Below are 116,039 nucleotides of genomic sequence, written 5' to 3' on the forward strand. Positions count from 1 at the left end.
TATTGTTTATATGACATTTCCAGTTTCTGAAATAAACTAATTTTTTATCAGGGGGATGCTAGAAATAATACACATTGAAGCTTCCACTCGCACTTCTCAAGACCACATTTCCGCGTTGGAAATTGAACAAATTAAATTCATATAACTTATATATATCTGGATACCGACTGTCTGAGTTACATAAACCTAATTGACACCGTTTCTTTATATTTCATTTCCTTTTTTTCAAACAAAATAAACGAAACTCGTTAAATAAATGAGAACTATGCATACAGATTGTCAAGAAAATGGAGGACAGGTTTATCGATCGCTGATAAGTCGATCGATATTTAGATAAGTATCTGATTGACAGTTGGCGCGATGTCAATTGGTTAATTATCATAACCCTTAAAATCACGTGTATGAACTTACACAACGGAATGGTGTTTCACTGCTATATCTGACTAAACTACAAGAGCCATCATAATCGTTCAGTTGAGTTCAAGAACAAATAGTTATAGATAAAATAATTTGTTTATTAATAATATTTCAAGCCTGTACACAATTATTAATATAATTCATATATTCTTAAATTCAATCAATATTTAAATTTCACATACACATAAACATAACGTTTAAGAAGCTACATATACAGTAACACTTCTTTGGCCCAAGGTCACACTTTGGAGTCATGGAAGGTCTCAAGTTATCAAGGGTTCCATATAAAGAAGTTCAAAACATTCACTCGAATATTTAACAAAGTCATTAAAGATAGTAAACATAAACATGTCTCGTCATATATAGAACACAATTAAATCACAATTAAATCAAAAGTATAAATGCAATACAACTTCTAAGTTGTCAGTACAACTGTTTGTTCTAATGTGAATTGCAAAATTTAAGATAATCAAAGTTAATACAAGTAAGACTAAGAGTGTTTCAATTTAAATACATCCATCTAATTGACATGCGTTTAAATCACAGTCCCTTCTCACTTTGCAGTTATTACAAAACAAATTTACCACTGTCAGACATTCCTAACACAGAGGTGATTATAACCTTTGCAAGTTTGAAATAGGTTGGCAGTCGAATGATTATTGCCAAACACGGCAACATTAAGGGGTCTTCATATAGTACTGCAATACCAGCGTGATCCTAAAGTCAACAGTGACATTTAAATAAGTTTGGATTTCACAAATGAGGTGTATACACATGTATGTATATAATATATGTATTGCATATAAATAACTTGCAAGCATTTTACTCAGAAAGCATGCCATTCTTCAAATACTTTTGTAAGTTAAAACCAGGCAACCAGGGAGTTAAAATTCACGAGTGACATGACAGATTTAGACATAATTACCTATTCCAGTTCTAAATGTTAGCATAGGTATATGTACATAGTATTATAATAATATTAGATCAATCCATTTGACAACAACATTTAATAGAATCAGAAGGTAAGTATAAAATGATTACATGTTAATACACTTAGTTTATGGATTAAAATATAGCATAATATGAAGATATCACTATGATTGTACAATAAAACTTCAAAACCAGATTTTCAAATCAACTATTGCAGAAATATATTTATTTAGAGCATTTAAGTATTTTTTTGTTAAATTGCAACTTGGTTCATATAAAATAATTCAACATCATACTTGCTTTGTTTCGCTTTCTTGACATTTATGTGATAATTTTTACTTAATGAGAGTATTATAAGAATTGTGAATATCTTTTGTGAGTATTAAATACATGAGTACATAATAAATTGACATAGTATGGCAAACTTGTATAAACATTGTTACATTGTAAAATGTATCTTCCATCCCATCCTATCATCCTTGCACTTAGCAGCTGCTGTGTTCCTGAAGTCTGATCTATAACGTAATAGGTAGCTAAGAGATCTTTGTAACAGGAAGGCAACCCCAGATTGTATTGATTATTGTCAAGGGAATGCAATTTTATTTTCAAGGTCTCAAACATCAAACACGCACACAATGCTGCAACTGCTTGTTTTCTATGCCTGATACACAGCAGAGGAGCCTGAAAATAAAGATTACAATAATCAAATATAAGCCTTTATATGGAAAAGCTCGGCTCAATTCAGGTGGGTAAAGTGTTGTCCCAGATAACCGTGTTTAGTCAGCACATGTTAATCAGGAACAACACTTTCCGCATTGATTGAACCTTTTATTGAAAGGATGTCTCCTCTAAACAAAAACCAGGAATAGGGAAAACGTGTGGTTCCTGATTAACCTGTGTGCACTGCACAGGCTAATCTTGGACAACACTTTACCCACAGGCATTGGGCCCAATTTTTCCAGAAAGAGACTTATGTTTAATAAAGGCAGTGTTTACTACACCATATTCAATAACTGGGTTGCATGTAAAGTAAGCAGGTTATGTCTGCTTTAACTACGTCACTGTCTTTACATTGTATTCTTGGCTTCAAAAATTAATATAAGCATTGCAAAAACAAGATGTGTTTGTGAAACACTATGTCCCCGTATATGAAGTTTGACCTTGAAGGATGACCTTGACCCTTCACCACTCAAAATGTGCAGCTCGATGAGATACACATGCATGTCAAATATAAAATTGCTAGCTTTAATATTGCAGAAGTGACATTACATGAGCAATTTTGACCCATATATTTGACCTTGAAGGATAACCTTGACCTTGACCTTTCACCACTCAAAATGTGCAGCTCCATGAGATACACATGCATGCCAAATATCAAGTTGCTATCTTCAATATTGCAAAAAGTTATTGCAAATGTTTAAGTCACTATCACGCTCACCAATACATACGGCTACTGTATTATGCTATATAAAAACATTCGACAACAAGTAGTACCATACGATGGTTAATTACCATAGGAAGACCTTTAAAAACAAGTAAAATTGATGTAAAAACGTTATATTACAAGCATTCTGCAAGTTTTAAGCATCTAAATATCTAGTATCGTTCCACGATGTAATCTACTTTCGCTTTTGAGTCAGGATCGGATTCATTCGGGTTGCGTTCATTTGCATAATTTATACAAGCCATATTCGCATTCGCTAAGTTCCAGTTACCCAGAATTCATTTTGATTTCACAGAATGATTATTCATGAGAGCTACGTCATGCTTCCGACGCTTACCGTATCCACTCTCGTATGCGCCAGTAAATGTTCGGATATTTCACGGGAGATATAAATGGAATTATTTGTGGCCACAAAAAAATAAAAACGAGCATTTTGTATCTCGTTAAATCAATTCTACCAGACAAAATCTAACGTTGAAATTTTGCATTTTGCTAAAAGGAACATTGATTTTTTTATGGGTTAGCTTATTTAACGAAATATTCGATATTTTTTAGCGTGATTGTTACTTTAAAGTTGCCGCAAACCAACCAACCAACCAACAGACCAACAGACAGGGCAAAAACAATATGTCCCCCACTACTATAGTGGGAGACATAAAAATAAACATTTAATACAAATAAAATAGCCTTAAACATCTTACTGATATTTAATTAAATGGACTTTTTATAAAATTTTAATCATGGTTTTAGCTTTTTAATAATAAATGTAAAAGTTATAGACAGGCAAAACTGTTAAGCAAAGATATTAATTACAGAAATTCAACATAACACATTATCTGAGCCTACAGAGGCATGATATACATTTTTCACAATTCTATATCTTGGATAAGTAAAAAGAATAAAAACCAAACCAAAAATAAATGCAACATTACATTAGCAGTCCACAAGGAAAGGCAACACATCCAAATATTTGAGTCAACATTCCTGCACCTTTGAAGCCACATGCTCACTGATATAGATCTACCGGTATTCACTATTTACATGTATTACATTGACCTATTTAAACTCTCTCTATATATAATGGAATGATGATCAATATTATCAACTATTTCTGATTAAAAAATGTTATTTAACAGCATAGTCAAGTGTACAAATTGGTGACATATTTGGACAAGTGCACAGCTGACATACCATAATGTGTGCCCAATGTGTACTTGTACAAATATCTACCTTTTAAATTAAAATTATTATATACCTATTACCATCTATTACCATCTTCAAGTTATTTGCATAATTAACTTTGAGCATGAAGTCTACGAAAGAACGTAGGAGTTCATGGCATTTAATTACTCTGTGTTACATTAGGTGTAAACATATTGTTTCTGGAGAAAAACATATTCTGAGAATCCTTTCAAAGTTGAATTAGAATTGGTTATCTGATCTCTCACCGTCCAATACCAAATAGGGTAATTATTGGAAGGTCACGTGGTATGCATGATTTGATAATATAAATATGTATATAATAATACATTTTATTACATACATTATAACAGATTTTCTTTCATAAATATATACTGTATATACTGTATTCAATATTCAAATACGAGAATCCATATTTGCTACTTGTGGTTGATATTTTGGTATCATGCCAGTAGCCAGACTACATAAAAAATATCAATACAAACACTTAGCCCCAATGAGAACTTATCATCATTCAATAAACTACTTTGTTTACTTGACATACAATTGTTAGTGATATGTTTTTCATTTTTAGGAATAATATGTAGCAAAAAAGGTAAAAAATAAATGGCATATTACCATAGTATTGTGTTACAAGACCATTTGTCAATCTCTTTGGTTGTGTATCACAACCAATGGGACAAATAAAAGGTCTTAGAACAACATACTAGCAAAATATTCTATATATATTATACAAGATATACAACTCGGCTTCTTACCCTTTTTTGTGTGCATTAACGCATACAAGATAAACTAAAGGATATGGGGAATATTTTTATTTTACTATAGACAGTAGTAGACATTGATTTGATTTTAAATAATTTTTTAAGCGAATAACATGGTAGGAATAAAATAATATGCTTACATAATTTATCTGTTTATGATCTATTCAAGAACTTAGTGAAAGAAAAGGTTAGTTAATTAAACAAACATGTCACTCATGTAGTTGAACAATTGACTACTTATTTGTGTATTGTAAACAAAGAAGTATTTGCACTTTGAAGGTTATTACCAGATTAGTAAAAGAAGGGCTAGTAAACATCAACTATCTGTAATAAATAAGAGGCTGCAAAACCAGGTCAAGCAGTCAGACAAACTTTATACAGCGACTGACGAACATTATGTTGTTGTCAGTCACAATGTCAGACACATTTTATTATGTATTTTGACGCATTTGTAGTCCCATAGAAAGTTTAATTTAGTTAAAGATCTTTCTTACTAGATTCAAGTTTTAAAGGCTTCATTTCCAACCCTAACTGATGAGCAGCAAACAGCATAAAACCTGAACAGACTGCGAGTTACTCGCAGGCTGTTCTGGTTTTATGCTGGTTGCAAAAGCCATTTTCACTTTGCTTCTTATGAGGGAAAAGGTTAAGTCCAGTAGCAAGCATTATGTTTGACAGATTGACCAAATGTCTTACACCACTGTGACCTAATAATGGAATGTGTCTGACACGACATTATTAGGATTTGCAGAGTCTCATTGATTACATTAAGCAAAAGACATACAGCGCCTCATTTGTTTTATTTAACTCAGGAGTAACCATTACTCTTTTCATTCATAATTGTCTTTGATTGGGAAATAACTTCATTTACAAGTTCAGGATGAAACAAGAGATGTGTTTGTCAGAAACACAATGCCCCCTTCTGCGCCACTTTGATTACATTTTTTTTAAACTATATCCCTTTAAAAAATATTACATCCCATGTAAAAATGATCTGCACCTGCCAAATGATAAATAGAAATTATCTCCCTTTAAAGATTGTTACTACCCTTGGATTTGTTGTTTTTTACCTATGACCCCAACCTTTCACCACTCAAAATGTGCAGCTCCATGAGATACACATGCATGTCAAATATCAAGTTGCTGTCATCAATATTGCAAAAGTTATGGCCAATGTTCAAGTTTTCACACGGACGGACGGACAGACAGTTCAAATGCTATATGCCACCCTACCGGGAGCATAAAAAGTGAAAGCTGAGTATGTAGTGTTTCAATTCAACCTGTACAGTCATATGTATATATCAGAGTAGTTTTTTTTTTTAAAGATATCCATGTATAAAACTATATCAAAAGGGCTGCATCATACACATATTGGCTTTAGAAAGTATCAGAGCAGTAAGACTCTAAAAATACTTAAGACCCATTTTCGCATGATGTTGCTCAAATGGAACCAAAAGCATGCACTAGCTTGTTTTATCATGCAGTTATACAACCAATAGGCCCATAATTTTCATGGTGTTCCCAGAGAGGGCAGGTTAGACTGACAGTTAGCACCTTGGTCGATTGATAATAATTATACAGCGTTTGTTAACATACAACACAAATAATTTTATGACAGAAAACTACCTAAGTTGCTGTGGTGGTCAATATCTGTAAAAAAAAACACACAACACCCACATGTTATTCCGGATAACAACACACAGCTGAAACTGTTTATTTAACAAAGCCTTAAAAGGAAACTTGTTGCCAAATAATGTCCTTAAAACATTAATCATATCAATATAAATTTAAATAAAGACTGTATTTCACATTTCACAAGAAATTAATGGAAAAAAACTATTTGTGAAGACAACCCCTACAACTCACCTTCCATCCTGTAGGCTCTGTTGTCATACATGGCCTCTGGATACGATGCCAACATGAGGGTGCCACGTTGTGATCCAGCATACAGCGGGGTCTGTCCATAGGCTGGATAGGAATGCAGGCTGGCCTTGTCCAGTCTCTCACCATTCAATTCTGTGTAAGGCTTCCTGGGCTGGTTTCTTCGTTTAGACCTAGAGAAGGGATTAAGGGAGTATAGCTCTCTAGAGGTGAACTGTTATACTCATTATAAGAAAACATCATAATATTTTAGACCTTAGAATTGTTTTTCATGATCATTCCAGACTGTAATTTGTATAGATTTGTTATGTTGCTTCAAGAACCAAAGGTTATCAATGTTATTTTGAAAAGCAAATGCTATCCATGTTGCTACAAATATAATACTATCCATATGCTATGCAAACCAAAAGCTATAAATGTTGCTTACAAGTGCCAGCACAAACAGAACACTGCCAGCAGGATGAGTAGAAGCAGCAGCCCTCCAGCAGCAATGCCGACAGGAATAGCAATGTCTGCGGCACTGTCGGCAAGCTTCTCTGCAGCTGGAACAGTATGACAGTGAGTTTAAATGCAGGCACTTCTTGCATTAGTAAGTCAGTTGTATTGCAATGATATGACAGGCTTATTTGTAGCATGTACTTTCATCTATCTTGCTGAAGCTTATCTTTTATGCATGCATTTTTTGCAGTGAACAGATATGTATCAGAAGTTTTATCTATGTTCGAATAAAAGTAAAGTAAAAAAGGAAGAACTGAAAAAAACATTATGAACATGATTCCATTAGAGTAAATATTTCCCTGAATTTCCATTGCAGAGCTGAATGATTTGCATACTTTTCCATTTTCAAATGTAAACTTTTTTCTCATGCTACCCAAAAAACTATTTTCACATTATACATTATAATTAGAAACACATAAAATAAAATAATGTTTATGTTCAATTTTATGGAAACCATTAAAATAACAAGAGCACCGCATAACAGGTGCCACGCTTAGGCTGCAAAAGCTTGTAAGATTTTTTTTTTTAGGTCACAGTGATCTTGACCTTTGAACTAGTGACCCCAAAATGGGTGTGGCGGGTAGAACTCATCAAGGTGCATCTACATATGAAGTTTCAAAGTTGTAGGTGGAAGCACTTTGATTTTAGAGCCAATGTTAAGGTTTAAGCACGACGCCGGCGGATGACATGACACAACGAGCTGGCTATGACAATAGCTCGGGTTTCTCTGAAAACAGCCTCCCTATAAAATAGCATGAGTGATATAAGGCTTCTTAAAACAATAATGATGTCAATATTTTACAGTACAATCTGAATCAATAATAAATGTGAGCAACCTTTTCTGACATCACACTGGGCTCCTTCATATGCTTCTGTGCAGGTACACCGTGGGGCGTCGGTGTATTCACAAACCCCGTTGTTCTTGCAGTAACCCTGGCAACGCACTGGCGGCAAGAAACAAGAGCAAGTTGAACTGACTAATTAACAATGACAGAAATATGAAGCCGTTTAGAAGTCCTTTTACATTTAAGATGACACTTTATCAATTATAGTAGACTCTCTGTAAACCGGACGGTCTGGGGACCGACCTGATCGTCTGGTTTTCAGAAAGTTCGGGTTTACTAAGAGAAGACATATTGCCGAAATATGAACAAACCATATACATGTACATGTACCATGTGATAACTATACTCATGTAATGTTCATGTTTAAAGTATTCATTCAAAAATGTGTTTTATTCGATTAAAAGCAATAAACATTCCATACCGACTTGTTTTGAGTAATCCCAAAGTGAGCGTGGTCCTTTATGCATGTACGTACATGTACATGCGTACGTGACATTTGTCATATAGGCGAGTGAGTCTTGTTCAAGTTCGCTTAAATAGCTCTGAATTAATTAAGTTTTATTTGTTACAAATAGGAAGCGCCAAACAGTCATAGCCAATTTTGACGTTATTACGACACAAATACGATTGTTGTGGACACGCGTTTTATTATTCAAGACATAACACATTTCACAAAACATACACGCACACACACGCAAAAAACAGCGTCATATTTTCAAGACATTCATAATCTCAGCAAGTCTTGTCAAAACCTACACATGCGCGTAGTTCAAGATTTCTTGAAAAAGTCCGAGATCACTCTCTGCTTCAGTGCACATTTCTGAAGAAGATTACAAGAAAGTGATCGTCGCTACGGCATGCATTAATTTTGTAATTAAATTGTTTATCATAAGCTTAATAACACGAACGCGTCAATCACTTTTTGGTGTTACCGCACGTCTATAATAGACATGCACAGTTTGTTTTACATTATTTAATCGGACTTCAATAGCGCAGGTAACGACTTGACACCTTTATGGTATGTTTAATCCGATTATCGATAATTGCGCGAGCGGAATGTGTGACACTGCACGCGCCGTGCTGACTAGGTATTGTAATTTACACGCCTCGGGCTTCTTGAGAATTTGGACCGTCCGGTGTACTCAATGTATTTTAAGTTGAGAATCACAAAATGCAAGAAGATATTCGTTTGGTTTCCGGTTTTGACAGAGTTCAGTTTATTCAACATTTTTCAACAAAGAAATAGAAGGGGAAAATACCGGACTGGCCCGACCGTTCGGAATCGGGAGATTTCTGGTATTCGGAGAGTCCGGTATTGGCAGAGTCTACTGTACCATGTCATCATCCAATCATTCAACAATTTAACTAGAGGGTTACACATCCGTAAGAATCCTAGACACTTACCATCACTCATCAGTAGACAGTACAAGCCAACTCTCTGGTAGTTGGCGTTGCACTGACAGAATGCTGATGGGATTGTAGTGTTCATGTTAACAGCACAAGTCTCATTGCTAGAACACGGTTTCGTTGCACAAAGTGCTGCCGGATCTAAAAGAGTCAAGATAACACCATTAAAACATTTTATACAATGGATAAAACTATTATATGCTGATATATATGGAAAAAAATTAAACATTAAGTTTTTTATACCTGACTTATCTTATTTACACAATAAGATGCTTTAATGACATACAAACAAACTAACATATCAACTGATGCGAGTTCAACATACATTTTGGCATTTGATAAGAAAATTTCACCCTAGTTTAAGCTGCAAACTTAGAACTGCTGAATGGACATTTTTATTTTACGACGACTAGGAAAAATTTAAAGATGTACACCACAGAATATGTTTTAATGTATTCAAATCGGAAATCATTCTTACAAGTTTTAATATATTAATCATTAATCATTTTCCATGTTAAACAAGAAATGTGTTTGTCAGAAACACTATGTCCCCTTCTGCGCCGCATTGACTTTTTTGTTGTTGACCTTTGACCTTGAAGGATGACCTTAACTTTCCACCACACAAAATGTGCAGCTCCATGAGATACACATGCATGCCAAATATTGCAAAAGTTATGGCAAATGTAAAAGTTTGACCAAACAGACCAACAGACCAACAGACAGGGCAAAAACAATATGTCCCCCACTATAGTGGTGGGGGACATAAAAATGCTTGCCATACACTCAAATAAATGTATGTTCATTCTGATTGACTTCAGAGGTAACAATAGGTTCGACATATATAAACAACATGATAAAACCTACCCAAATATCTTTCTTTAACACATTTGAATGCATTTGTGTGTGGGTTGATTAAAACATATATTATTTCCACTACAAACAAACTGGAAAGTTTCATTTTTGTAATTATTAACGGAAACCCTTTTTAATGTTCAGAGTAAATCAAGTGATGTCTATACAAAAAATTTCCACCAACCTGTAAAATCTGTAAAAATACTACAAGTGTATATGAAATCCTTGGTCTGGGAAAAATGGACATAATGTGTGTGGGTAAAGTGTTGTTGCAGTCAGCACAGGTATGTCCATGGGGAAACACTTTTATGGCAAGTTTATTTTAACCCTTTCAGTGCTGGAACCGAATTTTGAAGGCCTTTGCAAACAGTTTGGATCCAGATGAGACGCCACAAAACGTGGCGTCTCATCAGGATCCAAACTGTTTGCTATTCTGATCATATTCTTTGAAAAAAATTGAAGAAAATGCTAATTTTAGAAATTCAGCAGACGACATTTTAGCAGACAATAAATTTCCCAGCATGCAAAGGGTTAAGAAAGTCTCTTCTTAACAAAAATCCAGTCTAGGCAGAAAGACAGCACAAGCCAATCAGGGACAAGACTTTCTGCTTTTCATGGAACATTTAGTGTAAATGAAGTCTCTTTGAAAGATGAATGGAGTCTAGGTGGAAAGTGTTGTTCCTGATTAGCCTGTGCAGACGGTAAAGGCTAATATGGGATGAAACTTTTTGCACATGCATTGAGCCCACTTTTCCCAGAACAATGAAACTATAATGAAATGAGTTGCATCTGAGAAAACTGGACTTAATGCATGTGCGGACTGCACTGGCTAATCTTGGATGACACTTAACGCACATGCATTTAGCCCAGTTTTCTCAAAACAAGGCTCAAATAAAACCACGACCCACCCTTGCACTCAGCTTCACTGATAGCTCCGCGTCCGTCTGGTCGGCTAGGGCTTACGGTGGAACCTCTAGCAGCAGGACACTGCATGCAGGTGAACTGTTCAGCGCTGGGCTGATAGAAGCCGTGTGGACACTTCTCACATAAAGCTGTGCCCCACATCCACATCTCTCCTGCCTGGCAAGCAGCTGTAGCAGCAATAATGTTCTTTATTGACATAACCCTTTACCACATAGTTAAGTATTTTTACACCTTTGTAGTCCCTTAGAAAGTTAACTTCAATTAAAGACCTCTCTTAATGTATTAAAGTATTGAAGGCTTCATTTCCAACCCTTAGATACTGATGAGCAGCAAACAGCATAAAACCTGAACAGACTGCGAGTTACTCTGCAATTTTCACTTTGCTTCTGAGTGGGAAAGGGAGTACTGATGGACAGCGTCCAGCATTTCAGAAAACTGTAGCAAAATTTTCTTATGGTTCTTTCTTTTTACCTACACTGACAGTGAATGACTGGCGCAAACTTCAGTAGATGCAATTACAATATTCCCATAGTTTATTACCAGTTATATAATTTTACCATAAAGTTTCCTAAAGTTGCTTTTTGTGTCAATCTTTCCAATAACTCAGGCAGAAAAACAAACTTTAAGTTAATTGATTTTGATCTCATCTTTGGAGTAGCATCATGCCATTCCATAATAAAAATATCTATGGCTGATCTAACTGCTGATTAATTAATTTGTGACAAATAGAAGAATACTTATACAAAAAGTTTAGGAATTTCCATTTTATTGTCAATAAACATGGAATTAAATTCTAGGAAAAAATGCCACTGCTCTATGCCCAATTTACCAAAATAACAAATATCTGTGGAAAAACGGGATTTGAAGTTTTAATAGATTCAAACTACATTATACATTGCATAGATGGTGTTTGCATTAATTGTTATATTCACCTATATCATACATGAAAATAGAGGCAATGGTCAATATTAGTTTATTTATTGCTTGATTTTTTTCAGTGATATATTTTTTAACATTTTAACTTCTTAGCACACAATTTAAAAAGTCAGTCTCATCTAACATAAGTTTTTTAATACCCTTTTAAAAATCTTCTTTAACTGTCCATAATTACTACACACTTACTTTTGCATTCTTCAACAGCCTTTGCTCCCAATGCAAGAGTGAGGTTTCTATTAGCAGGACAGTTCAAGCAGTTGAACATGCCTGCCATTGGCTGGTAGGTGGCAATGGGGCAGGCCTCACATGTCCTGTTCTGGCTGTACCTCTGACCAGCTATGCATGGGCCTGCACGGGAAATACCATAGGATATACTGCATAGATTGACTGATAGAAACTGTATGGGAAATACGATAGGATATACTGCATAGATTGACGAATAGAAACTGCATGGGAAATACCATAGGATATATTGCATAGATTGACTGATAGAAACTGTATGGGAAATACGATAGGCAGGGATCATATTTTTTTCGGTTTTGTGGGTCCTACACCGATTGGGGTCATGAAAGACTGATTGAAAATCCCAAACAGTCAGTCCGATTCTGTTTGCTTAAATTCCCATGTCATGAAATCGATTACACAGTGTACATGCTAACATACCCTAATGACATTCTTATCTCGATTATGTGTGATAAACCATTCGCTGCAGTCTCTAAACCGATCAGGACCGGTTTATTGCACGTCACACCAAGAATCAACAAGAGTGCCAAACTGTCACAAGATACGCCCGTTTGAAGGTTTTGGACAACTTGATAACTTTACCATGACCCATATTTGAACTTGACCTACATATCATCTAGACACAACTTCTGACCAAATTTGGTGAAGATCAGATGAAAACTACTTCAATTAGAGAGCAGACACCATGCTTAATGCTTGAAATGCACTAAGTGACCTCGTGATCTAGTTTTTGACCCGACATGACCCATATTTGAACTTGACCTAGATATTGTCTAGACACAACTTCTGACCAAATGTGGTGAAGATCGGATGAAAACTACTTCAATTAGAGAGCCGACACCATGCTAAATGCTTGAAATGCACTAAGTGACCCCGTTACCTAGTTTTTGACCCGGCATGACCCATATTCGAACTTGACCTAGACATTGTCCAGATACAACTTCTGACCAAGTTTGGTGAAGACTGGAAAAAAACTAATTCAATTAGAGAGCGGACACCATGCTTAATGCTTGAAATGCACTAAGTGACCCTGTGACCTAGTTTTTGACCCGGCATAACCCATATTCGAACTTGGCCTAGATATCAACTAGATGCAACTGCTGACCAAGTTTGGTGAAGATCGGATGAATACAATTTGAATTAGAGTCCGGACAAAGTAAAATGCACTAATTGACCCTTTGACCTAGTTTTTGACCCAGCATGACCCATATTCGGACTTGACCTAGATATCAACTAGATGCAACTACTGACCAAGTTTGGTGAAGATCGGATGAATACAATTTGAATTAGAGTCCGGACAAAGTGGCGCCGTTGAAAATGCACTAATTGACCCTATGACCTAGTTTTTGACCCGGCATGACCCATATTCGAACTTGGCCTAGATATCAACTAGATGCAACTGCTGACCAAGTTTGGTGAAGATCGGATGAATACAATTTGAAATAGAGTCCGGACAAAGTGGCCCCTTTGAAAATGCACTTATTGACCCTATGACCTAGTTTTTGACCCGGCATGACCCATATTCGAACTTGGCCTAGATATCAACTAGATGCAACTGCTGACCAAGTTTGGTGAAGATCGGATGAATACAATTTGAATTAGAGTCCGGACAAAGTGGCGCCGTTGAAAATGCACTTATTGACCCTATGACCTAGTTTTTGACCCGGCATGACCCATATTCGAACTTGGCCTATATATCAACTAGATGCAACTGCTGACCAAGTTTGGTGAAGATCGGATGAATACAATTTGAAATAGAGTCCGGACAAAGTGGCCCCTTTGAAAATGCACTTATTGACCCTATGACCTAGTTTTTGACCCGGCATGACCCATATTCGAACTTGGCCTAGATATCAACTAGATGCAACTGCTGACCAAGTTTGGTGAAGATCGGATGAATACAATTTGAATTAGAGTCCGGACAAAGTGATGCCTTCCGCCCGCCGCCCGCCGCCAAGGGGTTTCACATAATACGTCCCGTATTTTATACGGGCGTATAAAAACTTGTGAACAGCGGATTTTATAAAGACGCATCCTAAAAGACGCGTCTGAAAGCACGCGCTGTAACTAAACAAAACATGCTGATACTTTTTCCACCAGCATAATAATTCGGTAATATAATTATGAATGAAAGTCGCGGATCTGATCGACAGAACAGCCGAAAGTTATTTTTATGGGGGGAACTTCGAATATAATAGTACACAAGAAAAATATTATTAATTGTAATAATCTTTAGTAAAACCTTGTTAGAATCGATAATAATTCGTGTACTTTATACTTTGTTGTTGAATAACTCACGACCGGAAAATTAGATGCGTGGTTTCAAATGTTTTGCTCTCGCGATTAAATCCCTACACATCTAAACTATCAGCCGTGGGTTATTTGACAACAAACTATAATGTACACAAATTATTTCTTCATTATTTTGTGTGTTGATTATTGTCAGTAGCCTTTCTACGCACAGACATTTGTTTGGTTCAGTGCATGTTTGTAAGCTATTATGGAGTCGACAACAATTTAAAACAACGGTATAGACTTACACAGAAAAAATTATTGACATCGATGAAAGTCCGATAAAACAGCATACGAAACACCAATGAAATAGCAAATAATAAAACCAGTTGAGAAAACTCGTTCCGTTTAAATGAAAATGCCTAAGGAAATTTTACTTGTAGATTTATTATACCACCTTCATGAATGGCAAAATCAATGGTATATATTTTAACTTAATTTGTCATGACTTCGGACATAAATTTTCGGATACTTTTTCTCAATTTATATCCGGAACGATTGATGTTGCGGGAACATATGATCCCTGATGATAGGATATACTGCATAGATTGACTGATAGAAGCTGCATGGAAAATACCATAGGATAAACTGCATAGATTGACTGATAAAAACTGTATGGGAAATACGATAGGATATACTGCATAGATTGACTGATAAAAACTGTATGGGATAAACGATAGGATATACTGCATAGATTGACTGATAGAAACTGTATGGGAAATATGATAGGATATACTGCATAGATTGAATGATAGAAAATGTATGGGAAATACGATAGGATATTCTGCACAGATTGACTGATAGAAACTGCATGGGAAATACGATAGGATATACTGCACAGATTGACTGATAGAACCTGCATGGGAAATACGATAGGATATACTGCATAGATTGACTGATAGAAACTGCATGGGAAATATGATAGGATATACTGCATAGATTGACTGATAGAAACAGCATGGGAAATACAATAGGATATACTGCACAGATTGACTGATAGAAACTGCATGGGAAATATGATAGGATATACTGCATAGATTGACTGATAGAAACTGCATGGAAAATACCATAGGATAAACTGCATAGATTGACTGATAAAAACTGTATGGGAAATACGATAGGATATACTGCATAGATTGACTGATAAAAACTGTATGGGATATACGATAGGATATACTGCATAGATTGACTGATAGAAACTGTATGGGAAATATGATAGGATATACTGCATAGATTGAATGATAGAAAATGTATGGGAAATACGATAGGATATTCTGCACAGATTGACTGATAGAAACTGTATGGGAAATACGATAGGATATATTGCATAGATAGACTGATAGAAACAGCATGGGAAATACAATAGGATATATTGCATAGATTGACTGATAGAAACTGTATGGGAAATACGATAGGATATATTGCATAGATTGACTGATAGAAACAGCATGGGAAATACAATAGGATATATTGCATAGATTGACTGATAGAAACTGTATGGGAAATACGATAGGATATACTGCATAGATTGACTGATAAAAACTGCATGGGAAATATGATAGGATATACTGCATAGATTGACTGATAGAAACTGTAAGATGTGACATTGTGCAATAAAAAATATAGAAGTAGAAAAAAATCCACTTTTATTTAATTTAACAATTCTAGTCGTTTCCAACATTAATTGGAACGTAAACTCTTCAATAAAATAGCCTGAAACAATTAATAAGAAAAAGAATCTCAGGATTAACAAAATAATGCTGCTAAAATATCAAAATGTTAATGATATAAAATTCACTGTTAAACATTAGATTCAACTTACTAATGGAGCAAGCGTCTCTGGTTCTTGAACCCACTGTGGGTGTGGTGAGATTATCTGGGCAGGGGATGCAACTCTCTGTGGAGGGATCACTCCTGTATGTGCCCTTGGCGCACATCTCACAGGTGTTGGCAAGGGTGACATACTCACCCAAGGGACAGGAACCTGCAGTTTAATGTGTCCATATAGAGCTGATAATCAAATACATGTATATTAAATTGACCTTCACATTTGTTTTGTATTTAAGAATTCACATTTGTTTTGTATTAGAAGTGATGATTTGTTCGTTTGATTCTTGATTTGATTGATAATTCTATACAATCTTCTACACGTTAAGATCATTCAGCGCAGAAAGTTTGAGTAAAATTTAACCTATAGTTGAAAACACAAAATTTGGACTCAATATTTCATTGTTGAAAAACAGACAAAAGCCATAATTATGCCAAAACTCTTCACAGCCAAAATTCCTTTCATTAAGATCATCCACACATTAAGGCATTAAAATGAAAAAGTTTGAGAAAGATCCACCACATAAATTAAGAGAAGTTCAAATCACCAGCTTCAGAGGACTAAAACTGTCGTGGAAAGCAGACAAAGGGCAATAATTCTGCAAAAACTTGTTACAACTTTACTTCCTTTCTTGACAATTATCTTAAATATATCTTAACACAAAGAGGCTTTTTTAGGTAAATCCTGCTCAACTTTCACAGTTGAATGACATTATGTCATTCAACTGTGAAAGTTGAGCAGGATTTACCTAAAAAAATCCAAAACACAATTTGTAATAACAATATTCAAAAGTATAGTGTGTTGGTGACAAAAAGAAATATAAATATCGTTATTGAAAAATAAAATCCTTTAAAAATGAAAATTTATCAAAGAAATTCACCCAAAACATTACCAGAAAGAGTTTTCCCCTAAAGTGAAGTACTTACGGATACAATCAGCTAGGGTTGTCTTCCCAATGCCTCTGGTTGAGTAGCCATCAGGGCATCGTTCACACGAGGTCCTCCACTTCTCACTGCTGTACTCACCGACAGGGCAAGGGGTGCACACAGTCAGAGTATTACGGTACTGACCAGGGACAGTACAATTGGCTAGACAATTAAAACAATACAACAAACTAATCAGGGTCCTCACAAAATGCAGCCAAAGAGCAGATGGACTCTTAAACAGCTATTACAAAGTGCCAAAAAGATAAAGTTAATGTCTTAGATTTCAATTCAGCCACTCTACATATTATCAACTGCTAAGATTGGTTAATCATCAGAGAATCTTCTATATTATGTTTTGTTATGTGTCTTATAATACCAAACAATCACTGCAGTAGTAAACAAGGGACCCTAAACTGAGCCTGTTTGTGAGTCAAATGCCACATGTGGCAATACACACGGTCTGGTCAAGAGCTACCCTGTAAGCTTATGAAACCTTGTGAGACATTCAAGCTACCAGACTGTGCAAATGCTAGGGCTGGTTGGAGCTATGCTGGTTCAATAAAGTATAAGACCCATTTTAGCATAACATGGCTCATATAAAGATAAGAGTTACATCCCATTAGTGTTTGATTTTTGTTTTACAAAGGTCAAAAATTCATTTTTTAGAGTGAATGTGTTCTAATAGATGTTTGTTAGGAACTGGAACCCTCAACTTACCTATATTACATTCTACAACAGACTTGGCGCCCTCCCCTGCTGTGATGTACCGGATGTCACACATCTGACAGCTGGGCTGGAGACGGTCATTGCGGTCACGGTAAAAGCCAATGGGACAGAACCGACACACCCTGTTAGTAGCACTGTATTCCTGGCCTGAGGCACAGTCAGCTATAAGGAAGCAACAAAGAAGTGCAACATTTGATATTTTATCAACACAAATACAAACACAGAAAGTACATTCAAAACACTATTACAAACTCAGATACTTAATTAACCATACTAAATCAACCTCAGATAGATAATCCATAGTTTCCTATGAATCCACAAACCATTGCAAACAAACATAGTAAATCCATTTCATCAGGACAGTATGAGAACATTTATCTACTATACAATTAAAATACCATAATTATAGTTTATCCACAACAGTTAACCATTGCAAACTTAGTTCATAGTACCTACCAACACACTGTGCCAGGCTTGTGGAGCCAGTCTGAAGTGTGACCAGGTTGGCACTGCAGGACTTGCAGGATTTCTGCCACTTGGTGTCCTGGTACGTATCATATCCACACACCTGACAGGCTGCCGGGGATGCAGTCTCATTAAGGAAGGTCCCTGGGCTGCAGGCAGCTATTGGAGAGAAACACAATTACATCATCAGTCTACTTTAAAGAGTGAATAGTAAGTATGATTTAATGATGCAAGTACTTGTAATTTCATATTGTAAAACAAGATGAAATCGACTAGAAGGACAAAAACATCTCAATATATCAATATATGGCCAACTTTAAACTAAATGATAAATACTGTGTTTTGTACCATATAATTTCATTCTGTTTGATAAGCATGTCATATTATGAGACACATTATTTTTATGAGAATTATTCAATTTTTGATATACATTAGAATGCAAAACACAGATTTGCAGATGTTGTAATTGTTAGAAGAAAACAATAGCATGAAGAACATTAACACATCAATTTCAAAGGTGAACCTAACAAAACTCATAACGTACGTATGTTGCACATAGTAAGATTGGTGGCGCCAGATCCTGAAGTGATGTAGCCAACTGGGCACGGCTTGCACTGCGCCGCCGCCTTGATGTCCTTGTAAAAGCCTTGCTGGCACGGCACACACGCCCCAGACGCGTCCTCAAACCCTTGCTCACACTCAACTGGGGAGAGGGGTCAACAAAATACAATTGTATTACACATGTCCTCATACATTATATAGCATTTGCCACCTGATGACAATATCTAAACACACAAAATTTCTAAAGAATATTTGTTTGTTAGTTACAGTAATCTGCACACGCATTTATAGATACTTGTCCTATTAATTTTTTAAAAAGCACAATCATTAGAGATGCACAGGAGAATGTTGCTTTCCATGGACAATTAATGTATGACTTAAGCCCGTGTGTACCTATGCAGAGGGACTGATTTGTGGCTCCCTCTCTCTCTGTTGTCTTGTGTATGCCACATGGGGTACAGGTCGTGAGCCACTTGCTCTCCGAGTACGAGCCTTTAGGACAGATCTCACACGTGTTGTCTGTTTTCAGCCGATATCCAGCACTACAGTTAGCTGTGGAAATTGAAATAAAGTGTTCCAGTTTGTGAAATTTAACATTAATACTTTTTCATTTCAAAATACAACAAAAAATCTATATTTTTCAGCATGCATGAGATTGATTTGCAAAAATGTATCACAATATAATTAATTCATATACTATATAAAAACATACGGTTAAGCATAATATGTACTGCATGTTATTTTTCTGTCTGAAAAGCAAACTTTATCACACTTGTAATGTTGAAATTGCTATGATATCTTTATAAACCAGACCATATCGTTCATATATTAGAAAGTCTTCTTTATTTAAAAGCTTAACAGAATAGCCTTCAAAGCTTATCAGCATAGTCTTCAAAGCTTATCAGTATAGCCTTCAAAGTTTATCAGCATAGAATACAAAGCTTATCAGCATAGCCTTCAAGGCATTTCAGCAAAGCCTGCAAAGCTTATCATCATAGCCTTCAATGAATATCAGCATAGCCTTCAAAGCTTATCAGCATAGCCTTCAAAGCTTATCAGCATAGAGTTCAAAGCTTATCAGCATAGCTTTCAAAGCTTATCAGCATAGCCTTCAATGCATATCAGCATAGCCTTCAAAGCTTATCAGCATAGCATTCAAAGCTTATCAGCATATACTTCAAAGCTTATCAGCATATCCTTTAAAGCTTATCAGCACAGCCTTCAATGCATATCAGCATAGCCTTCAAAGCTTATCAGTATGGCCTTCAAAGCTTGTAAGCATAACATACAAAGCTTATCAGCATAGCCTTCAAGGCATATCAACATAGCCTTCAAAGCTGATCAGCATAGCCTTAAAGGCATATCAGCATAGCCTTCAATGCTTAGCACACAAAGCTTATCAGCATAGCCTTCATAGCTTATCAGCATAGCCTTCAAAGCTTATCAGCATAGCATACAAAGCTTATCAGCATAGCCTTCAAGGCATATCAGCATATCATTCAAAGCTTATTAGAATAGTCTTTAAAGCTTATCAGCATAGCCTACAAGGCATATCAGCATAGCATTCAAAGCCTATCAGCATAGCCTTCAAGGCTTATCAGCATAGCCTTGAAGACATAAAAGCATAACCTACAAAGCTTATCAGCATACCCTACAAGGCTCATCATCGTAGCCTACACAACTTTCCACTGAGTAAGGTCCTTACTGAAGCTTATTTCAAAACAGCAAAATCCACATCAACAGCATTTTTATAAGAAGAGCATTTTTTTTTTAATTCTAGCTAGAGCAATTTTTTTTTAATTCAAGCTGTTTCCATCATAATAGAGACACAATCAACCTATCCTGAGCATACCAATGATGCACTGGGAGATAGTAGTGGCCCCTGTTGAGGGAGTAATTTTGTCCAGGGGGCACATCTGACACATGGCAAACAGGCCATCTGATTGGCTGCGAAAGTAACCACGGGAACAGTCCTGGCACACACTGTTCACCATCTCCTTGCCATTGGGGCAGTATGCTGAAACAAAATAACAAATCACTGATAAGGTCTAATATTTCATTCATGAAACATAGGATTTAATATCACAAAGGCTTGTAAACATACAAACTGTTATGTCTTTTACGTATGATGACACTAATCATTACAATTACATGTAGTCTTATTGATGTTTTGCTTATGTAAAGAAAGAATAAATATTTAATTCTATAAGATAGGACAAATTATTAAAATTTACATCACATACATATTAGCTATAAAAGATTTGCATTAATTCAAAAAAAGTTTAAAAATCAAGACAACAGGATTGCCCAGATTAACAGAATATGCCTGTTTAACCCTTTACCACTTAGATACGTATTTCGTTGTGTTTGTAGTCCCATAGATGTTAAATTTAATTAAAGACCTTTCTTACTAGATTTAAGTTGTAAAGGCTTCATTTTCAACCCCAAGATACTGATGAGCAGCAAACAGCATAAAACCTGAACAGACTGTGAGTTACCGATAACCATAATTCCTCAATCCAAACTAGAGTAAACAAGGAAAAACTGTCTGTCTATTTTTAGAAACTGACATTGACCTCAATCCTACTGTCTGGAAGTGCAATCCCAAGCTCGGTCTACATGACATCAACCTACACACAAAATGTCAGAACAATACCTCCATCCTAACTCAAGGTATTGAGCTGCAAATGATTTTACTATTTTTAGAAACAGTGACCTTAACCTATAGAAACAGTGACCTTAACCTAACTTGCCCAATATGCAATCTCAAGATTAGTCTGCAGGAAAGCTCTGAAACACATCTTTCCACACTAAAGTTACTCAATTGTTCTACTTTACGTTATACATGTGGTGATAATCTCATGTCAACTATCAGAGTCATAGAGTGGACAAGATAAATTTTGCTTTTTTGTTAGTTCAACAGCCATTATAAATGTTAAAGGGTACTTTTCACGTTTTGGTAATTTTACAAAACTAAAAAAAATTGTTTCAGATTCTCAAATTTGCGCGGTATATATGATATTTGTAAGGAAACGGTAATACCATGCTCTAAAATAGCCATTGTATGCATTTTTTGACGATTTTAAAACCTGAAAATTATAAAACGTTGCTACGCGTAACAATTGAATAATTTGGAAAGTTCTGTTGTCGTTATATTTTGTGAAACTACGAGGATTGCTTATATAAAGTATAAAATACATCCCTAATATTGTATAAGGACGGATGGGTGAGTGGTCTAAGTGGTAGACTTTTACTTCATGACTACAGGGGTCAGCGGTGCGAGCCCTGTCGAGGGTTACTTTTTTTCTTTTTTTAATTTTATTCTTGATTTTTTACTGAAGCTTTCTAGATCCAATGTTTATATTTATTAATATACAGCATTTAATGATAAACTGCAATACATGATAAAATCTGTGAAAAGGTCCCTTTAATGCAATCTTGCTGGTTATCAAACTTGGATGTGATACTATGCCCATCTACATGATTATGAGTTTCATAATGATGTGACTTAAACTCACTTTGCTAATGAGCAGACATCATATGAAACAGTCATATCACCCTACAACTGCCCACAAGCCACAATAAATAACCTTAAATAACTTTAAGCAAATCATGGTTCCTGGTGCATACCTTTACAGTCAGTGGCAAGAGTGGATTTGGTCTGCATGGTGCTGGTGTCATCAGGACACTTGAGGCAGCTGGTCTGGAACTGCTGGGGCTGGTAGTAGCCGAGGTCACAGTCTGTACATCCCGTGTCACCAACATTGCGGTAGGTTCCAGCTGGGCATGTTCCTGCAAGATGTGGGCACAATATGCGCAAGTAAAAATCAAATACAAACTACTGTTGTAAATCAGTCATATGGCTACTCGCTCTTTTGGCAGGGGTATGAAGTGGTACCAACATTTCTACTTTGTATATTCTTATTTCATTTTTGTTTTTAAATTTAAACACATTTCTTTTAAAATTAAAATGTTCTATGATAATCATAAACCCATAAAAAGGTAGAAATATATTATTTGTATCAATCTAAAATATCACCATTGGAGCTTCATAAAACTGATGAAAGTTCTTTGAGCTTGTATTGCACAAAAACAATTAAAAGAATACTACTTTCAACAAAATGCAAAATTTAAACAAAAGATATGTTTGTCAGAAACACAATGCCCCCAATTGCGCATTGAAATAAAATTTCAATATATTATTTGGCAGGTTAAGTAATTATCTCCCTTTTAAAGCTTATTACTTCCCTTGGATTGTATTTTATGACTTTTGACCTTGAAGGATGACCTTGAACTTTCACCACTCAAAATGTGCAGCTTCATGAGATACACATGCATGCCAAATATCAAATTGCTATCTTCAATATTGCAAAAGCTATCGCAAAACTTTAACCAAGGTTAAAGTTTTGAGACAGAATGACAGACAGACAGGCCAAAAACAATATGCCCCCGATCATTCGATCCAGGGGCATAAAAAGCAATATGAATTATAACTATACATACGGATGCTGCAGGCAGTACGGCTGGTTGAGGCCGTGCTAGGCGTGGTGTAGAGGGGATCACAGGCTGTGCAGTTAGAGAACAGCCCTTCAGTGTTGTCTTTGTAGGAGCCTACAGCACACAGGAGACATGCTGACCCTACCTTCTCGTACCCACTGTCGCAGTAATCTGTAAGAAAAAAGAAAGGTGCCATACCTTATGTGGTTGACAAAAAACTAAATATGTGGTATAATGCTTATGAGTGTATAACTACGCTCTGTGCAAAAGGGCTATTCTATTTTGTATTATTTCATTTAATAGTGATTTCAAGTTCAGTCAACAGATTCTCATCAACAAATGAGCATGTACATATGCATTCAATCCTGTACAAAGGACACTCATAGAAAGACATGATACACTGATCAAACAATTGTTTTGCTAACACTTTCACAATCACTTAGAGACAAAGATGAAAACAAAGAAAAATCTTATTCGACTACTAGTACATAAAAAGTCATCAGTAATTGCCACTTTGGAAAGGGTATAATGAACATTTCAGTCCCATTCTGGGAAAACTGTGCTTAATGCATGTATGTTATGTGTTGTCTCAGATTGGCTTATGCAGTCTGCACAGGCTAATCAGGACCGAGACTTCTTATAAATGAACAATTCCATAATAGTGGAAAGTGTCATACCTGATTAGCCTGTGCTGACTGCACAGGCAAATCTGGGACGACACTTTATACACATGCATTAAGCCCAGTTTTCCCAGAGCGAGGCTCATTTCGTGGCATTCCTCAACCACTTACTTTCACAAGCACTCTGTGCTGTAGCCCCCACGGTGCGGGTGCTCCGTGAGGCTGGACACATCTTACACGTCTCGCTCTCTGCAACATCCTGGTAGGATCCCAGAGCACACAGTACACAGCCCGTCTGTGTGGGGTTGGGAGACTGACCAATGGGACACTTGTCTGGCAAATTAAATTGCAGACAAGTTAAATGAACATAAATTTTTGCACAAAAAAGGCCATAGCTACCAATCAAATGGCCGAAATATACAATTGCACAAGTTCAAAAGCTGAAGAAATATGCTTAGCAGGTTCATCATTCCAGCTGATATATTTAGTTGCATACAACACAAACATCCAGAAGACGGTCATATTAACGAGCAGATTGGTGGAAAAGGGCAAATCTTTATGCCCCTCTTTAACCCTCCCCACTTTGGAGCAAAGTAAAAATTGCTACATGTACAAATGCATATGCAACCAGAATAAAACCATACCTGCCTGTTTGCAGGCCATTCAGATTTTATGCTGATTGCTGCTCACCAATATCATAGGGTTTGAAATGAAGCATTTAAATGTTGAGTCTATGGAGAAAGGTTTTAAATATTTTATCTAATTTAATTTGATTTTCTAAGGGACACAAAATGGGTAAAAATGCAAATCTGAGCGTAAAAGGGTTAAACAGGGGCACAAACACTACCCCGCTGTGACCACTAAAAGTTTAATAGTTTATGAGACTAACAGATGGTGCAGTTTGTCTGTGAAAGTGGCAGCTATACTGGTGGCCCTCAGGTTGTTGGGACATGGTGTGCACAAGCCTTGAATGTCCACACTGTTGTCCTTGTACTGGTCCCTGGCACACGGCACACAGGTCTGGGCCTGAGTGGAGCTCACTTCATACCCAGACGGGCAGTAGACTGCAGACAGAGGAAAGAAAGCTCTGAGTCATGCCCTGACAAAGAGGTCATGCTCAGACAAAGAGGTTAAATGCATTCAATTTGCGTAAAGTGTCATCCAAGATTAGCCTGTGTAGCAGTCCGCACAGGCTTGTCAGAGACAACACATTCCGCCAAAATTGCTGTTTTGATTAGGCGAGACTTCCTTAAAACGAAAAATACCAATAACGCCAAAAGTGTCATACCTGATTTATCTTTTATCTGTGACGAGCCTTCACACATATGCATTTAACCCCTTTATGTCAAAAGTGCTGCTCAAAGTATTGTAAAAAACCATATCTGATCAGATAATAAGGTGCAGAGATAGCATGACATGGGGAATCTAGACTGACAGCTAAGGCCATATGATCTTGAAAGCAATCTTGAAAATATGCACTAAAGCAATAATCTTCTGTAAAAGGTTGATGAAAATTACACCGTAAACGATGGAGAAGTTAAAAACAGATTTATTTTAAGTATTTATAAAAAAAGGGAAATAACTTCTTTAAAAATAATACAAAACCATGAGAATAATCAGGAGCTGTTGCATTTAAAATTATTTTTCTGTAAAAGTCATTCTATAGACATGTAACACATTTTCCTAGGATTTTACCTAGTGGCCTTTTTATTGAACTCACCTGACCTAGAATCAACCTGGCCTACATATTGTTTAGATAAACATTCTGACCAAGTTTCATCAAGATATAGTCAAACATCTTGGCCTTAGAGTGATAACAATGATTCATCAAGATATAGTCAAACATCTTGGCCTGTAGAGTGATAACAATCATCAAGATATAGTCAAACATCTTGGCCTTAGAGTGATAACAATGATTCATCAAGATATAGTCAAACATCTTGGCCTGTAGAGTGATAACAATGATTCCTCAAGATATAGTCAAACATCTTGGCCTGTAGAGTGATAACAATCATCAAGATATAGTCAAACATCTTGGCCTGTAGAGTGATAACAATGATCCATCAAGATATAGTCAAACATCTTGGCCTGTAGAGTGATAACAATCATCAAGATATAGTCAAACATCTTGGCCTGTAGAGTGATAACAATCATCAAGATATAGTCAAACATCTTGGCCTATAGAGTGATAACAATGATTCCTCAAGATATAGTCAAACATCTTGGCCTGTAGAGTGATAACAATGATTCATCAAGATATAGTCAAACATCTTGGCCTGTAGAGTGATAACAATCATCAAGATATAGTCAAACATCTTGGCCTGTAGAGTGATAACAATGATTCAGCAAGATATAGTCAAACAGCTTGGCCTGTAGAGTGATAACAATGATTCATCAAGATATAGTCAAACATCTTGGCCTGTAGAGTGATAACAATGATTTTCTAAGATTCAACCTGGTGACCTTGTTTTTTGGTCGAATGTCACATAGACACAAACCCAGCTTACATATTGTCATGAAAAATTTACTGATGAAGTTCTGACCAGACTTAGGGTGATCACATTAGCCCACCATGAGCACTTCTTGCTCAGGTGAGATAAAAAGGGAGATATTGACATTGATTGCATCGCTTTATAGAGATCATTTAACACACAAACTCAACTAAAACAAACTATAAAAGGTATTCCCACAATATCTTATTCCCTTGACATAATTAAAGCCTTTTTCTGCAGTCAGCGCAGGCTTATACGAGACCACAATTTCCGCCTAAACTAGCTTTGGGCTATCTGTAAACAAAATATACCATAAAAGGGGAAAGTACTGTCTTTGATTAGCCTGTGTAGATATTTAGATAATCAGATTTCCTGCACTTTAGCCCTTTCAGTGCAGGAACCAAATTTTGAAGGCCTTTGCAAACAGTTTGGATCCAGATGAGACGCCACAGAACGTGGCGTCTCATCTGGATCCAAACTGTTTGCTATTCTGATAGTATTCTTTGAAAAAAAATCGAAGAAAATGCTAATTTTAGAAATTCAACAGACGACATTTTAGCAGACGACAAATTTCCCAGCATGCAAAGGGTTTAGCACATGCATTCAGGCCAGTTTGCCAAAATGGGGCTCATTTACTCTTGGTTGATATTTTAAAAGCTGACTTACACAGGCAGTCCTGTTCCTTGCTGGACCCAGTACTGGTAGTTCTCCACATGGAGAAATTGCCATTGCCACATGGCTTACACTGGTCTTGCCAAGTCTCATTCTGGTAGTAGTTTAGAGGACATGGCTGACATGTATTATCACTACTTCTTCTGTAGTTACCAGATGTACAAGCAGCTTGAAAAATATGGAAATATACATTTAAATTATTATATATTTTGCAACAATTGTATAATATAAGCAGATTGTAAGCCTTAAAACAAAAACATAAACATGCTTATTCAAAATGTTTTCTGACATTGTAGCTTTGGTTGTTTTGTTACTATAAATGTCAATTAAAATTCTGTCTTCAAATATCCTTATAAAGATCAAAATTGTATACATGAATTTCGGACACCAATTTAAGATTTAAATACATATTAATCATTCACAGATCAATGTTTTGTTTATCCATCTGAAAACAATATTTTTTTTATGATTGGTTGCAGAATTGATCGCTGATAATTGATCATTGTCAAGCAAAAATGGGTCTAATGATATGTGCAGAAAGTATAGATCAAGCCTGGAAATCTGAGCGGATGTGCAGGCTGGTCTGGAGCTTTCCTGGCTGCATAATTGGCATAAGACCCATTTTTGCATAACATAGGCCAAATGTTTTTGTAAATATTTTAATTGCATCAAGTTTACCATATTCATGATGACTACAAAATGAAAGGAAAACCTGACATCCTCCAGTAACCAGTTTCAGATTTGGATTCTGTCACAAATTTCTTACATGCATGCCAGTTATGTGAAACAAACTTACTGATACTGCAGGCGTCCGCAGATCTTGAGGCAATAGCAGCTGTTATTTTTCCTGTAGGACAGTTCATGCAGACTCGTGACTCAGTCGCGTTTCTGTATTGACCAATCAGACATGGCGTGCAGTTGTTGGGACCAGAGAGTTGGTAACCGCTTTCACACTGACCTGCAATTCATTGCATGGAAAAGATAGAACCAAAATCAACAAAGATGTCTTCAGTAATAAAAGAAGTCATCACATCAAAATCTTGTTGCTTAATGAAATATGTTAGATTGTTGAAATTGGTAAAACACATCTTGACGAAACATGTGTCCATTAAGTTTGAAATAAAGAAAGTTACAATTTTATATTTTTTACTTATTGCTATGCTATGCTTTGAATTGACAGTCCTTAGATGATTACCAAAGTTTTATTCATTGGTATTTGCTTTTAACTTAAGCTGTGTCTTGTTTTTTGTTTTGATATATGGTAATTGGTCATTTGACTCAAATTAAGGACCTTAAAATGATGATCAGAATCATCTCTTTCTAATGCAACTGGACTGTCACTTAAATATTGAAGATCAAGTAATCACCAATTCAAACCAGCACCTTATATCATAATGCTACATGCAAAATAACACTATAATCTTTAAAAGCAAGACATTGAAATCCATAAGCCACTCTAGAATTTATATTTCAAAAACAAACAAACAAATCTTTTGTAATGTGTTTCATCCCATATTCATTAATATTCTTAATATAGAATAAGCAATACCAATGACAAAGGCGATATCCATAAATTATGTTTCTGATAATGATAAACAGTTTGGTAAAGAAGACATTTCCAGATAATATTTGGATTGATACAACAAAGGGTCCCCTACTAGAGCACTGGCTGTCTGACGTGGATCCTTCATTCTCCGTTGTGAAGCTTGGTCCGCACCACTTGCAGTAGAACTGACCCATGAGGTCCTGGTAGTAACCAATCTTACACGGCATACATTTGTCCAGATCATTATTAAAATAATGACCAACTTGGCAGATGGCTGCAAAAAGAATTAGGTACCACAATTTCAACATAGTACGGAAAGTAATTTATGATGTGAGAAATATGCTTCATAGTTCATTTTATAGCACATGGCTCATTGCCTATGGAAGTCACAGTTAAAATCTTCTAATGACTTCATTACTTTTTTTCCACTTCTATGCATAAACTTGGGTACTTATTGTTAAACAAGAGATGTGCTTGTCAGAAACACAATGCCCCCTAATGCGCCGCTTTGATTTGTTTTGTACCTTTGACCTTGAAGGATGACCTTGACCTTTCACCACTCAAAATGTGCAGTTCCATGAGATACACATGCATGCCAAATATCAATCGCTATCATCAATATTGTAAAAGTTATGACCAAGGTTAAAAGTTTTGGTTCAAGTTTTGGGACACACACACACACAGACACATACAATGACAGACAGGCCAAAAACAATATATCCCTGATCATTCGATCTGGGGGCATAAAAAATCATAAATATTGAGACAAATAAGTAACTGTTTTTACTTTTATTTAAAAGTCCTATATGATGCTGTTTCATTTCTCGAAAATATTATGGCTCTTTGTACTTTTGAAAAAAAAATCGAAGAAAATGCTAATTTTAGAAATTCAGATGACAACATTTTAGCAGACAACAAATTTCCCAGCATGCAAAGGGTTAACTGACAACACATACATAACAAAATGATAACACAAAGTAGATATTGTGACAGCAAGCTTCTACAAGGCTGTGCAGCCAGATTGTTAGCTCCACAGACATAGTACGCTAAACTATGGGAAAACTGAGCTTTATACCTGTGTGTTAAGTGTCATCACAGATTAGCCTGTGCTTATCAGGGACGCCATTTTCTGTCTAGACTGGATTTGGTATAGAAAAGACTTTCTGGATTTGATTTAGAAGAGACTTTCTTGAAAACAAAAAATCCATGAAAGCGGAAAGTGGCAATCTTGATTATTATGTGTGGATTGCACAGACTTATCTTGCATGACACTTTTACACACTTGCATTAAGCCCAGTTTTCCCTAAACGTGGCTCAATAACACGTGAAATCCATGCTCATGCTAAAATTGGCTGATAAAAATTCCCCACACTCCTACCTTTGCACATGGAGGCCTGGTATTCCCCAGTCATTTCTGTTGTTGTACCAGCAGGACATTCTTTACAAGCCTTCTGTTTAAAATTATCCTGGTATTGGCCCAGGGGGCAATCTTCACAGATGGCAACACCAGTTTCATTGTTGTACCGGTAAACGTTTCCAAGGCCACACTCCACTAAAATACAGATGCTACCAACATTAAATAGTATTTATTTTTAAACACTTGAAATCTTTTAAACATGTGATTGATTTTATATAACAATTGCCTTAGTTAATTGCAAATGAGCTTTCCTCTTTTTACTGAAAGAAACATATTACATAGTAATGAATATCAACATTACATTTAATCTCATTAACACTTAGAAACGTATTTTGACGCATTTGTAGTCAAATAGAAAGTTTAATATAATTTGTTTTAAAGTTTAAAGGCTTCATTTCCAACCCTTAGATACTGATGAGCAGCAAACAGCATAAAATCTTAATAGACTGCGAGTTACTCTCAGGCTGTTCTTGTTATATGCTGTTTGCACATAGCCCTTTTTACTTTGCTTTTGAGTGGGAAAGGATTAAGTCAGGTATGCCCATGTAAAATGCATTGAATTATATTTTCAGGATTCCAGCTCTTAGGGCAAACTTTTTTAGGCCATACATTTTATTTCAGCTTTGAATAAAAGACTAGTTGGCCAGTGAAATAAGAACACAATTATATAACAGGGATTTTATTTATTTATTTGTACCTAGTGAAATTAAGGGTAGGTACTCCCATATAATTAAAGATATAAGTCCTGCTCAGCAATGGGGTGTTTGTTCATGTGTGTAAAGATTCATCCTAGATTAGCATGTGATGTCTTATTTGGGTTGATACTATAGACTTTACATGTATTTTTCCTTGGGAAGATCCCCAGGAAGGAAGGAGCGGACTGCACAGGCGGATCTGTCATCACACTTAACACACATGCATTCAGCCAAACTTTACAAGCGCGTGGCTCATATGAAAATGTTGGCTTTATGGCATTCAAGTAAAAAAAAACATCATAATAATGCTCACCGCACTTGCCGTCCAGTAGAACTTCATACTCAGGACAGATTAGGGTCGAGTCAATCACAAACCTCTGGGGAAGAATGTCCGCGTTGGCAATTGTTGACTACACAAACAAAAAATACATGTTCAAGGAAGCAGTACATTGGCAATTGTTGACTATACAAACACAAAGTACATGTTCAAGGAAGCAGTACATTGGCAATTGTTGACTATACAAACACAAAATACATGTTCAAGGAAGCAGTACATTGGCAATTGTTGACTATACAAACACAAAGTACATGTTCAAGGAAGCAGTACATTGGTAATTGTTGACTATACAAACACAAAGTACATGATCAAGGAAGCAGTACATTGGCAATTGTTGACTATACAAACAGAAAGTACATGATCAAGGAAGCAGTACATTGGTAATTGTTGACTATACAAACACAAAGTACATGTTCAAGGAAGTAGTACATTGGCAATTGTTGACTATACAAACAGAAAGTACATGATCAAGGAAGCAGTACATTGGTAATTGTTGACTATACAAACACAAAGTACATGATCAAGGAAGCAGTACATTGGCAATTGTTGACTATACAAACACAAAGTACATGATCAAGGAAGCAGTACATTGGCAATTGTTGACTATACAAACACAAAGTACATGTTCCAGGAAGCAGTACATTGGCAATTGTTTACTATACAAACACAAAGTACATGATCAAGGAAGCAGTACATGTACATCAATCACACCAAGTAACACATTTTTATCACAATTGTGTTCTTTTAGTTAAAACAAAGAGTAAATTTGTTAGAAATAGAGACTTTTCACAAAGAAAATATTAATAAAGCTCATTAAACGAATACAGTAAATAAGTGCTCACCGAAAAATCGAATACTTTTGCACCAAGTGCAAAGTATGTGAAGAAATCTTGGACTGATAACGTCTCACCATCCAGACTAGTTCTACAATGTAATAAACAAGATTATTTCAACTTGGTCAATCATTAACTGCTTAGCTGTTCACAATAGTACAAAGAAACAAGAGGGCCTGAAAGGCCTTAAGTCGCTCACCTGAGATAACAAGATATTATTGGGACAAATCTTCTGACCAAGTTTCATGAAGATTGGAAAATAAATGTGGCCTCTAGAGTGTTAACAAGATTTTACTATAGCCATATATTGCCATATCAGGAAAAATGCCCCGCCCCTTGGCAGCCAGCTTTCAAGCAAACTTAACCCTTTTCGAACTCATCCAAGATATCATTGAGACCAATTTTCTAACCAAATTTCATGAAGATTGGAAATCAATAAATCAATGTGACCTCTTGAGAGTTAACAAGGCAAATGTTGACGCAGCACAACAGACGACAGACAAAAGGCGATCACAAAAGCTCACCATGAGCACGTTGTGCTCAGATGAGCTAAAAATGATTGATATCATAAAAGAGGATGATTAATAGCCCTTTAGAGTCCCTAATAAATAACATGACCCTAATAATGCAACCCCTGACCATTTAATTTTTTTTATCGATTATTATATTTTATTAGGTTAAACGGTGAAAAATAAATACATACTTAATGTAAATCTGTGACTGAAGTGGGCTACTCAATGTACTGTTTGCACTTACTGAGTTGGAATGTTGCCCAATTTAATGACAGCCAGTACCCTGGCATACACAACTTGGCGCTTCCTTCTCCCTGCCGAGAAACCACTGCATGTGATTGTTACATCAATGTCCGAGCAATCACTCATCTTGCAAAGATCACCTTGGTAAATAAGATCCAGCTTACTAACTTCTTGTTTCAACAACTGGATGAGGTTGACTTTGACCGATTCACAAGCACCTGTTGTCAGATTGTACTCAAGATGCAACGTAATTTTGCCCTGTGGTTTAGGCTTCACCGCTGAAATTAGGAAAACACTAGTGAGCACATTTTTTAATAATCTAAATCAACAAAAAAATGTTGAAATTGTAAAAAATGTAAGCGTTGACCAATGCATGTTTTGTTTTATTATTGTTTTTAGAGTTTTATGGCAATCATTGCTTATTTTGAGATTCCTCATTTTTGAGTTGTTATCAGCCTAATGAACAACAGAATGCACCATGCTATACTCAAATGTAAGAACTTAAATTAAAACTAAGCTCGAACATGACTTACTTACAGAATACCATGGCTCAGAAGCAATGTTGAATGCATTTCTAAATATAACATTTTTATGAATATTGCTGAGGTGTACATTTCTAACATCACGAGAAAGAGCTCAATTTTAAACATTCAAACTGTTGTCCATTTCTAGAAGGTCTTAAATATGTCATTCATATTCATAAAAAAGAATGAAAAAATTATCAGACCTGTTTTAAGAAAATAATTTCAGCAAATCAAACATTGAGAGTATACCTCCGCATGATGGATATCTGAACTTCCTAAAAGGCTTCACATTATTCCAAGTTCCATACGGGTCACAAGTAAATGTCTTTGGATGCTCTCTGTCAGTCTTATAATTCACAACCGTAGGTGTGTTAGTGTTATAGCATCCAATAGTGCGACCATGGCGAACCACACCAGTCAAAGGGTCTGTAGCATTGGAGGAGAACTGGAAGCCACCAAATGGGTCCGGGGGTGAATTGCACCGGAAGGCTGGACAAACAAATTAAATATGCATCACTTCTATTGTTTCAGTTATTATAGCGCTTTCCAATCAAAATTAATTTTGCAATACTGTGAGAAAAGTATAAAAGAATGTAACAGAAACAAAGCTAGCCCTGATATCACAACACTGGTGCTGTTGATTTGCATGTTTTTTAAAGCCCAAATTAAACAAGGAATATAGCTTATGAGTTTTGGCTGCAAATAATTGCTTTCAAGTTTGAAATAGCTAAATATATCTATATTTTCATATAATAATTTTATCCTTCACAACTTAAGGTTTAGAAAAGCACACATTTCAACTTAACCCATTTATGCCTAGCGTCTAGAAAAAAGGCCTTGGCAAACAGCGTAGAACCAGATGAGACGCCACATGATTCAGCGTCTCATCAGGGTCTGCGCTGTTTGCTTCAAGGAATTTCTGTAAGAAATATTCTTAATATAGAAATAAATATATTGGACATCCCTAATTTTGGAAATAAATTGATCCAATTTAGAAGGATGGGAGAGTCCACTAGGCATAAATGGGTTAAACTGATAACTTAAGATGTTTGTTTGACAGCATATTACTTACGCTGCACATAAAAGCTGAAGTGGCAGTAAGCTGAGTTTCCTGAGCCGTCGCTGCCAACGTAGATAACTTCATATTTTCCCCAGGTATATGCTTTGCCTACAATCACATTCATTAGGTTAACGCAGAAAGACTTCAATAAAAATGTTTTATTCTAATGAAATTCAAAGAACACACACTTCAAAGTTAACTACATGCATGCTTTGATATATATTTGTACAAGAGGCACTTTACACAAATATTCTTCTTTGTTACATTGTTACATACTGTTGCAAAACTTTCGAGCATTAGATTCTAAATTACTATTACAATATATTTTTGTTACTCAATAATTGTCAACAAAACCATGTAAACATTTTTACTCTTGCAATTCGACCCGGATATTGAATATGAACATATTTGTTAAACAAATATTATCTTTTTTTTAATGTTAACAAGAAAGAAAATCTCAGAGCTAGCTGGGCATTAGGAAAAATATCGCAAAATTCTGACAACATTGCTACAATCGACAACTCAAGTCAACAAAGTTGGTTGCTTTTACATATGTGGTAGACATACAGACCATGAACCAGTATAAAACAGAAGAGTAGATTGTGAACAATGTTTTCTAGTTAGTAATTAGCTATCAACCTTTTAAGTTGTCATTGCCCTGGTGCACCTTTCCTGCCACTCCAAGGTTGTCAAAGGTGGGATCGACCCACGTAACAGTCTTGATTCGATCCTCAGCATAGACTGTGAAATCTTTCGGACAGTTTTGAGCACTTGGGCGTGACATTGCTGCAATAGAGAGTGAGGTTGGAATTGAAAATATAAACAAGAGATGTGTTTGTCAGAAAAACAATGCCCCCTAATGCGCAGCTTTTCTTTTACCTTTGACCTTGACCTTTCACCACTCAAAATGTGCAGCTCCATGAGATACACTTGCATGCCTAATATCAAGTTGCTATCTTCAATATTGCAAAAGTTACTGCAAAACTTTAACCTTGGTTAACGTTTTGTGACACACACATACAATGACTGACTGACAGACAGACAGGCCAAAAACAATATACCCCCGATCTTTCGATCCAGGGGCATAAAAAATGAATTGGGAATAGGTACGCTTTCACGATAGACAAAGCTTCTTGTTCTTAAAATATCAATGATTGTTTTATTCCATTATTGTTCTATCAGTTACGAATTAACACCCTATCTAATAAATTTTGGTGTGCGTTTTTAATACAGCAAACATCTCAGTATAGTGACTTAATTTGATGTGTGAGTTTGTTTTCAACCCTTTTTTTTCATTTTCTTTTGAAAGGAAGACACAAAAAAGAAATTTATAGGAAACCAGGTAAGTGTCAAACACATGTACATTTATTTGCTCAGCATAACATTCTGGACCACACGCCCAGGCTGTGGTTAAGCTTTTGTAAGCCTCACTAAATAAGATTATCTGAATTCAACATTAAACTTTGTATTCTCTATAAACAAAGACAACACAAAAACACCTTCTGAGGACAACACCAAATGAATAGGTATGCATATTTTGTATATAAAAAAAAGACCACATATCATCAAGTGCAATTCAAAATCACTTTACACAAAAAAACTTGAAATAACCTATGAATATAAAATTGAGAATTAATTAACCTGAGAAGTATCCGCAAGGAGGCGACCTGTTAGGGACGGAGCACCTATCTCCCTTTGCTTCTGAGGGAATTATCCTGCTGACACCGCTATCAAATTTATACTCGTTCCAGACCAAAATAACATTGGTTAGCTGGGCATTATCTTCAAAAATGTTACGAGGGACCGCAAAGTTGTACGAAATTTCTCCGGCGACGCCACTCGAACTTGCAAATGTGAGTTCCCGTTTGTAAATGTTGATCTGGCTCACGTATCCACGGAAACTGTCAGCTCCACCGATGCAGATGTGATCTTTATTGTCAAACTCACAGCCTAACACAACCCACATTCTGGGGAGTAAGAAACAGAATATGTATTTGTACATATAGGCAATTCAATGTATTATACTGATGGTATGCCAGTTGAGTGTAACTTTTTTCTATTTGATAAAAAAGAAGATTAATCACCTTCATTTTAATTGTTTAATTCATTAATAAACAAATAATACTCAAAAAGTCAATAAACAAGAATTACAAAAGCAGAGTTTAAAAGTTATAGAATAAACTTAAAAATGAAAGAATCAATTATTGTTTTCTTAAAACAATTTTAGAAATCAAGCAAGAGTTGTGTTTGTCAGAAACACAATGCCCCCTAATGCGCCGCTTTTTTTCGTTGACCTTTAACCTTGAAGTATGACCTTGACCTTTCACCACTAAAAATGTGCAGCTCCATGAGATACACATGCATGCCAAATATTAAATTGCTATGTTCAATATTTAAAAAGTTATTGCAAAACTTTACTGTACAGTTAAGTTTTGGGACTTATTTTTTTTACCTTTGACCTTGAAGGATGACCTTGACCTTTCACCACTCAAAATGTGCAGCTCCATGAGATACACATGCATGCCAAATATCAAATTGCTATGTTCAATATTACAAAAATTATTGCAAAACTTTACTGTACAGTAAAGTTTTGTGACAGAATGACAGACAGAAAGAAAGAAAGACAGGCCAAAAACAATATACCCCGATCTATTTATCCTGGGGCATAAAAATTACATACTTATTAATAACACATCATGATTCCTTGAACAGTGATTTTGTTTTTTTAATATCAGGACAAACGAATGCTGAATGACTGACCAATACATTAGAAATCTAAATGATTCTTTAAAACACAAACACAAATCTACTCTTGAATAAAACAGGATATGACATGACCAAAAATAATTGCTAATATTGTGTCTAAACACAAGAGGACACTGAAAGAAACACTGCATCATTGCTCAGAAACAAAAAACCCTCTTTAATGTTTTAAGCTTTTGCAAGTTTTTACCTGAAACCGTTGTTGTTGACCTTGAGACTGGAAATGTCTACCGTCTGCTCAGGCTGATGGTAAACAGTGTCCAGGTACAGCCTCATAGCCTTGGAGACCATGTTGAAGTTCAATGTGATATAGTGCCAGTTGCCATCATTAACTTGCACGGTACGAGACAGCTCGTGTTGAATGATGATTCCATTTGGAAGGTGAATTTTCACGCCAAGTTCATTGAATTCCAAGAATTTCTTGGCTGTCTCAAGCCGGTCACTATAATATTAAACAAGAGCTGTCTGAAGACAGTGTTCTATACTATTTTAGCTTTATTTTGGCTTTTTTTCCTAAACCAAACTGTTTTTACAGTAGTCAAATTATGTTAGCCATCAAGTTTTTAAAATCTTTTCTTATTTGCAAAATGTCCTGTGATATTCAAAAACCTTGATTTTGATTGGAAGCTGTTATCTATATTAACTTACAGTGACGTAGACTGTTCACTTTAACCCAATGAGCCAGAAATGATAACATAAATGAACTTGTTCAATGTATGTAAGCTTGCATCCCATTAATTCAATCATTCTTCAGATATGAAGATTCCCACCACACCCAAGTGAAAACCATGGAAATAAGAATCTCTGTATAAAGTTTCATTACAAAAGCTCTATTGGATTCAGCGTTATAACGGAGCACTTTATATTGGAGTTACAGTGTATTTGTTTTCAAGCCATTGAGTACGAACAATTATTCAACAAGAGCAATGCCTTGCGGGTGCAGACCGCTCATCTATTTTTCTTTTTAAAGGTGTAGGGACCTATCTCAATTTCAATCACAAAGGAAGGAGGGGTGGAGTGGAGAGGGGTGTTTAGTGTGGGGGTGTGGTCATTTATTACATTATCTTCCAAAAATGCAAAAAAAAAATGAATTTTTTTTCTGGGGAGGGGGGGGGGGGATTCTTGGTTGGGATGGTTGGACAGTATTTCAAAAATAAAATAATAAAAATAAATATTTGTGTTTTTTAACCATGTTTGAAAAATAAAGTGATGTGTTTGTCAGAAACACAATACCCCCTATTGCACCGCTTAAAAAAAATTGTTTGTTATTTTTTACCTTTGACATTGAAGGATGACCTTGACCTTGAACTTCCACCACTCAAAATGTGCAGCTTATGAGAAGGCCGCTTTGAAATATTATTTTTTTGACCTTGAAGGATGACTTTGACCTTGAACTTCCACCACTCAAAATGTGCATCTTCATGATAACGCCGCTTTGATTATTTTATTTGACCATTGACCTTGAAGGATGACCTTGACCTTGAAGAATGGCCTTGACCTTGAACTTCCACCACTCAAAATGTGCAGCTTCATGAGAACGACGCTTTGAATTTATATAAAAAAAATACTTTGACCTTGAAGGATGACCTTGACCTTGAAAGATCACCCTAACCTTGAACTTCCATCACTCAAAATGTGCAGCTTCATGATAACGTGGCTTTGAATAAAAAAAATAATTTGACCTTGAAGGATGACCTTGACCTTCCACCACTCAAAATGTGCAGCTTCATGATAACGCCGCTTTCATTGTTTTTAATATTTTGTTTGACCTTGAAGGATGACCTTGACCTTGAACCTACACCACTCAAAATGTGCAGCTTCATGATAACGCTGCTTTGATTATTTTTTTTTACCTTTGACCTTGAAGGATAACCATGACCTTGAACAATGACCTTGAACTTGCACCACTCAAAATGTGCAGCTTCATGATAATGCCGCTTTGAAATTTTTTATTAGTTTTTTGACCTTTGACCTTGAAGGATGACCTTGACCTTGAAGGATGACCTTGACCTTTCACCCCTCAAAATGTGCAGTTCCATGAGATACACATGCAAGCCAAATATAAAGTTGCTATCTTAAAAAAAGAAAAAGTTATGGCCAAAGTTTTTTTTGGGCTGACAGACAACTGACTGACATACTGACGGACAAGTCATCTGCTTTATGCCACCCTACTGGGGGCATAAAAATTATTTTTTTTGGTTAGGGGGTGGGTTGGGGTATAGTGTGAGGGTGTGGTGGTCATTTATTAGATGATCTTTAATTTTAAAAAAAAAATAATGGGGGGATTCGTGGGAGTGGGATTCGGGGAGGGGGGGGGATGGTTTGGACGGAGTCAATTGTGGTATGTCAGGTAAGAGTTGTTTTGTTAAAGTATCAATCGAATCTAATCATAAATAAAGAAGTTATGGCAATTTTAGCAAGATTTAATAATTTGACCTTGAGAGTCAAGGTCATTCAAAGGTCAAGGTAAAATTCAACTTGCCAGGTACAGTAGCCTCATGATAGCATGAAAGTATTTAAAATTTAAAAGCAATAGCCTTGATACTTTAGAAGTAAAGTGGATCTAAACACAAAATGTAACCATACATTCAAAGTTACTAAGTCAAAAAAGGGCTATAATTCCGTAAAAATAACAACCAGAGTTATGCAACTTGTCCTTTACAGTCCTCTTATGATAGTTTGCGAGTGTTCCAAGTATGAAAGCAATCTCTATGATACTTTAGGGGTAAAGTGGACCAAAACACAAAACTTAACCAAATTTTCAAGTATAAAGGGTCCATAATTCCGTCAAAATGCCAGAGTTACATTACTTTGCCTGCACAGTCCCCTTACGATAGTTAGTAAGTGTTGCAAATATGAAAACAATGGCTTTGATACTTTAGGAAAAAAGTGGACCTAAACACAAAACTTAACCAAATTTTCAATTTTCTAAGTATAAAAATGGCACATAATTCTGTCAAAATGCCAGTCAGAGTAACATAACTTTGCCTGCACAGTCCCCTTACGATAGTTAGTAGGTGTTGCAAGTATGAAAGCAATGGCTTTGATACTTTAGGAAAAAAAGTGGACCTAACCACAAAACTTAACCAAATTTTCTAAGTATAAAAATGGCACATAATTCTGTCAAAATGCCAGTCAGAGTAACATAACTTTGCCTGCACAGTCACCTTAGGATAGTTAGTAAGTGTTGCAAGTATGAAAGCAATGGCTTTGATACTTAAGGAAAAAAGTGGACCTAAACACAAAAGTTAACCAAATTTTCAATTTTCTAAGTATAAAAAGGGAACATAATTCCGTCAAAATGCCAGTCAGAGTTACTTAACTTTGCCTGCACAGTACCCTTAAAATAGTTAGTAAGTGATACAAGTATGAAAACAATGGCTTTGATACTTTAGGAAAAAAGTGGACCTACACACAAAACTTAACGAAAATTTTCAATTTTTTAAGTATAAAAAGGGCACATAATTCTGTCAAAATGCAAGCCAGAATTATCTAACTTTGCCTGCCCAGTCCCCTCATGATAGTAAGTAAGTGTACCAAGTTTAAATGCAAAAGCATTAATACTTAAAGAGAAAAGTGGACCTAAACACAAAACTTCACCGGACGCCGACGCCAAGGTGATCACATTAGCTCATAATTTTTTTTCAAAAAATAGATGAGCTAATAACAACTAACAATACACATGGTCTTTGACCTCGCACATCCCAACACATGATATTTAGATTTAGATGTAAGATATTGATGTGCAAATTTTCCATACTAAAGCTCTGCCTGATATTGAGCAGTTGAGCCAATACCCTTGACATATATTTACTAACAGTGACCTTGACCTCTTCTGAAATTACAAGTGCAGTTTTGATGCAAACCATCTATGTTAAAAAATACATGACAATAATTTTACTTGTTTTTTCTTTTCTTAGCAGAATCCAGTTTTCTATATTTAAAAGCAGTGAGATTAACCTTGCATTAACCTTGACTTAAGAGGTATGGATATAAGTTATTTATGTTTATTTACAATGAACTTGACCTTGGGGGGTATGGGTAATTATAATATGGGGCATATATGTTTCTTAAATTTAACCTGTCCCCCAGTATAGACTTGGGGACATAAAAATGGCCCCTAATTTTCAACAAATTTCAATCTAGAGTTTCCCGACATTGCCTGTGAGGGAATTAATTAAGAGAAAGACATTATTTAAATTTATATGAAATCACTCAAGCAATTTCTGAGAAACCAGTTTACTGAAAAACATAAAACTAATTCACACGCCAATATTGACGCCAATGCTTGTTGAGTAAAATAGATTGCCTTTTCTTCAAAAAGTCAAACTAAAAACTACTTGTGTTCTTCAAAATTAATTTGGTAAATATTGAAAAAATTAGTTTTTTTACACTAAATGTCAAACATCCATTTCCATCAATATTTGGTGCAAAAGTTCTAGCAATTGAAGTCATATATTCAATCAATCTATATATAAGTAATAGAACCATGATATGCAACAGGCAATAGTAAATTTTATTTCCATTTATTTAAATTAAGCGACACAGCAAATAAGTAAAGTATTTAAAGAAGTCATGAATTCAATAAATCTATTCATAAATAATAGAAGCAAGATATGCAACAGGCTATATTATTTTTACTTCTATTGATTAAAAAATAAAGCCCACAGCAAATAAATCGTGTATTTAACAATACAGAAGATAACATAATAATACAAACTAGGCTCTGCAGAAAATGGCTTAATGACAGCACACAAAAAATATATGAATACAAACTAAACATGCACTGTTGGTGGAAAGGCTTACCCAATAAACATGTTGAAATAGACCCCCTTTCCGTTTGCAGCTGCATATCGAACCCATCCGGTGACAGACATGGCATCAACATTAGGTACAAAAATGAAGTATGGAATCCAAGCAAAGCCCATACCAGTTGGGTGGTTGAAGTAGAAGTCATAGTTTCGATCAAATTCTTAAAAACATTAAACAAAACAAATTAATGAAACAAGGCAAGCATAAAATATGCTATGAAGGTTTTGAATTGAACAAGTCCAAAAACAAACAGCATTTGAAAAACTTCATTTAAGAAAGGCTGCTCTTTGATTGCTGTCAAGGTCGACAAATAAATCTTAAACCACATGATTCAGGTAAAAGGTAAACAAAACACTTAATTTACAAATTCTTGTTTAAATACAAAATGCATGAAACCCAACTTCAAAATTAACAATAATTATCACTTATGAGCAGACCTCGACCACAGTTGTTGCCCGTCTTCTTGAGTGGACACCGACAGTAGTAGGCATTGACAGCATCAAAACATTGGCCACCACCTGGGCACGTACGTCCTGAGCACTCATTGATCTCCGTCTCACAGTTAGTGCCCGTGTATCCTTACATTGGAAGAATGAAAATGATTTCAATAATGGTAAGAATTAGTGGAAGCCTTTACACCATGCACAGTTTATAAATACCAGGGTTGTACTTCCGAACTTTTACACAGCAAAGTTTCTGTAGCATGCCTCAACATTCTATATAGCTTTAAGAAATAACAATAAAATTCAGTTTCAATAAGCCAAACTGCTTTAATCCATGACTGTTTATTCATCATCAAACAACTTGCATAAACTCATTTTAACACATTACAGATCTATGTCAATATTATGCAGTTCACCAGGCAGCGCCACTAAACCGGCTGTATATACAGACTTCATTTTAAGTTCAGAGCTTATATGACATAATGCCATGTTGTGTTGAAAATATATTATTTGTTAATAGAGGCATATAAACCCTCTTACATTCAGCTATTCTTGTTATATATCAGATAATCCCATATAATCACAACTGCAATTCAAGCAATGTAATAATTGTAACCAATATTAACAATAAATTTTATAAATAATTTCATAAACAGAAACAGACGCAGGTTTTCAAAATTGTCTGTGAACATTGAATTAAAAAACATCCACTGTATTCCCATTGAACATGCCAAAATCAGGTAACCTGATGTTCACACATCAGCGCTGTTCATATGCAATTTTTATGGCAAATGGATAAGTGCTTAAAAAAAAAAAGGTAAACAGGAACTAAATTAATGTTTACAATAAACCTGCATTTGCATGTATCTATATCGTCTGTTTTATCTTTGCCTGTCACATTTAATTTGCATTTTATCCGACAATATTTAAATAAATATCATCAACAAACAAAAAATGACATAAAGCATGCAATGATAAACTTAGCAAAATTGTCTATAATTCTTAAGTTCGATAGAACATGTTCAATGTAAAATGCTTTCAGTATGTCATTGCTTATAATTGATTACAATGCTTTCAGTATGTCATTGCTTATATTTGATTACAATGCTTTCAGTATGTCATTGCTTATAATTGATTACAATGCTTTCAGTATGTCATTGCTTATAATTGATTACAATGCTTTCAGTATGTCATTGCTTATAATTGATTACAATGCTTTCAGTATGTCATTGCTTATAATTGATTACAATGCTTTCAGTATGTCATTGCTTATAATTGATTACAATGCTTTCAGTATGTCATTGCTTATAATTGATTACAATGCTTTCAGTATGTCATTGCTTATAATTGATTACAATGCTTTCAGTATGTCATTGCTTATAATTGATTACAATGCTTTCAGTATGTCATTGCTTATAATTGATTACAATGCTTTCAGTATGTCATTGCTTATAATTGATTACAATGCTTTCAGTATGTCATTGCTTATAATTGATTACAATGCTTTCAGTATGTCATTGCTTATAATTGATTACAATGCTTTCAGTATGTCATTGCTTATAATTGATTACAATGCTTTCAGTATGTCATTGCTTATAATTGATTACAATGCTTTCAGTATGTCATTGCTTATAATTGATTACAATGCTTTCAGTATGTCATTGCTTATAATTGATTACAATAGATCAACAAGAGCACCGCATAACGGGTGCCATGCTCAGCTGCAAAAGCTTGTCAGAAATATTAATTTTTTTTAGAGGTCAAAGTGATCTTGACCTTTGACCTAGTAACCCAAAATGGGTGTGGCGTGTAGAACTATCAAAGCGCATCTACATATGAAGATTCAAAGTTGTAGGTGGAAGCACTTTGATTTTAGAGCCAATGTTAGGGTTTTAGCACGACGCCTACGGCGAGCTGGCTATGACAATAGCTCGGGTTTTCTCCGAAGAAAGCCTCGCTAATAAATCAAGCAGAATGATGGGTGCTGACATTTTTAGAATTCCTGTGAACATTTGAGACAAAAATGGAAAGTTGGAGAAAAAACTGACAACGCTAAAACAGGTTATGCTGGATTTTCAGTTTACTTATGATAGTTCATGAATGTGAATATATTTCTGACCTGGTTTACAGGTACATTTATAATTATCCTGTATGATGCTACAATCAGCGTTGTTTTTGCATGGATTGTCTGTGTTGCATAGGTCCCTCAACCATTCGCAGCCATCTCCATTGTATTCTAACAAATATAAAACAATATTCTTGACTCAAGATCTACAGGTCATTATTCAGTGCTATAAATGAGCACTACTGATAGCTGTGGCATTTGACATAATCTCAAGATATTATTCAAAAGAAGCCAAAATTAGCTCCCCCTGCATTCTATTTTTTATGCTTATGTTTTATACTTTTTCAATGTAACAATATTAGGATGATGTTTAAGATGAAACCTACATATTAACACATCTATCAAAGCATAAGTATTCTTAGAAACTAATTTTGTATTGTTAATGATTGAGGTCTGGATAAGGTCAAACTAATATCTTACCAATTATGTATGGTATTGTTCTCTTAAGTTTTTATTTTTAAGGCTTGTTTCTGAGCTTTTGTAAATATTTTCATTCAATGCAGTATAAAAGCCAAAACAACATTTAAACAATCTCACAACAATAAATGTATTGTAACAAAAATCATAAATTAGGCTAATTGACAGCAGAAGACATTTTCTATGTTGTGAGATGCTTACTTGCAGGACATGTACATGCCATAATGGCACTAGAGGTGTTGTAGCTACATGTGCCCAAATTCTGACACTTGTTGAAGGTCTGACAGGGGGTAGGGCGGTTCTGGCAGTTTGCTCCATACGTGTTGGCCCCACAGCTGCAAATATTTCATTTCTTACACAATGTGAGGCTTAAGCTGGCTAACCATTTACCAATCAGATACACATTTTGATGTATGTGTAGTCATTAAGAAAATGTAAATGAATTAAAGCCAGTATATTAAACTGCTAGTTGCTGCCAGATATCAGATAGTGACTTACGCGCAGTAGTAGGTTGTGAACACCGGGTGACATGCCCCTTGGCACAGACTTCCTGTGCAGTAGTTAATCATGGTGTCACAATTCCTTCCCGTCCATCCGGGCAAGCACTCACATCTGTACGTATTCAACGCCGGTATGCAGCTAGAACCATGCAGGCAAGGTTGACTGGCACAGAAGTTAATCTGACTCTGTCAAGAAATAAACATTATATACCTCTTATATCAAGAAAATAAACCAAAAATGCCAAACCTTTTAGGTGTGTTTGAGACCACTTAGTTTTTGACAATTTTTTCCGTTCATCATCATAATAACAAAGGAATCCTTAGTGATATTATGGGCATCTAACAGTATATGCTATGTTTATAGGTGTCTATCGCAACCGTTGTTTATTTTTTGTGTTTTCACTTCATATACACTTATATTTGTTAATGCAGCATAAAAATACTCAAACAATATCCCGTAAAGAGAAAAATAATGCATTTGAATATCAAGAAAACTTTCGTTTTGACAACTGACAACAGAAATGATTCGATGTACGATGTGATTCTAAATTTAGTTTTTATGCAGATTCGTTCATACGACACAAAGACACAATTTTGATTTACAGATCATTTCCGCTTAGAGGACTGGATGAGTCATGTAAAATATCAAATATAATATATATTGTTATAAACAACTGGTAGCAAGATGAGTTGCAGATAATTGGTCAGTCACCACATTTTAACAAACTCTTTTGACCTGTTCATTCTTTTCAGCTCGATTTAACAGTGAAAAATGCCCATAATATCACTTTAATAGCAACATATTATTATAGGAATAGAATAAGTTACTAATCCATTGTTTGGCAATTATTTCAAGTTGTCAAGTTATGGCAGATTATATTGCAAATATTTTCATAAGAATCGATTATCAAACTTGTTCATAAATAATAACCCACATTGCATAATGTTGAATTTTTTCCCGGAAACTTAACAATAATTTTCCAAATTATAGCCTACTGGCTGGTCTGCATACCTCACAATTGGTGCCTGTGTACCCTTGAAAGCAGTTACACATGTAACCTGGGCCTTGATCCCTATTCATACATGTTCCATTACCACTGCATGAAACACCGACACAATAGTTCACTTGACTTGCACATGTTGCTCCTAAAAATCACAGGGCAATAATTAGAATGCCATCAGTCCATCACTAGTATTTTATGTCTGTCAGACTAAAAGCCTGACACGAAATTGTACAAGATAACTTGTTACATGTTAGCATGTCTTACAGATTAACAAAATAATTGACAAGATTCTGCCATAAAAATCCATGTGTTTGAAAGGTCCTTCTGAGGTAAGGTTGAATATAATTTTTTTTTAAAGCATTTCAGACCTAAAGAACTAAATCAACTAGTTAGAGTAGCAGAAATATGGTTACAATCAGTTTACTTAAAAGAAAAGTAATGTCAGTAGACCTGTATATTCAGGTTTGCAGGCACACAGGTAACCGTTGACCTTGTCTGTGCATGTTCCGCCATTAGAACAAGGGTTGGTGGCACACTCATTGATGTCTGTCTGACAGTTCTTCCCTGTATACCCACTCGGACATGAGCAACTGTACCCAGCAAATGTGAGTTGGCACTGTCCTCTAACACAGGGATCGGGCTTACAGTAGTCATTCTTCTGGGTGCATGTATTAGACAAAAACACTGAAGACAAAAGAACAAATCACATTCAATACGAAGAGAACTGAAAAATAATAAAATAAAACTTCTTTAACTCGAGGGCACAAAGGATGACTAAAATGCTTGAGTTATATAAGCACTTAAGTTATAGATGTGTCCATATTGAGAAGTTTAAAATATTCACTTCAATGTTTTATTATAAGTGAATTATAAATACTTACAATGTTTATTAAGAACAAAAAAACAAACTACAACAGATTCTTACAATTTTAAAAAGGAACTGTCGTGAAAAACAAATATTTTTTTAGCACACATGTATACACATACAAGTCTTGATTACGGTAACTCACCTCTATTTAAGGAGCATTTGAACTGCACATCATAGTTTGTGGGATCGTTGGCAGTCCTCACACCAGGGTTTCCTCCATCCACTAGGTTGGAACGGTCCACGTCAGCACACTTGGTAGGGTCCAGAGCCTTGCCAGTGCAGTCCTGACCAACAGGGCAGCATCGCACATCGATGGGCGCAAACCCATGGCATATGTGCAATCCAAGCTGCAAAACAGATTTCTTCAATAAAGGAGTTGACAATTGATTTCACTTGTCACATTGAAGTATACAAAATCTGTTTCAGAATGTTTGGGAGTGAGTGAACTTTTTGCCAGACTATAGTCAAATATTACACAAACATAAGAATAAATTATTGATCTAAAAATAAAGCAGATTTAACAAAAGAAACTTATAAACTAAAAGTTATTTGAATATTATGACAGAGATTTTTTTTTAAATGCGTTATTCATTATTAAAATGGTTGCCATCAAAATAAAAAACATCTTCAATTACTGGTAATTTAAATGTATACTTACATTTGTAAGATCATTTAAGCGTTCACTTTCAGCTACAGGAAATGTAGATGGGGCTAATACATTATATCTCATAGTCCAAAAGTCATCTGTAAATAGAACAAAAAAACACATATGAAATGGCAGCCATTCAAGATTCAACTTAATGAAACAACACATAATGGTATGCGAGTTATTAACCTTTTACTTTACACAACAAAACTTGTGTACAGATATTAAGCAAAGAATAATACCACTGTTATTTTACTCCTTATTGCAATATTAACCTTTTTTTACATGTTTAATGTCTCTCAAACATGCTTATAAATTTCTTCAGACTTCTGAAAACAACATAAATGTTGATGTTATAAATCAAAAGTATAACAGTCAATGAAATATCCAGTAACACCAAAACAAAGTTTTTTTCTATTAAGTGACAATTATCACATACAAGAAAAAGTGCCTTATTTTGGTAAGCTAAAAGGTGATGTATAATCGGGGATCATATTTTTTTCGGTTTTGTCGGTCCTAGACCGATTGGGGTCATGAAAGACCGATTGAAAATCCGAAACACTCGGTCCGATTCTGTTTGCTAAAATTGCCATGTCATGAAATCGATTACACAGTGAACATGCTAACACACCCTAATTACATTCTGATCTCGATTATGTGTGATAAACATTCGCTGCAGTCTCTATATCGGTCTGGACCAGTTTATTGCACGTCAGCCGACTAGTATCAGAGTATGCCCAATCAGCGAAGATTCGCGCGGTTGTGTATTAGTCATGCGTGAATAACCCCATGTCAATATCAATCGATAATTTCACTAGCTTATGCCTTGCACACAAATAATTTTTCCCCATTTAAATCGGGACCGATTGATGGTGCGGGAAAATATGATCCCTGTGTATAATATATCATTAAAATTGAAAAACTCTAAATGAACTACAATTTTTGAAACAGGCAAACCTCATGATTTAGTTATATAAGCCAACTAAGTACATAATGTGTCTCACCTGTTTGCTGTGACTCGTGCTTGGTAAAGGTGTCGTAGCCCACTTGTGTTCCAAAGGTAGGCAAGTCACTAGGAAACCAAAAGTAGCACCGAGTGCCAGAAGCTCGATATGTAAACCTATCACAGTTTGAGCCTCTACTTGTGCACTGGCTTCGACATGCATGAACATCAGCAACTGTGACCCACCTTGTGGAATAACTGTTGATATCTACAGGTGCCTTGTCACGTTCAAGACTGTATTCAACATAGTTTCCTTCAAAAGAACAAAATATAAGCTTTTGACAACTGGTGTGAAGATTGTGGATATTTTTTAAGGTTTTAGAACTGTAATACAACATTCATTTTTTGTTTTTCCTTCAAATATTTCCTATAACCATGGTATTCTGCGCATTTAATCAAAGTTAAAGAAACATTTACGAAAAAAATCAAGGATTCTCAGACAATCTAAGTTGCCAACCCTACATTTTGTTCCCAATTTTTCTCATAGACATTTAACAAATGCAACTCTTATGTACATAAATATTGATAAAGCAAGACTTTTTCTCCATATAGATATTAATAAATAAACGCATGAAACATGCATTTATGATAGAAAAGAAAGAAATACAATTGGAATAAAGAAAACATATGCACACAAATGTTAATATGTCCCCTCAAGGAAACTAGGAAAATACCAATCACTAGTCATACATCATTTTATAAATATTTTTAAATAATAACAACAGAAGGAATATACAAACTTTGAGAAATAAAATTGTCTATGGGAATACCTAGATCCAAAATATGAAAACAAATTTGTTTCACCACACAATTTAAGGTTACAGCTTCTATTGCCACAGTAGGGTAACTCACCCTTGAGTGGATTTTGCCTTTGAGTCGGACATTTTTATCTTTGTTGTGTGTAAAGATTAGTTTTTATTGACATGGTTTGAGACTTTTTAAAAGTATTAATAACTTCTAATGACAGTAAATTTAGAATTTTCAAATATTGATCAGCTTTATACCATCTGCATTTTGGCCAGGTTCATTCCACAGCATTCACCTATGACTTAGAGAATTGTACAGTGTATCCATCCTACTCAAGTTCAAACAGATTACCCTTCCCACCAATAAATACGCCATAACCATGTTGCCGCTGATAATTTGAGATGTTGCATAAAGTTATTAAACATATTGTATTTATGTACAACTATCATAAAATGCTTACACAAATTAATAAAAGAAGTTATATAAGACTTATTAATTTCTGAATATAAATTAATAATATTTATTTTCGCGGAAACGAATGTTGTTTGCTGGTTTTTATAGATACGATTACGGATGTAACGTTGTGTACGGAATGCTTCGGTAGAGTTCGTTAAAACAATGAAATTACGCATTTCCGTACCACGTGATATTACGTCATTCCGCCTTTTGCAAACTGCCTGTGCTTTTGTTCGGATCGTCAACAAACTTTATTTAAATTAAATCTCGAATCATCTGAAATAATGCCGCGTGGAACAAAGCGGAAATTACCGGAAAATGCGGAAGAGGTTGGAGAGGACGATACCCGGCCCTTACAACCGGACCCAGGTAGAGGCTTTATTGATTTTGAGAAGATAATAGATCTAAGGGCATCTAAAATCGTTCCTCCTATTAATACACGTAACGTTGAGGGGTGCGGTGTTAGCGGGGAATCAACTCTTAAGTTTCCCGGTAATCGAAAATACAATAAAAGTTCAATCTCTTGCTTCGGCTATCAATCAGGGTCAAAACATGATATAGTTGTCAGGAATTAACGCGCTTATCAAACGATGACTTGGCTGCGCACGTGCCAGCCGCATTGAAACAACAAATTTCTAGAGGCGAATATGTCAATTGGCTGTTAAAAGGTGCCTTCGAATTATCCGCTTTTTGTAACGGTAGTGTTTTGCAACTTTCGGCAGAGGGCACTCTTGAACAGCGCCCTAAGGAGTGTAGGGATAAAATTCATAACATCGAACGGTGGTCGGTCGCTTTCTTGATTTATGCGTCACTCTACCATAGCACGCGACGCGATAAAGTGCAGGAGATTTTGCATTAACTTTCCCTGTAATGACCTACTTAATCTCGCACCAGCGCCGGTGAATAGCAAAATATTACGTGAATATTTAACATCGTATAATTCTACAGATCGAAATGACCTTTTAAATGTTTTTTACAAATGGGTTTTCAATGCATTATAACGGACCCAGAGTCAGTAGATTTAGTAAAAAATTAAAGCTTGCAATCGCAAATGCTGACATAATTCAAGATAAGATAAATAATGAGATTTTGGCGGGAAGGTTGGCTGGGCCTTTCAGCGAACAACCTTTTTCTAATTTCATGGTTTCCCCAGTTGGCTTGGTGCCAAAAAAGACACCAGGTGAATTTAGGATGATTCATCACCTTTCTTTTCCAGAGGGTAACTCGGTTAATGACTTCATTGATAAAAAATACTCATCCGCTCAGTACACAAATTTCGATGAGGCGGTTCACATGGTTCAAGATTTAGGGCGACACTGTAAACTTTCCAAAATGGATCTTAAGATTGCATCTCGCCTACTGCCAGTTCGGCGAGAAGATTTCGAAATACTGGGCATACAGTTTAATGGTATGTTTTATGTGGAAAAAGCATTACCATTCGGAGCTTAAGTCAGTTGCAAAACATTTGAACAGTTTTCCTCATTCCTTGAATTCTGCGTTAAGAGTAAAATGTCAGCGGGCAAGCTTATACACTATTTAGACGATTTTCTGGGTGGCGATAAATCTGAGCTAGGTTACCGCAAGGTGATGGATTCGTTTATCAATTGCATGCACGAGCTAAACGTGCCGTTAGCCACGGAGAAAACAGAAGGGCCCACGGAAATAATCGTGTTCTTAGGCTTAGAATAAGATTCGGCGGAACTAGTAGTCCGCATTCTTAAATAAAAATCGTTGAGTTACGGGAATAAATTCACACCATCGTGCAGAAACAAAAAAAATAAAAATAAAAATAACCTAAAGCAAAAGCAATCGTTAATAAGGTCTCTTAACTTCGTGTGCAGGGCAATCCCAGTCGGCCGCCCGTTTTGATTAATTAACACCACCTGTGACATAACAAAAGCATTCCACCGCATACGTATAAACACGTGCTGTTAGGCAAGACCTCGAAATGTGGTTGACATTTTTGCGCGATTACAACGGCGTGTCGTTTTTCCATGACCGATACTGGTTATTCAATGTTGACACTGATTGTTTACAGATAGTGCTGGCGGGTCTGGTTTCGGTTTTTGGGATTTATTTTAAAGGTCACTGGTGTAACGCTCGTTGGCCTAATTTATGGCGGCAAAAGGGCGTAACTAGTGACATAACTTTTCTCGAATTATTTCCAATTGTAGTTGCACTGTTTCTCTGGGCGAGGATTTAAAAAATAAAAATATTATGTTCAACAATTTTCGATCTGCATATAGTCTAAACAACAATTGGCCCGCGGATCAACAACATGTTGTTCGCTTTGTAGCCTATTGTTTTGAAAAGGGTCTATCACCTAAATCTATCAGGAGCTACATTTCTGGTTTGAGTTATATTCATAAATACATGGGCTAGTACGATATAAGTAACATTTTTTGTAGTGAAGAAAATGCTTGAGGACTGTTCTCGCTCGCGACAAACGGTTGATACGCGGGCACCAATCACTCGCAAGGTCTTGACGGTTATTATCTCGCAATTAGCAAAGGTGTGTTATAATGACTTCGAGCGCTCACTATTCAATGCTATGTTTACTCTGGCCTATTTCGGTCCGTTCCGAGTCAGTGAATTGGTAGCAACAGCAACATACAGTTATCAGTTGCAAATAGCCCACGTTAGGGTCACGGGGGATAAACACGCCATAATGGTCACACTCAGGAAACATAAAACAAATCAGCGCGGTATTCCGGTCACAATTAGGATCCCATACGAGCCGGAGTATGCGTTGTGTCCAGTTCGGTCGTTTACAGACTACCTCGCAGTACGACCCCATAAAGTCGGTCCATAACCTTAGCGACTATGAATCAACACATTGGCTTGAATGGACCCTGGATTTCAGGCGTAGTATATCAACCTAATTTAAAAGTTAGGCTTTAAAAATAGTAGCAATGCAGCAGGGAAAAAACTTGTATAGCGCTTATTGGTATAAAATGTCCGAGATGTATTAAATGTCCGAGTTATGTCCGAGTTAAAAAGTGTGTAATGGTCAAGTGACCATTGGTATTACATGTCCGTGGTATTAAATGTCCGAGTTAAAAATTGTGTAATGGTCAAGTGACCATTGGTATTTAATGTCCGAGTTAAAAAGTGCGTAATGGTCAAGTGACCATTGTTAAAGTGTGTAATGGTCAAGTGACCATTGGTACTAAATGTCCGAGTTAAAAAGTGTGTAATGGTCAAGCGACCATTGGTATAAAAAGTGGTATGATTTCAAGTGTAGCGATCAAGTAAAAGTGTGATAAGTAAAAGTGTGATCGCAGATCAATCGCTGGGGTCGGCTGCGCGCTGAAAAGTTTACCAAGCACGAAATAGTGCGCTTATTGGTATTAAATGTCCGAGATATATTTAATGTCCGAGTTATGTCCGAGTTAAAAAGTGTGTAATGGTCAAGTGACCATTGGTATTAAATGTCCGTGGTATTAAATGTCCGAGTTAAAAATTGTGTAATGGTAAAGTGACCATTGGTATTTAATGTCCGAGTTAAAAAGTGCGTAATGGTCAAGTGACCATTGGTAAAGCGTGTAATTGTCAAGTGACCATTGGTACTAAATGTCCGAGTTAACAAGTGTGTAATGGTCAAGTGACCATTGGTATAAAAAGTGGTATGATCGCAAGTGTAGCGCTCAAGTCAAAGTGTGATAAGTAAAAGTGTGATCGCACATCAATCGCTGGGGTCGGCCGCGCGCGAAAAAGTTTACCAAGCACGAAATAGTGTCGGGGCCGATCGATTCCGCGACGCCAGGATTTTTTCGGAGCGATGGTGTGCATCTGTCGGATGTTGGCCTCGAATCGTATTTGGATTGCATTCGCGACGTCATCTTAAAGTTCTGTTAAAGGGCTAATCCAGAATTTGTGGGGGATAAATTTGGGAAATTTATTGTGGCGGAAAATTCTGTTTGCCGGGGGTCGGATGGGCATGCGCATTTATACATTTATCTGAATGGACTCTGTGACTACTTGCGTAGTTTATCATCCTTGTCCTTTCGGGTAATTCCAAGTTTACATTTATCTGAATGGACTCTGTGACTACTTGCGTAGTTTATCATCCTTGTCCTTTCGGGTAATTCCAAGTTATTAAAGTTTAAGCTGCTTGAACAGAATAAAAAATAGTAGCAATACCGTAGGGTAAAAAACGTTTAGGTGTCAAATCGCTGCCTGAACGATAAGTTGTATTTTAATGTCCGATTAAGATTTAAAAAGGTACAAGTAATATTATCGCAAGTGTGGCGATAAAAGTGATCACAAGTGTAGTGATCAAGTAAAAGTATTATCGCAAGTGCGAAAAAGTGTGATCACAAGTGTAGTGATCAATGTCCGATTAAGTATATTATCGCAAGTGCGAAAAAGTGTGATCACAAGTGTAGTGATCAATGTCCGATTAAGTATGTTAAAGGTACAAGTAAAAGTATTGGATCACAAGTGTAGTGATCAAGTAAGTGTTAACGCAAGTGCGCAAAAAGTGTGATCACAAGTGTAGTGATCAATGTCCGATTAAGTATGTAAAAGATCACAAGTGTAGTGATCAAGTAAGTGTTATCGCAAGTGCGCAAAAGTGTGATCACAAGTGTAGTGATCAATGTCCGATTAAGTATGTAATTCGCAAGTGCGAAAAAAGTGCGATCACAAGTGTAGTGATCAAGTAAAAGTTATAGTGTGTCATTAAAAGTGTCATGGCGATTATCATGTAAAAGTGGATACAATGGTCAAGCGATTGGTAGAACTAGGTTTAGCCCAGCAAAGTATATGGTTCTTCCTAGTTCGGTCGCTTGATGAGCAATAGCATTTTTTATTTTGGGTACACGGTGTTGCTACTATAACGGTGTTACTTCACGTTTTGTAATTTTATCGTGTGCTCATCCACCTCCGGTAGGTATATTTTCAAAGTAACAGGTTTCCACGAGTGAGTAGCCGATTTTTCGTTGGGCTCGTGGTTACCACCGGCTGTTTTTTTCGCTGCGGCCTTTTATATCCCACTTTTTACTCGTTTAATATTAAAGAGATCTGTTAGTGAATACTTTGTGCATTCTATTACATTTTGTGATGTTTATTGGGAGGCAAAATATTTTGGAATCGGGTCATTAAACTAGTTAAATGGAGTAATGTGTTGTTTTATCGTTGCAGTCGTAAAATAAGACTTATTAATTTCTGAATATAAATTAATAATATTTATTTTCGCGGAAACGAATGTTGTTTGCTGGATTTTATAGATACGATTACGGATGTAACGTTGTGTACGGAATGCTTCGGTAGAGTTCGTTAAAACAATGAAATTACGCATTTCCGTACCACGTGATATTACGTCATTCCGCCTTTTGCAAACTGCCTGTGCTTTTGTTCGGATCGTCAACAAACCCCACCCACCGCACCCTGATTAATATCTCGACTGGTCCGACATCCACATTTTAAGATGCTCAGAGTCGATTTAAAAACATATCTTGCACATAAATGGACTATACATTTGAGCTATACGATTCTGCCGGCAAGTTCTCTATTTCCAGTACATGTACACCGGCTCATGGCGGGATCCTAAAATCTGATAGCAGACATTCACACCCATTTTGGTGCCGGGGCCAGGCCACACCCCTTACAGTCGATCGAGATGGTGCCAAACTTGGTCTTGTACAACTGGGGCGCTTTCCAGCGGACAGCGTGACTCGGCGCTTGGACTGTCTTCATCGAATGCTACAATGGACAAACGCACTGTCGCACGTTTATATAGAGCACATGCATTCTGCCGGTGAACAATGAACTGTCTCGTGTTTAATATAAGTGCACAGGAGTTTTTGATGCCACTTCCATATCCGAACATTCACTTTGGCGTCGTTTTTTATATTCTGTCTGTTTTTTTTTTTTTTTTTTTTTTTTTTTTTATTGTCATATGAGCCTTTTTATGTTTTATTATGTCTTGTAATTTTATTGTCATATATTGCTTGTTGCATTTGCCTTCCTGTCGCAGTGCCGGAAAATTCTGTTTGCCGGGGGTCGGATGGGCATGCGCATTTATACATTTATCTGAATGGACTCTGTGACTACTTGCGTAGTTTATCATCCTTGTCCTTTCGGGTAATTCCAAGTTTACATTTATCTGAATGGACTCTGTGACTACTTGCGTAGTTTATCATCCTTGTCCTTTCGGGTAATTCCAAGTTATTAAAGTTTAAGCTGCTTGAACAGAATAAAAAATAGTAGCAATACCGTAGGGTAAAAAACGTTTAGGTGTCAAATCGCTGCCTGAACGATAAGTTGTATTTTAATGTCCGATTAAGATTTAAAAAGGTACAAGTAATATTATCGCAAGTGTGGCGATAAAAGTGATCACAAGTGTAGTGATCAAGTAAAAGTATTATCGCAAGTGCGAAAAAGTGTGATCACAAGTGTAGTGATCAATGTCCGATTAAGTATATTATCGCAAGTGCGAAAAAGTGTGATCACAAGTGTAGTGATCAATGTCCGATTAAGTATGTTAAAGGTACAAGTAAAAGTATTGGATCACAAGTGTAGTGATCAAGTAAGTGTTAACGCAAGTGCGCAAAAAGTGTGATCACAAGTGTAGTGATCAATGTCCGATTAAGTATGTAAAAGATCACAAGTGTAGTGATCAAGTAAGTGTTATCGCAAGTGCGCAAAAGTGTGATCACAAGTGTAGTGATCAATGTCCGATTAAGTATGTAATTCGCAAGTGCGAAAAAAGTGCGATCACAAGTGTAGTGATCAAGTAAAAGTTATAGTGTGTCATTAAAAGTGTCATGGCGATTATCATGTAAAAGTGGATACAATGGTCAAGCGATTGGTAGAACTAGGTTTAGCCCAGCAAAGTATATGGTTCTTCCTAGTTCGGTCGCTTGATGAGCAATAGCATTTTTTATTTTGGGTACACGGTGTTGCTACTATAACGGTGTTACTTCACGTTTTGTAATTTTATCGTGTGCTCATCCACCTCCGGTAGGTATATTTTCAAAGTAACAGGTTTCCACGAGTGAGTAGCCGATTTTTCGTTGGGCTCGTGGTTACCACCGGCTGTTTTTTCGCTGCGGCCTTTTATATCCCACTTTTTACTCGTTTAATATTAAAGAGATCTGTTAGTGAATACTTTGTGCATTCTATTACATTTTGTGATGTTTATTGGGAGGCAAAATATTTTGGAATCGGGTCATTAAACTAGTTAAATGGAGTAATGTGTTGTTTTATCGTTGCAGTCGTAAAATAATTATCTAAACCTTGACATTTAAAACACAATATCTATAATGTTCAAAACAGGGGAAATTTGCCTTAGGAAATACGTAGATTTTTACACTTTTTTCATTTTATGCTTTAAAGCATTAATTTGTAACACTATACTTTTTGGAAAAAACAACTACATTGTATCAGACAGATTTGTTACTAATATTTTTAAGTTGATAAAAGTATTATGGAAATAAAATTGAGTGCAAGGTGACACAATGCAAGTTTACAGTATATGTCAAATCAAGATATGTGTGCGTTGATTGACAGAAGTGAGAAATGAGACTTTGACGTAACAACCTATCTCACTAGATATACCTCTGGACTAGCAATCTGATAATTGCTTGTTTCATTCCAGATAAATCACTTGTATGGTGATTGGGTGTACAATTATTTCTAGGTCAATTCTTCCCTCTGATTCAAGTAGGAACATTTTTATTTACAGGAGTGCCAGTATGTGCACTGGTATTGGCTTACCAGAAAAGTTTGATTTAAGTTAACCCTTTACCACTTAGATACGTCTTTGTAAGTGTTTGTAGTGCCTTAGAAAGTTAAATATAATAAAAGACCTCTCTTACTAGATTCAAGTTTTAACTGCTTCATTTCCAACCCTTAGATACTGATGAGCAGCAAACAGCATAAAACCTGAACAGACTGCGAGTAACTTGCAGGTTGTTCTGGCTTTATGCGGTTTCCACATAGCCATTTTCACTTTGCGTCTGAGTGGGAAAGGGTTAACTGACTGCCACAGTGTTACTGAAATACTTTAAAAATATGTGAAAAGCCATACAAACAAACAAGACACTTACCACCTGTGTACCCTGCATTGCAGGAGCAGAAATGTTTGCCGTAACGATATATATCCACACAAGAGCCCTGGCCACTGCATGTGGTTGACTGGCAAGGGTTGATGTACCCCTCACAAAATACACCAGTGTATGATGACTTACAAACACATTGGAAACCGTTAACTTGATCAACACATGTTCCACCATTGATGCATGGGTTGGAAAGACACTCATCTGTAACAAAAATAAGTACAAAACATTTTGACAAACATATAAATGTTTCAAATTACGCATGTGTTGCAATCAGTTATAGTCTCTGTTGCAGTTCCACTATTTTAAATCTGCATCTACCCATCTAAATAAAAATTAAAACATATATCAATTAAAAGGAAACTATGTTTTTGTTATTTTTGATGAATTATTGACAAGACTAAACACATTTAGAATTAATCAGTGGATTAAATAAATATTGGATAATTAATCAGTGGATTAAATAAATATTTGAGAATTTTTGTGTAAGTGAGCCTCTAAATGTTAATATATGACACAGTGGGAATGTATGCTCTAAATGTAAATATATGACACAGTGGCAATGTATGCTCTAAATGTAAATATTTGACACAGTGGCAATGTATGCTCTAAATGTAAATATATGACACAGTGGCAATGTATGCTCTAAATGTAAATATATGACACAGTGGCAATGTATGCTCTAAATGTAAATATATGACACAGTTGCAATGTATGCTCTAAATGTAAATATATGTCACAGTGGCAATGTATGCTCTAAATGTAAATATATGGCACAGTGGCAATGTATGCTCTAAATGTAAATATATGACACAGTGGCAATGTATGCTCTAAATGTAAATATATGTCACAGTGGCAATGTCTACTCTAAATGTAAATATATGTCACAGTGGCAATGTATGCTCTAAATGTAAATATATGAAACAGTGGCAATGTATGCTCTAAATTTAAATATAAGAAACAGTGGGACTATATTCTCTAAATGTAAATATATGTCACAGTGGGAATGCATGCTCTAAATGTAAATATATGTCACAGTGGGAATGCATGCTCTAAATGCAAATATATGACACAGTGGCAATGTATGCTCTAAATGTAAATATATGACACAGTGGCAATGTATGCTCTAAATGTAAATATATGTCACAGTGGGAATGTATGCTCTAATGTAAATATATGACACAGTGGCAATGTATGCTCTAAATGTAAATATATGACACAGTGGTAATATATGCTCTAAATATAAATATATGACACAGTGGCAATGTATGCTCTAAATGTAAATATATGACACAGTGGAAAGGTATGCTCTAAATGTAAATATATGACACAGTGGGAATATATGCTCTATATGTAAATATATGTCACAGTGGGATTGTATGCTCTAAATGTAAATATATGTCACAGTGGCAATGTATGCTCTAAATGTAAATATATGACACAGTGGCAATGTATGCTCTAAATGTAAATATATGACACAGTGGCAATGTATGCTCTCAATGTAAATATATGTCACAGTGGCAATGTATGCTCTAAATGTAAATATATGACATTGTGGCAATGTATGCTCTAAATGTAAATATATGACACAGTTGGAATGTATGCTCCAAATGTAAATATATGACACAGTGACAATGTATGCTCTAAATGTAAATATATGACACAGTGGCAATGTATGCTCTAAATGTAAATATATGTCACAGTGGCAATGTATGCTCTAAATGTAAATATATGTCACAGTGGCAAAGTATGCTCTAAATGTAAATATATGACACAGTGGCAATGTATGCTCTAAATGTTAATATATGACACAGTGGGAATGTATGCTCTAAATGTAAATATATGTCACAGTGGCAATGTATGCTCTAAATGTAAATATATGACACAGTGGCAATGTATGCTCTAAATGTAAATATATGACACAGTGGCAATGTATGCTCTAAATGTAAATATATGTCACAGTGGCAATGTATGCTCTAAATGTAAATATATGTCACAGTGGCAATGTATGCTCTAAATGTAAATATATGTCACAGTCGGAATGTATGAATCATGCTAAGCAAACAAAACTGTGAGGCCCCGCATTGTGTCCAAGATAAATTTGAGTCATCATAGGAGTGCAAACACCTTTATTGTTCTTTAACCTTTCTTTGTGTTTAAATTTTAAAACAGAAAACTGCAAATTAAACACTTAATTGCATATTGAACATTTAATTAATATAACTTAAATTTACTGAATTTTCTATTCATATCCTATTGTTCAAAAAGCGTGCTTCATTCCCCTTTGCAGGGCATCTGTTTCAAACCTCTACAAATAAAATATAAATATAAGAAATACTTAGAAGAATTTAAATACACTGCAATACGGTACAAACATCAAAATAAAGCTAAGGATTGAGTTGGAGTCAAAAACAGTCATTATTAAGTTATAAATGGCTTAAAACGCTTCTAGATCTACGATTGCATAATCACGTCCCTTAAAAAACACAGAACTCAGTGTGTTTTTTCACCGTTTTGGGAATGGGACCGGGTCCCTTTGGATTGGGAAAATTTGCGGCATTTTGAATAAAATTGGGAAAAAGTATTGTTGTGGTTTTGCTAAAAAATGCTTCTTCATTGAGAATACAAGTGTTATCAATATTATATTTAGTAAGGTTGAACTTATATGGATGGGAGATGAACAAAATATTGAGATCTAATTTTTTTTTATTTATTTTTTTTTTTTCGGGGGCCGAACCTTCCATTGGGAATTTTTAGCTCCAATTTGGGAAAAAATATATACTTTTTTCCATTGGGAATGGGGCGGATTACTGGACCCAACTTTGAATGAAAAAAAACACTGAGAGCATTACTCTGTATAAACAAATAGTGTTGTTGTTTTTTCTGAACAATAAGAAAGTCACGTTGGATAACAAACTACATGTATATGAAACAAATCATATTCCCGAGCAGTTTGAACGGTTTTTATTAGGTTGACGGATTTAGGCACTTTCAGAATTATAAAAAAAATAATTTAGACCATCAATACTGCATCATCATTTTCTAATATAAAAAAAACAATATGTCCCCCACTATAAGGAAAACTGCCACAGCCCCTGGCAGCCATGTTTTCAACCAACCGGAACAATTGTCAAACTCGTAAAAAGTCAAAGATATCATTGGGACACATGTTCTAACCAAGTTTCATGAAGATTAGACAATAAATGTGGCCTCTAGAGTGTTAACAAGGCAAATAATGATGAAGGATGACAGACAAAAGGTGATCACAGGTGAGCTAAAAAACTCAAAATAATATAATACTGCTTCTCACTTATGTCCGCGGCACACGATTCTCCACCATATCCCGGCCAGCACATGCACCTTCTGCGAAGATTCTGTCCATTGCTTGAGTCCATACATGTTCTAGTTCCAGCTGAACTACATGGATTGGTGACACAGATGTTTGCAGTTTGATTGCACCTGGAAGAACAATGAAATGAAAAAACAAACTCATAATTTATTATGTTGTTATCACTAATTAGAATCTGTTAAGATTATGGGGAAATACACAAAAATGCTCTCTAGAATGGGAAAGCAGACCAAAACAAGAGGGCCATGGGCCTTAAGGCGCTCACCTGAGACCCAAAGGAACTAAACTATTCTGGGAAGGTGGAGTTCAAAATAATAAAAGTACTTCATACAGACGGGCGTACATACTTAACTTGCGCTTTATAGTTCTATTATTTAGTGTAAAATCTTCAAAAGAGGACGAGTGCTGAGCAGACAGGCGATAGTACAGACTTAGTGTGCTCTATAATTAAAATACGTTTTCACTGTTTTTGCATTCAAAGTTATTTAGAACAATGATACTCTGATTTTCAAGTAATACTGCATTTCACATATCATACATGAAGTCTGTATATAAAATTAATTAGAATAATGGTATTTCTGACTTTCACATAATACTGTATTTCACATATCATCCATGTAGGCCTACATGACTTTTGTATATCAATCTGTATTTATGATTTAAAATGAAATTTCATACTTCATTTAAGAGTTAACTTTTGTTAATTATTCACATTGTAAGTGTTGTTTGTAAACTATTCCTCTACGCTTCTACTCTTTATTTACAACCAATGCAAAACTAAAATGCATTTTAATTGTGAAATTTATTCTCAAATACAAGCTGCATTTAATATCATAAGTATCGCAAATAGTTGGTATTAAGTACATTTTCTCTATCTCTTTAATTCTTGAACAAAGTATATCTGTGATATGATATGTGTACATCATGTAGACACGATAGTTTTTTGTCAATAAATGTTCAACAGTAAAGTTGGAGAATATTTCAATCTATTTTTTATTGATCAATAAAATTGAATTTTGACAACAGTTGTTGCCTAAGCTGTAAAGGATATTTTTACGTACATATCTTTACTTTTTCTTCTTGATATTCATAATATACACTGGGACTTTGTGATAGTTATAAGTTAAATAATAGCCATATTGTGTAAGTTCAATCAGGCATCACTGAGCTTAAAGCTAAGAAATATTAAATATCACGCCCATTTAATTTATATATATTGTATAGGAGGATTTTGTGTGACGTCACAAGAGGGGTTTTCCATTACTAAAAATAGATTGGCCGTCAACTTCTCGATTGCGGCCAATTACATTGTATCAGAGTAAAGGTCGTCGGAAGACTTACAATTTCATAAAACAAAACTATAAATACTCGTATTCTTTTTTAAGTAAGACTTTAATAAACAAGGGCTGTTTGTAAAACATGCATGCCCCCCATATGGGCTGTCCGTTGTAGTGGCAGCCATTGTAAGAATACGTATTTTGTCACTGTGACCTTGACCTTTGACCTAGTGACCTGAAAATCAATAGGGGTCATCTGCGAGTCACGATCAATGTACCTATGAAGTGTCATGATCCTATGCAAAAGCGTTCTTGAGTAATCATCCGAAAATCATTTTACTATTTTGGGTCACCGTGACCTTGACCTTTGACCTTGTGACCTGAAAATCAATAGGGGTTATCTGCGAGTCATGATCAATCTACCTATGAAGTTTCATGATCCTAGGCATATGCATTCTTGAGTTATCATCCGAAAACCATTTTACTATTTCGGGTCACCGTGACCTTGACCTTTGAGCTAGTGACCTCAAAATCAATAGGGGTCATCTGCGAGTCATGATCAATCTACCCATGAAGTTTCATGACCCTAGGTGTATGCGTTCTTGAGTTATCATCCGGAAACCATTTTACTATTTCGGGTCACCGTGACCTTGACCTTTGACCTAGTGACCTCAAAATCATTAGGGGTCATCTGCGAGTCATGATCAATCTACCCATGAAGTTTCATGACCCTAGGCGTATGCGTTCTTGAGTTATCATCCGGAAACCATTTTACTATTTCGGGTCACCGTGACCTTGACCTTTGACCTAGTGACCTCAAAATCAATAGGGGTCATCTGCAAGTCATGATCAATGTACCTATGAAGTTTCATGATCCTAGCCCCAAGCGTTCTTGAGTTATCATCCGGAAACCACCTGGTGGACGGACCGACCGACAGACCGACATGTGCAAAGCAATATACCCCCTCTTCTTCGAAGGGGGGCATAATAATATTTCAACAAGAGCACCGCCTTGCGGGTGCAGACCGCTCATCTATTTTCTTTTTAAAGGTGAAGGGACTCTCATTTTCAATCACAAAGGAGGGAGGAGTGGAGTGAAGAGGGGTGTATAGTGTGGGGTTGTGGACATTTATTACATTATCTTCCAAAAAAGCGAAAAAAAAAAAAAAAAAAAAAAAAAATCGGGGGGGGGGGGGTATAGTGTGAGGGTGTGTGGTGATAATTTGTGAGATGATCTTACAAAAAAAAAAAAAAAATCAAAAAAAAATTTGGGGGGGGGGGGTGGGGGGGGTGGGGTGGGGGTATAGTGTGAGGGTGTGGTGGTCATTTGTGAGATGATCTTATAAAAAAAAAAAAAAAAAAAAAAAAATTAGGGGGGGGGGGAGGGGGGGAGGGGGGGAGGGCACGGGGGATGGTTTGGGTGAAGTCTATTGTGGTATGTCAGGTAAGAGTAGTTTCATCAAAGTATCAATCAAATCTAATCATAAATAAAGAAGTTATGGCAATTTTAGCAAAATTTAATAATTTGACCTTGAGAGTCAAGGTCATTCAAAGGTCAAAGTAAAATTCAAGTTGCCAGGTACAGTAACCTCATGATAGCATGTAAGTATTTGAAGTTTGAAAGCAATAGCCTTGATACTTCGAGTGGATCGAAACACAAAATTTAACCATATATTAAAAGTTACTAAGTCAAAAAAGGGCCATAATTCCGTAACAATGACAACCAGAGTTATGCAACTTGTCCTTTTACTGTACCCTTATGATAGTTTGTGAGTGTTCCAAGTATGAAAGCAATATCTATGATACTTTAGGGGTAAAGTGACCAAAACATAAATCTTAACCAAATTTTCAATTTTCTAAGTATAAAGGGCCCATAATTCCGTCCAAATGCCAGTCAGAGTTACATAACTTTGCCTGCACCGTCCCCTTATGATAGTTCATAAATCTTGCAAGTATGAAAGCAATAGCTTTGATACTGTAGGAATAAAGTGGACCTAAACACAAAACTTAATCAAATTTTCAATTTTCTAAGTATAAAAAGGGCACATAATTCTGTCAAAATGCCAGTCAGAGTTACATTACTTTGCCTGCACAGTCCCCTTATGATAGTTAGTAAGTGTTGCAAGTATGAAAGCAATAGCTTTGATGCTTAAGGAATAAAATGGACCTAAACACAAAACTTAACCAAAATTGTCAATTTTCTAAGTATAAAAAGGGCACATAATTCTGTCAAAATGCATGCCAGAGTTATCTAACTTTGCCTGCCCAGTCCCCTCATGATAGTAAGTAAGTGTACCAAGTTTGAATGCAATAGCATTGATACTTACTGAGAAAAGTGGAACTAAACGCAAAACTTAACCAAAATTTGCAATTTTTTAAGTATAAAAAGGGCACATAATTCTGTCAAAATGCACGCCAGAGTTATCTAACTTTGCCTGCCTAGTCCCCTCATGATAGTAAGTAAGTGTACCAAGTTTGAATGCAATAGCATTGATACTTTCTGAGAAAAGTGGACCTAAACGCAAAACTTAACCGGACGCCGACGCCAACGCCAACGCCAACGCCAACGCCAACGCCGACGCCGACGCCAAGGTGATGACAATAGCTCATAATTTTTTTTCAAAAAATAGATGAGCTAAAAATTATAAAACATACAATAATTTGAATATTATTATAAGTGGTGTGGATGCGATAGTGTTATTTTTCATCAGAGATTGAAATTTAGTGTAAGGGTAGTATTGAATCAGTTATAAAACAAAGCCCTTAAATAGCTCAATACATTTCAATCTTGAAATGTTGTTTTTAATTTTCTTTTACATTGAATGAATTTTCGTTTCGTTTACATTGAATGAAAATATTAATAAATTTAAGCATTCCAATTGAAAAAACACCTGAATTTAAATGGTGCAAATTGAACTGTCTTTGCATGTACATGTACCGGTATATTGAAAACTCTTCTCTAGTGATAATGAGCGATACAAATCTAGCATTTAATGATACCATAAATCTACATATTTAATTTATTTTACGCAAGTATTTTATATCCGTATAATGACCAAACGTGATTGCTTGTTTTCATGATGATGTTTCGAACACTGCAGTAACGCACGATCTTTACACATTATAGCAGAGTTTACATTAGCAGGTACCCGTTAAATACGTTAATTGTGTAGCAGTAAATTTGTAAAATATTTTACATGTATAGTTATAAAACACTTTATTGTTATGTTTAAACTGGCTAATATATATACTTAATAGTTCCTAGCAGTTAATCCATTTCGGACAAATTTCTATTTTCAAATATTTTATTAAAGCAACTGTTAAGTTTTTGACTTAATATGCCAAGAGATGACATGAAGGTATCATAAATTGTGTTTAATGACCAAACACATGTGGTTTATGCAGAGACCCCATACACAGTCATACAAGTATAGGTCCCTGGGTTTATTACACACTGTTTTCATAGTAATTGTCTGGACAGTATCCGATCATATCGAGATAATCAGTTTGTGATAAACAAAGGGGCAATTAAACACTGGGTTAAAAATGCTGAAACAAAGAGTGTCAAAACTGGTGTGAACAATTAAGTAAAAGCATTTACATTTATCAAGAGGATTTAGTTAATCTGTAACAAGGCAAGTTTTTACAGACAAATAGGTTCAAAACAGTTTCTATATGTTGATTACATAAATCAATCAATTTGTTGTTTGTTTTCGTCCTTATTTGTGTTTGTTCATTGGATTCACTTTAATCTGAAAGAATTTCAAGTTCTGAGTATTTTTTGTTCTTCAAAAGGGTCGCGAATATGATTGTAACCTTATCACGATGCGGTTCATCACATGCAAACAATAGCAGAATGGCTGCAGTTTTGACGGCCAAAATTTGAGCATGCACAAACGTGACGTCATTATCGGAATCCCCAAAACCTCCTATAAACCTCTCTTGGAAATATATAAGTACATAATTTTGCTATTTCAAGAGCTTGCTTCAATGTTGTAATCTGTTCTTTTTATGCAGTCAGCATGCTGATTTTTATATGAAAATAAATGCCAGACAGATGTATTTATGTGTTTATCTCTATATTGATACCACTGTATACAGTACAGCCAAAGCGGCACAAACATAATCCGCGGCTACGCCACGGCCAGATTATTAGTCCGCGGCGGCCGAATCGTGTGTTCACGCGGCGTATCGCCGTGTCACTCGGCATCGATCCGCGCAACGACGCCAAGTCTGTATTAACCTCGCGTACTTTCGCGGAGTAAATCCGCCGCATACGTACGCGGCGGATCGAGTGAAAAGATATCCACCTACATGTACATACATGTATGTGTAGCGTAGAATTAATTACGCACAGCTGTTTATATTTCGTTCGATTATCATTATTAAATTTGTAATCCGAAACACACTTCCGAATTTTAATGCTAACGCGTCCTTTGGCAAATTCAAGCGTCAAATAAACTGTGCTAAAATATCCTTTGTTTCATAAAATGCGCGCGAAAATTATGCAGACATGTAGAACGTCGTTTGGAAAGTTTGGGTGTATTTTGTGTTGTATAAATACATGAACATCACGTCAGGCGTAAATCGCGTGTTCAGTGGAAAAAAAACGCCCCGATTAGACGTTATTTCATCATCTCTATTAATAGTAACAAATGCCAAAATGTATTTGATACTTAAGGAAATATCGAGAATGTTTGTGTATCGTAAATATTTACTAGCATTTACTTGAAAACTGGAATATACGGGATTATCGGGTAATTAGTAGCGATATTAACTGTATAATATGAACAAAATAAAACGTTTTTATATACGCATATTCAAACAATAGTTATAATAAGCTGATAATTAACAAAACAACAAATACGTCGTCACCGTCTTGATTATTGATGTGGCTTCAAACTGCAAATTTTCTCAGCTAAAATATAATAGCAGAATCAACATGCCATTAATTTATAAATCCACCATATGCTGGAGCTTTGACCACTTGTATGTGCGAAAACATAATTACGTGACCTTGTTTATGTGTGAAATTCATACACTACGGGCGGGAAACAAACTTAATTGGCCAGACACATTAACTATGCTTACATGTATATGCTAATACAATCCGCGCACAATAAATATATTATGATTTTAATTATTATTATAATTGTTCTTTAAAAATTTGTTAACTACATGTAACTAATATTTTGAAACAGATTTTTTATTTCATGATGCGCATCGACTCGGCATCATGTCGCGAATCGCGGAATGCTTTGGCGGACAGATGCGAAGTTTCGCGGCGAAATGCGACTTGCCGCCGCATACTGACGCGGCTTCAACGACTGACGCGGCATCGACTCGTTTTGCCTTGCCGCCGCGGATCGCGAAATACATTTGTTCCGCTTTGGCTGTACTGTAGCAATTGCTGTTCCTTGCTATTCACTGCAAAGGGCTGTAAACAAGGGGTTAGGCATCAAGTAACTGTCAGAGATAATGAGGTACCTGCTGTGGCTTATGGTTATTTCATTGGTCTGAGGTCATTAAATTACATGCAACAAAATGTGTGAAAAGTGGCCAGCAGAGGAATTTGGGGCCTGACTCTAAACTGTTATATACAGTTGTTTCTCCCTAAAGTAATTTTCTGTAAAATCAATTTTACTTCTTAAAATTTTGAGATTATTTAATAAAGGGTTTTCAAATGGCAAAAATATGTTTGTTGCACTTCATCCCCAACCAATCATAAACATAATAATCCTCTTCAGAAAGGAACAAAAATAAATTTTTTTTTTTTGGCAATTCAACTGTATATCTTATCGGCAGAATTAATATACACATGACTGCATGGAGATCATGAATATCATAATATGCATAAACTTCATTCAATGTGTACATCAGTAATTTCATAGTAGAGTGTAAGCAAGGTTACACTATAAAGCCATTTAAAGCCATGTTTTTCAACAGACCGCAACCATAAAGGAACTCAGCCTAAATATCATAACAAGATATCCATAAAACCAATGTTTTGACCAAGTTTCATGATGATTGGACAAAAAAATGTGACTTCTAGAGTGTTCACAAATTTTCTTACTATACAAATATAAGAAAAAAGACCCCCCCCCCCTTGGCGGCCATGTTTTTTTACCGATCCAAACCATTTTTGAAGTCAACCGTCGTATCAAGGAAACAAATGTTCTCACCAAATTTCATAAAGCTTGGGCAAAAAATGTGTCTTATAGACTGTTCACATGTTTTCACTTTATACATATAGAGAACACTGCCCCACCCCCTGGCGGCCATGTTTTTTAAATGTTCACGACTATATTCAAACTCACGAGATATCCACATTACCAATGTTTTGACCAAATTTCATGATGATTAGGCAAAAAATATGACTTCTAGAGTGCTCACAAGCTTTTTTACTTTATAAATATAAGGAAAAAGACCCCCCCCCCTGGCGGCCATGATTTTTTACTGATCCGAACCATTTTCGAACTCAACCTTTGTATCCAGGAAACAAATGTTCTGACCAAATGTCATGAAGATTGGACTAAAAATGTGACTTTTAGAGTGTTCACAAGGTTTCTCTATAGCCATATAAGGAATACTGCTTAGCCCTCTGGTGGCCATGTTTTTCAACGGACTGGAACAATTTTTGAACTCAACCAACATATCATAACAAACATTTTGACAAAGTTACATGAAGATTGGGCATCAAATGTGACTTCAACAGTGTTCACCAGGTTTTTATTTTGTTTGACCTAGTGACCTAGTTTTTGACCCAGCATGACCCAGTTTCGAACTCAGTTGAGGTATCATTGGGACAAATGTTCTGACCAAGTTTCATGAAGATCGGACAAGAAATGCGGCCTCTAGAGTGTTCACAAGGCAAAATGTTGACGACGGACGCACGACGGACAAAAGGCGATCCCAAAAGCTCACCATGAGCACATTGTGCTCAGGTGAGCTAAAAAAGAAATAAAATTCTGTTGATCGGCATCCCATCCTTTTGCCTAATACAGATAATATAGATACTCTAAATTTTCAGACACTCCAAAATAATTTATATTAATATGGGTGTCCGAAAATTTACAAATAAAAACATATTCCCAAAGTTGTGCAGAGAGCTGTGAACTCAATATATTTCCTTACTATGATCATTGCAGCTGCGTAATCTTAAAGCTATCTAGCAAAACTAATGTATATAACACATATAAATTCCAATTTACAGTTCTAACTTCTAAAATTGGTGTGAAAGATTATAGAGCCATCATTTGGTTTTAAAAGCACATGTCTGATAGATTCAACTGTTCAGAAGTTTTAAGTTCTTTATTATGGGGAAAACTATGGATGACCGAAATATAAAAGTTGCGCAAAAACGGATGGTGTCTGAAAACTTAAGTATCTGAAAACTTGGAGTTATTACAATAGGTGCATTATCACCTGCTTCATTATAAGAATTTTATTTAATGCTTTCCGGTGGTTTATAGAGAAATATCCGTGAATTAAAACTGCTATTTCACTGTTTTAAACAGTGAAAAATAACTGTGAAAAATATCTATATTTTTCACAGTTTTAATGTGAAATGACATCATTTTTTCGACAAAATGACTTCATAAATCCAGCAAAATTATCCAGTTAAACTCTTTGACAACATAAATAAACGGTGGAAAAAGCATAAAATAAAAAGAAAATTTGTTGGATTCGATGGAATATTGATTTTAATTCACTCCTGATCATAAATAATATATATTTTTAATTGTCGCTGCGCCACATGTGAAAATATTATTTTGTATGATCACTCGTGAAATAAAATCGATATTACATCGAATCCAACAAACATCCTCTATATATTATACCATAACATTATAGAATGTGTGTGAATAAATAAATAATAACAATTAAAACAAGAGCTGTCTCCATAGGATGACATATGCCCCTGATAAACGCTTTGATAGAAATTATGAGCATTTTTCGAAACCTAAACGCAGTTTTTCGAAACCTAAAAGCGGACCCTAAGTTCAAGGTCAAAGGGTCAAAATTTATGTGCATATGAAAAGGCCTTGTCCATATACACATGCATACAAAATATGAAGGTTACATCTCAAGCGACATAAAAGTTATGAGCATTTTTCGAAACCTAAACGCAGTGTGACGGACAGACGGACGGACAGACGGACAGTGCGATCCAAAGGAGGGCATAAAAATCGTAATGTTATCTTTTCTTTGAGAAGTAAAACATTTATTGGTGTATATTATATGCCTTCTTCTTATTACTTACCCACAAAAACACGTATACATGTTTAAAAAATCATATATAAACTTTAAATAATTCAGATAAACAAATAGGGTAAATTTTAATATAACGGAGACCTAATTATGCCAAAAACACATGCAGTGTATATTAAAGTTAATCCTCGCAGGCAACCAAACCATCTTGGATTTTTAAAAGTCCAGGATCTGTGTATATTATGGATTACGTATAATAAATAACCATATTTTTCTCATTGACATAAATGAGTGTAATTATACAAGGACAGTATATACATCCAACTTTGTACACTTACTCTGTTTACATTAGATGTGTGCATAAAACACACACCACAAAAAGATACGAAACATGTAAAATGGAAAATTATTATTCAGCTCTACAACAGTATGCACTACATGTATATCAGTAAATTATGAATATTCTTCAAAGTATATTAGTAAGCATGAGTAAACAAACCACTACAAATTATTCAAGGAAGGTAGATCTTGATAGATGCTTCTACTACTTGACTGCTCATCAAACACAGAATGATTATTTTTGCAGTTTGCTGACATGTACAAAGTAACTATTATGAGGCCATACAAATTATGGCAAATACTGCCAACAGAAACAAATCACAAACACAGGCAAAAGCATACATATAAAAAAATCATGCCATAATCATGCATAGATATTTAAGAAGCACACCACTTTATTTCCTACAAAAATGGGTCTTAAGCCATATACGACCAGCGCAGCTCCACATCAGCCTGCACATCTGGGTCAATAGCTACCCTGTCTGCTTATGAGACCATCAAACCATGCATGACAGCAGATAGCGTACAGTCTCACCAGACTGAGCCATTACGCAATCAGGTCTAGAGCTACGCTGGTCGCATAAGGCAAAAGACATATTTTCGCATGACGAAGCCTTTTTTACACACTATTACAGCAATCAATCAAATCAAATAATTATTTAATTTTGATTGCACAATGTCACAGATTAATGATAAAATGTTTGGGTGTGTGTATTTCAATTAAGTGGACCAACTGTTTGTTGCTATAACTTACCTTTGGCTAAGGATTGATGTAATAAAGATAATGTGTAATGAGTAAAACAAGTTTGACAAGAAAGAATTACAAAATTGCATTTAACTTCAATATGAATATATAATGTAAAAACTTTACTAATATCTATAAAACTCCCACCAGAACAAAATATATTCAAAATGCATCCCAATACAGATACTGACATCACTCTTTGTCTTTGAGGACTGACTTGTATGTCAATTTCGTATCCAAACAAATGTTTAAATGTTAAAAATAAAGTTCAAATTCTTACAAAAACCACTTATAAATGAGAATGAATACCAAATCAAATGCCCAGTACCTAGCTCCACTAAAGCCGCTGGGACACATGCACTCATAGCCTGGTTCCTGCCAGCGGTTGATGCAATATCCACCGTTCAGACACGTTGGTGCGGCAGCACTGGTGTTGCAAGTCTTTATTAGCGTTTCACAACGGGAACCAGTGGCTCTGGCTGTGGGGGACAAGAAAAGTATTTGCAATAAACATTATTGACAAAACAATTCATTGTAATGTTTCGTATACAAATTTGAATTTATAATTTATCAACTCTATATTAAGTTGATGCCAAATTTAGAGAAACCAGAACACATCAAATATCAAGCGCCCACATTCACCAAACAATTCTTAGACTTACTCATAGAAAAAACAAACCCCACTCCATTTAAATATGTACAGCCTACCAATGGTGCCTATGTCAGTAACAAAATGTCCATCATAAAGAAATATGCAATTAGAGGTGGTTTATGTAAAGTTTGAATAAGTATAAATTACATTGCTGGATATTTTAAATGAAGAATTTTCTTTCTTCTTGATCTTAAGTCTAAGAATTGATTGCTGTTTACAGGCCAAAGGCAAACAATTCATGCTCACAAAAAGGTGAGGCTGTGTAAATATACACTGTAACTCCAATATAGGGCGGTCCATGGGGTCCAAGCCGAGAAACAGCGTTATAAACTGATCCGCGTTATAAGTTTGGTTTTATTGCAGGGGGCTATAAAAACAGGCATAGTATAGCCTATAATATAGGTCCTGTGTATTGCCATGCTGTGTTGTCATCCGCAAATACATGCATATAAACCGAATCGAACGATAACAGTATACATACCGCTTTTCTAATGTGCACATTTATCCGATAATCCAATATAATTACAACATCATTTACGAAAAAATAATCTTGAACATTTATGACGTGAAATATGTTTTTGAATTTCATAAACACATCCATATGCCTACTCCATTTTTCAGAAAAAGAGTGCAGTGCATTATGTGACAGAACTTTCATTGGACGAGCGAATTTAAATTTAGATTGAATGCAATACAATACAGGTACAAAGAAATTTTTTAATGCGTCATACGCTTTATGTAAAAAACGTGCTTCCCGGGGACTTTATGATAACGGGCAAAACTTTAAGTGAATCTCTGTTGACATGTATACTGCATCAGCATGTAAATAAATCGTCAGGATTATTTAATTTATTTTTTGTACACGTACTGAAACATTAAACATACACAAAGATCGTTTTATTTGTCAAGCATGTATAGCATATAATAAACGATAACACAGCCATAGTATATACAATGTAATAAAGCAAACACATTAATTAACACCATAAATATATATAAATATTTACATGTACAAATCGATTGATAGCGCTTCTTTACTAAATCTCTCTCTGTGATTACTTATTCAGTGATTTGGCAAGAGATGACATGCAATACTATTTTTTATTAAACAGGTTCTGGGATTTTCTAGTTATCCTTGGTCAACTTATTGATATCCGATTTTCTGATGACTACGTGTAAAAAGACGATGAGTTTCAGAGCTTCAGAACCAATTATTTGTAATGAAAGAAAGATCTTTGTTTACCAAAACATGTAGATAAATCAAAAGTGAGTTACTCCAAAAAAGCAATTACATGTTGACAATATGTAGCCCATAGTCCAAATAATTAGACGTAAGCTACCCCGATGTAAATCGACCTCATATTTATAGGAGTAATGTAGCCCACAGCAATGCTCAAATTGTTATCTTGCACATGTGAATTGGTTACTTGTTCAAAACAATGGTAACGTAACATATGTTATAAAATAAATATATAAAACAAGAAAAAACTTGATCCACCAACTGTTACTTACCGTTGCATGTGCAAATATAACCAAGGGTGGAATCAACGTTCCTTGCACATGTTCCGCCATTGTAACACGGACTGCTGGCGCACACATCGGTCAAAGTCTGGCAGGTATCCCCCTCATAACCTGAAAATAGCAGTATCATGTGGCTGTAAATAACTAGGGTGATAATGGGGCATCTAAATTATGTAACAATATACAAAAAAAACATATGTTTTTGGATAAAGCACATGTTAGTTTAGTATATTTCAAAATATTTTACCATGTTCACAGATAAAAACTTCTTCAAGTGCCAAGATATGCATTTAAATGTTATGCAAAACAATAGTGAAAGAATAATTAACTTTATTTATTTTGTATAAAGCTTTAAATATAAATGATATAATGACCATTACCGCAATAGATGTTAAAGACTGAATGTTCTTAATAACGGATGTGTGTACACAGATTTACCTCTCATGCACTGACATAAGAAGTTGTTGTCTTGCTTTATACAAGTTCCCCAAGGGACACATCGGTTTGTACAATCTGAAACCAATTTTTTATGATATTCAGCAACAGTGTACATTTGTTCACTTCCTTCCTAAGAAATTTCGACATTGCGCAATACATGTCTTGCATTTTAAATCCAAAACCTTACAAAATCATAAAAACCATCAGTCAACATTTGAGATACTGTTTGATCCTAAATAGTCATAACAATAATCAAAATGCACAAATATTAACGATGACACTGTAACTTACATATGTACCAAATAACATAAACGAGAAAAAGTATTTTTTTAAATACTTTGCCAGTTTTTTTGCATATTAAATGCCTACTTTGCAAGAATGGAAGATGTACACTTACCAATTGCTTGACACTGACTGACATTAGTGAGACCATTAAGCTGAGAACTTGTATCAGGAGGACATTGACTGCAGCTAGTCTGGCCTATGCTCGACTGGTAGTAGTTCTGGGGACAAGCTCTACAACTTGAACCAGTCACACCTTCATTGCCAGAGAACGAAAACCTTCCAGCCGCACACTTTCCTGTATAGTGGTACATTAAAATACATGCATAAGGGTGTTTGTATTTGTCAATAATGTACATTTTGGAGTGGCTGAAAGCATAAACAAAATAGTTTAAACAGTCAAGCTGGAACAAGATTATTAGACAATCTTGAGTATTTATCAATTCCTACGACATAAACAAAACGTTTATGTATTTGAACAACAAGAATTTTTTTTTAATTTTATTTAAAAACACAATTAATTTACAATGCCTCAACAAGTCAGAAAAAACAATAGAAACCAATATGACCATGATATAACAAGGTATATCCATATAGCTTAATGTGAATAGAGCATCCTGTTCAGTAATTTATAACCAAGTACCACTTACTGACACATGAGATAGCAGTGATGGACAGAGTGGTCTGGTCCGCTGAGCAGCTTGAACATGAGGTGCTTCCATAAGCTGTGGAGAATTGACCTAATCCACATGGAGTGCATGGCGATAGACCATTGGAGGAGAAAAATCCTGGGGCACATTTAACTGAAAATGAACAAGCAATATAGCAGTGCTCTGGGGAAACTGAGCTTTGTGCAGGTGCATAAAGTGTCGTCCCTTACAAGTCTGTGAAGTCTGCGCAGGCTTATCAGGGACATTTTATGTCGAAGTTGGATTTTTTTGTAGAAGACTTCCTTTAAAACGAAAACTTTCACAAAAGCAGAAAGTACTGTCCCTGATTAGCCTGATTAGTCTGCCAGACTGGGATAACACTTTTTACACATGCATTAAGCCCAGTTTAAAGTCGCTGTGGTGTAATGGATATGGTGTCCGCCTATCGACCAGGAGGTCACTGGTTCGATCCCAACTTTGGGAGTGTTCTTTAAATCTCCCCAAAAGACACCAAGTACTGGTTCTATGCCCAGGAAACGGACTCGAGAGCATTTCAAATAAGCCTGAGGCTTTTGATGCAATCGAGCTAAAATAAATAGGTTTAAACTAAACCAAGTTTGCCAAGAAAAAGGCTAAATAGTAAAAAAATAACAAAATAACAAAAACATTGTGTACAGAAAAGACCGGTATTCTCTGGATTTTTTTAAACATGAAGAAATCCACACAAAAAAGAACAAATAATGTGGACTTAATTGCCTCAACTGATTTGAAAATATATTTATATTTTGTTTGTAATGTGGCAGTTCAATGTAACAAATAATTTTGTCAAATAAATGACAAAAATTCTGACATACGTGTGCACATTGCACTGGAGGTTGCGCCCGGCATATAGGTTGATGCATCATTCGGACATTGTGTGCAGGCATTCTGTTCCTCTCCAGTGCTGTAGGTACCCAATGGGCAGGCCTCACATGACCCAATTGTCTGGTTACGGAAGCTCCCCAGTGGACAGTTATCTGTCAAACAAAATTATAATTGAATGTTTTATATACACAAAAATACACACCCATCCACACTCTTCAATATTCAATATTTGCAAGATAAACAAATGGAAGGATTACTTGATTTTTATAGTGCCTCCTTTGGTGAACAAAGTCTACCGGCATTTTGCAATGAACCATTAACAGAGCAAGATATGAACCATTCACGAGCATGCTAGTTCAGCTATTTGAAACTGTGCTTAATGCATGTAAGTAAAGTGTCATCCAAGATAAGCCTTAGCAATAGTAGGAACAGGCTTATCAATAAAATCACTTTCCACTTGTATGTTTTCTTACGTTTGAAAGAAGTCCCTCTAAACAAAAATCCAGTTGTGGCAGAGTGTCATCCCTGCTTATAGCCTGTGCAGACTTCACAAGCTTATCTGGTATGGCATTTACACACATGCATTGAGCCCAATTTTTCCCCAAACTCTGAAGATTGTATGTCTGTTTTACCTCGGATTTGGGTGGTCTGTATGCAGGCTGATGCCCCTATACTGGCAGATGCCAGGGTGGAAGTGCCAGCAGGACAAGAGTCACATCTCCGAGTGGCAGTATTGTAATAGGTTCCCACTGCACAGGCGTCACACGGGGCCAACCCATGGGCAAACCTCGACACATACCCAGCCTGACACACATCTGCAATTGGAAGCAGTGATCTCAGGTAATTGACAGATTGAGTGAGTACTAAGTGGTAATGCATTTTTTAAAGACACGTTTTAAACATGAACAATTTTCAAGAAAGTAAATCGTGAGAAGTGTTTGCTACTGAGAGCATCTCATATACATGTATATCTGCAAGAAGAGAACAAATTAATAACATACAATAATATTCACACATAGATTCACAGTTGTCTCCCTTACCATAGCACTGCTCAATTCGAACGGCCCCTCGTATGAAGGTGCCACGATTAGACCCACAGGAAGTGCACACATACTCCTGAACACCGTTGACAATGCCAAGAACTCCATATGTACCGTAGTCACACTTGATACAGTCACCAACTGTGTAATTTTGTTGAGTACCCAGAGGACATCTCTCTAGAAATTATACAAGAATTGCAGGTCGGGTCAAACTAAATTAACTTTGATTTATGAGAATACTGTTAAACACAACAAGTGCTTAAACTATCGAAAGGCATCTAAGTAGATATTGAGTGGATTCAAGATATATTCAAATAGATACTGTTGTTACATAAATTTAACATCACATTTGTGTAAATGTTAATGATTGACTACATCACTGAAAACATTGCAGCATCATACTAAATAAAATAAAACAGTATACTGAGTTGTTACAGGCACATGCATACTTTCAACAAGAGCACCGCATAACGGATGCCACCCTCGGCTACGGGTGCAGTTTTGAACAAGAGCACCGCCTTGCGGGTGCAGACCGCTCATCTATTTTTCTTTTTAAAGGTGTAGGGACCTATCTCAATTTTAATCACAAAGGATGGAGGGGTTGAGTGGAGAAGGGTGTATAGTGTGGGGGTGTGGTCATTTATTACATTATCTTCCAAAAATGCAAACAAAAAAAAAAAAAATTGGGGGGGGGGGGGAATTTTTGGGTGGGATGGTTGGACGGTATTTCAAAAATAAAATAATAAAAATAAATATTTGTGTTTTTTAACCATGTTTGAAAAAAACAAGAGATGTGTTTTGTTTGTCAGAAACACAATGATCCCTATTGCGCCCCTTTGAAATTATTTTTTATTTTATTTTTTTACCTTTGACCTCGAAGGATGACCTTGACCTTGAGCTTACACCACTCAAAATGTGCAGCTTTATGAGAAGGCCGCTTTGAAATATTATTTTTTTGACCTTTGACCTTGAATGATGACCTTGACCTTGAAGGATGACCTTGAACTTCCAACACTCAAAATGTGCAGCTTCATGATAATGCCGCTTTGAAATTATTATTTTTTTGACCTTTGACATTGAAGGATGACCTTGACCTTGAAGAATGACCTTGACCTTGAACTTCCACCACTCAAAATGTGCAGCTTCATGAGAATGCCGCTTTGATTTATTTATTTTTACCTTTGACCTTGAAGGATGACCTTGACCTTGAAGGATGACCTTGACCTTGAACTTCCACCAATCAAGATGTGCAGCTTCATGAGAACGCCGCTTTGAAATTGTTTTTTTTTTTTTTTTTACCTTGAAGGATGACCTTGACCTTGAACTTGCACCACTCATAATGTGCAGCTTCATGATAACGACGCTTTGTTTTTTTTTATAACTTTGTTTGACCTTTGACCTTGAAGGATGACCTTGACCTTGAAGGATGACCTTGACTTTGAACCTACACCACTCAAAATGTGCAACTTCATGATAACGCTGCTTTGAATTATTTTTTGACCTTCGACCTTGAAGGATGACCTTGACCTTGAAGAATGACCTTGACCGTGAACTTCAACCACTCAAAATGTGCAGCTTTATGATAAAATCACTTTGAAATTTTTTATTTGTTTTTTGACCTTTTACCTTGAATGATGACCTTGAAGGTTGACCTTGAACTTCCACCACTCAAAATGTGCAGCTTCATGAGAACGCCGCTTTGAATTTTTATTTTTTTTGCCTTGAAGGATGACCTTGACCTTGAACTTCCACCACTCAAAATGTGCAGCTTCATGAGGTACACATGCATGCCAAATATCAAGTTGCTATCTTTAATATTACAAAAGTTATGGCCAATGTTAAAGTTTTTGGACGGACAGACGCCATATATTTGACATTTGACCTTGAAGGATGACCTTCACCTTCACCTTTCACCACTCAAAATGTTCAGCTCCATGAGATACACATGCATGCCAAATATCAAGTTGCTATCTTCAATATTGAAAAAGTTATGGCCAATGTTAAAGTTTTCGGACGGACAGACACCATAAATTTGACATTTGACCTTGAAGGATGACATAGTCAATTGTGGTATGTCAGGTAAGAGTTGTTTTGTCAAAGTATCAATCAAATCTAATCATAAATAAAGAAGTTATGGCAATTTTAGCAAATTTAATAATTTGACCTTGAGAGTCAAGGTCATTCAAAGGTCAAGGTAAAATTCAACTTGCCAGGTACAGTACCCTCATGATAGCATGAAAGTATTTAAAGTTTAAAAGCAATAGCCTTGATACTTTAGAAGTAAAGTGAATCTAAACACAAAATGTAACCATATATTCAAAGTTACTAAGTCAAAAAAGGGCCATAATTCGGTAAAAATGACAACCAGAGTTATGCAACTTGTCCTTTACTGTCCCCTCATGATAGTTTGCGAGTGTTCCAAGTATGAAAGCAATATCTATGATACTTTAGGGATAAAGTGGACCAAAACACAAAACTTAACCAAATTTTCAAGTATAAAGGGCCCATAATTCCGTCAAAATGCCAATCAGAGTTACATAACTTTGCCTGCACAGTGCCCTTACAGTAGTTAGTAAGTATTGCAAGTATGAAAGCAATGGCTTTGATACTTCAGGAAAAAAGTGGACCTATACACAAAACTTAACCAAATTTTCAGTTTTCTAAGTATAAAAAGGGCACATAATTCTGTCACAATGCCAATCAGAGTTACATAACTTTGCCTGCACAGTCCCCTCACAATAGTTAGTAAGTGTTGCAAGTATGAAAGCAATGGCCTTAATACTTTAGGAAAAAAGTGGACCTAAACAAAAAACTTAATCAAATTTTCAATTTTCTAAGTATAAAAAGGGCACATAATTCCGTCAAAATGCCAGTCAGAGTTACATAACTTTGCCTGCACAGTCCCCTTACGATAGTTAGTAAGTGTTGCAAGTATGAAAGCAATGGCTTTGATACTTTAGGAAAAAAGTGGACCTAAACACAAAACTTAACCAAATTTTCAATTTTCTAAGTATAAAAAGGGCACATAATGCTGTCAAAATGCCAGTCAGAGTTACATAACTTTGCCTGCACAGTCACCTTATGATAGTTAGTAAGTGTTGCAAGTATGAAAGCAATAGCTTTGATACTTAAGAAATAAAATGGACCTAAACACAAAACTTAACGCAAATTTTCAATTTTCTAAGTATAAAAAGGGCACATAATTCTGTCAAAATGCAAGCCAGAATTATATTACTTTGCCTGCCCAGTCCCCTCATGATAGTAAGTAAGTGTACCAAGTTTGAATGCAATAGCATTGATACTTTATGAGAAAAGTGTACCTAAACGCAAAACTTAACCGGACGCAGAAGCCGACACCGACGCTGACGCCGACGCCAAGGTGATGACAATAGGTCATAATTTTTTTTCAAAAAATAGATGAGCTAATAAATGAAAGCTTGTCAGATTTTTTTATTTTTTTTAGAAAATGGGTGTGGCGTGTACAACTCATCAAGGTGCATCTACATATGAAGTTTCAAAGTTGTAGGTGGAAGTACTTTGATTTTAGAGCCAATGTTAAGGTTTTAGCACGACCCGGACGGTGGACATCAGACGGCGGACGACAAGACGAGCTGGCTATGACAATACCTCGGAAAGGCCGAGCTAAAAATACTTGTAATGATAATCCAAATCATTTACCAAAGCTTTGCATATTGCCAAATAGATTATTAAAAAAAAAGTAAATTGATTACAACAGTTACACATTTACACAACTTGGTTATGACAATTTTTCTAATGCCATTTTTGCCCCACCTCTGATTTTAGTAGTAACTTAGTACTTATAACCCACTTAGACAAACAAAACTCGGTTAGTGTTAGTTCACTGAATGCTTTGTTATGATTTAAATACTGTTAAATCAGAAAAAAAAAACTTAACAACAAACAACAGTGCCTTGCTCTTGGAAAACTGGATTAATGATTGTGCATAAAGTGTAGTCAAGGATTAGGAACAACACTTTCCATTAATGATTGTGCATAAAGTGTAGTCCAGACTGGATTAATGATTGTGCATAAAGTGTAGTCCAGACTGGATTAATGATTGTGCATAAAGTGTAGTCCAGGATTAGGAACAACACTTTCCATTAATGATTGTGCATAAAGTGTAGTCCAGACTGGATTAATGATTGTGCATAAAGTGTAGTCCAGACTGGATTAATGATTGTGCATAAAGTGTAGTCCAGGATTAGGAACAACACTTTCCATTAATGATTGTGCATAAAGTGTAGTCCAGACTGGATTAATGATTGTGCATAAAGTGTAGTCCAGACTGGATTAATGATTGTGCATAAAGTGTAGTCCAGGATTAGGAACAACACTTTCCACTTTTATGAATTTTTTTGCTTAAAGGCAGTATCTTGTAATGAAAATCCAGTCTAGGCAAAAAGTGCTGTCACTGATTAGCTTGTGCTGACGGCACCGACTTATTTTGGATACTACTTTATGCACATGCATGAACCCCTGTTTTATATAGCGCTTATAAAATATTTACCCAAAGCAGTGTAGGAACTGACACTACAGTCTGCAATAGACGATGCTCCAACCGATGTAGTGGAATTCCCAGTAGGACAGGGAGTGCAGGTTGTTGTACTGATGCTGTATGACCCCTTGGCACACGGGTAGCAGGGCTGGTAACCAGTCGTTGATACAGAGCCCTGGGCGCAGGCAGCTAAGTGGGGTAGTAATATGTTAGTTACTTGAATATCAAAATAGTTAAAATACATTAGAAAGAAAGGTCTAAAGCATAGCAAAGCTAAGTTGATAGCTTCATACATCTTCAAAGGAATCAGAAAATAGATTCATACATATAAATAATTACATGTTATGTATGTTGAAAGCAGCACAGCAAACAACTTCAATATAATTATAATATAAAAGAAATAATGAAAATAACTTTAACTCTTTAATGGGTAAAGTAAGCATGTCTCTCCACTACACAATATTTGGAATCAATGAAAGATGAAAAAACATACAAAAAAGGGCAATAGGCTCAATATGCTCAGGTGAGCTTAAAAGTATTTCATTACCCCAATCCCCATGAAGACTTGCACAAGTGTTTATTTACCAATGCATTGACTGCTTGATGTGGTTCCGAGGTATCGGGTAGTCATTCCAGTAGGACAAGCAGTACAGATGCCCATGTTGATATCTCTGTAATAGCCTACTTGGCATTGTTCACACTTTGTGTCGGAATTAGCAACTGGACGCACACTCCCTGATGGGCATGGCACTGGAAACATTATGATTAAACTTTAATATCATTCTGTTGGTTAAAATATTATTAAATATAATTATTCATTTTATTACAAATCCAAGGCAAAATAATGAGCAAATATTTATTTTCAACAATACCATACTGCATACAGAAAAATAAATAAGACACAGCTATAAAAGTTATATTAAAACAAGAAATGTGTTTGTCAGAAACACTATGTCCCCTAATGCGCCTCTTTGATTTTTTTTGGATTTTTTTTTATCATTTGGAAGGTTCAGATAATTATCTCCCTTTCAAGCTTATTACTTCCCTTGGATTTGTTTTTTGACCTTTGAACTTGAAGGATGACCTTGACCTTTCACCACTCAAAATGTGCAGCTCCATGAGATACACATGCATGCAAAATATGAAGTTGCTATCTTCAATATTGCAAAAGTTATGGCAAAATAAATGTTTGGGCAAACAAACAAACAAACCAACGACAGGGCAAACACAATATGTCCCCCACTATAGTGGTGGGGGACATAAAAAGAAAAAACAAGTGTTTGGCAGTCAAAAACATATGCCCCCCAAACAGGGCTTTGACCTAGTGACCCCAATTTCAAAAGGGGTCACCTACTGTCCAAGGCCATTGCTCATGTGAAGTATCAAGCAAATTGGTCAATGGGTTGACAAGCTATTGATCGGAAACGATTTTCACACTTAGTGTGATAGTGACCTTGACCTTTGACCTAGTGACCCCAATTTCAATAGGGGTCATCTACTGTCCAAGGCCAATGCACATGTGAAGCATCAGGCCAATCGGTCGATTCGTTGACGAGTTGTTGATCGGAAATGATTTTCACACTTAATGTGATAGTGACCTTGATCTTTGACCTTGTAACCCCAATTTCAATAGGATCATCTATTGTCCAAGGCCAACGCACATGTTAAGTACCAGGCAAATCGATCTATTCGTTGACGAGTTGTTGATGGGAAATGATTTTCACACTTAGTGTGATAGTGACCTTGACCTTTGACCTAGTGACCCAAATTTCAATAGGATCATCTATTGTCCAAGGCCAACGCACATGTTAAGTACCAGGCAAATCGATCTATTCGTTGACGAGTTGTTGATGGGAAATGATTTTCACACTTCGTGTGATAGTGACCTTGACCTTTGACCTAGTGACCCAAATTTCAATTGGGGTCATCTACTGTCCAAGGCCAATGCACATGTGAAGTATCAAGTCAATCAGTCAATTTGTTGACGAGTTATTGATCAGAAACCACTTAGTGTGATAGTGACCTTGACCTTTGACCTCAATTTCAAAAGGGGTCATCTACTGTCCAAGGCCAATGCACATGTGAAGTATCGAGCCAATCGGACAATTCGTTGACGAGCCATGGATCGGAAACGAACTGGTCTATGGATAAGTCTACCAACAGACATCCAGCAAAACAATATATTCCTTCTTCTTCAAAGAGGGGCATAAAAACATATTGGTATTAACATTGACATTATCTTACAGCATTGTTTAAATTGTAAGTGACTTATACCTGGGAACATCATATAAATAAGATTGTTTATGTTCGTAATTGTCTTACTCAAAAGTTGACTGATATTGAGAATTCAGCACAGCAAACAAACCAAGTATATAAAGGTTGTTTGGTTAAATGCATAATTCAAAGAGAACAATAAATTGTGATACAAACAAATAAAATATCTTACCACAGGCAGACTCTGTTCGGAAGTAATTTTGACTGCATGTGTATATCCCAGGTGTGAGAGTCGCAGAATTGACTAAGTATGCCACTGGTGGGCAGATCACTCCTGTATTTAAAGTTGTTTCACGTGTGGTGAACCCTTCCAGTTTGTAATTACCAGAAATTATGAGATTCCGAATGCTGTCCTCACACTGCCTGAAGTATGTTGCGTTTGTTGAAAGCATGGTGTAGTAATATCTCATTCTCACCTAAAACAATACAAAATATATTGTGACATACTCACACCTTAAAAGGATTAAGGGAAATAACAAACTGAGCTTTGTCATTTATAACCATCTACATAGGGGAGGCGGGAAGGTAATTTGTAGGGTACAAGTGCCTTCCTTAGTAACTGACCCCTTAACTGATAAACATTATTTTGCATAGATCAATGGTATCTTCAGGGGAAATACATAGCAACACAATTCCTGAAATGTAACAAACTGATAAAATTGTGAATCAGAATAAGTTTAGAAAAAAACTAGAGCTTTGTCACAGACATGATGAATACCCCGACATGCCGCATTGACACAGAATATTTTGCATGTTGTCTTCACAAAAAACAGCGGACACCATGCTTAATGTTAAAAACGCACTAAGTGATCCCGTTACCTAGTTTTTGACCTACCATGACCTATGTTTGTACTTGGCCTAGACATCATCTAGATACAACTTCTGACCAAGTTTGGTGAAGCTGGGATGAAAACTACTTGAAATAGAGAGCGGACACTCTGCTCAATGTATAAAACGCACTATGTGACCCCATGACCTAGTTTTTGACCCGGCATGACCCATATTCAAACTTATCCTAGACATCATCTAGATACAACATCTGGCCAAGTTTGGTGAAGTTCAGATGAAAACCACTTTGAGAGCCGACACTTAATACGGACCGACCGACAGACAGACAGACAAGTTCACTCCTATATACCCCCTTAAACTTCGTTTGTGGGGGTATAATAATTAAAGAAGACACATTTCCACACTTACAATAAATGCTGATTAGAAGATTCATATTGAGATAGATAACTTTAATTGGTAAACCTGTACCACTTGGGGGGAGACCTACTTTATTGGTATTGGTTCCACCCCCTGTGATCAACCTCCCTGTTGTCTCATTTGGCAAGAACTGGAAAGTGAACAGTGTGTCATCTGGAATCTCATGGGTTGCCTTGCACACAACTGTAAACTGGCTACTCTGTGATGAAAAATCGCTACTTCTTGCTTTGAAGGTATCCACATACAACTGGTCACAAGTTGACGGGATGTTGGTTGTGCCATCCGATGTTTGATAATCATACTCCATATATCCAGTAAACACTGGACTAACAGTGTTTTGTGCTAAAGAGGGAAACAGAATAAATTGTAACAGAATACAAACACAAATATTTATTATTGAGCTGTGCTCTGTGAAAAGAGGGTTTAATGCATGTGCATAAGGTGTCATACAAGATTAGCCTGTGTAGTTCACACAAGCTAATCAGGGACAACGATCCTGCTTTTATGATATTTTCTTTTTAAAGAAAGTCTTTCTTAGCAAAAATCAAGTTTAGGTGGAAAGTGTCCTCCCTGATTAACCTGTGTACACTGCACAGGCTAATCTGGGATGACACTTAACACATATGCATTAAACCCCCTTTTCACAGAGCACAGCTCTTTTTAATGTCCAGGTGAGACTGTGAGATTTGTCGCTTTATACAAATGTTCTTAGCCAGCTTATTATGATGAGACAAATTATAATACTTCTATGTTGTTCACAAGGTTTCATTATAAACATATGAGAGAAACTGCCACGCCACTTTGAAAGCCATGTTTTTTAATTGACCAGAACAATTGTTGAACTTTGCTGAAACATGATTACTACAAATGTAATGAACATTGGACAAACCCCACATTTTGCTTATGTCTGAAAACTCGATTTATGTAGGACAGATTTAAATCAATACACGAGTCGTGTTCTGAGAAAACTGGGCATAATGCATGTGCGTAAAGTGTCGTCCCAGATTAGCCTGTGCAGTCCGCACAGGCTAATTAGGGACGACACTTTCCGTTTTTATGACATTTTTCGTTTCAGTGAAGTCTCTTCTTAGCAAAAATCCAATTTAGGTGGAAAGTGTCGTCCCTGATTAGCCTGTGCAGACTGCACAGGCTTATCTGGGACGACATTTTACGCACATGCATTATGCCCAGTTTTCTCAGAACATGACTCATATGGAGGTGCACATGTTCAAACATAACTTTATATTTTTGTGAAGTTTGAGCCCTGTAGCATCAACACTTTTTAGTGATATGTGTTATAAGTTAAAATAGGTGATTTTTTCTTAGATAAAGGGCCGTAATGCCGATTATGCAGAATATATCCTAACCAAAATATGGAGGTGCATAACGACAGATTCGTTAGGTGATAAGTAAGCAAAGTTAAACCTCTGTAGCAGCAAAAGGTTTTGAATAAAGGGCTACAAATTATCTAATTTAATTCTTTGTATAAAAAGGGGCCACAACTCAGGTTCTGTAAAAAAAAACAACACCAAACCATACTATGAAGCTGTGCAATGCTGGTTGATTCAGCCTTATAAAAGCAAGACTTATCAAGAAACCCCCAACATATGTGAACAAATGTAATTATTTCATATAAAAATAGTTCTGAACAGATGTTGATAAGCCTCACAGTTTTATTTTTGGAATACCCTTAGCATCAGACAGATAATCATTTATCTGTCATAAAAACATGTGTCTAATATAATTAAACAGTAGAATTGCCAGTAAGCTTTCTGTACTTTTGTCACAGCCCTATATGCTATCTTATTATGACTAAATATGGATAGAAATTTATTTGGTAAGTTCATTTCATTAACATTTTTATCATTTTCTAAAAACCTATTTTTCAACATTTAAGGAGAATTTTGGTTATTAAAATGTGCATTTAACTTGTTTAACCCAATCAAAAGTCAATTATTTAAATAGCACTGCTATGAAAAAGAAGTGCAAATTTGTAACTTAAAACCATCCTAACAAACAATAACAACAAAATACACTTACTTGCACTGACGCAGTTCATGACAGGAGTTCCAGTAAATGGTGAGCCAGTATTACAGCTAGTTGTGATCGAGTTGATTCTTGCATTGTTAGTGGTAATAGGGAAGGTGTAACCATTGTTGCAAGTGAGAGTGCAGTCAAAACCAGTGTTCAGTCCAGTTCTAGCAGTGCACGTTTTCTGACCATTTGAAATTTCGGGGCAGCGAGAAATAGGAGCAAATTGGTGCTGTCAAAACAAGTGGCAAAATAACATTGTCAGCCTAAACTGATGTCATTTGCATAAACAACTTTTAGTACAATATTTGAAATAATTTTACTTAGAAGCATAAGTTATTTTTTTTATACTAATTGTCACACATTATTTTATTCAACTTGTCCTGCAAATTGGCATGAAATCTTGCCACAGGTTCATTAACTTACAAAATTAAATAAATTCATAATATAATATATATGAAATGAACTTGTGTCAGGTCCTTTCATATTCTTTAAAGATTTTAAAATTTACTGCATAAACAACTTACCTTCCACAGTCACATAGAAATCGCATTGTGCTGCGTTACCACCTCGGTCAGTTGACCTCAAAGTGATCCTGAATACATTGTTAGAGTTGACATTTGTTTGACTCAGGGTCAATAATGATGGAAAGTACTGCAGAGAAGGGCTGCTGCCAACAGGGACTCCACTGTCCACATTGCGAATGGGGGCGTAGAGAGCATTTGCAGCAAAATCAATTTGAACAACGTCATTTATGTTGCTGATTTGCACGACTTGAGATGTTGGGCACTGCAGATCAGGAGGTGTTTGATCTGTAAAGTAAGAAAGTCAAAAGGTTATATAAAATTTATTTACATTTGTGAGATCAGCTTATTATAAACAACAGTTTGAACCAAAATAAACAACACTGACAAAGTAAAAAACAAGAGCACAGCCTTGCAGGTGCAGACCGTTCATCTTTTTTCTTTTTAAAGGTGAAGGAACTCTCATTTTCAATCACAAAGGAGGGAGGGGTGGAGTGAAGAGGGGTGTATAGTGTGGGGGCGTGGACATTTATTACATTATCTTCCAAAAATGCGGAAAAAAAATGCAATTTTTTTTTAAAAAATCAGGGGATGGGGGGGGGGGGGTGGGTGAATCTTGGGTGCGATGGTAGGAAGGACGGTATTTCAAACATAAAATAATAAAAATAAATATTGGTGTTTGTTAACCATTTCCAAAAAAAAATTGGGGGGGGGGGGTATAGTGTGAGGGTGTGGTGGTCATTTGTGAGATGATCTTAAAAAAAAAAAAAAAAAATTAGGGGGGGGGGGGGAATTCAGGGGGGGGGGGAGGGGTACTCTTGGGTGCGATGGTTGGACCGTATTTCAAACATAAAATAATAAAAATAAATAATTAGGGGGGGGGGGGGGGGGGAGTATAGTGTGAGGGTGTGGTGGTCATTAGTGAGATGATCTTAAAAAAAAAAAAAAAAAAAAATATTAGGGGGGGGGGGGGGGGAATTCGGATGGGGGAGGAGGGGGGAGTATTCTTGGTCGCGATGGTTGGACGGTATTTTAAATATAAAATAATAAAAATAAATATTTGTGTTTTTTAACTGTTTAAAAAAAACACAATTTGGGGGGTGGGGAGTATAGTATAGTGTGAGGGTGTGGTGGTCATTTGTGAGATGATCTTAAAAAAATAAAAAAAAAATAACAGGAAAGTACCTTTCGTGTTTTTGTCAATGCAATACTTAAATTACTGAAATATTGTTCAAAGGTCAAAATGAAATGTAAGTACTTTTCAAGGCATGAGCAAACCTTGTGTTATGTTTTGAATGCATGCATATACATGAACAACAATAACATTTAAGGTCACAAATATGAACTTGAATTGACAATTAGGAAAGTTTGATCTCAATTTTTTTATTTTTTAACATTTTTACATTCAAGGTCACGGTGACCTTGACCTTAAAATGACCAGTGGTCATCTACTAGTTCTGGCCAACCTTCATATCAAGTTTGAAGACTCTAGGTCTAAGCATACCAAAGTATTAACAACTTTAACATATTTACATCCAAGGTCACAGTGACCTCGACCTTCAAATGAATGACCTTGAAATGACCAGTGGTCATCTAAGTGTGCTTGCAAACCTTTACGTCAAGTTTGAGATTCTAGGTCCAAGCATACCAAAGTTATAACAATTTTAACATTTTAACATTGAAGGTCACAGTGACCTTGACCTTCAAATGAATGACATTGAAATGAGCAGTGGTGATCTTCTAGTACTGGCCAACCTTTATGTCAAGTTTGAAGACTCTAGGTACAAGCATACCAAAGTTATAACATGGAATAAGAACTTTAACATTTTTACCTACCAAAGTTATAAGAACTTTAACATTTTTACATTCAAGGTCACAGTGACCTTGACCTTAGAATGAATGACCTTGAAATGACCAGTGGTCATCTAAGTGTGCTTGCAAACCTTCATGTCAAGTTTGAAGACTCTATGTCCAAGCATACCAAAGTTATAACAATTTTAACATTTTAACATTTAAGGTCACAGTGACCTTGACCTTCAAATGAATGACATTGAAATGACCAGTGGTCATCTTCTAGTACTGGCCAATCTTTATTTCAAGTTTGAAGACTCTAGGTACAAGCATACCAAAGTTATAACATGAAATAAGAACTTTAACATTTTTACATTCAAGGTCACAGTGACCTTGACCTTCAAATGAATGACCTTGAAATGTCCAGTGGTTACTTACTAGTTCTGGCCAACCTTCATGTCAAGTTTCAAGACTCTAGGTCCAAGCATACCAAAGTTATAACAACTTTAACATTTTTATATTGAAGGTCACAGTGACCTTCACCTTCAAATGAATGACCTTGAAATGACCAGTGGTCATCTGTTAATCCTGGCCAACCTTCATGTCAAGTTTGAAGACTCTAGGTCCAAGCATACCAAAGTTATACCATGAAATAAGAACTTTAACATTTTTACATTCAAGGTCACAGTGACCTTGACCTTCAAATGAATGACCTTGAAATGACCAGTGGTTACTAACTAGTTATGGCCAACCTTCATGTCAAGTTTCAAGACTCTAGGTCCAAGCATACCAAAGTTATAACAACTTTAACATTTTTTATATTGAAGGTCACAGTGACCTTGACCTTCAAATGAATTACCTTGAAATGACCAGTGGTCATCTGTTAATCCTGGCCAACCTTCATGTCAAGTTTGAAGACTCTAGGTCCAAGCATACCAAAGTTATACCATGAAATAAGAACTTTAACATTTTCGAGCACGCCACCCGCCCGCCCGCCCCCCCGCCCCCCCGCCCGCCCGACAACATCAATCTATAAGCCGAGATTTTTTCGAAAAAAATCCGGCTAATAAAATAATAAAAATAAATATTTATGTTTTTTAACTGTTTCAAAAAAAAAAATGGGGGGGGGGGGGTATAGTATAATGTGAGGGTGTGGTGGTCATTTGTGAGATGATCTTAAAAAAAAAAAAAAAAAAAAAAAAATTAGGGTGGGGGATTCGGGGGGGGAGGGGGGGGGGAGGGCACAGGGGATGGTTTGGATGGAGTCTATTGTGGTATGTCAGGTAAGAGTAGTTTTGTCAAAGTATCAATCAAATCTAATCATAAATAAAGAAGTTATGGCATTTTTAGCAAAATTTAATAATTTGACCTTGAGAGTCAAGGTCATTCAAAGGTCAAGGTAAAATTCAACTTGCCAGGTACAGTAACCTCATGATAGCATGAAAGTATTTGAAGTTTGAAAGCAAAAGCCTTGATACTTTAGAAGTAAAGTGGATCGAAACACAAAATTTAACCATATATTCAAAGTTACTAAGTCAAAAAAGGGCCATAATTCCATAAAAATGACAACCAGAGTTATGCAACTTGTCCTTTTACTGTACCCTTATGATAGTTTGCGAGTGTTCCAAGTATGAAAGCAATATCTATGATAGTTTAGGTGTAAAGTGGACCAAAACACAAAACTTAACAAAATTTTCAATTTTCGAAGTATAAAGGGCCCATAATTCCGTCCAAATGCCAGTCAGAGTTACATAACTTTGCCTGCACAGTTCCCTTATGATAGTTCATCAGTGTTGCAAGTATAAAAGCAATAGCTTTGATACTGTAGGAATAAAGTGGACCTAAACACAAAACTTAACCAAATTTTCAATTTTCTAAGTATAAAAAGGGCACATAATTCTGTCAAAATGCCAGTCAGAGTTACATTACTTGCCTGCACAGTCCCCTTATGATAGTTAGTAAGTGTTGCAAGTATGAAAACAATAGCTTTGATACTTAAGGAATAAAATGGACCTAAACACAAAACTTAACCAAAATTTTCAATTTTATAAGTATAACAAGGGACAAAATTGTCACAAAACCAGGTTTTCATTGTGAAAAAAAAATCTGATAAAGGGAGAAAACTCAAACTGAACTTTTGAAATGACCAAAAAAAATTAACCCCCTTTGTAAGTTTTTTTTTTTTTTTTAAATCTATTTTTAGTCGTGGCGACCTTGACATTGGAGATATTGACGTGATTCTTTCGTGGGACACACCGTCCCATGATGGTGAACAAATGTGCCAAATGATTTTAAAATCTCACAATGAATGACATAGTTATGGCCAGGACAAGCTCATTTATGGCCATTTTTGACCTTTGAACTCAAAGTGTGACCTTGACCTTGGAGATATCGACGTAATTATTTCGCGCGACACACCGTCCAATGATGGTGAACAAATGTGCCAAATGATTTTAAAATCTGACGATGAACGACATAGTTATGGCTCGGACAAGCTCATTTATGGCCATTTTTGACCTTTGAACTCAAAGTGTGACCTTGACCTTGGAGATATCGACGTAATTATTTCGCGCGACACACCGTCCAATGATGGTGAACAAATGTGCCAAATGATTTTAAAATCTGACAATGAACGACATAGTTATGGCCCGGACAAGCTTATTCCGCCAGCCCGCCAGCCAGCCCGCCAGCCAGCCAGCCAGCCAGCCCGCCCGCATTCGCCAATCTAATAACCATTTTTTTCCTTCGGAAAACCTGGTTTAAAAAGGGCACATAATTCTGTCAAAATGCACGCCAGAGTTATCTAACTTTGCCTGCCCAGTCCCATCATGATAGTAAGTAAGTGTACCAAGTTTGAATGCAATGGCATTGATACTTTCTGAGAAAAGTGGACCTAAACGCAAAACTTAACCGGACGCCAACGCCGACGCCGACGCCAAGGTGATGACAATAGCTCATAATTAAAAATAAATAAATAGATGAGCTAACAAATGGGCCACCCTCTGGTAAACCTGGGCTTAATGCAAGTGCAAAATAATGTAAAGGCTAATCAGGGCAAAACTTACCTCTTTGACTGTATTTTCATTTAGAACAGATTGCACAGGCTTATCTGTGACCATACTTCACGGAAAAACATTAAGCCCAGTTTTTCCAGTGCAAAGCTCAACTTGATCATACATGCCATATTGAATATCAGTATCTTATAGTTATTGGTCACAACCAAATCTGCATTACATAGGGTACAAAGCTTTGTAGTGGGACTATGTAGCTCAAACAAGGCCTTCTTTCATATTCGTGGTATAAAGTATCAACATCTATTTCAGCCTCACTTTGGGAAAACAGGTTTAAATGAGTCGCGTTCTGAGACAACTGGGCATTTTTGGGCATTGCATTTTCATAAAGTGTCGTCCCAGATTAGCCTGTGCAGTCCGCACAAGCTTATCAGGGGCGACACTTTCCCCTTTTATGACATTTTTCGTTTAAATGAAGTTTCTTCTTATCAAAAATCCTATTTAGGCGGAAAAGGTCGTCCCTGATTAGCCAGTGCAGACAACACAGGCTAATCTGGGACGACACTTTATGCACATGCATCATTACCAGTTTTCTTAGAACAAGACTCAAATGCATGTGCTTAAAGTGTCATCCCAGATAAGCCTTAGCAATCCACACAGGATTGTTTTTTGCTTTTGCTTTAAAGAAAGTTTCTTTTTTAGCAAAAATCCAGTTAAGTCGAAAAGTGCTGTCCCTGATTAGCCTGTGCAGACTGCCCACATTTATCTCGGATGAAACTTTTAGCACATACATTAAACACTCTTTTCCCAAGGCGCTGCTCATTTCAAAGTAAAATCTCTCCTTATCCTACCTCGAACACAATCTGTGACAACATCAGTCTCAGCCCAGCTCACTCCAGAGGAACATGTCACAGTCTTGGTAGTCCCAGATCCTTTGATGAGGTAGCCATTGTTGCATGTGATGGTACAGCTGTAGCCAGACCCAGTTGCAGCGCAGGTTTTATTTCCATTTAGGGGGCTTGGGTAGGAGTCGGGGTGACAATCAGGTGCTACAACAGTGAGAGTGAGTTTAATTAATAGACAATTAGATAATTGCTCATCAATCATTGAGTTGGTCAGTAAAGAAATCATATTTCTGGAATAAATATGGGAATAGGATTTTGTTTCATGTCATCTAATAAATGTAGTTTTTTTTTACAAACGTACACGAAAAAGGAACAATCTATGTTGTTGATGATTATTTTGTATAAATTGGAAAAAGAAACATGTGAACACTGCAAACATTTATAGAAATATTTGCTAATGCATGTTTATAAACTGCAAGATTAAAATTATATTTGAAGAAAAAAATAAAAATTCAACTATCATTCAATACCTTTTTTCAAAGGTATTTGTTATCAAGTATTATTTATGTAGGTCTGCAGATCCAACAGGAAAATACCCAACCAACCCCAAAATAAAAAATTCCCAATTTGTATTCACTAAATCTTCATAGTGTTCATTTTAAATACAACAAGCCAATTTGTTGAATTGATATCCCCCACGAAATAAATTTTGTTTATGGAATGGGTGCAAATCCCTTGATATACATCATTAATCATTTAAAAAAATTATATGGCAATAATTTTTATGCATTGCAATTCTCCTCATTGATATATTTACAACCACGAAGTTTCCTCTTGAAATCTTTTAGTGTATGTGAGAACCTTGAACCTATAACCTTGAAAAATTACAACATACAAAAATAACAAAGGTCAGAAACTCTTAGTTAAGAAAGTGTAGGGTTATGGATCTTGTGCATGACACTTTTTCCCATTAATCTATACACAACCATGAAGTTTCATGTTGAAATGTTGTATGGTATTTGAAATATAGCCCTGACAAGTTCCATCATACAAAAACATCAAAGCGCAATTACTCTTAAGCCTTGTTCTTAAGCATGGCACTTCGTCTCATTCATCAATTATCAATACACCCATAAAATTTCATGTTGATGTCTTGCATCGTATCTGAGATGTAGCCCTGAAAAGTTACATCATAAAAACAAAACAAAGGGCAATAACTCTTATTAAAGAAAGTGTAGGTTTATTGTTCTTGTGCATAGCACTTCGCCTCATTGATATCTATACATCTATGAACTTTCATGTTGATATCTTATATAGTTTCTGAGATATAGCCTTAAAAGTTTTGTTTGGACGGACTGACAGACACGGAAAGACGGACGAACAACCCCAATTCTCTTGCGGGGGATACAGAACTAACACCACTTACGTTGAACGTTGACCTGAAATGTGCAAGAGGAGCTCCGCTGTGCTGCATCAGTTACTGTCATGACTATTGGTCTAGCCACGTAGGCGTCGGCTGCTGATAAACTAAGAGAGGCTGGTGTATAAACAGTTGATAAAATGTTGTTGGCATCCAAGACTGAACCAGCAAATGTGCCATCAGTGAAGTTGAGGAATTTAGTTTCTGAGCTTCCCAGGGGAAAGACTTGACTTTGAGGACATGTAAGCACTGGTGGTTGAGTATCTGTTAATAGCAAAGAAAAGATTTAAAGCTAATTTATTTCCCTAGATGAAAATTTATAGCAATTATTTACAGATATGTTATTGGTTAAAGGGTATGTATAACACAACCACAACCAACAATACAAGAATATTTATAATGTTAAACCAAGAATGCAATCCCACAATGCAATCGCTTTAAGTGTTGTTCCAGATTAACATGTGCAGTCCACCCAGAGTGTTTTTCATATACATGTTCCAGAAGTTTTAATGCACTGACCCTATTTTAACCCATGACTCTGATTCTTAATGTAAGAAATTAAAAAAAAGTCTAAATTGAGCTCATGAAAGATATTTCAAATCAGGAAGTTACCTTGAACACAAGACGTTATTAATGCTGGCGACCAGGTTCCAGAGTTGCAGGTGAACGTCCGCGTCTTCCGTTTCACCACGGATATGCCCGTAGTGCTTGTGTATGTTAAATATCCATCATTACATGTGATAGTGCAGGTTCGAGTGTTTGTACCACTGTCAAATGTGCAGGACTTTGTAGAAAACAAAGGAGTTTGAAAACTTAATTCACTACAGGTTGCAGCTGAAAACAGAGATGTGAAAAGTAAAGGACTTGTTTACAGATATTTGGTAATTGAAAAATGTCATGATATGCGTTTACTAACAAAACTATTATATTTGAAATATTCTTAAATACCCAAAATTATAAAAGCTAGAAAAAAAACAATACAATCATGCTCAGACTATTGATTTGAACACAGGACCATTAAGGGTTTAGAATATGATAACAACCATCAATATTGGTTCAAACACAGGCATGCACATAGCTTCTATTTAAACACAAGGACAGTATATACTTTTTATAACACAAGGCTTTATACAATTATTATGAAACAAACACATCAGCATATCATAGTTGCAAATAAAGACCACACTTACGTCTGACATAAATCTGTCCCTGACATGTTGCATAATTGTTACTGGTATCCCTGGCCTCAACTTCATATGTGAACGTCTTGTACAGATCATTTTCAGTAAATATTGTGGGAAGCGAAGTTTTGTAGCTTAACACTGGTGCTGGGTCAACATTGTCTGTTATTGTGAACAAACTTTGGCTGAGGGGGTTGGTTCTGTTTTCTCCTGGAATTCTCAGCTCTATTATCTGAACATTTGGACAGGTAATGCTTGGTGGAGTTTCATCTAAAACCAGAAAGAATAAAATGAGCACTACTTAAGAAAGTAAAGCTTAATGGAAGGAAACAAAGTGTCGTCACAGATTAGCCTGTGCAGTCCGCTTTTATGGTATTTTTTGTTTGAAGATCCCTTCTCAGCAAAAATCAAGTATAGGCAAAAAAATGCTGCCCTGATTAGCCTGTGCAGACTACACAGGCTAATCTGAGAAGACACTTTTCACAGATGCATTAAGCCCCGTTTATCAAAAGCAAGGCTCTGATACTTTCATAATTGAACCAAATAATGAGTGTGGGTGACAGCATCAGCCTTATCATAATGTTATAATTATCGTCAGCATCATCAACATCACCATCATCATGATCAGCAGCAGCAGTAAAATCAGCATATTTAGCATGTATACTCAACAGCATAACTCAGAATGTATCTGTATACATTAGCCCAAAATATTGCACTTTAGTAATGAACTGAAATGGCCTTTCACAATACTAGTAATCTGTCTCAATTGAATAAGATGAAAAAACACCTCTTCAAATAAATTCCTTTTAGACTTCTCTTAATGATAAAATTATTACTACTTGTATACAAATAATATTTTCTGTCATAACTCTTAATTCATACAGACAAAGACTTAATCAATAGGGATTTTAAATATAGTGAAATATATGAAACATACCCCGGAGAGTTACTGGAATACTGCAAGAAGCACTGTTGCCAGCGTGATCAGTTGCAGTGAAAATCACTGTGAGTGGCGCCTCCACGTAGTAGGTAGTCCTAGCATTCCTGGGGATAACAACTAGATCTCGCACCATAGTGTTGTCTGTAACCGACAGAATTGGTAGATATCCCGCCAGTCTCTCATATCGGTTGAGGACAATACCGCTGGAAGGGCAGTTCGCTATCACAGGCTTTTCAGTGTCTGGAAGTAATGTTAACCAGTAATAGAGGAATAGGAGACAAAAGTGGTTGTGCTGTATGCGAATGTGTTCAAAAATATTTGTAACACTAAAACAGCACTCCTTCATAACTCTAATTAAATGAAATAGCTAACTAAAATCTTGGAAAAAATATATTTTGTTTGTGTAATTTATGAAAACACAGTATTTTCTAGATTTATGGCATCCAATCTTGGATTTTGACCCAATGGAACAAAAAATTTCCTGGGAACAATTTTTTTTTATCCAACACAACGTAGAACATCATCAGCATATTTAAATGAAACCTTCCAAACATGTATGGTGAGCCCCCGTTCCTACTAGACTAAAACTGAATTTAAAAAGAGATCTCAATTTGATGTTGAAGAACAAAATGATAACAAGTTCAAATGTCTACCAAATAAATATAGCAACAACAATAATTTCCATGTTGATGAAATAATGGATTACATTAAATCTTTAAACAATAATTCACAACTAACTGTAAATAATTCAGTACAAATCTCCTCACCTGTGCATACAGGTGTCTGTGCGTTGTTCCAAGAGCTGCCCTGACAGGTGATGGTTGTGGGTCCGGCTGTGATATTGTACCCGGGCCTCAGGCATTGGTAGGTGACTGTGCTCTGGTCAGCAAACGATCTTTGTGTTGCGACAATCTGTCCCCAAAGGGGAACACCAGGGTCAATACAGGACTGACCTGTAAAGACATAATTTAATTAAGTCTCTGGATATTTACACGATAATTAGGGACGACAATGTCCATTGGAATGGAATTTTCAGTTAAATAAGTCTCTTCTTACCAAAAATCCAGTTCAGGCGGAAAGTGTTAAACCCTGATTAGCCTCTACAGACAACAAGCTAATCTCAGATGGAACGTAACACACATGCATTTAGACCAGTTTTCCCAGAATGATGCTTAAATAATAACCATAAATCACATAATAAGGTATTAAAAGGTACATAAAATCTTTTTCAAAAGATATTCTACACACCAAAGCAGGACAGGCTTCCAAAGTCCCAGTATCCGTCTTCTGTACATCGCACAACATTGTCGCCAGCTTCACTACTCCCAAATCTTGTATTTCCAGCAGAACATGTGAACGTAAACTGGCTGCCAAACTTTGTGTTCACAACAGAAGCAGCGTAGTTGGTTCCTGAATACGCCATCGGTATTCCACAGTCAACCTCTGAAAAAACAAAGTCACCATTTGTACATCTGTCTATAATCTTCAAACTTGCATCTAAGGAGATAATCATTCCATTTAAGTTTCACTTGCGAGAGACTGAAAATAATAGTAATCTTCTTCTCTAGTTTGTTGATACAATTATCTTAATCTTCAGTAAATAAAAAATATCGTAATATTGTATCGTAAATATTTCCTGACAAAAACAACTCTAGAGCATTTAACAAAAATAAACACAAATAAATAAACAATAAATAGGTATTGTAATCAACAGTATCTGTCACTTAAAAATGTAATACAATTTGAATTTAATGTAACATTCAGAAAGTTATTTCATGTACCATGAGACTTTAAAGTGGCCTTTTCACAGATTTTGGCATATTTGGAAGTTTGTCATTCAATGCTTTATATTGATAAATGTAAACATTGGATCTTAAAAGCTCCAGTAAAAAATCAAGAATAAAATTAAAAAAAGGAAAAAAAGTAGCCGGTACCAGGGCTCGAACCAGTGACCCCCGGAGTCCTGGAGTTAGTCTGAAGTAAAAACACATTAGCCCTCTCGGCTATTCCGCCAGGTATACACAGTTTAAGTATTTTATACCTTATAATAGCAATTTTCGTAGTTTCACAAATTTAAACGACAACAACAGAATTCTCCAAATTATTCAATCGTTTCGCGTTGCAACGCTTTATAATTTTTAGGTTTTCAAATCATCCAAAGATACTTATAATGGTTATATTGGACTATGGTAAATGTTCAGTAATACTGTTTCCTCACAAATATCATAAATAAAACGAAAATTTGCGAATCTGAAACAACTTTTTTCAATTTTGTCAATTTACCAAACCGTGAAAAGATCCCTTTAAAAACTAAAACAAAGTCTGGCATGAAAGTTTAAGTCAATATTCAAAAGATAATGGCGCAAAATATTTATATTTGAAATAAGCTTTGTCTTAACACTTGTATCTTTACTTAAAACAATCTTTATGTTGACCAATCCTATGAGCTGCGTCATGTAAAAAAGAGCCATATGCATCAATGTAGTCTGGTCAGGAGCTACCCTATCTGATAATGAGACCACAAAACAATACATGACTGTTGTCAGGGTAGCTCTAGACCAGAAGGCATGATTTCACAGGTTATCCTGGACACATATGGCAAAAGACTAATTTTTGCACTAAGCGGCTCATATAAAACAACAAAGTGTTCAGTCAGAAATTACATCTTACCCCCACAATCATATGGTGATCCCTGGAGCTCATATTTATCCATGGCCATGTTGTATGTACAGAATCTGTAATGCTGGAACTTGATAGCACCACCTGCCTGGCTACAGTTGAGATCCAGTCTGGAGTTGAAGTTGTAATTTCCTGATACAACTGCTGGGTTGGACAGACCAGTATTGGGCCTATCATCTGTACACTGAATGGCTAAAACAACACAGAGAAAAGAGCTTTGCATGCTGGGAAATTTGTCGTCCGCAAAAATGTCGTCAGCTGAATTTCTAAAATTAGCATTTTCTTCGATTTTTTTTTCAAAGAATACTATCAGAATAGCAAACAGTTTGGATCCTGATGAGACGCCACGTTCTGTGGCGTCTCATCTGGAACCAAACTGTTTGCAAAGGCCTTCAAAATTCGGTTCCAGCACTGAAAGAGTTAACATCACTGTATGAGTGTATGTCTTAATTGTGATTTAAACCCCAATCAAAAGTGGCCTTAACACTACACAAACGAAAAAAGATAATACAGACAACAAGATTATTCTATTAGACTGCTTGAGTTTGCTTTATACATCATGCTTTATACACCAAAGTTAAACCACTGTTGTTTATTACACCACTGCCTAAATGATAATGGTAGATTTATTAAAATGGAAACTGAAACAACCATCAACAATTCCTAAAGCTTAAAGATTTAAGGTTCACACAGAACATTTTTAGTTCAGTGTATGCATATCAATAATTCACCAAGAACCTTCAAAATTCACCTGTACAAGATGGTGTTAAATCTGACCAGCCACTGTCGCCACATTTCCTGAATGTGCGTCCAGGTGTGAAGCCCATATCACATTGATATTCAACCAAGTCACCATAGAGATGGGTGCTCCTTCGAGTCAACAGGGTAGCACGGCTAACATTTGTTTCTGGAGCAGGGCAGCTCTTCACTGCAATCAATGGGGACAGATTATTTAGAAACAACATTTTATCTTTATTTGTATTTGGTTTCTGCATATATACAGTTGAATAATAACAGTGCTTGACTTATTCAAAAGGAAAAAAGATGAGAGTAAGTGTGCAAATAAAGGAGTCACATACAAACACAAGTATGATTGATATAGTAGACATCGCTATGTCTGGTCCCACTTTCCGGTGATGGAATGAACAGGCCGGATGTTCCACTAGCCGCATACAATACAAAAGGGTCACTGCAGGAGCAAATGTAACCCCCATCAGTGTTGGTACATGTCCCACCACAATTGGCATTGTTTCTCAGGCACTCGTTGATGTCTGAAAATATTGGCGTATTGAAAGATTGGACAGCATATCTTAAATAACAAATTCATTCTTTATTCAAACTTACAAATAAATGACAAGAATCTTATGATAATTGGTTGGTCAGACTGTCATTTTAGATATATATTATGACAAAAAAGATATGGTTTGTGAATAATTCTATTAAAATACCAGTAACCATAATTTTACTGTAATAGATCACTCAACAAATTTGTGCATGTTATTCCACCATATTTTTACACATATAATCAAACCATGGTGTGTAAACACTCAGTATTAACTAATACATAAAACAATCACAGTTCAAAAGATGTGCATTAATACTTTGCCCTTTTCATGGTTATTTTTTTGTATTAGCTAAACATCCAAATAAACTACTCAATTGTATAATAAAAATTCAATTGAAGTGAGAAAGATAGAATTTCTTACCAATGCAATTTCTTAAAGATGCATCCAGTTCATATCCAGGATTACAGAAGCATGAAAATGAACCGACGGAGTTCAAACAGTTCCCTTTGGTGCAGGGTGAACCTGATGTGCATTCATCTATATCTGCAGATCAAGACATCATTGTGTTCACGGTATTATATATTCAAGAAAGACATGTTTTCATCCTAAAAATCATACACTGTTATCAAAGAAAATGGAACAAACAACCTTATAAATCAAACTGTATAGCCATTAAAGTGCTTAGTGCGGTCTGAGTACAGGTATTCTGCAGTGAGAAAATCAGAACATCCACTTTTGAATCTATAATCTAAACCATTGAAAAGAAAGATAGCGACTCATTTATTTGCAACACATTTTTCCTGTAATAAGTATAAATAGCTCAGAGAAATAATAAAAAAGTAAAGTTACTTTCAGAGACCAATAAAAATTTATTAATACAATGAATGTAATTTGTCCATTAAAATGTCATGGACTATTCTACAGTACTCCGATTACTTGTCTCTTCAATGAGCCTCGTTCTGGAAAAGATGGGCTTTATGCAAGTGTGTCAAGTGTTTTCGAGATTAGCCTTTGCAGTCTGCGCAGGCTGATCAGGGATCACACTTTCCTCTTTTTTTGGAAATTTTTCCATTAAAGATAGTCTCTTCTAAATGAAACTCCAGTGGGAAAAGTTCGTCCCTGATTAGCCTGCACAGAGCCTGCGAACTGCACAGGCGATTTTGGGATGTCACTGTAAGAACATGCATTAAGCCCATTTCCCAGAGCAAAATTAAAAAATTAATCTCAAGGTACCATCAACCACAAACACTTGTAAATACATAACCTAGAAATATATATCAAAACACAAACAATTTCATTATTAAAAAAAAATACCCCAAAAAGCCAGCTTACCAACACACTGGGGTAATTGAGTGAGAGTTCTGTTAGCCTGACAGCTCACGGTGTTGATGGAGTTGGCACCCAGCTGGTATCCAGAGTTGCATGTGACAGTGAGAGTGTTTTCAAAGTCTAAAAGGCTCCCTGCAACGGCACCAATGTAGCTGCCTTGGGTGATCTGTGGCAGGAGGCACTTCAGTCCTGAAACATGGCCATCAATTAACGAGCAGGTGAACAATTAATGAGAATATGAGCCTCGCTCTGGGAAACCAGGGTATCATGAATGAGCCCAAAGAATTGTCCCAGATTGGCTTGTGCAGTGTGCACAGGCTAATGCGGGTCAACACTTTCCACCTCACATGGATTTTTACTATGAAGAGACTTTCTTTATAATAAAAATAAATGAAAAACACAACAAAGTGGAAAGTGTAGTCACTGATTGCCTGTGTGAACTGAACAGGCTTATCTGGGATGACACTTTAATCACATGCATTAAGCCTTGTTTTCCCAGAGTGAGACTTAAAAAAAACGTCATGTCCTTGATTTACCACTGACAACAAATCCATCATAATGTTCTTCCACCCCTCTCCTTATTAGACAAAAATCAGTTAGTATAATTGTGTGTTTATTAAGAATAAATTTATATTGGTTATTTTCATCAATATGTACTCTATTCCATGAACTAGAATTTCTGAATGAGGTATTGTTATATTCAAGAAAAATTTGTATATGCTCAGAATTAATAAAGTAAATAAAGTAACATACATTCCTAATAAAAATCAGACTATTTTCTAGTAAGTACATGTATGTATCATCACTCACACAAGTCATCAAATGCGCCAACTTACTGGTACATGTAGGTTCAGGATGGCTCCACGTCCCATTTTCTTGGCAGATGACAACAGGGGAACCGACAAGTTGGTACCCCAGCATTGCACTTGTAGTTGTAGTAGGAACCAATTCTGGTTCCATCTCCATTTGTGAGGACCCCGACTCCGTTGGCAATAGATAAGTCATTTACATTAGATGGACAACTTGCCGCTGAAAAAGTATAAAATATTGTGTTGTTTTAAGATTCTAAGAGATTAAAAAAAAACACTAGAGCTTTGTCACAGAAGTGACGAATACCCCCACATGCCACAATGACACAGAATATTTTGCATGTTGTCTTCACAAAAAACAGCAGACACCATGCTCAACGTTTAAAACGCACTACGTGACCCCGTGACCTAGTTTTTGACCCGGAATGGCCCATGTTCGAACTTGACCTACACATCATCTAGATACAACTTCTGACCAAGTTTGGTGAAGCTCTGATGAAAACTACTTGAATTAGAGAGCGGACACCATGCTCAATGTTTTAAAACGCACTAAGTGACCCCCTGACCTAGTTTTTGACCCGGCATGACCCATATTTGAACTTGACCTAGACATCATCTAGATACAACATCTGACCAAGTTTGGTGAAGATCGGATGAAAACAACTTGAAATAGAGAGCGGACACTTAATACAGACCGACAGACAGACCGACAGACAGACAAGCTCACTCCTATATACCCCCCTAAACTTCATTTGTGGGGGTATAATAATTTTGTTAAATGAAACCTGATTATTGAATTTATTCAATTCGATTCTATTGAATGAATGATTGCATTAAAATGTATTTGGTCACTAAGTACGGAATGTTTAAAGGAGAAAACTTTAATTCTAAAAAGATGAATGCCAATTTAAAAAGAATGTTATCCCGCATCACTATTACAAACAGTCAACAGAATGGTATACACCAGGTTTGTAAGACAGAATCTTCTCTAAAAATTAAAATGTCTTCCAGTTTTTCTTGATTTCACACATTAACTATCACCACTGCATCCCCCACAGTCTCCATACCAACACATGTTGGTCTCTGGCTCCAGGTTCCATCTGCCTGACAACTGATGGTACCAACTCCTTGAAGCGTTGACCCAGAGAAGCATTTGTATGTGGCTGTTCTTCCGTACGTAGCCCCTGTAGATGACTCTATGTAGCCATTCTCAATGTTTGGAACAACTCCACAGTATTTGGCTGAAAATAAATCTAGATCATTCACAGCATGAAACTAAGATCAACACTAAAACATTGATCCACTATGAATATACAAATGTAGACAATTTGTTACTATTTATTCTAAATGAAGCGATTTTAACATAAATGGTTATGTTTACTGGTTGAATCAATGTATATTGTATACCATATAATAACTTATTAAATTTTATACATAATACTTTTCTTTTCAATCACTGGAACTTGTTGTTTTAAATGGCAAAAAAATCAGGATTTTGGCAAATATATATAGATTTTGCTGGGGGACCAAAGTTTTGCTTTTGTTTTAACATTTTAATTCCATGAACCAAACACAACAAGACCACTTTCAAAAACAGCAATACGACAATCAATCAAATGTGTGCCAATGTAACAAGAATCACACTTACGTGTGCATCGTGGAGTCTGCAGGAAGCCCTCCCACTGCCCACCATAGCCACACCTGAGGTTGACACTGGGCGGGCCGTTAGCTAGCTGTCGGAGGTGGAAGGCATAGCCTGTAGCGCATGTGAGAGTCATATTGGCAGTGTAGTGCAGTCTGATTGGAGGCGGATCTACCACTGTGTTTGCATCAAACTGAGGGTCTGGACAACCTGTGGTAACAGAGAGACAGAACGCATGTGTATGAAACGATCAACCAGTATATCACAAGTCCATTCAACCTTCATATTCAGGTTGGTTCTGTTATAATGATCAAGAAATGTTAAGTTAGAAATCAAGTTATAGACTATGGTTGTTATTAGAATGTGCAAGTTAAGTTAAGCATTAAATTATGATTTGGAGACTAAAATAATATATAATACATGTATTCCTGTGTTTAACCTTCATCAAATCACTACAGATGTGCCACTGAGAAAGTTTGAGCAGGATCCATCCAGTTGTAAAAGAGGAGTTAAAAAAAAGTTTGGGACTATATATTATATATCGGAAAAACTTAAAAAGGTCCAAAGTTCTTTTAAAACTCGTTGCAATCAAATTCCTTTCTTTGCCTACATCTTTACATTAAAGTCAATCAACTGTCAAAGTTTGAACAAGACCCACACTCAGAATTAACAAGACTATTGCCAAGCAATAAAAATCTACCGGCTCCACCATTGTCAGAAATTCCACCATTGTCAGAATATATTTTTTATTTGTTGCCATAGCAACCAGAATTTTTGACGTAGGAACAAAATGAAATAACGTGCATAATGTCCATACTGCCATCTATCCATGTTCCAAGTTTCATGAAAAAATATTAAGAACTTTTAAAGTTATCGCAGGATCCAAAAAACACCATTTTCAGCAATATTTCTAGTCTATTTATTGCCATAGCAACCATAATTTTAGACGTAGGAACAAAATGAAATGACGTGCATAATGTCCATATTGCCATCTATCCATGTTCCAAGTTTCATGAAAAAATATATTATTAAAGTTATTGCAGGATCCAGAAAACCACCATTTTCAGCATTATTTGTAGTCTATTTGTTGCCATAGCAACCAGAATTCTTGACATAGGAACAAAATTAAATGACGTGCATGATGTCCATATTGCCATCTATCCATGTTTCAAGTTTCATGAAAAAATATTAAGAACTTTTAAAGTTATCACAGGATCCAGAAAAAAACACCATTTTCAGCAGTATTTCTAGTCTATTTGTTGCCATAGCAACCACAATTTTTGACGTAGGAACAAAATGAAATGACTGCATAATGTCCATATTGCCATCTATACATATTCCAAGTTTCATGAAAAAATATTAAGAAATTTTAGAGTTATCGCAGGATCCAGAACAAGATGTGTTTGTGAAACACAATGTCCCCCTATATGACGTTTGACCTTGAAGGATGACCTTGACCTTATGAAGGATGACCTTGACTTTTCACCACTCAAAATGTGCAGCTCCATGGAGATACACATGCATGCCAAATATCAAGTTGATATCTTCAATATTGCAAAAGTATTAATAAAATAAGTGATTTGGGCCACATATATTTGACCCGTGACCTTGAAGGATGACCTTGACCTTGAACTTTCACCACTCAAAATGTGCAGCTTCATGAGATACACATGCATGCCAAATATGAAGTTCCTATCTTCAATAAAACAAAAGTTATTGCAAAATGTTAAAGTTGGCGCAAACAAACCAACAGACCAACAGTCCAACGGAACAACAGACCAACAGACAGGGCAAAAACAATATGTCCCCCACTTGTATAGTGGGGGACATAAAAAACACTATTTTCAGCAGTATTTCTAGTCTATTTGTTGCCATAGCAACCACAATTTTTGACGTAGGAACAAAATGAAACGACGTGCATAATGTTCATATTGCCATCTATACATATTCCAAGTTTCATGAAAAAAATTAAGAACTTTTAGAGTTATCGCAGGATCCAGAAAAAAACACCATTTTCAGCAGTATTTCTAGTCTATTTGTTGCCATAGCAACCACAATTTTTGAAATAGGAACATAATGAAATGATGTGCATAATGTCCATATTGCCATCTATTTATATTTCAAGTTTCATGAAAAAATATTAAGAACTTTTAGAGTTATCGCAGGATCCAGAAAAGTGTGACGGACGGACTGACGGATACAAAACCAGAAGTCCCTCCGGTGAAACCGGTAGGGGACTAAAAATGAGTTGGAAACACAAGCTGCAGGACGTACAGACCTACAGACTTATGGACTGAATGGCGGACGGACAAGTGCAAGTCTGATTGCCTCCCACTCAGTATGGGCATACACAATCATAATAGTGCCTTTTAAACGGTAGCCATGCACTCAAAATATTGAAGAAAACATTTTTTGTACACTACAGCAATGAAATGTATTTGACGACTTACCAATAGACCAGGTTGCATAGAAACCCCGGGCGGAGCGTGTAGGTGAGGAAATCAGTCGCAGATGGACTTTTCCAGAGGATGCTACGTGGCTTTTTTCTCGTAAGGCAGCAGTGTTGAACCCTGGGACAGGGTGCAGGGCCATACCATTGTCATAGATCTGGGGATACAAGAATGTGTTGTTTTTGAGTAAAAACTTACTGTATACAGAATTAATAGATTTATTTGTGTTATAAGCACAAACTAATAAGTATTGTTCAATATTTGAGTCTTACAGAATGATGGGATTAGGGTTGATTCTTTGTCTCTTATTCATTACATTGTATGCCACATAACTAAACGTTTCACATGAATATACAAAATATATATGTTTTTAATAACAATAATAAATTATACAATTTATAAGACAACAAGAGCTGTCACCATAGGATGACATATGCCCCCTATAAACGCTTTGATAGAAGTTATAGCATTTTTCGAAACCTAAACTCAGATTTCGAAACCTAAACGCAGACCCTAAGTTCAAGGTCAAGGTCACAGGGGTCAAAATTTTGTGTGCGTATGGAAAGGTCTTGTCCATATTAACATGCATACCAAATATGAAGGTTATATCTCAAGGGACATAGAAGTTATGAGCATTTTTCAAAACTTAAACGCAGATTTTGAAACTTAAACGCAGACCCTTTGTTCAAGGTCAAGGTCATAGAGGTCAAAATTTGTGTGCGCATGGAAAGGCCTTGTCCATATACACATGCATACCAAATATGAAGGCTTTATCTGAAGGGACTTAGAAGTTAAGAGCATTTTTCGAAACCTAAACGCAGATTTCAAAACCTTAACGCGGACCCTAAGTTCAAGGTCAAGGTCACAGGGGTAAAAAATTGTGTGCGTATGGAAAGGCCTTGTCCATATTAAGATATTAACATGCATACCAAATATAAAGGTTATATCTCAAGGGACATAGAAGTTATGAGCATTTTACGAAACCTAAACGCAGATTTTGAAACCTAAACGCGGACCCTAAGTTCAAGGTCAAGGTCACAGGGGTAAAATAATTTGTGCGTATGGAAAGGCCTTGTCCATATACACATGCATACCAAATATGAAGGTTATATCTCAATGGACATAGAAGTTATGAGCATATTTCGAAACCTAAACGCAAAGTGTGACGGAAAGAAGGACAGACGGACAGACAGACGGACAGTCCGATCACTATATGCCCCCTTTTCTTCGAAAGGGGGCATAAAAAGAACAGGATAATAGTGTTTTCAAAAATTAAGCTTTGAAAACAATGTGTAGAGTAAGATCCACCCATAGCATAGAGGAGGAGTTCAAAACATGTACAAAGGGCTATAATTCTGCCAAACATTGTTGCATCCCTTATTCTTTTGTTCTTCTATCATCTACACATTAAAGTTCATTAAGGTTATTCAACAGTGAAAGTTTTAGCTCAATCAATACTTTAATTTAAGAGAAGTTAAAAACTCAAGCTATAGAATGTATATGCATACGGATTAACATACCTACGTACGTTTGGATGGACAGATGGACAAAGGCAATTCTGAATGCCTCCCACTCCATGTGGGGATAAAAAGCACCATTATGTCATCTTTGCAATAAAAGCGATCATAAAAATGTTAATAACCAAACAAGCATTTAATAACTTTCAAACAGATGTTTGCTACTGACCTATATTTTGTCAAATATTATGATTGTATTTTCAAACCTGAAGCTATATGCTAGCTTTACAAGAGGCAGATTGGGCCCTGGATGTTACCAATCCTGTGTCAGAGTATAGCATATTTGCAAAACAAACACACACACAAAACACATACATACCTCCAGAAAATCCCCATTGTTGACTCTGTTTTTATCAGCATCATTCAGTTGTGTTTCACTTGAAAAGTATAGGGAAATCGATTTATTTGTAGGAAGATCAATGTGCCAATCACATTTGACAAAGTTTGGATAATTGATCCTACCATCGAATCCCGGAGTATACAGCTTTCCAAATTCAGCTGAACTTCGAAAATACAACCTGTAACAAAAAGTTAAATAAAAATTAACATGTTTTAAAAATTATTATCCTGCTGTAAGAAAAAGAGTTTAAAAAGCTGTTTCCTGTATTTCTTCTTTTTTTATAGAAATAGGCCGTATAGTATATTCCAAGAGTATTAGATAATTAATAATTTTACTTGTACTAAATAGCTTTAAGAATTTGGAAATAGGGAAATATAACATCCTTATTGCTATTCACTACTCATACAAGCAGGGATTCCTGCCTTGCTGGTACTTGATCCTGAAGTTGGAGTTCGAAGCAATATCCCTGCCAGTGCGCAACAGTATTGACATGGTGTTCTTTGTGGATTGGACGGTGAAGTAATTATCACAGGTATTGCAAAGCTTTCCAAGCACCTTGTCTGCAGCAGAGTCACCGTCAAAAAACATGATGTAGTCACCATCATTCAGTTGGAAAGCATCCACCTATGGGAAACAATAAGAAAATAATACAGAAAAGATTATCAAGTTGTCACTTGTATTTGATAGCATCCATGTATGGATAGCAATATAGGAAAAATATTGTGTTGTCATCACTATTGAGTTGGAAAGCATCCATCTATGTGTGACAATATACACCATTGATTTTGATAGCACCCATGAATTGGTAATAATAACTATAGAGAAAGGATGTATCACCAATAAGTAGATGGCATTCATGAATGGGTAATAATAAAGGGAAAACATGATGTAGCTATCAGCAATGAGTATATGGCATTCATGTATGGGTAATAGGGAAAACATGAAGTTTCACCAATGAGTATATGGCATTCATGTTTGGGTAATAATATAGGGAAAACATGAAGTATCACCAATGAGAAAAGAACAACCATGTATGGGTAATAATATTGGGAAAACATGATGTAGTTATCACAATGAGTATATGGCATTCATGTATGGGTAATAGTATAGGGAAAACATGAAGTATCACTAATGAGTATATGGCCTTCATGTATGGGTAATAATATAGGGAAAACATGATGTAGTTATCACCAGTGAACACAAAGCATACATGTATGGGTAATAATATAGGGAAAACATGATGTAGTTATCACCAATGAACACAAAGCATCCATGTATGGGTAATAATATTGGGAAAACATGATGTAGTTATCACGAATGACCACAAAACATCCATCTTTGGGTAATAATATAGGGAACCATGATGTTTTTATCACCAATGAGTAGATGGCAGGCATCCATGCTGGGTCATAATATAGGGAAAACATGATGTTGTTATCACCAATGAGCACATAACATCCATGCATGGGTAACAATATATGGTAAACAATATGTATTCATCACCTTTGAGGCATCCACCTAGAGTAACAATATAAGGAATAATGATATTGTCATCACGATTGAGTTGAACAGAATCCATTATGGTAAAATTAAATAGGGCAACAATGATAAGACCGGAAATCAAAGTGCCTAACAGCTTAAATTAACAAAAATAATGTATACACAGCCAGTTGATATCAGAGTTCAACATCAAATATCAATATAATCAAACATTACCACAACATTCCTTAATTAAAGATTTAGGACTAATTGTTTTTCTTTAAGATAGCATTAAATCAAGAACACTTACTTCACAGCATTTTACATGAAAAAATCCAGTAAATTGAAGCAATACGAGAAAACAAAATTCAGCAAACTTTAGTCTGTAGAGCATCTATCATAAAGATAAAGCACAATCATAATAATCTTGACAAGAATTTCACCAACCAATACCGCTTTCTACTCCATGAGGAAATTGAAAGTCGAAAACACCAGCTCACTCTACTGTGATAACCTGTCCCAGCTGGTACTGTTCCTGTGTCTTAATTACCAGCACATAGTCCCTCTGTCCCATGAAGCCTGTGATGGTTGCTATGGTGAACTTGGACACAGTGAAGGTCCTCTGCGTTCTGATCAGCAGTCAGGTACTCCACCAACCCAGAGCTTGACGACACTGCAATATAATACATGGACATTGTAAATGTAATATTTTAGCTCTTTCAGTGCTGGAACCGAAATTTGAAGGCCTTTGCAAACAGTTTGGATCCAGATGAGACGCCACAGAACGTGGCGTCTCATCAGGATTCCAAACTGTTTGCTATTCTGATAGTATTCTTTGAAAAAAAAACTCGAAGAAAAATGTAATTTTAGAAATTCAGCAGACGACATTTTAGCAGACGACAAATTTCCCAGCATGCAAAGGGTTAGATATCTGTGTGACCCTGCCATATAGAAAATATTGGCTTTATGCATGTGCATAAAATATTGTCCAACAGGAGCCTGTGCAGTTGACACAGGCTGATCAGGGACAATACTTTCTAATTGTATGGATTATTTCATTTGAAGGAAGTATTTTATAAACGCAAATCCACACACTAGCCCCACACTTTATGCCCCTGCAGTTACGCCTGCTTTCAACAGTTTCACACTATATATTCTGGTGTAACCAAAATCTAATAATTAGTTTGCCAATGTATTGCAACTTATCACTGCATAACTAGTAATATGCCATCAAATGACTTATTAAATAAGAAAAACTAATTCTCTTTATTGTACAGATTTGTTTAAAAGTTGTTAAATGAAAAGGCCAACAATTATGAAAAATGCATTGATTTTAAATGGTTACCAGTAAAATTACATGTATTGTCCCCATTTCCTTCTAAACATCATGCATAATGTTCTGATTAACTGAAACAACCTTATTTATGATAAAATGACAAGCAATATACAACAAGCATGAAGTCTTACAACTTCCGTAGATGCCAGAGAATCCAGACAAGGTGATCTTGCTGTCTGTTGAAAACACAATAATCATGAGGTTGTTGAAGCTTCTAAACTGCCGTGTCCCTACAGTGCCTGATAGCTGGCCAACAACTGTGGCTCTGGTTGGGTCTAGACTTCCCACATATATGGTGGCAATGTCGGCCGACTCTTCACTGGTAAAGTCCCTCAGCTTGGAATTCCACTACTACCTTATTTTTGTGTATCATCCTTTTATATTCAATTAGACTTTGTGTAATTATTTTAGTTGCATTTTATATCAAACAATTCTCAATTCTATGGTTTCAATAATTAAAAATATAACTTATGATTAACATATTTCATTACATGTATTCAAAATTATGACTTTTATTAAATGATACAAAACTTCATATAATTATGATTATTAAACATATTATTGCAACAATACAATTCTGTTCATCGAAACAGCAAAGATTATCATTCTACAAAGAATATTTTGTATATACATTGCCTAAAACATTACCTCAATCATATTTATGCTATAATGATTAAAAAAATAAATTTTTAACATGTGTTACATTAAAAAGCTTGTATAAATGTACCCGGACATTACAAGCCATTACCTCCACAAATGCATTGGTCCCAACAGCAGTCTCAATGGCCCATGTACATGTCTGTGCATTCCGGTAAACAAATGAAGCCAGAGTGCCATTTGCACCAGTCAACTCTTTATGGTAAAAGTGACATCTGCTGGCTGGAAAAACAAAAACTCTCAAGCACTCTGATCTCATGTTATATTAGCATATTGATATTAAATTTATAACATATTGTTCGTGCATGTGATTATCTAGGTGGTCTGGATATACCATGCCCTATGGTCCAAAGTGGGGGTAATTTTTTAAATCATGGAAAAGATTATTGAAGGGACATTTTTCTACCAAGAAGTTAAATTAAAAGATGAGAAACGGACATAATTTCATTGTAAGTTAGTTTTCATATGAATACACCATTATTTAAATAACAATTGTAGATTTTATTCAACAAGCAATGTAGAGCTTACATAGATGGCAAAAGCTAGAGATATTGGTATCATTACATTTCAAAATGAAGAATATACATAATATATGAATTCTATCTATACAAACAACTCGCAAAACATATGGAACTTTATCAAAATTAACTAGAAATGGCGCGGCAGAGGCCTACGCGTATCCCCATGCAGCATGTTGACCCAGGGGCGCCCAGGGTGGTTGGTAATGGTTTCATGCATAGCTGAGATTGACCGTATTGTCATAAGAAAAGTTCATTATCAATTAGAAGTGAATGGTGTAGAAATGAAGAAATTATAGTAAAAGGCAATTTTGGGTGGGTGTGGTCTATGTGGGCAGGGCGCCCCAGGGTTGGTAATGGGGCCATGCATAGTTGAGAATGACCATATTGTCATAAGAGAAGTTCAGTACCAATTTGAAGTGAATCGGTGTAGAAATGAAGAAATTATAGTAAAAGGCAATTTGGGTGGGTGTGGTCTATGTGGGCGGGGCGCCCCAGGGTTGGTAATGGGGCCATGCATAGTTGAGAATGACCGTTTTGTCATAAGAGAAGCTCAGTACCAATTTGAAGTAAATCAGTGTAGAAATGAAGAAATTATAGTAAAAGGCAATTTTGGGTGGGTGTGGTCTATGTGGGTGGGGTGCCCCAGGGTTGGTAGTGGGGCCATGCATAGTTGAGATTGACCGTATTGTCATAAGAGAGGTTCAGTATCAATTGAAGTGAAGTGATGATGTAGAAATGAAGAATTATAGTAAAAGGCAATTTTAGGTGGGTGTGGTCTATGTGGGCAGGGCGCCCCAGGGTTGGTAATGGGGCCATGCATAGTTGAAATTGACCGTATTGTCATAAGAGAGGTTCAGTATCAATTTGAAGTAAATCGGTGTAAAAATGAAGAAGTTAATGTAAAATTAACCTTAAAAAATGAGTGAAAATCTCTGACCAGGCCCCACCCCAACCTAACTTTTGACCAAGGGGTCAGATCAAAATTACAAATAGTGCAGGGTCCCACATATGCTCATAGCTACCATGTGTGTAAGTTTCAAGGTTCTAGTGCTTATAGTGTAGGAGGAGATAGTGGCAGGACAGATGGATGGACAGACGGAAGACAGAGATAACCAAATATCCCTACTTTTTCTCCGAAAAGCGTGGGGATAATTATTGAAATGAGCAGATAAAATATAGCTTACGGCAATTAAGTTCATCAGATGCATCATTGCAGTCGCTATTTCCATCACATACTTGGTTCTGCCTGACATAACCTCCTTGGAAACAGTGGAAACTTCCTGCATAAACAGACATTATAAATATGAATGAACTATAAATTATAGAATATTTATAAGCAATTTTGTATGCAAACATTTTTGGAATACCTGAAAAGACAAAGTGATACACACACAGTGATAACAATATCAATCTTATTATTGATTGCATTTTGTACATGTCTGCAGACTTAATTGCTCTGTTCTAAACTCAAAAGAAAGTAAACAGTATAAATTCTCTGTACTTCAAATCTCAAACATAAGCAAATCTCACCGGTAGGTGCAGCCATTCTCTCGCAGACAAATGACCTCTGAAGTCACAGTTGCCATAGCTGAAGGTGTAGGGTCGATCAAAGACGTAGGTCTCCTCATTCTTGTACACGTGCACGCAGTCACCCAGGTCCTCGTTGGGCTGGTTGTCTCCCCAGAAACCCTGCAACTCCGAGGCTGGCTGCTGATCCGTCACTCCATCTGAGCTCTTTGCAGGCCACACAGGTGTCCCTTAGCTCTTTTGAGACCTATTGATGAATATAAGCAACGTTGGGGTCAAAGGGCTTATTCAAACAAGAGGGCCTGAAAGGCCTAAAGTCGCTCACCTGTGATAAAAAGAAATGACCTGTTCTTTGCAGCCCAAGATATCAATACATGTAGAACAAATGTTCTAACCAAGTTTCATGAAGAATGAACAACAAATGGCCCCATGGCGGATATGTTTTTCAACAGACTGGAACCATTTTTGAACTCGTCCAAGACATTATTGGGAAAAATCTTCTGACAAAGTTTCATTTCTATCCAACAATAAATGTGGCCTCTACAGTGTTAACAAGGCAAATATTCATGACGCACAACGGGAAGACAGACAATTGACAAAAGGTGATCACAAAAGTTCACCATGAGCAAAAATATTATGCTCATAAAGATTGTCACCATGTGTGAAGATCAGCAAGTTTCATTCAGATTGAACTAAAAATGTGACTAAAAGTATTCACAATGTTCACTATAAACAACTGAGGTAGTGCGGTCTCGTTCACTTACGCAAGTGAACCGGTCACGGGACGGTTACGAGTTATGTAACTTTGTGAGCACTTATGTAATACCGAAATATTTATTGAGTCTAATTAAAGAACGCGTATTTACGGTCCGGATGACACCACTGACTGGTTGTAATTCAATAAATTAAGGCGTCCAGTCAGATAC

At 36.0% G+C, this 116,039-nt stretch overlaps 3 protein-coding genes and 2 long non-coding RNA genes across 5 annotated transcripts; all 5 read right to left on the reverse strand.

The window, feature by feature from the left end:
* Window positions 1-494: 494 nt before the first annotated feature.
* On the reverse strand, window positions 495-88,028 carry LOC127852603 (uncharacterized). Its single transcript, XM_052386553.1, has 56 exons — window positions 87,839-88,028; window positions 85,869-86,140; window positions 84,765-85,008; window positions 82,904-83,068; window positions 82,331-82,507; window positions 77,803-77,979; window positions 77,395-77,577; window positions 76,753-76,914; window positions 75,899-76,051; window positions 75,364-75,546; window positions 74,967-75,041; window positions 74,520-74,639; window positions 72,684-72,834; window positions 61,745-61,893; window positions 58,426-58,638; window positions 49,170-49,421; window positions 48,178-48,263; window positions 47,662-47,866; window positions 47,102-47,335; window positions 46,660-46,793; window positions 45,646-45,833; window positions 45,349-45,482; window positions 44,725-44,841; window positions 42,600-42,740; window positions 42,157-42,322; window positions 37,541-37,792; window positions 36,229-36,554; window positions 35,227-35,373; window positions 34,600-34,695; window positions 33,777-34,016; window positions 33,005-33,281; window positions 32,258-32,339; window positions 31,392-31,488; window positions 30,345-30,518; window positions 29,079-29,240; window positions 28,217-28,378; window positions 27,415-27,588; window positions 25,142-25,320; window positions 24,428-24,551; window positions 23,643-23,807; window positions 22,770-22,931; window positions 20,992-21,156; window positions 19,533-19,691; window positions 19,123-19,281; window positions 18,570-18,737; window positions 18,105-18,275; window positions 17,388-17,549; window positions 16,456-16,617; window positions 12,285-12,446; window positions 11,147-11,329; window positions 9,384-9,527; window positions 7,971-8,078; window positions 7,064-7,178; window positions 6,622-6,809; window positions 6,382-6,405; window positions 495-2,028 (listed from the first exon to the last, which is right to left on the reverse strand). The coding sequence occupies exons 1-56, from the start codon at window positions 87,855-87,857 to the stop codon at window positions 2,003-2,005; spliced, it is 9,015 nt and encodes a 3,004-aa protein (XP_052242513.1). The 5' UTR covers window positions 87,858-88,028; the 3' UTR covers window positions 495-2,002.
* On the reverse strand, window positions 12,857-14,339 carry LOC127853533 (uncharacterized). The gene is made up of 3 exons (XR_008036657.1): window positions 14,149-14,339; window positions 13,837-13,992; window positions 12,857-13,680 (listed from the first exon to the last, which is right to left on the reverse strand). It is a non-coding gene; the product is annotated as an uncharacterized LOC127853533 (long non-coding RNA).
* A 6,137-nt stretch (window positions 88,029-94,165) lies between the features above and the next one.
* On the reverse strand, window positions 94,166-103,679 carry LOC127852604 (sushi, von Willebrand factor type A, EGF and pentraxin domain-containing protein 1-like). Its single transcript, XM_052386554.1, has 12 exons — window positions 103,672-103,679; window positions 103,372-103,412; window positions 102,839-103,024; window positions 100,972-101,148; window positions 100,212-100,412; window positions 98,790-98,984; window positions 98,309-98,494; window positions 97,539-97,781; window positions 96,611-96,871; window positions 96,033-96,254; window positions 95,440-95,684; window positions 94,166-94,204 (listed from the first exon to the last, which is right to left on the reverse strand). Exons 1-12 carry the CDS (start codon window positions 103,677-103,679, stop codon window positions 94,166-94,168), a joined length of 2,004 nt encoding a protein of 667 aa, XP_052242514.1.
* LOC127852605 (CUB and sushi domain-containing protein 3-like) lies at window positions 101,306-111,646 on the reverse strand. Its single transcript, XM_052386557.1, has 10 exons — window positions 111,578-111,646; window positions 110,000-110,217; window positions 109,573-109,771; window positions 107,737-107,893; window positions 105,293-105,496; window positions 104,712-104,885; window positions 103,672-103,864; window positions 102,839-103,024; window positions 101,927-102,049; window positions 101,306-101,491 (listed from the first exon to the last, which is right to left on the reverse strand). Exons 1-7 carry the CDS (start codon window positions 111,644-111,646, stop codon window positions 103,686-103,688), a joined length of 1,200 nt encoding a protein of 399 aa, XP_052242517.1. The 3' UTR covers window positions 101,306-101,491; window positions 101,927-102,049; window positions 102,839-103,024; window positions 103,672-103,685.
* Window positions 111,647-112,609: 963 nt separating this feature from the next.
* LOC127853534 (uncharacterized) lies at window positions 112,610-114,863 on the reverse strand. Its single transcript, XR_008036658.1, has 3 exons — window positions 114,771-114,863; window positions 113,157-113,287; window positions 112,610-112,744 (listed from the first exon to the last, which is right to left on the reverse strand). It is a non-coding gene; the product is annotated as an uncharacterized LOC127853534 (long non-coding RNA).
* Between the last annotated feature and the right edge of the window lie 1,176 nt (window positions 114,864-116,039).

The sequence above is a fragment of the Dreissena polymorpha genome, chromosome 12 (assembly GCF_020536995.1).
Source record: "Dreissena polymorpha isolate Duluth1 chromosome 12, UMN_Dpol_1.0, whole genome shotgun sequence".
Taxonomy (NCBI): Eukaryota; Metazoa; Mollusca; class Bivalvia; order Myida; family Dreissenidae; genus Dreissena; species Dreissena polymorpha.

Coding starts and splice junctions, on each gene's coding strand:
- LOC127852603 (XM_052386553.1), bottom strand. Junction 85,009..85,868: donor GTGGAACCAATACCAATAAA/GTAGGTCTCCCC, acceptor GTATTGTTTTAG/GTGAGAATGAGATATTACTA. Junction 36,555..37,540: donor GTCAACAACAACGGTTTCAG/GTAAAAACTTGC, acceptor CTTACTCCCCAG/AATGTGGGTTGTGTTAGGCT.
- LOC127852605 (XM_052386557.1), bottom strand. CDS start 111,646: ATGGGACAGAGGGACTATGTGCTGGTAATTAAGACACAGGAACAGTAC. Junction 110,218..111,577: donor AGCTGGGACAGGTTATCACA/GTAGAGTGAGCT, acceptor TGTTTCCCATAG/GTGGATGCTTTCCAACTGAA. Junction 109,772..109,999: donor CAAGGCAGGAATCCCTGCTT/GTATGAGTAGTG, acceptor TTTTTGTTACAG/GTTGTATTTTCGAAGTTCAG.
- LOC127852604 (XM_052386554.1), bottom strand. Junction 103,025..103,371: donor TGATGGATTTGTTGTCAGTG/GTAAATCAAGGA, acceptor GCCATGTTTCAG/GACTGAAGTGCCTCCTGCCA. Junction 96,255..96,610: donor GGGACAGATTTATGTCAGAC/GTAAGTGTGGTC, acceptor CTCTGTTTTCAG/CTGCAACCTGTAGTGAATTA.